The 144,179-nt window shown below is 38.7% G+C and overlaps 6 protein-coding genes and 3 long non-coding RNA genes across 11 annotated transcripts; 5 read left to right on the top strand and 4 right to left on the bottom strand.

Annotated features, from left to right (window-relative positions):
* The first annotated feature begins 35,031 nt into the window (after positions 1–35,031).
* Positions 35,032–37,898, top strand: LOC149383082 (uncharacterized). 2 transcript variants are annotated; one of them, XR_016301872.1, is made up of 4 exons: positions 35,032–35,359; positions 36,088–36,190; positions 36,577–36,671; positions 37,655–37,898. It is a non-coding gene; the product is annotated as an uncharacterized LOC149383082 (long non-coding RNA). The 2 variants fall into 2 exon arrangements; XR_016301871.1 differs by lacking the exons at positions 36,577–36,671; positions 37,655–37,898 and having other exon boundaries at positions 36,088–36,335.
* Positions 37,899–38,282: 384 nt separating this feature from the next.
* On the bottom strand, positions 38,283–45,353 carry LOC149383081 (putative LRR receptor-like serine/threonine-protein kinase At1g56140). Of its 2 annotated transcripts, none has more exons than XM_089629005.1 (24): positions 45,140–45,350; positions 44,546–44,735; positions 44,386–44,457; positions 43,904–43,975; positions 43,752–43,823; positions 43,565–43,636; positions 43,390–43,461; positions 43,225–43,296; positions 43,058–43,129; positions 42,890–42,964; positions 42,745–42,816; positions 42,541–42,612; positions 42,381–42,446; positions 42,224–42,289; positions 42,063–42,107; positions 41,872–41,936; positions 41,212–41,588; positions 40,481–40,682; positions 40,226–40,390; positions 40,014–40,132; positions 39,681–39,891; positions 39,367–39,598; positions 39,119–39,269; positions 38,283–38,934 (listed from the first exon to the last, which is right to left on the bottom strand). In XM_089629005.1, the coding sequence occupies exons 1-24, from the start codon at positions 45,246–45,248 to the stop codon at positions 38,545–38,547; spliced, it is 3,111 nt and encodes a 1,036-aa protein (XP_089485131.1). In that variant the 5' UTR covers positions 45,249–45,350; the 3' UTR covers positions 38,283–38,544. The 2 variants fall into 2 exon arrangements, 1 of the variants encoding a protein (XP_089485131.1); XR_016301770.1 differs by having other exon boundaries at positions 38,771–38,934; positions 39,507–39,598; positions 45,140–45,353.
* A 15,315-nt stretch (positions 45,354–60,668) lies between these two features.
* LOC149383080 (putative LRR receptor-like serine/threonine-protein kinase At1g56130) lies at positions 60,669–67,602 on the top strand. Its single transcript, XM_089629092.1, has 24 exons — positions 60,669–60,807; positions 61,016–61,205; positions 61,381–61,452; positions 61,553–61,624; positions 61,713–61,784; positions 61,899–61,970; positions 62,137–62,208; positions 62,302–62,373; positions 62,471–62,542; positions 62,644–62,715; positions 62,810–62,881; positions 63,091–63,162; positions 63,287–63,352; positions 63,448–63,513; positions 63,657–63,704; positions 63,817–63,881; positions 63,959–64,299; positions 64,401–64,596; positions 64,688–64,900; positions 65,126–65,244; positions 65,318–65,528; positions 65,850–66,081; positions 66,168–66,318; positions 67,011–67,602. Exons 1-24 carry the CDS (start codon positions 60,702–60,704, stop codon positions 67,353–67,355), a joined length of 3,069 nt encoding a protein of 1,022 aa, XP_089485218.1. The 5' UTR covers positions 60,669–60,701; the 3' UTR covers positions 67,356–67,602.
* An 8,517-nt stretch (positions 67,603–76,119) lies between these two features.
* On the top strand, positions 76,120–78,915 carry LOC149383079 (uncharacterized). The gene is made up of 4 exons (XR_016301854.1): positions 76,120–76,431; positions 77,227–77,339; positions 77,707–77,800; positions 78,776–78,915. It is a non-coding gene; the product is annotated as an uncharacterized LOC149383079 (long non-coding RNA).
* A 5,724-nt stretch (positions 78,916–84,639) lies between these two features.
* Positions 84,640–87,220, top strand: LOC149383078 (uncharacterized). Its single transcript, XR_016301861.1, has 4 exons — positions 84,640–84,736; positions 85,532–85,644; positions 86,012–86,105; positions 87,081–87,220. It is a non-coding gene; the product is annotated as an uncharacterized LOC149383078 (long non-coding RNA).
* A 4,043-nt stretch (positions 87,221–91,263) lies between these two features.
* LOC149383077 (Peroxidase superfamily protein) lies at positions 91,264–93,345 on the top strand. The gene is made up of 4 exons (XM_089627672.1): positions 91,264–91,590; positions 92,107–92,304; positions 92,414–92,579; positions 92,680–93,345. The coding sequence occupies exons 1-4, from the start codon at positions 91,264–91,266 to the stop codon at positions 93,153–93,155; spliced, it is 1,167 nt and encodes a 388-aa protein (XP_089483798.1). The 3' UTR covers positions 93,156–93,345.
* Positions 93,346–93,465: 120 nt separating this feature from the next.
* Positions 93,466–100,820, bottom strand: LOC149383076 (ARM repeat superfamily protein). The gene is made up of 17 exons (XM_089628926.1): positions 100,576–100,820; positions 99,946–100,144; positions 99,527–99,826; positions 99,327–99,416; positions 98,705–99,187; positions 98,512–98,619; positions 98,223–98,353; positions 97,985–98,117; positions 97,330–97,651; positions 96,739–97,223; positions 96,437–96,619; positions 96,198–96,356; positions 95,884–95,958; positions 95,476–95,635; positions 94,778–94,929; positions 94,439–94,654; positions 93,466–94,363 (listed from the first exon to the last, which is right to left on the bottom strand). Exons 1-17 carry the CDS (start codon positions 100,785–100,787, stop codon positions 93,698–93,700), a joined length of 4,074 nt encoding a protein of 1,357 aa, XP_089485052.1. The 5' UTR covers positions 100,788–100,820; the 3' UTR covers positions 93,466–93,697.
* A 2,992-nt stretch (positions 100,821–103,812) lies between these two features.
* Positions 103,813–107,746, bottom strand: MYB63 (myb domain protein 63). Its single transcript, XM_089628961.1, has 3 exons — positions 107,480–107,746; positions 105,148–105,277; positions 103,813–105,010 (listed from the first exon to the last, which is right to left on the bottom strand). The coding sequence occupies exons 1-3, from the start codon at positions 107,616–107,618 to the stop codon at positions 104,029–104,031; spliced, it is 1,251 nt and encodes a 416-aa protein (XP_089485087.1). The 5' UTR covers positions 107,619–107,746; the 3' UTR covers positions 103,813–104,028.
* A 30,287-nt stretch (positions 107,747–138,033) lies between these two features.
* Positions 138,034–140,623, bottom strand: LOC149383074 (ubiquitin-NEDD8-like protein RUB2). The gene is made up of 3 exons (XM_089628586.1): positions 140,399–140,623; positions 139,250–139,509; positions 138,034–138,472 (listed from the first exon to the last, which is right to left on the bottom strand). The coding sequence occupies exons 1-3, from the start codon at positions 140,489–140,491 to the stop codon at positions 138,358–138,360; spliced, it is 468 nt and encodes a 155-aa protein (XP_089484712.1). The 5' UTR covers positions 140,492–140,623; the 3' UTR covers positions 138,034–138,357.
* Positions 140,624–144,179: the final 3,556 nt, after the last annotated feature.

The following is a 144,179-nucleotide window of genomic DNA, read 5'->3' as shown; positions in this document are numbered from 1 at the left end:
TTATTTTAAATCAAATTCTTGTTGCATATGAGACGTCCTTAAATTTTAAAAATATCTTGAAAAGAAAGAAAAAAAGATAATATTTAAGGTCGACGAAATTTCGGAATAAGAATACTCGAGTAAACTCGATAATATTCTTATTTTTTTCCCGAATAAAATTATTCATAACATACTCGGAGATTTAAGAATCTCGAGAGTAAAATAAATTCCGAAATCCCTTTAATATATTCAAGGTAATGTTGCGAAAATTCTCGCACACGCAAGTGCACGTGGTCGCAATAGTAATAAATCGTAAGAACGAGTCGATCCCACGAGGACTAGCTAAATTGAAGATTCAAGATTCACAAGTTTGAATGAGAACCCAAAAATAATGATAGAAGGTTAGTCACAAAAATTCACTAACACGTCACAAAATGAAACAACTAGATGCACAAAAATTCTATTGGATAAAGGGAAGGACTATGGTTCACGGGTTCACAAAACAACTTGGATTCGCTGAATTAAGAAAAGAAACAAGCTATTGAGATTCACACTTTTCACTACTTATACTCACTTTAATAGAATTGATAGATCTCTCTCAAGCATCTAACAACCTAAACCGATACCGGAATATCATCTCTCGATCTCAATTCCTAACAAGCACGGCTAGCATTAAAAAACAAGACTATTCTCACGAGTCTAAAACAACCTAGCTATCTCTAGCCTAGGAATGAATTCTAGTAATCCACACAAAAACACAACAACATAATCTTTCTCAAGCATTAGAGTTGAACATAAAACAAGCATGAGTTCATGACATTCATACAAGCATTAAGCATAGTTGTGGATTAAGTAAAAGTGATGAGAAAAACAACAACCTAACAATTCTAATACCATGAATCCTACATCGTAGTGAACCCGCTACACCATAGCCCTACATGAGACTAATTCATATTAATAACCATGACAATAAAAATACTTAAAGATGAACACAAGAACAACACATCAAGAAACATCATTAACATATGGAGAACTTGAATTAAAAAATAAGAGTTTAGAGAATAGAACACTTTTATTAGGATTGTAGCAATGGTAGAACTCTACAGCTCTCTCCTTCTCTTCAAATTGGAGCCACAAAGTACGAACAAGTCTGGAAAATTTAGGAAAAATAATGAAAAACTAAGAAAATGAAAAGATGTTCTTGATAGATTCTACAAAATCCCTTCCATGCATGACTTCTTCTTAAAGTATTTGTGTTTTTAAGGTTGAATGAGGTTATTTTCGGAGCCATATGGACCTTTCATTTTGATCCAATGGCCAAAATCCGCTCAGAAACGCAACATTGGAAAATGCTGTTTTTGGGACCGCGCGGCGCGCCCTTTTGCCTGTGCGGTGCGCAGTCCATTTTTCCGGCTTCGCGCGGTCCGCGCGTACGACTATGTAGGCGAAAACGGCGAAATTTTCGTCTGCGCGCCGCGCGCTTCCTACCCGCTGCACACCGTTTTTTAAACGGTCGTAACTCCTAGCTCCCATGTCCGATTTTTGCAAATAAACATGCATTGGAAAGTTAAGAGAGAGCTCTATCCAGTTCTGGAAGTGAATCATCCAAATAATCATTTAAAATTACAGAATCCTGCAGAAGAGTACGTCGTGTTCCTTGCTTCGCTCCAAGTTGTCCAAATGTGTATGAATCTCCTTGAAATTGTTCGGAATCGTCATATGATGCGCTAATAACCTCCTCAAGACCCAATTGACCTCTTAAACCTGAAAATCACTCATAAACACACAAAAGCTATCAAAAACACTTGAGGACTCGTTAGTTTTTAGTCCGGGAAATAGGAGTTTTACGCGTAATAAACGCACCTATCAAGTCCCCCCAAACTTAAACTGTTACTTGTCCTCAAGTAACAAAAAGAACAAAAGCACACAAAAGAAGTTATCTAAACAAAACGGGTAAAACTTAGCGCTTGCAATACTCAACCAACTCGTGTTTGCCTCAATTAAAATCTATAGACTTACAGACACCCGAAAACCCACAATTTTAATGTTCAAACCAACTACCAAATGAGATAGAAATCATATGAGCTCATGTTACCTTAGACCGTTTGCAATGCTTACCCGTCTCGTGAGCTTTCGGGCACCAAGTCTCGTAGCCTTTCCAACCTCCATCGAGAGAACATAAAAATCAAAATTAAATAGGAATTTGTTTTGATTCGACACACCCATATGCCCCCTCTTCTCCTTTGATCTCCACTAATGTGCACACATCATATCTAGCTCGTCAATGAGGTCTTAAAAGGCTTGTAATGTTCAAGGTAAGGTCAAAGGTATGGAAATTAAATTTTAGTGGCTCAAACATCAACTTTAGTGACTCAAATCTCACCCAAAAATACAACCCTCACATGAAGTTCACTCACTCACCCATCCCTACGTTCTTGGCATCAAATTTCGCCCAACGAGAACGTTTTACTTAGTGTTTTTATTTCCTGTGTTTTCTCCCCAAACTTCGACTCAACAACAACAAGCGACAAGTCTCTAAAACAAAAACATAGAACACCACGCAAAAATAAAAATATATGAAATAAATAAACACTTTTTTTTTCTTTTTTTTTCCTTCTATTTTTTTCAGATTTTTTTTTCTTTTTTTTCAGTACATAACAATATAAATAATCACCGGCGTGGTGTGTCTAGTAGACAATGTAATATGTAGAGACGAGTCGGAGAACATGTCATAAAATAGAAAGAATTCACTCAACAATGTGACTCAAGAGTCGCTAAAGTCAATGGGGTTCTTTGTGGGATTTTCATATAATCGGCTCGGCTTTTTCTGACTAAGTATCGAGAATGGATAGTGTTTGGCCTTTTGTGAGTGGGTTCTAAAAGATAAACAATTATGGGTTGGCTTTTTGGCTTGACGGGCTATTCCTAATGCCTAAATCATCCTTGCTAGATCAATGTGCACTCAATTTCGCTTCGATTAGGGATCGGATAGGGTTCTAGTGTGTTCGGTGTTCTCTTTCAAACTATCGGCTAGACTACTCTCCAAGGTTTCTTAAGCTTTGAGACATGCATTATTTGGGTCTAGTATGGCAACAATAGAGCTCAACAACTTCTTTCACACAAGGTAGTTCATAGGTTAGACTCCAAAATCTAAGGCTTAAGATTATCAACATCCTTGGCAAACACATATGAATCAATCAAAGCAAGCAAGCACTTAGTTCTACCTAACACACAAAACAAATCTAAAAACAAACAACCAAAAGTTCCCGCAAGTCAAGAAAAAAATTCCCCCCAAACTTAGGATGCTACATTGTCCTCAATATAGACTTGAAAAACGGGGAGAAAAGACTTACCTTGCGGGGGTGGTGATCGCCCTTACTCGCGACCTTTTTACTTAACATTGAGGATCTTCTTTTTCCTCATCTTCCAATTTCACTCGGGTGGCCTCGTCCATTGATTGACCCATGTAGGAATAAGCGAGATAGCATGATGGTTCTCCGAGCGTGGATAACTCGGCGGCTGTTGAGGCGTCGGATCGCGCCTTTTCTTTCTCCATGGAGGCGGTGATAGGCTCCTCTTTTTCCTCCACGACGGTGTCTTCCTTCGTCTCCAAGGAGGTGGTGGAGGTGGACGAATAGGGTCGATGGAGATCGCCACAGATTTGTTCATGCTTGGCGGAATGAGGCACATGGGTTGGCTCTCATTTGTGGTAGTTTCTCCCCATTTTCTTGCCACCGAAATTGACAAGCGCCGAGGAATTTGCAGATTCCAAGGAAGATCTCCTTGAGGGAGCTTGAAGCTTATGGCGTGAAGGACGGGGAGACCATGCTTCTCAAGTGTCGGTGATGAAGTCACAACGTCAAGGAGACGTTGTGGACATTTCTCCTTTGTGGGAGAGAGGATTGGCGGTGGTGAAGTGGGCGGTGGGTTTGTCGGTGAAGGATCCACCTCGCTCTCTTCGTCTTCACCTAGCGCGCCCATCTCCTCCTCTTCGTCTTCCTCGAAGGCAACCATGAGGCTTTCTTCTCCACGAAGCTTGATATGGCTTCCTCTTGTTGAGCAATGAAGGCCTCTTGGCTTGCAATGAAATCCTCTTGCATATTTGAGAGCGCGGACATCCAATCAATCCCGTCTTACAACAACGCTCTGAGTTTGGAGTTGTCATCTTAAGGATGGGGAGAGTAGTGAGGGTAGTCATATGAGTAATTGTGTTGACTATCCCACTCTTCCATATAGTGGTACTCCGATGATTGGTGTTGGAGCTCATGTTGTTGTGGCGGTGGGGCGTAGTATTGATGATGATATTGCAGCGCTCCCCACGCATTGCACGATTGATCATCCCACGCCTTCGTGTAGTGGTTCTCATTCTCCGTCGTTTGGTACGTTGGCCAATTGTAATTCATCGTTAGTTTTTGGAATGGCCATGAAATAAGAGAACAAGCAGACGTTAGACAAAAATAAAAAAGAAAGTTCAAATAAAAACTTATGAAATGAATACCAATTTAAAACTAGTCCCCGGCAACGGCGCCAAAAACTTGTTGCAAAAATTCTTGCACACGCAAGTGCACGTGGTCACAATAGTAATAAATCGTAAGAACGAGTCGATCCCACGAGGACTAGCTAAATTGAAGATTCAAGATTCACAAGTTTGAATGAGAACCCAAAAATAATGATAGAAGGTTAGTCACAAAAATTCACTAACACGTCACAAAATGAAACAACTAGAAGCACAAAAATTCTATTGGATAAAGGGAAGGACTATGGCTAACGGGTTCACAAAACAACTTGGATTCGCTGAATTAAGAAAAGAAACAAGCTATTAAGACTCACACTTTTCACTACTCATACTCACTTTAATAGAATTGATAGATCTCTCTCAAGCATCTAACAACCTAAACCGATGCCGGAATATCATCTCTCGATCTCAACTCCTAACAAGCATGACTAGCATTAAAAAACAAGAGTATTCTCACGAGTCTAAAACAACCTAGCTATCTCTAGCCTAGGAATGAATTCTAGTAATCCACACAAAAACACAACAACCTAATCTTTCACAAGCATTAGAGTTGAACATAAAACAAGCATGAGTTCATGACATTCATACAAGCATTAAACATAGTTGTGGATTAAGTAAAAGTGATGAGAAAAACAACAACCTAACAATTCTAATACCACGAATCCTACATCGTAATAAACCCGCTACACCATAGCCCTACATGAGACTAATTCATATTAATAACCATGACAATAAAATACTTAAAGATGAACACAAGAACAACACATCAAGAAACATCATAAACATATGGAGAACTTGAATTAAAAAAATAAGAGTTTAGAGAATAGAACACTTTTATTAGGATTATAGCAATGGTAGAACTCTGCAGCTCTCTCCTTCTCTTCAAATTGGAGCCACAAAGTACGAACAAGTCTGGAAAATTTAGGAAAAATAATGAAAAACTAAGAAAATGAAAAGATATTCTTGATAGATTCTACAAAATCCATTCCATGCATGACTTCTTCTGAAAGTATTTGTGTTTTTAAGGTTGAATGAGGTTATTTTCGGAGACATATGGACCTTTCATTTTGATCCAATGGCCAAAATTCGCTCAGAAACACAACATTGGAAAATGCTGTTTTTGGGACCGCGCGGCGCGCCCTTTTGCCTGCGCGGCGCGCAGTCCATTTTTTCGGCTTCGCGCGGTCCGCGCGTACGACTTTGGAGGAGAAAACGGCGAAATTTTCGTCTGCGCACCGCGCTCTTCCTACCCGCTGCACACCGTTTTTTAAACGGTCGTAACTCCTAGCTCCGATGTCCGATTTTTGCAAATAAACATGCGTTGGAAAGCTAAGAGAGAGCTTATCCAGTTCTGGAATTGAATTATCCAAATAATCATTTAAAAATTCCAGAATCCTGCAGAAGAGGACGTCGTGTTCCTTGCTTCGCTCCAAGTTGTCCAAATGTGTATGAATCTCCTTGAAATTGTTCGGAATCGTCATATGATGCGCTAATAACCTCCTCAAGACCCAATTGACCTCTTAAACCTGAAAATCACTCATAAACACACAAAAGTTATCAAAAACACTTGAGGACTCGTTAGTTTTTAGTCCGGGAAATAGGAGTTTTACGCGTAATAAACGCACCTATCAGGTAACGGGAATTAATGAGAATTTTCTCGGTTATTTTTTAAGAATATTTTTAATTAATCAAGGACAAAGTTGTGAAGCTTTATTTTGAAAATACTTATGTGCAACAAAATGAGGGACGAGATTGAAAGAAAAATTTACAGAGGGGTTGTTTGGAGATTGATGTGTCCATCACGTGGTGGGCCACCTGTCTACATGTGGCTGAAGGGATGTGTGCCATTTAGCTCTCCTTTCTCTCTACATCATCACAATAGTCTTCTTCTTCCTCCCTCCTTTCTTCTCTTCGCGCGCCATCACCCGTGACCCTCATTCCACCGCGCGCTCCAGCCAAGGAAGAAGAGTCGACACCGTGAGCCGCCGTGACGCCGTACCAAGGGGAAACCACCGGGAAAAGGGCGAGGAAGCACCGGGAATGAGGAATTTTGTGGATTGAGGAGAGAATCTCTCTTCCCGGATGGATTTTTGAAGCTAGGGTTCATAGATCCAAAACTTGAGGGTTTTTTAATCCGTGAGGTTTTCTATGAAATTGGTTGGTTTTGTTTGTTCATTGAACTTGATTGATGTTAGTTATGACTTGAATTTGAGGATTGATTTTGGATTTCTTGGTTTTGGGTTGAAGTTGGCCGAAAATTATGATGAACTAGGGTTTGGAAGTTCAATTTTGGGTCTTTTCATTTCTGTGTATTGTTTGATGAATCTGAGACGTTTCTGAGGTTTTTTAGTGTTTGGGTATTGATTGAGAATCGTAATTTGGAATTGTGATTAATTTGGACGAATATTTGGTGAATATGGAATCTTGGCCGTGTGAAGTTTGTTTGTGTTTCGATTAGGAATTTTGGATTCTGTTGATTATTAGTTGTTGTGATTCCTAGATGATGAGCTGAATCGAATGTGTATCCAGGCTCGTTGAGTTTTTTTAAGAATCCCGGTTTGTTGAGATTAATCGTGGTTAGTATGGATCCGATTCGGATTGGGTTCGGTTTCATGATTTGGTTTTCAGGATTTTGTTATAATTTGGAATCGTGAATTGACTCGTTATCGGATTTTGTGACTTGATTACAAATTTAGACGGACGAGCGGGAACAGGTAGAGTCGAAGACAACGAAGCCGGAATTTGAAGTTTTCGAGAAAAGAGTTATTGCAGTTAAAGCTCGCGATTAACTCGTGAGTGTATTCAACGCTTGTAGCGTTTAAATGCTCTTGAAATTAAATCGTGAATTTCATTATGTAGTTTATTCCTTTATTTAAATAAATAATTTATGATTATTTATTTAAATAAAGGAATAAACTACATAATGAAATTCACGATTTAATTTATTTAAAACCGTTTAAGAATTTAATTTAATTATTCACTTTGGAATTTTCGGTTATTTTAATTCGGATTGATTAACTTATTTGAGACTCATAATTATATGGTTGGATTTTATATCTTATTACTTTCGATACGAAAGTACACGAGTCTTAAATAAGTTTAACTTCCAAAAAATCGGAGAATAATGAATTAAATTCTTGAATTTCGAACCGACTCGAATCTAATCCCGACAACGAACCCTATCTCCTTCAAGTAATTTTGAATCCAATAAATAACGGACTTCTAATTTCGGATGCTAGTTCTTTCGACGTTTCGACAAGTGTCAAGTATCTCGAAGAACGTGAAAAGCAAGACATCGCCGGAAGTCGTCGAGCTTTCTGTTGAACTATTCCGGGTAAGTGAGGAGACATAATTCAACTACTTACCAAGGGGATAACCATGTTTGTTTGTTCATTTATTTGTTTGTAAACAAGAGTAGGTGAAAGCCCTAAAATGTATAAACTTGAAAATTAAGGTTTCGGCCACTCTTTCTTGAAAACTTAGTTCGGGTACGCTCATTAGGTTCAAACGCTAACTTGAACCAGTCACGTTTACAATATGTATAGTTAGACTTCTCTTCTAACTCTAGGAAGTAGGTTAGAATCGAGATGATGGAAGAGCAATAGACTCTCGAATTCATTCGGGAATAGAAGGATCGGATGTCACACATTTCGAGCCATCAGCTTAAAACATTTAACGAGCATCAAAGGGAAACAATAAGTTCTCTCGTGGTTTATCCTGTTATTGTCTTCCGTATATAAGTTTAACGTGTACGCTGCTAGCTGCAGAGTACCCAAATTTTAACTAAACTAGTGTCGGTGGTACTCACGAGTCAACGACTTGTGCTTAGCGGGCCATGCCGGTCCATGCGCCGAGTACTCAAAGCAATGGGTGAAGGTCGCGCATCGCGAGCTCATTGCTAGCTGGAAAACTCGACGGGAGCTGCATTGAGCGCCCCGGGGCGCAGTGGGTGAAGGTCGCGATTTGCTAGCTCACTGTGCCAGAGACCAGCGGCGTTGACGTCATGACGAAGAAAGCACCACTAGTGGATCCCAGACAAATGTTAAAACTTAGATCAGCTGATGACTGCTGCTCGAAGTCTGAAGCTGGTCTCTGGTCAGACCGGGGGTTATAGCAGTGAAGAATGTATAACCTTACTGAATGGCATGTGTTTTTTAGATGTGCACTCATTAGTCACTATTAGGTGATAGTTGCATCTTGCATTCTTTTACGCTTGTTCGCACGTCATATGCTTTATATTAGCCTGTTTTCTTTCCTATGTTAGACTCCCACTTACTGAATCATTCGACTCATAGTTCTATGTCCCTTGGTAATGTGTAGATAAGGGCAAGGCGGCAATGTAAGCAATGGGAAGGAAAACCGAGATGGGACGGGTACCTCTTGACCTACGGGCTATGGGTTCTAACTCGAGACGTAATCTTCTATATAATATTTTGTATAATATCGACTCTTCTTAAAATAACAATCTGTGTATATGAGTAAAGTCGAGAGCTTTTATGTACACACACACACACACACACACAGATATATATATATATATATATATATATATATATATATATATGTATAAGGGTCGATATACGACTTCTAAGTTCTAAACAAAAAAACGAAAAATTTACCGAGATTTTTTATAACCGCTTTTGTATTAAACGTTTCCGCACTTTAAATAATGTTTTGTTTCGTTTATTATATGTTTAATAAATTATATATTCGCCTTGAGTATTTTATTTAAATATTATTGCTTATATGATGACGTGCTCGGGATACGTGATGTTGGTTCCGACGAGTCGCGGCTTGCGGGCGAGGTGACGACGCTCGAGGGTCGTGACAACAATGGTATCGAAGATGAGTCGTATAAAGGTGATAAAATATACATGCGTGACAGAGATGATTACCACAGTAATGATAGAGATAATGAACTAAATAGTGACAGAGGTGATGAACACAATAGTGATGGAGATGATGAACACAACAGTCACAAATGTGAAGAATTTGAAGAATTTGTGAACCCTGAAGGATATGAAGATTTTGTGGAACATTTTTCAGCACCCTCGGGACACTGTCAATCATCACGTGAGCCTCCCATAATAGTATCACCAACGGATTGCATGCCTTATTCATGGAAAGACCCCCGCATTCACAGCCGATGATGTTATTGTTAGGAATTCTTGCCCACGAGAGATAATGAATAAATCATAAATGATTACTTAATAGAATAATGGTTTACTTTATTAGCATCATATGATTAGTGGGTTGAGCTCTGAATATCAAAATCAATAACAACTATCATCCGTAGCCTCCGTATTAAATTGAGTCACGTACTTGGTACCTGAGTTTTGGCGGTGAGCTAAAACATGGTCTATGATTGATACACGTCTAGATAGCTGTATCTAAAGTCATATATGTGGAACACTAGTGAAGGTTGATCACGACGTGCGAGCATTCTACACTTGTGGTAAATGCACGACCTGGACATGCTTTGTTTGTAGATGTGTCGTTTAAGTACCGTTACGACACACTAATCGAGGTCGCTATGATGGTCACAGTGAGACTTGATCTAAATCCTAAAGTGATCATGGACACTAGATCATGTTACCGCGCTCTTTGACTCATTCGCTAAAAGGCTACTATCATGCTAATCACAACTTATGTATTGGGAGTTTCGGAACATGATTCGAGTGGGAAGTGATTGACAGATATGGAATCTAGCCTTCCAGAAAAAAGGTCAATGTTCACTCACCTAAGGATTGATTCCAGAACCGATAGATTTCTGGCACTTCCGAAGTATGTACGTTAGGAAGAATCTTTCGCTGGGAAAGCAACGGTGCTTAGGGTATATATGTATCTAGAAAGGTATAACGGAATAATTGACCTTTCTCGATACGGGTTGAACCTGTAGGATCTTGATCACGAACTGACTAGATCAGTGGACACTCGTCACGATGAGTAAATATAACTAATTTTCTCAGTTATATCAACTTGAATTTTGGGTCGTAGACAGCGAGTGTCATGCTTCGTGGATTTTATTTTTGAGAAAGTTGAGAGAAGCTATCGGGGAAGACGAACAAGATTTGGCGTTCATATCCGATCGACATGTTAGCATCATACATGGTGTTAAAGTAGTGTTCCCTGGTATCCCTCACAGAGCATGCTACCATCATTTAAAACTAAATGTCCAACATAAATTCAAGACTGATCATTATGGCATTGAACTCATGGCCGCCACTTATGCAATAAAAAAGGCAGCATTTGAAGCTCATTTTAGGGAGTTGAGATGGAAAGATGTCGAGATGACAAAGTATCTCGAGGAAGTCGGTTTTGATCAGTGGGCCAGAGCATTATTTCATGGGAAACAGTAAAACTAAAACTCTACCTTTGTCATTATATTTTTTTAAGAATTTTATAACTTTGTTAATATGTTATTATTTTGTATGCACTAGGTAGGATAAAATGGTAAGCAATAATGCAGAAAGCTTCAACAATAAGACGAGAAATGCTAGAACATTTCCCATTTTCCATTCGAATCACACTTCAAACTTTGTTTTTCGATCGAGAAGAAATGACTAGGAAATGTGAAACAAAATTGACCAAAAATTTTCAAGACGATCTCGGCCATCTAAACAAAAAGGCACAGTACGTCACGGCGTACGGACTCGGATTGTATGAATGTCATATCAAAGACACAAGAGGTGATTTTGATGTAGATTTGTCGGAAAAGACATGCACTTGCAGACTAACACAACTACTTGGAATCCCGTGCCAGCATGTCATCGCATCTGCACGACATCGGAGTGTCGACATTTATTTTTTGTGCAGTCCTTTCTATTTGAAAGTGATACAACCCTTTTGGGTAGAACTCATCCCTAAAAGCTGGCTATTAGGGAGAGGGTGCCCAAGAGGTTATAAACCCACATGCCAAACCCATACTTTAGCAATGTGGGACTCTCACATATCAATCTCATACTTAACAATGTGATAGTCCACTAGGATCATAACAATACCCCACGCTTGAAGAACCAATGTCCTCGTTGGTCACGACCATGTTAGTCACGACCACGTTGGTCACGGTTGGCACCCCTTTTGGGTCCAAGCCACCACTCCATAGGCCACCACTCCGAGTGTTGGAACCAAGATGGGACCCGCTCTAATACCAATTGATACGACCCTTTTGGTAGAACTCATCCCCAAAAGGTAGCTATTAGGGAGAGGATGCCCAAGAGGTTATCAACCCACATGCCAAGCCCATACTTTAGCAATGTGGGACTCTCACATGTCAATCTCATACTTAACAATGTGAGAGTCAACTAGGATCATAACAGTAAGAGACACGGATTGAGTTGTACAAGGAATCCATACATCCTGTTGGGAATAAAGACAAGTGGAACGTTCCGGATGAGATAAAAAATATGACGGTTGTTGTACCAGTTGAAAAGAAACAAGTCGGTCGACCGAAGAAAAGTAAACAAGGAAGGTGAACGGTCAATCGATACCCCTCTCAAGGCGAAAAAATTGATTCACCGAAAATGTGGCAAATGTGGTGGTATGGGCCATAACAGGAAGACATGCACTTGAAGGGATTGAGAACTTTGTATTTTTTTTTTTATGATGTTTAGAACTTTGTATTTTGCTTTTATGAAGTTTAGTACTTTTTTTTATTATTATTTATGAAATTTAGAACTTTTTTTTATTTATTTTTTATTAAGTTTAGAAATTTTTATTTCATTTTGTTTATGATGCTTAGAACTTTGTATTTTTATGTTTACAAGTTTTGATTTTTTTTTTAATGAAGTTTAGAACTTTTGATTTTGTTTTGTTTATGATGTTTAGAGCTTTGTATTTTTATGTTTACAACTTTGATTTTTTATTTAATTATGATGTTTAGAACTTTGTATTTTTGTTGACATATCATATCCAAAACATTTTCAAAACAACAAAATCAAAACAACGTCCCACATTTCCAAAAAAAAATTGATATGTCATATCCCAAATATTTTCAAAAGAACAAAATAAAGAAGAGAACACATCATGGCGTCTCCTCCTGATTAACTAAGTTGGTATACCATTTCTTCCTAAACGTTTTATGTTGTCGTTGTGAAGTGTATCAAACCCCAAGCCCACAAGGATGTGCTCCACATACTTGACTACGAACATCCTGCAATCACCACTGAAAAAAAATATAACCAAAATTCGCTAAAAAAATAAACTGCACAATTTTCTTACCCGACTACGCATTGTGGCACATTTTGGTCGACTAGTCATATGAATGGTGAAAGTCGAAGTTGTCCGCCAACTAGCTCTCGCTCTTCCCTCTGATGCTCGCTGAAAATCCTGATGCTTCCATAACCGTCGAACCCAATTCTACATTACTGAATTAATATGAGATAATAACACATTGGGTTAACAAGATTACGTAAAACATCAAATTTTACTAACCTTCATCTCGTAGTGAAAGCGTCTGAATATTCTTTCTTCTGGACGAGGTCTTTCTGAAAATCCAAGAAGGTTATGGTCCATCGTTATAAGTCAACTCGAAATGTGAACCAATGCATGTTCTGAAAATTGACTACAAACAAAATCTCTCGGCCACGCGTCCATAGCAAGACTTTCGAATCTTTGTAGCCAGTCATCGGGATGAACAAGGTTCTCTCATCCAATTCCACGACGTTCAGCTCTATGCCTTGTTAACGTTCAGTGGCTATTTTCTTGTTTCCTCTTACTTCGTATATCGACCGTATACGTTTTGGACCCATCGAGTATCCATGATACGGACGTCTTGACGATACTCGGCAAACTGTCTTTGGCGTCTCCGAAGCATATGCAGAATAGCATCAACATGATGTGAACATGTATAACATAACAAACATATTAATTAACTTTTAATTAAAATACGTATTAAACTATAATTTAATTCAATGTACCGTATCGGTTAGCCATTTTCCATTCTCCAAAATAACCTTGAAGAACTCGGTAGAAACGTCAGCGATCTTGATGTAAACTTTCTCCACCAGCTTTCCGTTATATTTCATAATGCAGGTCCACTTGACAAAATCATTAAAAGCGGCACTGTTTGGTTCCTTCAAGGCCTTGAACGACGAGAGCCGCACTTCTGAGTACTTGTGCCGCGTTGTGTCTGTGAAAGCGGAGGAGAATGTATATTTCCGGTGATGCTTTTGAGATGGAGTCCGTTGTGAGTCCATGATGTGTTTCTTCGACATAGGGTTGTAAGCGGGAGCAATTTCTCCGATACATCTTCGCCATGTGAACGTCTACTACTCGGAGAAGAAGACGGCGGCTTCGTCGAAGATGACGGCTGTGAAGGAGGAGGAGGACTACGCGATCGACGTGGACGGCGTATGCCAGCTTGTGTAGTTGGTAACGACCCCAAAGATAAACCCGTCATATCATCTAACATGAGGTTGATCTTCTCAAACATGGCAAGCAGTAAGTTGATGACACCAAATATTTTAATAAGAAATTAATGATTTGTATAAATGAATGATTTAGAAAATTATTTTATAGTCAAAGTATTTATACCTGGTCCCGCCTCATTCTCTCTAGTCTACGACCATTCTTACTCAGAGCTTTCAAAACGATCTCCTGAGAATGTACCATTTGATTCCACATATCCTCCATCAAAACCCACGGAACGGGATGAGCGAAAGTTTCAAGACAAGCGGGAGCTTCAGTACGAGCGGGAGCTTCAGGACGAGCGGGAGCACACTCAGGATAACCGGGAGCATGTTCGGACTGAAATGATTGATAAATAAACTAATAACTGATTAATAAATAAACTAATAATCGGTTTATAAATAACTAATAATTGATTAATAAATAAACTAATAATCGATTAATAAATAAGCTAATAATTCATTACAAAATAAACTAATAGTTCATTAATAAATAAACTAATATTTCATTAAAAAAAAATAACTGACGAGGAGCTCGCGGAGTATCTGAAACATGTTCTTCATCGTCGTCTTCATCACCCCACAAGTCCTCTTCTTCGTTCTCTTCGGTATGTCTGAGTACGCTGGCTTCTTTTGCCGTTGAATCTACTAGGTCAATCTCCTCCTCAATATTATGTGGCTCAACCACACGTCATCGCCTTCTGTCGGATACAGAGATTGACTGAGTGCATCTCTAGTAACTTGAAAAACGTGTGCGCTGCGGTTCGTGGTCTCAACATCTGAAGAACGCCCAACTACCACACCACAAACATTTATAAATATTTAAGGTATTTAAGTTCAAAGTAATTACCGTTTTGTGACTAGAATCTTCTCGACGTCTTTGCGGGTGACAACCCGGGTGCTGGACTAGGAATGCACCCTCTGTACTCAAACACAGGCTTTTTTACCGAACAGTTGACCAATCTCTGGGATAGCCTCGTATACCCTGTACTAAACGGCGTGCAAATTTCTCGACAACAAATACTTGGCCTCCTTTTTTACAACATTCTTTTTCCCACATTTATTCTGAAATCTGTCGTAGCAGTGCGATAAATTCATCGAGAGTGATGATAGAGTCTTGGTCCATGTGATGTTTCCCCAAGGCAGACTATAGAAGAACAGCATGTCTTCAACCACATAAAGGTATTTATCGTTGTTAGTTTTATTGTGTTCTAGTCCGAGGAGATATCTCATGACAAACACACACAAACCAAGCTTGTAAGCATCGTCCGGATCTTGACAAGTCGTGAACGCATTTACCAAGACGTCGAACTTGACATTTGACACGCCGTTCAAGTAATCAGTTATGAGCAAATATATCGCTCTTTTGCTCGTCCTGCTCAACCGTCGTCGAATCATCTTCCATAGTCAAGCAGCATATCAAAGCGTACTCGAGCCGTCCAAACCTCACGCATTTATTTCCCAATCCGAAAAGTATCTCCCCTTTTTTTGTTGTGATAATCTTACTAAGAAGAAGACCGTGTATGAGTACCGGTGAGAGTTAAGCGTTCTTCCCTAAAAAAATTGCTCGAACAAAGTCTCCGCGAGCCGATCAATTAGACCAAGATCGGTGAATTTTTCCTTTACCATCTTCAACTAACCCGACACACCCTATGTGGTTTGTCCCGTAAAGTTGTGCTCACATAAGAACGTCAATTGTCCTAAAAAAACACAAATTTGTTAGTATATTTATCCTAAAATATATATATAAATATATATATATATATATATATAAAACACCAATTTATTAGTATATTTATCCTAAAATAAAAATAAATAAAAAAACATCAATTTATTAGTATATTTATCCTAAAAAACACCAATTTATTAGTATATTTATCCTAAAATATTAAAAAAAAAACAATTTATTAGCATATTTATCCTAAAAAAATAAAATAAAAAAGCTAAAAACCCTAAACTCATCGGAGAGCATCGGAAAACATCGGAGACTATCGGATTTCATCTTAAACTAATCTCATCTTGTCATCGGATCCCATCGGAGACCATTAGAATTCTCCTATCAATTTCATTAGTTTTCATCTGAAACCATAGGACTGTGGTATGCATTTCATAGAATTCATCGAAAATACCCCTAATTCCAAAACCCTAACTTTTCTACATCGTCTAAATCCGATCAAAGAATAACTAATTATCACTCCAATCACCTATTATATCTATGTTGGAATCGATCTAGGGTTTAAGAAAATAATTAACGCTTCGGGAAGCGGCGGAATTTTAAAAATTTTCTTTTATAAGTACAAGTACATGTAATTAAAAACTAATATGAGCTAAGAAGTTTACTAACCTTTCTTGAAGCTTGAACTTTGAGAAGCTTTTGGAAAGTTGCAACGTCGTCTCCCTTGCAGCACGTCTCTCTTTCTTTCCTCGGCACCTCGAGCAACCACGAAAGTTTCTATCACTAAATCACTCGAAAAGAAGGAATCAGTGAGTGGGCACTTTTAAACGCTACGACTTAAGAACGAGTCTCGAAGTCGCAGAGCTAAACACTAGGTCGAGTGAGGACCTAGGTGCCAAGACAAGAAAATATCGAAAATAAACTAGAGAGAGAGAGAGAGGATTTTCGGCCAAGTTCTAGAGAGAGAGTCTCTCAATCTCTTAAACTTAGGATGAATGAAATGTGAGGAATGGGGCTCCTATTTATAGGAGAGGTTTTACCTTCAATAAGGTACTTTCCTCTTCTATAGAATATCACATATTCATGAGCAAAAATCCCTTATTTCCCATTCCATGTTGGGCGCCCAAGGCTGCCTCCTAGAGGCTTGGATTTGTTTCCTTTTTTGTTCCTTGCCTTGCCCATTACTCTCTTGGCCGAAATTCCTTGTGCATCTACATACAAATTTGTTTCCTCTTTTTCTTTTGGCAAGTATCTAAATACATTTATGCATAAAATAAACTCTCTTTCCTTGGGTATTATGGGCGCCTATTCTCATCTAGAAGGAGCTTCTAGAAACTTCTTCATTTGTTCATGACAACATGAGAAAAGCTCATTAAGAATTTTCAATAAAATTCTTATGAAACGAAATTAATTCACAAGGCCCAATAATCAAGTTATGGCCGAGTGACATTAAGTCATCAAATGAACTTGTCAAAAAATTTATTGACATTCATTTCATCATATGTCTCAAAAGACAAAAATACCCTTTTGACTATTTTCGTTCTTGTTTTGACTTAGCTTCCAGTTTAACTATTCCTATCGATGTGATTCGTGACAGTGACCTCATGGACCCAAATGAACAAAGCTTGAGCTAAAAACTTGGACTCAAAAGTTCACAAACCTTTTCCAAGTTTAGCTTAATGCCAACTGACTCCACTAAAGAGCTGACACTGAAAATCTCTCGGTTCAAATGAATTTGTTTTCTACTCAAGAATTCGACCTAATTGTGATGAGCGGATCCACTGAATATTATCTATGTTTACCCTTCATGAATGTCATCAGCTAGTCGGGATTTACTAAATTACCATTTTACCCTTCTAGCTGTTATTTCCTCAACTCCTTTGTCGTTTGTGAATAAGTTAGAAACAATGTATTGACGAGGAGCTAACAAGTCACATTGTTTCATCCAAAAGAGTCATGACTCAATTTGGACACTGGCCAGTTCATTTATTCACACTCCAAGGAACAAAGCATGAGGTGACATACATTGCATTTCAGCAATCTTGTACATGAATTCCATATCTATGAGAACTTCACAAAGTTACTCATGTCAGACTCACAACTTAGTACTTCACCAATAGGCCTTGTTCGGAATCACATAGTGAGTCCGAACTTTGACTTTCTCAAATGAGAATACTAAGGTGTGAAATGGCATGTCTCATTTCAGGATTAAGGTAAGCATGATGCAATTCATACATAGTGACTTCGAGACATAAGAGGTTAAATGGTTTGTTCTTATATTGTCTCTAGAAGTGCACTGGTCAATTCAGTACCTTCGGAAGATACCAAGAAGAACTATAGAGTCCCCAACTCTCAATGCCTCATAACCAGACATCATAGATTCTTCTAACAATCATACTGAGGTCAATAGTCCTTTGACCCTAAGATTGCGAATATATCGTTTTAAGCAAACTACGAAGAGTTTGTTCATGCAAATCTACATTTGTCTCTTCGTAAGTTGTTAAGTTTGTTTATGGACTAAAAGACTAAGGTTTTATCATAAAGCTTCAAACAAAGAAAGAATGAATGAACGTTTCAACTTTATTAATGAATAGATAGGCAATTACAAGCAAGTGTCTTCATGAGACTTTATTACATCAAATGTACAAAATAAAGACTACAACTCTTCTTGTGGGCACCATTGACAACAAACTCCCACTTGACTCAAAGAAGGTGTGTGTAGTCCTTCATGCCTAATCCCTCACGATGTTGGTCGAAGACCTTGTTCGCTAGGGCCTTGGTGAATGGATCTGCGAGGTTATCCACCGTTGAGATCTTCTTCACTTCCACGTCTCCGCGCTGCACGATCTCTCGAATCAAATGGTATTTCCTCTCAATATGCTTAGAGCGCTTATGGCTTCTAGGTTCCTTTGAGTTAGCGACAGCCCCACTATTATCACAATAAAGGGTCATGGGCTCGTCGACGTTTGGAACAACTTCCAAATACTTAAGGAACTTTCTAAGCCATACAGCCTCTTTGGATGCTTCACAAGCAACCACATATTCTGCTTCCATTGTGGAGTCAGCAATGCAAGATTGCTTAATACTTCTCCACACAACAGCTCCACCATTAAGGATGAACACAGATCCCGAAGTGGATTTCCTGGAATCCTTATCCGCTTGAAAATCGGAGTCGGTATATCCCGTCATAGTCAGGTCAGTACCTGAGTATGTAAGCATCAAGTTCCTAGTTCTTCGAAGATACTTAAGAACATGCTTAACAGCAATCCAGTGCTCGGGTCCAGGGTTGGATTGGAAACGGCTAACTACGCCAACGGCGAAACATATATCAGGTCTAGTGCAAAGCATAGCATACATGAGGCTTCCTACGGCAGAGGCGTAAGGAATCTTCCTCATGTCTTCAATCTCTTGTGCAGTCTTGGGAGACTGATCCTTAGAGAGTGAAACTCCATGCCTAAAGGGTGTTTGACCCCTCTTGCAGTCTTGCATCGAGAAGCGATCCATCACCTTATCAATATAAGATGCTTGAGAGAGCGACAGGGTCCGGTTTTTCCTATCTCGAAATATTTGGATTCCCAGAATGTATGCGGCTTCTCCTAGATCCTTCATATCGAATTGCTTTGCCAGCCAGACCTTAACCTCAGATAACTTACCCACATCATTACCAATGAGTAGTATATCATCGACATATAGTACCAGAAACACAACTTTGCCTTCGTGTATTAACTTGTAAACACAAGGCTCATCTATTGACTGTTCAAAGCCGAAGCTCTTTACAGTTTTAGCGAATCTAATATTCCATGACCTAGATGCTTGCTTTAGTCCATAAATGGATTTAAGCAACTCGCAAACCTCGGTCTCTTGACCTTTATCCACGAAACCGTCTGGTTGAGCCATGTAAATGCGCTCGTCAAGATTGCCATTCAGAAAGGCTGTCTTGACATCCATTTGCCAGATCTCATAGTCGAGAGCTGCAGCTATGGATAGGAGTATGCGGATGGATTTAAGCATCGCGACTGGCGAGAAGGTTTCTTCATAGTCAATCCCTTCTTGTTGGGTATAACCCTTCGCCACAAGTCGTGCTTTGAACGTCTCGACGTTCCCATCAGGATCCCTTTTCTTCTTGTATATCCACTTACACCCTACGGGTTTAATCCCTTCAGGAAGGTCTACAAGTTTTCAGACTTTGTTGACATACATCGAGTGCATTTCAACTTTCATGGCGTCAAGCCAAAGGTTTGATTCAGAACAAGCCATCGCTTTGGCTATAGGAAACAGGGTCATCCATGTCGGAGACGGCTACAAGAGAGTCTCCATAAGACATGTACCTGTCAGGCTGTTGAACAGCCCTCCCACTACGTCTAAGTACTACTTGACGAGATTCTGATGAGTTAGGTTGTGTTTCAGTTGGGGTAAGAACAGTTCTTACAGATGAGGTAGAAGCTTCCTCACCCAACTTTTCTTCAAGCACAATTTTGCTTCTAGGTTTCGCATCCTTCATAAAGTCCTCCTCAAGGAAACGAGCATTCGTGCTAACGAAAGTCTTATCGTCCTCGGGACTATAGAAAGTAAAACCTTTGGTTTCCTTCGGATATCCTACAAACAGGCACAATTCTGACCTACTAGCCAACTTGCTAGTCTTTTGCCTCAGCACGTGTGCAGGGCAACCCCAAATTCGGATGCGGCCAAGATTCACTTTACGGCCAGTCCATCGTTCATAAGGAGTACCAGGAACCGTTTTAGACGGAACTTGGTTCAGAATATAAGCGGCTGTTTCGATGGCATATCCCCAAAAGGAAGGAGGGAGTGATGAGTAACTCATCATTGATCTAACCATCTCCATTAGAGTTCGGTTCCTTCTCTCTGACACTCTGCTTTGTTGAGGTGTGTCAGGTGCGGTAAGCTGAGAAGCGATACCTTCTTCTTTAAGAAAGTCATCGAACTCTCCAGACATATACTCACCACCTCGATCGGATCGAAGGGTTTTGATCACTTTGCCAGTTTGCTTTTCCACTAAAGCCCTAAAGACCTTAAATACGTTAAAGGTCTCGGATTTGTGTTTGAGCAAATAGACAAACCCATATCTTGAGTAATCATCAGTGAAGGTAACGAAGTATTCGTATCCTCCACGTGCCTGTTGGTTGAGCGGACCACATACATCAGAATGTATTAGTTCCAGCAACTCAGTGGCTCTTCGACCCTTATCGGAGAAAGGTCGCTTAGTCATTTTTCCTTCTATACAGGATTCACAAGTAGGTAGTGAACCTATTGCAGAGGCTTGGAGTGGACCATCCCTCACAAGTCTCTTAATCCTATCTAGACTGATATGACCAAGTCTTAAGTGCCAGAGGTATGTTGATTTTGTTAGATCGGAGGATTCAGAAAGTTTGATCCTCTTTGGCTCCCTAATTAGATCGTTATCTATTTCGGTGTCTAAAAGAGAAGGTTGAGTGGGATAGATGTAAAAAAGACCATTCTTCATACATGCATCAGTGACGAAAGAATTAGAAAAAGAAATACGAATTCCATTCTTTATAAACTTTAAATAATAATCTTGCTCGAAAAGTTGAGCAACAGATACTAGGTTTTTCCCAAAGGAAGGAACATAATAAACATTATTCAAATTTAAAGTTCGATCTTCAAAAGATAGCGTCACGGATCCCACAGCCTTCGCAGACATCACGCTCTCATCACCCAACTTGAAGCAGAAGTCGCCATCCTCTAAGCTTTTGCTTTTCCTAAAACCAGTCAAGGAGCAGCAAATATGGTTAGTAGCAGCGGAGTCAATAATCCACGATGATACATTATCAGCTACTAAACAGGCTTCAGTAACAAGTACAATACCTTTTGCTTTGGTTTTGAGGTAGGCAGGACAGTTCCTACGCCAGTGACCAGGCTCGTTGCAGTGGTGGCACTTGTCGTTAGACTTGTCCACCTTCGGAGCCTTTGGCGCCTTCTTCTTCGTGTGAACCTTAGGTTGGTTCTTCTTCTCGGCGTTGCGAGGTCTCTTCTTAGATCCAGAGGTGGAGGCAGTAGCATGTACTTCTCCTTGAGCCCTCTTTTTCTTAGTGAGTGCCTCAGCGGTTTGAAGTTCCTTCATGAGCTCGGTAACAGTGTACTCTAGCTTGTTCATGGAATAATTCAACTTGAAGGTATCAAAGGTTTCGGGGAGAGTTTCCAAGATCATATCTATTTTAGTCTCCCCATCAATCTCAGATCCAAGAATCTCCATTTCGTTTAGATAGCTAATGATCAGCATCATATGATCTCTAACGGGAGTTCCAGCCTTCATACGACAGTTCATGAATTGTCGGACCGCTTGTTGCCTAGCTTGACGTCCTTGCCCTCCAAACATCTCATGGAGATTGTAGAGCATATCGGTGGCAGTTTCATAATCACGATGTTGTTGTTGCAACACATTGTTCATCGATGCCAAAATATAGCATCTCGCAATCTCATCGGATCGAAGCCAGGCCGCCAGGGCGTCTTTCTCCTCTTGCGTCGAATCTTCATTCGTTTGAGGACAGGGGGTGGTGAGAACCCATTTGTGCTTGTCGACAGTAAGGACTATGTCGAGGTTACGTTTCCAGTCGACGTAATTGTCGCCTTCGAGTTTATTCGAGGAAAGAATTGTAGAGAGAGGGTTGAGAGACATATTGCCTATAAAAGTTGAAACAAGTTTATGATTAGTCTTTGGTTTAGGATTTAAGTTTTATTAAGACTTTTGTAAAATCCAAAGGTGTTATAAACCAAACGATAATTTACTCCCTCAAGAGAAGGCCGCAAAAAATCTCCATTTATAAGTAAATGACACATCATTAATGCTAAGCCAAGATGTCAATACATCTATTTTGACTAGCCACCTTTTAAATTGGTTTGATCACTCACATCTTTTCGCAGAGCCTCAAGGGAGGATTACTAGGGATTGAGCCTAAGTGTGTAACCAACCACTTAGTCCAAAAGATCAGCTTTGAAAAACAATCCCCCAAGGGGAGGCCTTGTCATCATTGCATCACTCTCGGACGTAGCTCATTGAGCAATGATCGAAGCAATAACGCCTTGGAGTACTCACATTTAAGTGAGGGTCGCAAGAGCGGCTCTTAGTCCCACGTTATTGCATCTTTCATTAGTGTTGGGGATCGTGGGTTACAAACAACGAATATAACCCTCCCACTTAGTTTTTGGAGATGGTTCATCGACTCTTATAAGTTCGGAAACAAATTTCCTAGTTAGAGAGCGACAGAGCGGACAACTAGAAGAGAATCCTAGATCGACATGTTCAGAGCAGTATTAGTGCATAAAGGCACAAGGTACATACTCGATCTTTTCCTATTTTCTATTTCGGAAAAGTGCGTGAGGGAAGTGTGAACTTCAACTCACTCGAACACTTGAAAGTTTGAGATTACACATCTTTTTATTTTTCGGCTTGTCTACAAGGAGACCTCCCACTCAAATTTTCAAGAGCATATAGATTTTGAACATATGTGATATAGATATAGTTTTGAAAATATTTTGAAAATTTATTTGATTTGGATGACAAAATATTTTCAAGTTTGAAAGTGAAAACGGTTTTTCAAAATTCAAACTAGTTTTGTAAAAATTCAATTTCAATTAATCTTGCAAAAATCAAAACTTTTAATCTTACACATCATGTTTATAATCATATGAAAAATATTTTTGCTCAAGAAAGTTTTCTCATTAGAGTTCTATAACTCATGGTAGTGGGTTTGAAAATCCGGATTTCTAAAAAAACTGGAGTTTCAGACAGCCGCGCACCTCGGAGTAAAATCGTCATATCTGGCTGCTCCGATGTCCTTTTCAGCCGAAACCGGTGGCATTGGACAGAAGACAGACAGAGCTTTAATTTGATTAAAGAATCATTAAATTTAGATTTCTGAGCAGAGAGTTATGCCACTTTTAAAGCGGGTTTACTCCAGCTTGAAGAAAAAGAAATAAATTAAAGCTTGGTCCTTTTTAGGTGCGAAAAAGAATCGAGTGTAACGGAACGTTTTAAGAAGTTGTTTAAAGCTTTTATTTGTGTTTTATTAGCAGGGTAATAACATAGAATAAAAGAAATAACAACAAGCATAACACGATTCAAGTAAAAATAAGAAACTAGTAAGACAAGAAAACTAGTCACAAAATTTTACTCGAAATTTCTCAAACCTTTAAAACACGTTTTTCAATATAAAAAATTAAAAACTTTTAGAACTGATTCTAATGTGTTTTAAAAACACCCCAAACTCATAGAAAATCAACATGCTTTTTAATTTAAAGACAAGAGCATTAAATTAAAAAAAAAATCTAAGATTACAATTCTAACTTGTCACAAAATTAGTAAACTTTCGAAAACGATTTTCAAGCTCATAATTTTAAAAGCATGTACATGCTAATCTTTGACCATAGCTCTGATACCATTTGTTGGAATCGATCTAGGGTTTAAGAAAATAATTAACGCTTCGGGAAGCGGCGGAATTTTAAAAATTTTCTTTTATAAGTAAAAACGATTTTTACTAACCTAGACAAGTGCAAGTACATGTAATTAAAAACTAATATGAGCTAAGAAGTTTACTAACCTTTCTTGAAGCTTGAACTTTGAGAAGCTTTTGGAAAGTTGCAACGTCGTCTCCCTTGCAGCACGTCTCTCTTTCTTTCCTCGGCACCTCGAGCAACCACGAAAGTTTCTATCACTAAATCACTCGAAAAGAAGGAATCAGTGAGTGGGCACTTTTAAACGCTACGACTTAAGAACGAGTCTCGAAGTCGCAGAGCTAAACACTAGGTCGAGTGAGGACCTAGGTGCCAAGACAAGAAAATATCGAAAATAAACTAGAGAGAGAGAGAGGATTTTCGGCCAAGTTCTAGAGAGAGAGTCTCTCAATCTCTTAAACTTAGGATGAATGAAATGTGAGGAATGGGGCTCCTATTTATAGGAGAGGTTTTACCTTCAATAAGGTACTTTCCTCTTCTATAGAATATCACATATTCATGAGCAAAAATCCCTTATTTCCCATTCCATGTTGGGCGCCCAAGGCTGCCTCCTAGAGGCTTGGATTTGTTTCCTTTTTTGTTCCTTGCCTTGCCCATTACTCTCTTGGCCGAAATTCCTTGTGCATCTACATACAAATTTGTTTCCTCTTTTTCTTTTGGCAAGTATCTAAATACATTTATGCACAAAATAAACTCTCTTTCCTTGGGTATTATGGGCGCCTATTCTCATCTAGAAGGAGCTTCTAGAAGCTTCTTCATTTGTTCATGACAACATGAGAAAAGCCCATTAAGAATTTTCAATAAAATTCTTATGAAACGAAATTAATTCACAAGGCCCAATAATCAAGTTATGGCCGAGTGACATTAAGTCATCAAATGAACTTGTTAAAAAATTTATTGACATTCATTTCATCATATGTCTCAAAAGACAAAAATACCCTTTTGACTATTTTCGTTCTTGTTTTGACTTAGCTTCCAGTTTAACTATTCCTATCGATGTGATTCGTGACAGTGACCTCATGGACCCAAATGAACAAAGCTTGAGCTAAAAACTTGGACTCAAAAGTTCACAAACCTTTTCCAAGTTTAGCTTAATGCCAACTGACTCCACTAAAGAGCTGACACTGAAAATCTCTCGGTTCAAATGAATTTGTTTTCTACTCAAGAATTCGACCTAATTGTGATGAGCGGATCCACTGAATATTATCTATGTTTACCCTTCATGAATGTCATCAGCTAGTCGGGATTTACTAAATTACCATTTTACCCTTCTAGCTGTTATTTCCTCAACTCCTTTGTCGCTTGTGAATAAGTTAGAAACAATGTATTGACGAGGAGCTAACAAGTCACATTGTTTCATCCAAAAGAGTCATGACTCAATTTGGACACTGGCCAGTTCATTTATTCACACTCCAAGGAACAAAGCATGAGGTGACATACATTGCATTTCAGCAATCTTGTACATGAATTCCATATCTATGAGAACTTCACAAAGTTACTCATGTCAGACTCACAACTTAGTACTTCACCAATAGGCCTTGTTCGGAATCACATAGTGAGTCCGAACTTTGACTTTCTCAAATGAGAATACTAAGGTGTGAAATGGCATGTCTCATTTCAGGATTAAGGTAAGCATGATGCAATTCATACATAGTGACTTCGAGACATAAGAGGTTAAATGGTTTGTTCTTATATTGTCTCTAGAAGTGCACTGGTCAATTCAGTACCTTCGGAAGATACCAAGAAGAACTATAGAGTCCCCAACTCTCAATGCCTCATAACCAGACATCATAGATTCTTCTAACAATCATACTGAGGTCAATAGTCCTTTGACCCTAAGATTGCGAATATATCGTTTTAAGCAAACTACGAAGAGTTTGTTCATGCAAATCTACATTTGTCTCTTCGTAAGTTGTTAAGTTTGTTTATGGACTAAAAGACTAAGGTTTTATCATAAAGCTTCAAACAAAGAAAGAATGAATGAACGTTTCAACTTTATTAATGAATAGATAGGCAATTACAAGCAAGAGTCTTCATGAGACTTTATTACATCAAATGTACAAAATAAAGACTACAACTCTTCTTGTGGGCACCATTGACAACAATCTATCCTACACCAATAAAAACACGAAATAAAGAGAAATATCCAACATTTTTTGTCATTTTGAGCTATGGAACCTTTAAACCCCGCCCGAATGAGACCTTGGAAAACTTTGAATGCCAGATTTAGAACATGGAAGCTCGTCGAAATCACTCAGAGACGCTCGAAATCCGTCGGAGACACTCAAAATTGGTCGGATTTTGATGGATTTGGTCGGATTTCATCAAGACCGATCGGGTGAGAGAGAGAGAGAGAGAGAGAGATGAAGAGTGTTTGAGAAATGAGAGGGAAAGAGAAAAGTTTGAGGGTTCATTTGATTTTAGGGGCATTTTTGTCCGAAAATGTGTCAAAAGTCTAATTTTGGATATTATTAAACTAAGAGAAATTGCTCAAACTACCACATTCTCACTAACTTTTTCCAATAATCCACCAAAACATAATTTTGGCCAAAAATACAAGTTGGCTCATTGTGAAAAACCAATTTTACCCTCCACTTAAAATTTTCTTTCAATCTCACACCTACCTCTCCAAACTAATTAATAACATCATTTAATACCATTTTATTATATCTATAATTAATAACCTCATTTAATATCATTTGTTCATTTATAATTTAATATAATTTGTTCATCTCATCTCTCTCTCTCTCGTTCTCTCTGCACCTAAGAAAAAAAAAAAAAAAAACCTCAAAACCAAAACCCTAGATTTGAGCTCACCCAATCCTTACCAAAGTTGAGCTGACCCAAACCCTTGGATTTGAGCTCCGACACGCTCAAGGAAGCACGATCAAAGCTCATAGATCCGGTCACGACGAAGAACGTAGCTCCGACCAAGCACGTAGCTCCGATCCTCGTCCAAGGTTAGTTTTTTTTTTTCAAACTTTTCCTTGGTTTTTGGGTATGTTTATTATGGGTGTGTTTGAGATTGGCCAAAAAAATGAGACTCTTTTTGTTCTGGGCAATTTTCATTGTTTTAGGCGAAGTTCATCAGTTGTTGACATCAGATGTCAACAGTTGACGCAACTGTTGACATCTGATGTCAACAACTGATGAACTTCGTTGATAGTAATGTCATCAAAGTTCATGAGTTTTAGATGTCAACAGTTGACGTCAACTGTTGACGTCTGATGTCAACTGTTGAAGTCAACTGTTGACATCTAATGTTAACAATTGACATCAATTATTGACATTGGAAGGCAACTGTTGACATTAGTGCCAACAATTGACGTCTACTGTTGACATTGTTGACATTGGAAGGCAACTGTTGACATTAGACGTCAACAATTGCATTTGAAATTGTGATATGTGTGCATTATGGTATCTTAGGATGAATTGTGGTATGTGTGCATTTGAAATTGTGGAATTGCACACCGATTAAACCTGAAATTGTGTGAATTTATTGTTGAGATGGTCTATAATTGCCATCAACTGTTGACATTGAAGTCAACAGTTGACATCAACTGTTGACATTGAAGTCAACACTTGATGTCTATTGTGACGTCAATGTCAACAGTTGATCTTAATTGTTGACTTCAATGTCAACAATTGACATAAACTGTTGACATTTAAGTCAACAATTGATATCAACTGTTGATTCGAATGTCAATAGTTTATGTCAATTGTTGCTATTTTAAAGATTTTTTTTATTATTATTGTTCCCTCCCTGATTTTAGTTCTATTTTTGTGGTTTTCATGGCTGAAAGAGGTATATTCCAGAAGAGAAGGTTGTGGATCATAACATGTACCGACAAAAGTTCGCAATCTATTTATACCGATACGGGGCGGTGAAGTTAGCGACATATGTTGGATCAAACATGGAGATGGATGACAATTAGGAACAATTTTGTCTTTATGTCTTATTCTTTTGGTTTGTTCACGTACTCTTTATCTTTTTCCACGCTTGACATTGCATTTCATGATATTCTTTAAACTTGAATTTTAGACAACCTTTTGAATGAATTTTATGGACAGCAATGTCAACAGTTGATGTCTACTGTTGACATTGATGTCAACAGTTGACATCAATGTCAACAATAGACATCAAGTATAGACAAAAGGAGAACTCACAGTCTGAACAAAAGAGTAATGAATTCAATAAGAGTCATACACTATAAAGAACTAAGAACTCACAGTTTAAACAAAAGTGTAATGAATTCAAAAAGCATCATACATTAAAAAGTGTGGAATTAAAGAAAAGAAGTTTGAAATGCATAAACTGGTCCGAAATAAAAAAAAAATGATCCGTGGACAATCGAGTAGCACTACTGCATGTTTGACAATTGTGGTCTAGTACTCCACAACGCGCACACTTGCGCCTCCTAACTTCCTACCCTTGAGAGGGTATTCTTCTCTTTTTTGGCCTACCGGCGGCACGCGCTGTGTGTTCCGACGAACCAACTATGATATTTTCTACCTCTGGGGGAATATCCCGACCAGGTTCAACCCAAGTATCACTATACTTGAATAATAAATAAATATCTGCCATCACTGCGTAAAAAAAAAAGAGAAACAAAGGCATAGTTAGTAAATGTTGACTTCAGATATCAACAATAGACGTTAATTGTTGACGTCTAATATCAACAGTTTTCTTCCAATGTCAACAGCTGACGTCAACAATTGACTTCAATGTCAACAGTTGATGTCAACTGTTGACTTCAATGTCAACTGTTGATGGCAATTATAGACCATCTCAACAACAAATTCACACAATTTCAGGTTTAATCGGTGTGCAATTCCACAATTTCAAATGCACACATACCACAATTCATCCTAAGATACCATAATGCACACATATCACAATTTCAAATGCAATTGTTGACGTCTAATGTCAACAGTTGCCTTCCAATGTCAACAATGTCAACAGTAGACGTCAATTGTTGGCACTAATGTCAACAGTTGCCTTCCAATGTCAATAATTGATGTCAATTGTTAACATTAGATGTCAACAGTTGACGTCAACAATTGACATCAGACGTCAACAGTTGACGTCAACTGTTGACATCTAAAACTCATGAACTTTGATGACATTACTATCAACGAAGTTCATCAGTTGTTGACATCAGATGTCAACAGTTGCGTCAACTGTTGACATCTGATGTCAACAACTGATGAACTTCGCCTAAAAACAATGAAAATTGCCCAGAACAAAAAGAGTCTCATTTTTTTGGCCAATCTCAAACACACCCATAATAAACATACCCAAAAACCAAGGAAAAGTTTGAAAAAAAAAAAAAAACTAACCTTGGACGAGGATCGGAGCTACGTGCTTGGTCGGAGCTACGTTCTTCGTCGTGACCGGATCTATGAGCTTTGGTCGTGCTTCCTTGAGCGTGTCGGAGCTCAAATCCAAGGGTTTGGGTCAGCTCAACTTTGGTAAGGATTGGGTGAGCTCAAATCTAGGGTTTTGGTTTTGAGGTTTTTTTTTTTTTTTTTTTCTTAGCTGCAGAGAGAACGAGAGAGAGAGATGAGATGAACAAGTTATATTAAATTATAAATGAACAAATGATATTAAATGAGGTTATTAATTATAGATATAATAAAATGGTATTAAATGATGTTATTAATTAGTTTGGAGAGGTAGGTGTGAGATTGAAAGAAAATTTTAAGTGGAGGGTAAAATTGGTTTTTCACAATGAGCCAACTTGTATTTTTGGCCAAAATTATGTTTTGGTGGATTATTGGAAAAAGTTAGTGAGAAGGTGGTAGTTTGAGCAATTTCTCTTAAACTAATGGGTCTAGTCTTGATATTTTGAAACTAGGTATACAAAATGAAATTTCTTTATTTGTGTGGGTAGAGAGACAGAGAGATTTATATTTTTCTTTTTATTATTATTTTTTATTAATTGTTTATTTTTTTATTTTTTTAATATTATTATAAGATTACAATTTTGTCCTTACTTAAAAGTCACATGATAAGCACATGACCCATTTAACAGACTTTTTAATGACAAACCTAACATGATGACTAAAAAACAATTCAGTTCTAACATGAAGGGGAAAAATGCAGTTTAAATATCGAGAGTCATTGTTGAGGGGGCAAGAATGCCATTAATTCTTAACAAAAAAATTCAAGAAGGGTCATTGCAAAAATTTCAAAGTTCGGCGACTATTTCCAACAAAATTATATTAAGAGGCTAATCTGCTGAAACGAGCAAAGTTTAGGAACCACAGCTGCAAAAAAAATAAAAAAAAATAAAAAAAAAAATAATAATAATAATAAATAAATAAATAAATCTTAACATATAGAATGAAACTTGAAAATATTCTTCCTGGCTATATATTATGAACCCGGGATCTAGATCTAGTGATGGGAGCCGTTGTGATTTAACTGCCGGATAATTATAATGCAAAGCTCCACCGGAAGCTACTCTCAATGATAAAAGAGAGACCCATTTATAAGTAGGTCTAAGGACAATTCTGGAATAATATAATTAAACCCTAATTGCCTAATTAAAACCCTAAATTCGTAATAATTAAAATGCATAATTAAAAATAGAAATTGCATGATTTAAAGCCTAATTTCATAATTAAATATTCTAATTTCCATAAAAAAATATTACTCCATTCCTTTGATTTGAGCTTGTCCTCAAGCTCAAACTCTGGTTTCGATCGATGCTCTATCCCCTGATTGCATGGAGTTCATCATCATCAAGATCAACATCTTTGCAATCTTCACCTTCCTCGATCAAGACAATATGGAAGAGTTTTGGTTTGCAGTGGTGGCCAGGAACGAAGAGTAGTTCTTCACAATTGAAACAGAGGCCCTTCGCACGCCGCTCGGCCATCTCTCACTACTACATATAAGTCTTTCTGGTGCGGAAGGGCATTAGGTGCGACTTGTCGCACCTAATTGGGCATCAGGTGCAACTTGTCGCACCCAACGGGCTCCAAAAATGAAAAAAATTTCGCTGATTTTTAAGTGGTATTGGGTGCGACTAGTCGCACCCAATAGTATTGAAAACTTTCAGGTGCGACTAGTCGCACCCAATAGTTTTGAAAACTTTCAGGTGCGACTAGTCGCACCTGAAAGTCTAAAAAAAAATTAGGCGCTCAACTTCTCCCCCTCATTTTTTCCATTTGTCTGACGTGGAATTAATTTTTAGATTTTTTTTTTTACTTTCAGGTGCGACTACTCGCACCGATTAATTTTTTTAGGTGCGACTAGTCGCACCGATTAATTTTTGTAGGTGCGACTAGTCGCACCTATTTGAGTATCAGGTGCGACAAGTCGCACCTGATTACTAGGGTTAGTTTATAAACTCAGCTTCGTCTTCTTCATCTTCTTCACTTCTTCACAGCCTCTCTCTCTCAAACTCCGACTCTCCCTCCCTCTATCCCTCCCTCTGCGAGCCACCACCATATATCTCACTCCCTCTCTCTTTTCCGAGCCACTACCATCTCCCTCCCTCTCTCTTCTCCGAGCCACCACCATCTCATCCCTCTCTCTTCTCCGAGCCACCACCAGTCCGCGCGCCGCTCCTCCTCAGACCGGTCTTCTCCTCCTCCGTCGGTCCTTTTCTCCGCAGCCGCTCCTCCGCGCCGATCCTCCGCAGCCGCTCCTCCGTGCCGGCCGGTCCTCTCCTCCGGGCCGATCCTCTCATCCGCCTTCGCTCCTCCGTGCCGCTCCTCCGCGCCGGTCCTCTCCTCCGCCTAAGGTAATTTTTTTGTGTATATATATATTAATAATTAGTATTATATATATATGAAGAAAAAAAAACTTTAAATGGTTTAGTATGTTTTAATTAGTAATTTAGTATTTTTTAATTAGCATATATAATTAGTAACTAATTAATTTTTTAATAAGTTGTTAGTTTAGTTAACTAATTAATTAAACAGTCTAATTTCCATAAAATAGTACTCCATAAAATAGCAATTGCATGATTTAAAGCCTAATTTCATAATTAAATAGTCTAATTTCCATAAAATATTACTCCATTCCTTTGATTTGAGCTTGTCCTCAAGCTCAAACTCTGGTTTCGGTCGATGCTCTATCCCCTGATTGCATGGAGTTCATCATCATCGAGATCAACATCTTTGCAATCTTCACCTTCCTCGATCAAGACAATATGGAAGAGTTTTGGTTTGCAATGGTGGCCAGGAACGAAGAGTTCTTCACAATTGAAACAGAGGCCCTTTGCACGCCACTCAGTCATCTCTTGACTTGTTAGCTTATTCCAAAACAACTTCGGGTTGTCCCCGACAGGTTCGGGTTGCCGTGGTGCCCTTGATCTTCCTCTTGGATCATTTCCCGGCGGTGGTCTGTTCGCCCTATCTGCACATTGTGGCAATCGTCCAAAGGTGCGAGCCCGTCGGTCGTTCAAAAAGATCAGCTTGTATTGTCGGGCGAGGTTCATTGCAAGACAAAGTTCCATCGGTTGCTTCACCTCCACATGGTGACGAATGTTGTCGAACAACCCTGCACAAAAGTGACACACTTCGGCTTCCACATGAACGGCAAAAGTACGGCCCAACAAAAATTTGAATCGGTCACAATAGTCCTCCACTGACCCCGTGTGCCACAGATGGGTCCGCTTCCCAAGAGGATTGGCATTTGCCGGAGATCCAAACATGACGGTGACACGCTCTGCGAACTCGTACCAGTAGAGTTGAGGCACCTTGCGTCGAAGCATGTGGTACCACGACCGAGCTCTCCTAGTCAAGCTAAAAGTGGCCAGTCGAACCTTGGCATCTTCGGGGGTCGATTGATCCTCGAAAAATTCCTCACACTGCCACAGCCATATGATCGGGTCCCCTTTTTCCATCGTAGGACGGAAAGTCCATCTTTCAAAATCGAGGGATGTCTCCTACTGCGCCACTCACAATCTCCCTTTCTCTCAGTTCATTCGATTTGCCTCGGTGATCTTTGCCAGCGGTTCGGCCTCCACCCACTTCGTGAAATAGTCGATTGCCACGATCGCATGCTTGTATTGCCTCGAGGCCATGGGTAGCTCGCCGATGAGGTCGATTCCCCATTTTGCGAAGGGTCGTGGTACGATGATCGGACGTAGCGGGGCAGGCGCTTGGCGCGGGATGTGAGCGAACCATTGGCATTTGTCGCATTTTTTGGCCCCCTCGTGGGAGTCCTTTTTCAAGGTTGGCCAAAAATATCCGAGCCTGAGTAGCTTTAACGCCAAAGATTGCCCAGCGGCGTGGTTTCCGCACACCCCTTCGTGCACCTCGCGGAGCGCTTTCTTCGCCTCGACTTCGGTCAGGCAGCGGAGGAGGGGCATAGAGTAGCCTCTCTTGAACAAGTTGTCCTCCCTCATCGTGTACTTCGGCGCCAAGCTTCTTAGCTTTTTGGCCTCTTCTATGTTTATCGAGACGTATGCTCATCCCCCAACCATTCCAACCACCTTCGGCCCTCTCCTAAAAAGGTTCATCGCCACGTGCCGAACAGAAGGCAAAACTTTCACCCCCGCCCGCCACACCGCAACCTCGAAAACCTAGTCCTGGAATTAGGACTCCTAAGCCCTGACCGGAACGAAACCCTAAGTTTCTATCCTAACCCCAGTTGCTTGATTGCCACCCAGGTGGTCGCTAATCCTTTCGACTCCGCTCAGCCCATGCCGATCTCAGCCGTCGTTTCTACCCATTTTGCAACTCCGCAAGTCCATCACCCTCACATCGCCACTCGCCTGAGCCAGACAGTCGTTGCCGCGAAATCCCATGCCACCGATGGTATCACTGCCATCGCCGCGCCCCAAACCCCCTCTGCCGAAGACCTCGCTGCCACCATTGGGAGTCGTGCCACGATCGAAGCCGCATCCCAACCATCACAAGTGCACGTAATGCCTCCGCTTAGGGTTTCCCTTGCCCACGATTGGGCCCCGCGGCTCGCCCTCAGGATCGTTGAACCGCTCGATGTCGGTGTCAACGTCCTCCTTTCCTTTTGCGCTTGCTGCCCTAGAGGGGATATTTGCCCTTGTCAATTCCTCTAGCCGCTGGTCAACTGCGATATGTCGCTCCTCAAAATATGCTTGAAGTTTGTCGAATCGTAGGTCCAGCTTTGCCGTTTGGACCGTCAACAACGCTTTTATTTCAGCAAGCGCGTCTCTCAGTTGATTTTCCATCTCGAGCGGCTCTGATACGAAATTGTTTTGAACCTGGGATCTCGATCTCGTGATGGGAGCCGTTGTGATTTAATTGTCAAAAAATAAGAAGGCTAAGAATGCAAAGCTCCACTGGAACTTAATCTCTTCTCGTTTTTTAGAGAGATTAAGTTATTGGTTGGAGGCTACTCTCATTGATAAAAGAGAGTCCCATTTATATGTGTTGGGGCAATTATGGGATAATATAATTAAACCCTAATTACCTAATTTGTAATGTATAAACTTTTGTAAACGCTTGACTTGTGAATTTAAATAAAATAGACGAGTATTATTTCAAATTCTTGTTGCATATGAGATGTCCTTAAATTTTAAATATCTTGGGAAATAATAATATTGAGGGTCGACGAAATTTCGGAATAAGAATATTCGAGTAAACTCGATATTAGTTCCGAATAAAATTATTCGGAACATACTCGGAGATTTCAAAATCTCGAGAGTAAAAATAAATTCCGAAATCCCTTAAATATATTCAAGGTAACGGGAAATAATGAGAATTTTCTCGGTTATTTTTCAAGATTATTTTCAATTAATTAAGGATAAATTTGTGAATTTTTATTTTAAAAGGACTTATGTGCAGCAAATAAGGGACGAGATTAAAAGAAAAAGGTAGAAAGGGGTTGTTTTAAGAGAGACGTGTCAAATTTTTGTTGGGCTACCTGTTCATATGTGGCGTGACGTGAGGATGCCATGTGGCAATTTTCTCCTCTCCATCTCTCTTTCTCGGCCACCTCATCCTTTCCCTCTCTCTTTCTCTCTCTTTCTTTTCTTTCTCTCTTCCTCGGTCTATCTCTCTTCTTTCCCTCTTCTTCCTCGCGTCACTCGGCCGAAAGAACCAGACAAAGAAAAAAGAAATTTGCTAGCTTGGATCTTCATTCTTGCCGACCATCATCATCAACACCATCTCATCTCTATCCTTCTATCTCCTTCCTCATCGCACGCCATCACCAGCCGAACCACCCTCATCCACCGCGCGCTCCGGGCTGAGAAGAACAAGGCCGCCGAGAGCCGCCGTGACGCCGGAGCAAGGAAAAAACACCGGGAAGGAAGTGAGAACCCTCCGAGGAAGCTAATCTCACGGGTTGAGGTGAGAATTTCTTTCCCTTGGATTAGATTCGAAATCTAGGGTTCTTGGTTCCAAATTTGGGGGTTTTTGGTTCCGGGTTGAATTTGGTGAAATTGTTTGGTTTTAATCGTTCATTGAACTCGATTAGTGATGGTTATAGCTTGAATTTATGGATTGAGTTCAGATTTCCTTGGTTTGGTATGGATTTGTCCGAAAATGTGATGAACTAGGGTTTGAGGATTATAATTTTGGGTTTTTTTTTTATTCCTGCGTTTTAATTGATGTTTCTGAGACGTTTCTGAGATTGTTTAGTGATTGGGTTTCGATCATAGTGGCTGTTTGGAATTTTGTTGAATTTTTGGACGAATTTGGTGGGTTTTGATCACTTGGCCGTGTGTGTATTTTTTAGATTTGATTTGAAGTTCTGTTTAGTGATGTCTTGAGGCTGTGTTGATTTGTTGACTCTGGATTTTGGTTGAAAGTGTTGTCTTGGTTGAGTTGGTATTTTTGGTCGAGCCTTGTTTTTGGCCGAGTGTTTTGCTTTAGGCGTATGACGAGTTTTGGCCGTTATGTTTTGTGATAATATTCTGAGCCTCGGGTTGATGATTTTGTGATCTATTGTGTGTTATAGCGTTGGGTTAGTATGGATTCGTGTTGAGTTTGCTTGGTTGATTGGGTTCGGGTTTTAAGACGTGAAATCGGGATTTGGATTTTGGAATTGATAAGGGTTTTGGATGGTTTGATTACAGATCAAGACGAACAAGCGGGAACCAGACAAGTCGAAGACGACAATGTTGATTATTTTTGAAGATATCGAGAAAAAGAGTTATCGAAGTAAAGCTCGATTAACTCGTGAGTTTTAAATCGCTTATAGCGTTTAAATACTCTTAGTTTAAATTATGTAATGAATTTCCTTTATTTAAATAAATCATTTATAATTATTTATTTAATAACGTTTATGAATTTAATTTAATTATTCGTTTGGAATTCTCGGTTATTTTAATTTCGGATTATTTAATTTATTTAAGACTCATGATTACTCGTTGAACTGTATTTCGTATCATTCTCGATATGAGAATATGCGAGTCTTGAATAAGTTTAACTTCCGAAAAACCGGAGAATAATAAATTAAATTCTCGAATTCCGAACCGACTCGAATCTAATCCGGACAACTAACTTTATCTTCTTCAAGTAAACTCGAATCCAATAACTAACTGATATTCAACTCTGAATGCTAGTTCTTCCGACGTTTCGACAAGTATCAAGTGTCTCGAAGAACGTGTGAAGCAAGACATCTTTGGGAATCGTCAAGCTTTCTGTCGAACTATTCCGGGTAAGTGAGGAGACAAAAGTCAACTACTTACTAAGGGGATAACTCTGTTTGTTTGTGCATTTTGTTTTGTTAGTAAACAAGAGTAGGTGAAAGCCTAAAATGAATAAACTTGAAAGTTAAGGCTTCGGCCACTCTTGATTGAAAACTTAGTTCGGGTACGCTCGTTAGGTTCAAACTCTAACTTGAACCAGCCACGTTTTCTATGTGTATAGATAGACTTCTCTTCTAACTCTAGGATATAGGTTAGAATCGAGAAGACGGGAGAGCGATAGACTCTCGAATTCAATCGGGAGTAGAAGGTTCGAAAGTCACATTTCGAACTTTCAGCTTAAAAACATTTAACGAGCTTCAAAAAGAAACAATAATTTCTTTCGGGGTTTATTCCGTTACGTTCTTCCGTATATAAGTTTAACGTTTACGCTGGTAGCTGCAGAGTACCCAAACTTTAATTAAACTCGTGTCGGTGGTACTCACAAGTCAACGACTTCTGCTTAGCGGGCCATGCCGGTTCGTGCGCCGAGTACTCGAAGCAATGGGTGAAGGTCGCGCATCGCGAGCTCATTGCTAGCTGGAAGACTCACCGGAAGCTGCCCTAAGCACTCCGGGGCGTAGTGGGTGAAGGTCGCAGTTCGCGAGCTCACTATGTCAGAGACCAGCGGCGCTGACGTCATGATGAAGAAAGTACCACTAGTGGATCCCAGACAGGTGTTAAAACTTAGATCAGCTGACAACTACTGCTCGAATTATGAAACTGGTCTCTAGTCGGACCGGGGGTTATAGCAGTGAGGAGTGTATAACCTTGCGGAATGGCCAGTGTTCTAGGATGCGCACTCATTAGTCACTGTTAGGTGATAGCTGCATCCTGCATTTTTCTTCGCTTGTTCGCACGTCATATGTTTTGCATTAGTTTGTTTTCTTTCCTAAGTTAGACCCCCGCTTGCTGAGTCATTCGACGCATAGTTTTATGTCCCTTGGTAATGTAGATAAGGGCAAGACGGAAATGTAAGCAGCAGAGAAGGAAACCGAGTCGGGACGGGTATATCTTGACCTACGGGCTATGGGTTCTGGCTCGGGAATTAATCTTCTATATAATATCTTGTGCAATATCGACTCTTCCTAAAGTAATATTCCGTGTATATAAGTAAAGTCGGGAGCTTCTTTATACACATATGTATATGTATTAGGGTCGGTGTACGACTTCTAAGTTCTAAAAGAAAAACGAAAAATTTCCCGAGATTTTCGATAACCACTTTTGTATTAGCGTTTCTGCACTTTAATATTTTATCTCGTTTATTATATGTTTACGAGATTTTAGTATGTTTATTTACATTTCATTATTCATATGGTGACATGCTCCCGCTACGTGATGTTGGTTCCGTCGAGTCGTGGCTTGCGAGCGAGGTGACGACGCTCGCGACATAATTAAAAGTCTAAATACGTACTAATTAAAAATAGCAATTGCATGATTTAAATAGCCTAAATTCGTAATTAATCTAATTTCATAAATATAACTCCTACTGGCTGAGTATGTAACAATATGAGACCGAAAGTCGGCCAAAGAGCCCAACTAACAATATGTTACTCTTTGGTATAGAATGCCTTTCTTTTTCAAACTTCTGATTATTTTTTAAGGTGTAGCACTAAACTTCTTAATCTAGCTTATGCTATAATGATCACAAATTATGTGCAAATTAAAAGGCATACAATGTACTCTTACGGAGTATCTCCGCAACTATATCATCATCAATCAAATTATGATAATGCTACAAATCAGTGTCCAAAAAGCAATGTGCAAAAAAAATTGACATATCTTCATTCACAAGAAAACCATGTATAAGCACACAAAACAAACAAAAAAGACCCGATATTCATTTCACCTTCCCTCGGTGATATTGTCCCGAAGAACAGGCCGAGCAAACTCGCCTAGAGGCGGATTCGGTGCTGCCTCGGCCACAATGCTCGTACTCGCAGACGAACCGTAGAAGCTCGATTCGGTTCCTTTGATGGCGGTGTCGGTCATGAAGGTACTCGTGTCGCTGAACTTCCAGTCCGTCAAGTAACCGGGCCTCGAAATATCGGTGCTGACATCAGCGTCGCCGGTGATCATTGCCACGACTCTCGACATCGAAGGACGCGCATTTGGAGACGTCTGCGTGCAAAGAAGAGCCACTCCGATGATTCTTCTCACTTCGTCTTCGTCGAACTTGGAAAGTTCCGGGTCCACAATTTCGAGCTCGCGACCTTGTTCACGTAGATTCCAAGCCTAGCATATTGACAAAGAAAATAGAATTTTAATGAGTTAAAATGCCTAACGACGCTTGAAAATATATTAACTACTCCCACATCTAGAAGCTAAAAGGAACTTAACAATGTGTGTATATATAAGATTATATATTACTTCTCTCATTACCAACTAGTTAGGATGATTTTCTTTCTTTTTTTCTTACCCATTCAAGAAGGTACATTTTCTCTTCATCCAATGTATTGTCGGAATTTGGCCGGCCACTAATGATCTCTAGAGCCACGACGCCAAAGGCAAAGATATCTGTCTTCTCCGTAAGATGGCCTCGCATCGCGTATTCCGGTGCAAGATATCCGCTGCAATTTAAGAACATCAATCCATAAGGCCATTTTTTCATCGAAAACCAATGTTTCAGTTAGGAAGAATATATATAAGGTAAATTGAGTATGATACATTGTTCCAGCCACGCGAGTGCTCATGTGAGTCATTTTGTCGTCGTAAAGTTTGGCCAAACCGAAATCCGATATCTTCGGGACCAGATTCGAGTCGAGCAGGATGTTGCCAGATTTAACATCTCTGTGTACGATTCTCACCCGTGACTCCTCGTGAAGATAAGTCAGACCTCTCGCTACGCCCGTGCAAATCTCATAACGGGTTGGCCAATCGAGTTTCAACTTATTATTTCCTGTGATATTACAAATTATATAACATCACTATACATATGCTTAAGAAGTGAGTTATATTGTTTAGGGAAGTTATTTTCCTACCGAATAGTGCTTGATCGAGACTGTTGTTCTCAAGAAACTCATATACGAGAAGTCGTTTATCTCCCTCAAGGCAACACCCGTAGAGCTTCACCAGATTGCGATGTTGTACTGCAGATATTGTAGCGATTTCAGTCACAAATTGACTCTTTCCTTGGTGAGAGGTCAGAGACAATTGCTTAACTGCAATAACTCTTCCATCTTCAAGTGTTCCCTGAAATTATAACGACGAATAAAATAAAATTGGTTTAGGAATTATTGAAACTTTGCATATGAAAAGCTAATAAAACAAGGCTGCTTAGACTGCAAGGTATGATGAAGATGAGTGAATCAAACCTTGTATACAGGTCCAAATCCACCTTCTCCTAATTTATTAGCGGAATCAAAATCATTTGTGGCCGCTCTCAGTTCTGAGTGGCTGAAAGTGAATGGTTTGACATCCATTCCCAAGAACTCTGCGAAATATTAACCAACAGTCATGATACATTTTTCTTTTTTGTTTAATTATTTTTTCCATGCTAGCACGGAACATTGAAGGAAGTTATTACCTTCGTCGTAGTGCATTTGAGCCCTCCTTCTTCTTCGGACGATAATGAAAATCACAAATAGACCCACAAAGGCTAGAACAGAAAGACCGACGACTATCCCAGCAATCAAGCCTGTCTTGTTTTCCTTAGAGCTCGGAGCTTTGTTACTCACAGTGGGAGTGAACTCTGTACCGAAACCTCACTAGTGAGCTGAGCGAAGAACGCAGAAATGTACTACCAAACAATAAACAAACGATCCGTGTAAATTTTATTTACCTGGCGTGGCGCTAAAGGCTGATATCGAAGGCCCGTATGTACCTTGAGCCGGTATACAACAAGTTCCTTTTCCGGCCCAAAAAAGATGAACTTCGAGGTGATTCTCCGAAACAACCACGCCTCTAAACGGCCTCAAGACAACTCGGAAAGATGACCCTCCAGCCTCTTTCCTGATGTCGAAATCTTTTAAAACAAGCCTCCCCTGTGAAACGTACACATAAAGAAAATGGGAAATGGGATTCATTTTTTAACACGTTTCTGATTGTAGTTTAATATTTAGTAGATAATTATGGGCTGAATGTAGAATAGTTTAAAATTGTATTAGTCTATGGGAAGATTCTGATAGAAGAAAATCATTTTTATTGTAATAAATCTGTTGGGAAGAGGAAAGAAATTCCAATTTTATCTGTGGAAATAACCTCCCATATTTACTTTTCAAACTAATTCCCCCAAATATCGAATCATTTACTTTTTAATTCTATAAATACCTCTTGTCACAATATTTTCCTTGTTGTTTATGCTTTTATTTGACTTTTTTGTTATTGTTTACGGTTTCATTTAAAATAAAGGTAAAATCGTCTGAAAATTCAAAATACAAAGTTATTTATAGAGGGTTTGAAAGTCGATATATTCAGAGAATTAGCATTTTCAAACCATTCGTAATTTATGATAAAACTATAAAAATGAATGAGGATCTTAACATATAACTATACAAAATTGATATCTCATACCTGGACATAAACATCAAATACTCGTCGGCCGACACTTTTCCACGTTCGGCCGTTTTGGAGATCTATCTCGGCGAACTGGAGATTCACGGTGTAGTTTCCGTTCTCGAGGCCGAGACCGTAGTACCTCAGCGACGAAGCCGAGAGCCTAGTCGTCTGAAAGAGCTCGGGGTCCAAGGAATTCGCGAACTGGGACGACGTGAACTTCGTGTAACTGACGTTGGAGTTTCCGGCGAAAATTCCGGCATTGCTGACACCCCACCTTTCGGAGCTGTAAACAGAATGCGAGGCCGCGCTGAGCGCCTCGTTGTCCGCTTCGTACGCGATATGCTCAGACGACGTGATTCGAGGACCCCCAGAGTTAACTCCGAACCCGGCATCTGAATTCCAATACACAAACACATATATGAGTGTATGATCTCAAACAGAAAAAAGAAAACTGTCAATGAAGCATGATAAAAGCGTGATAAATCCGAAGGAGTTTTAGCTTCAGGAGTCCTTGAACTATAGTACAAATAACACTTTAGCCCCTAAACTAAAATTTGTAGCCTTTTAGTCAATATCATAAAAAAGAATTTAACTTTTTTACAAATTTCGACAGTTAGCGACTAAGAAACAGCAAATGATATACTGAAAGAAATGTATTCTGTCTTGAGTACTTACACTTGGGAGCGCCTCGATTGCAAGGGAAGTTCTTTTGAAGGCAGTTCAGCCTTGAGAAAATTCCCCTAAAACCAGATAGACAAAACGAGGTTCGATATTACAAGGAAGCTCTTTATCGACTCAAACAACTATAATTTGGAAGCCTCAAAAACAAAAATAATAATAAAAAAAATTATATAGAGGAAACTCACTGGTTCGCTGAACTTCCTAGAGTAAAGTTGTTGCTGACCAAGTTACTGCATTAAAGAAACAAAGAAATCATGAATGAATCCAAGCTCCGAGATATTATACGAGCGTGCACAATATTACAGTACACTGAAAAATGAAAAATGAAGTACTAAATTACACATACAGCTGAAGATTGGTGGCGTTAGCCCAGGAAGGAATATCTCCAACTAGATTGTTGTATGACAGATCTCTGGAACCACAAGAGAGAGTTCAACATGATTCATTTATTAGTGTTTTACATTTGCAGCTACTAAATTAGGATGATAAATGTATTAACTTACATTGTGCGAAGAGATGAGCTCTTTTGTTGAGGAATCGTGCCGTTTAAGCTATTGTTGCCAAGAAACCTGATTTAAGAAAGAGAATTAAGAAGCTTCAATAAATTAAGAATGGCTGTTTAAACATGGTTAATATATGATAGAAAGAGAGCTCATATATTACAGAGATGAGAGTGAAGTCAAGTTGAAAAGGGAGTCAGGAATCTGCCCACGTAATCTGTTGAAGCTCAAATCTCTGTATTTATTATTATTTTTATTATTAAAAAGACAATAAAAAGGCATGAAATACTGAAGAAGAAAAAAAAATCAGGGCATGGAAGCAAAAAAAAAAAAAAGGAAGATTGCAATGCAAGTTACCGAAACTTACAGTTGTTGCAGAGATTGAATGTTGCCGATGCTCGAAGGGATTGAAGCGGACATATTGTTGTTCCTCAGCTCTCTGCATTTTAATCACTCAGTTATTAAATTCAAGAGGAAGATAAAGAAAAAAAATTAAAAAAAAAAGTACTTACAGAATAGTAAGGGATTTCATATCCTTGACGAAGTCAAGAGAGGAAGTAGTCATATTAGATATGTCACTTAGTCGCCTATAGATACAGACAAACACAACACTATTTGTTAAGCTTGTGAATCCACATATGGACATGAGAGTAACTGAATTTATTGTAGGAATGACTCACAGCTCTTCCAGAGAGGTAAGATTCGAAAACGTCGACGGTATTGGGCCTTCGAAAGCATTCCCTTGGAACCTCCTACAAAAATAATATATAAATCAAAATAAAAAGAGTAAAAAAGAAAGAAGGATATCTATATAAGGGGAAAAAAATTGTGTTGAGTTTAGTCTTACAATACTAAAAGCTGTGACCAATTTCCTATGAAGCTCGGAATCCTTCCAGTCAATTCATTATCAGACGCCCATCTGCAAATAAAAGTACAAGTGTTTCCTCGTAAAACGGTAGTCTATAAAGTTTATGGCGGAAAAAAAACTATGAGAATATGGTTGTGTTTTTACACTCTCTGGAGGTTTTGAAGATTCGCAAATGACTGAGGAATCTCTCCACTGACTCCAGCGCTGTCGATGTAACTGCCAAAGTAAAAAAAAAACAAAAAACAAAAAAAAGCATTTCTTGTTTGTCAAGTTACTTTATTTGATAATCTAATTGTGAAGCTCGTTTCAACAAACATACAGCTGTTGCAATTTCGACAATTCCCCGAGCTCTGATGGCAAAGGACCAGAGAAGTTGTTCGACGAAAATGACCTATACATAGATTTATAGATAGATATAGTCAGAGTTCAAATTATGGGTCATGAAAAAAGAATTCCAAGCCATTGAGATTGAAATTCGATTCGACAATGCTCGAATCGTGACTTACAAAATCAACAATTCGGTAAGTAGGCCGAGTTCTTTTGGCACTTCCCCGGACAATGCGTTTATACCAAGGCTCCTATAGAAAGTCAAACATAAGAACCAATGTAAATAATCATATCATTCTGTGAAATCCTTATATAAATGATATATGCTTACAGGTATTGCATTCGAGTGAGACCGCCAATGGACGGAGAAAGAGGGCCGGTCAAGAAATTCTGGCCCAAATTCCTGCAACAAACAAACAAAAAAATCAGATACAGATATGATTATAAATTGGCTTTTTAGCGCACATAGTCTCTGAACTCAAACCATTATGTTAGTGACATTTTGGTCCCTGAACCATCTTGTGAGTGACAGTTTGGACCTTCAACCATTATGTGAGTGACATTTTGGTCACTGAAACATTTTTTAAGTGACATTATGGTCCCTGAACCACTATGTGAGTGACATTATGGTCCCTAAACCGTTATGTGAATGACATTTTGGTCCCTGAACCATAATGTGACCGACATGTCGGTCCCTGGGCTACTGTAAGCAAGTTATTGCACACAATTTCCTCTGACTAAGTCAAAATGACAAAACGGCCATAGAAACCGCATAACAATAATTATATAAAAATTGGCATAGAAACCACGTACAGATTGAAAAGGAAGGTCAGATTCCATATCTCATCAGGAATCGGACCGGCGACATCCATTGCATACACTTTCCTGCGACAGAGTTACAACGAAAACAACATCAGTTCATGAAATTCAGAAGCGATTAAAAGTACACGTCAGTCAAATCAACGAAACTTACAACTGAGTGATGTGGCAAAGAGATCTGTTGCTGAAAGAGCAATCGCATTTGATGAAAGGATTGAATTGGCCGTCGTTGAAGTCCGCAGCATCGTCTATTGCGGAGCCACTGCACGGATCTCCGGTCGTGTTCCATTGTTCCGTGTCGGCTTTTATTCCCCATTGTCCAAATATTGCATTCAAAGCTCTCACTGCACCCAAATAGATTTTTTGTATAATAAATTTCAAGAGCTAATAATATGATATTTTGCCTTCGATTTCGCATATGTTCTGAGTTAGGCCTAAATGCTCTTTGCATAGCATTTTTGGTCTTGTTAAGCGTTAAGACAAGCTATTTAGGGACATTTATGAGTCAAGAAACAATTCAATTTTTTTTTTTTCAAGTTTTCAACAACAAATATGGTTGAGACTAACAAAAAATACATAATTTTTTGTATTTTCTTTTTTATCCAAAAACTCAGTTAGTCTGTTCAGTGAATAAAGCTCAAATTTCCAAAATCTACCTTGAATTATCACACCCAGCAATGCCCAGATACACAGCCTTATTTAGTAATATAAAAAATTTAAAAAAAAATGAGCTTTTATCTGAGAGAACCTTCATTAGGATCAGTAGTGGATTGAGTTCCATTCTGAGCTCTTGCCGAAGAAGCAAGAACAATAAGACACGTCAGCACAAAAGCTGACCGTGATGAAATTCCAGACATGAACTTTAAGCTTTGAAGTTCAACCGTACAAAATCTCAATGATGAGATAAAGTTTTTTTTCTTTTTCCCAGATTTTGGAATGCGAGACCCGAAAATCAAATATGTAGCCCAAAAATAAGTCTTCCAAACAAACAGAATGTCAACATCGCCCGAGAGTTGAAAAGTACGGATGTAAAGTATATATTAAATTCTCTTTTATATATGGCTGCGAGTACAGAAGTCGCGAAATAATTAATATATTTTAATTTGAATAACAAAATATATAAAAATATATCCAAAAATATTTAAATTTAAAAAAATATATTTAAAATTTTTTAAGATATTTTTATTTTTTTGATAAAGAAAATGAATGAATATAACATATGTTTAAAGTTCAACTTTTATTTATATTTAAGAAAAATAAGTTCTTTTTTCTTTTACTTTATATATATATATATATATATATATATATATAATATAATATAATTTAATAATATATGAGAACTAGTTTCTTTTTGCATGCGCTCGCGTATATAGGCTTTAAAGCCTACTTTGAATCGGTCAAACTTGATGTGCCTTATTATTTAATTTCATTAATTTGACTATCCAAGTTGCTTGCCTCAACTGTCGACACATTTTTTTTTCTCCAAATTAAAATAAAAAAGATAGTAATAATCATTTGAAATTAATTGATTAATAAAATAATTTCAACAAAATAATCAAAATTATATTGTCAAAAAAAAAAATTTACACTAAAATTAAAATTTTTGACAATTATTATAAATAATTTATCATTTTCAAAAATATTAATCCTAAGATTAATTTTTTATTTTTGAAACTATCATTTTTTTCTAATTTTAAATAATTTTAAATAAATCTTGATTATATTGTAAATCTTAAACTTTAAATCTTGATTACTGCGGTCTATAATCTTAAACTTTATAACAAGGAAATTTTATCTCAGTTATTATTTTATTTTTTTTACTTTTTTTTTTAATTTGAACTAACCCGTACAAAGATTAGAACTTCTCCAAATAACAAAATCGGAAAACTTAAAATTACAATATCTATTTATTATAAAGTTCAAGGGCCACCAAATATAAGTTCCTCTTATTTCAAAAGAAACTAATAGAATCAAAAGAACTACAAATGTCCGTCATTGATGAAAAAGCATGCAACACTCCTAACCAATCTTCTCTCCTAATATAGACCGCAGTAAGAACGGACTGACTAATTTTCCGGTGTTCAAAGTTGACCTATTTTCCAAACTTTATGTTTAGGATTGAAGGAACCTCAATGCATTATATGCGCCACCACGAAAAACTTGACATTCTCCACCGCATACTAGATATAACTATCATTCCCGATTTCAAGAATCTTGTTCTTTTGAAATCCTCTTTATCTCTGCTAGTTGGCAATAAAACATAATTTTCTCTTTAGAATTTTGGCGACATCAATTTTTAAACAAACGAACGGCCTTGTTAGAGCAGGCATTCCATACCCAAAAAAAAAAATCGCAAATTTGAATGCCACGACCGCTACCAATGACAAAACTAGAATGCAAAGTGATGAAGTCCTTTGCGGACAAAATTTATTTTTCATACCATCCAAAGCCTTCATACTTAGTCGGAATGAAAGAAAGGAGTTAGATAATAGTTGGACATATCCGTAGTTGTTAGTTGAACTCACGATCTAAGATCGAACATGTGAATGTGTTTAGTGCTTGAGCTACCTATTTTGTCACTATATTACTATAATTATTAACTCATTTTAGTTTTAACCCACAAGTGTAAACATAATTCAAATAATTTAGTTAAGATCTTAGAATTAGATTATCACAAAGCATTAGAGATCGAGAAAACCTATCTCGATCCATGACAAGAGCAACACGAAGGTGGCGGAATCACCAGAATTGGCTTATCTCTCTTGACCCTTTTAGTCTTGATAAATTTCTTGTGATGGCAGATGAAAACTAAGTTATGAGTTGAGAGATGACCAATTTCTAAGGTTAACTTTATATAGACTTATCATCAAGACCCAATAGAAAATTACCTTTTATTTATTAATCAATAAAATTTATCTTATTTATTATTAAACTCTAACAGGTAATACATTTGGACCACATTATTTTTCACGTACAAAGCCTACTATTTTAAGGAAATTTACAGTCTAACAACAAGAACTTAACTTAGGTTGGACTTCATGAATTCAATTGGTACAAAATGTCTTTTATTTATTAAGGTATAAAATATTTTCTTTATAATTTATGGTTAAAATGTTCAATATAAGTGGGTGTACACCATTTTTATGTGTGATGTACAAGTAAAATAATTTTAAAAGAAAAGATAAATATACAAATAAAAAACTCATCTTCCTGTAACTTGTTCATACTTGATCCCTTTGATATATAAATAATAATAAATAAATAAAAACAACGCTACGACGACAATGATGATGATATCACTAATAATATTGATGATTTTCAATAATTTAATATTTTCTTAAGACTTTTTTTAAAAGAAAAAGATATAGCTTTTATTAGAGAAATTTCATTAATTGGGCTTAATAAGCCATTAAATATCAAGATTAGACCCTAATGTTTAAAAATATCTGAATATGGACTTTTGGCCCAAAATCGGACACAAATACCCTTGATTCAAAAAACCCATGTGTTGTCTCTCATTTTTAAATGATTTTCATCACAAATCTTTTTCATTTTCGAATTGGTTGCGCTAGGATTAGAATTTTCGGTGGTCGAGCTCACCGCTGAGCTCGTGGGGTTCGAGGCAACGCCCCGATTTTTTTTTTTTTTTTAGGAATTTGGGTATGTGTTCAGTTTCGATTTTGAGGGTTTCACCTTGAATTTCATCGTACAGCATCGTACGATGTCGTACAGCATCGTACGATGTCGTACGATGAGATACGACATCGTACAGCATTGTATGTGTTCAGATTCGATTTTGAGGGTTTCACATTGAATCTCATCGTACAGCATCGTACGACATCGTACATCATCGTACGACATCGTACAGCATTGAATGTGTTCAGGTTCGATTTTGAGGGTTTCACATTGAATCTCATCGTATCGCATCGTACAGCATCGTACGACATCGTACAGCATCGTACGACATCGTACAGCATCGTACGACATCGTACATTATAATGTGTATGAATTTTATCGATTTTGAGGGTTTCACATTGTATCTCATCGTACGATGTCGTACGATGCTGTACGATGTCGTACGATGAGATTCAATGTGAGATTCAATGTGAGATTCATTGTATCTCATCGTACGACATCGTACGATGCTGTACGATGAAATTCAAGGTGAAACCCTCAAAATCGAAACTGAACACATACCCAAATTCCTAAAAAAAAAAAAAAATCGGGGCGTTGCCTCGAACCCCACGAGCTCAGCGGTGAGCTCGACCACCGAAAATTCTAATCCTAGCGCAACCAATTCGAAAATGAAAAAGATTTGTGATGAAAATCATTTAAAAATGAGAGACAACACATGGGTTTTTTGAATCAAGGGTATTTGTGTCCGATTTTGGGTCAAAAGTTCATATTTAGATATTTTTAAACATTAGGGTCTAATCTTGATATTTAATGGTTTATTAAGCCCAGAAAATGAAATTTCTCTTTTATTATTTCTTTTAGTGGTGGGATTGGGAATTAACGACTTTCGATTCCTAGACAAAAAGACTTGCGTTGCATGTGTCATTGTCAATCTCAATGCATGTTTTTGGCCACTAGATGACCTTTTTCCATTATATATAATACATTCACATGTATTTATTCTGCCTCACGTCATGTATGGCGTTATGCGTATGTCATTTAGCGCGCGGAACCATAAATTTTAAATGAAAATATTAACGGCATACTAATTTGACTTTATTTAGAAAGTGTCAAAAATTTTAAAAAATACACTTGTTAAAACAAAAAAAAAAACGTTATTAGTGACTAATAATTATTGTGTCTGACTACATACACATGCAAAGCCATACAATATTTGTCGTTTGTCTACAGTCGTATGCTTCAATGTATTATAATATATTATATTATTTGAGTCACTTATGTTGACTTGGAAATTAATTGAGAAAAAACTGTTACATATAAATATTGACTTTGCAGATTATTGAATATGATTTTGATGCTGGCACTTATGTTGATTGTTGACGGATAAGATTAAATCATACATGTACAACTAACACGTGAATACTAATTAATCAAATATAAACCAAGACTGGTTGTACTTGTACGTAACTGTTTTACAATTTATCACCATTATAAAAAAAAAAGAAAAAATTGCGCTCTTTCAGATCTCGGCAACGATGTCAAATTGCCAAATTGACTTTATTTTAGTGCGAAGAAAGGAAGGAAAAACGGATCATCAACAGCTCTTGTCTTGTCATGATGTTTAAAACTTAAATATGAGTTATTCATTTATTAATCATTATTTAGAAACCTCGTCGTTTGCATAGCAGTGCGTAATTGTATCATGGAAAAGTGTTGTGACGCAGCTGTCCAATTTGTTAAAAGTAAAGTTTTTGACCCTTCTATATATTTTTAAATCTTTTTGTATGTTTGCCAAATCGATGCTTTTTTTTTTTTTAGTTTCTATATAAATGTGAAAATAATCAGACAAGTAGTTAATGTCATTTTTCGTTTTTTTTTTTTTTTTGAAACACGAAAGTAGGAATTTCATTAATAAGGCACATCAGCTTGCACCATTTTTACAAAGTCTGGGGGAAGCAAACTCTCCCAAAAAACAGGAACATTGAAACGTAGAGCCATTTTAGCTAAACCATGAGCAGGAATATTACAAGATCTTGGAATGAAAGTGAAGGAAAACAACTCCAAGAAATTACAGAGAGAGAGAGAGAGAATATCGGAGATAATAAGGCTGACCTCCGTAAGGGGAGGAGATTGATCTTTGAGCAAGGAAATGACATCGAGGCAGTCAGATTGAATGGCTATTCTCCGGTGACTCATCCATTTATAAAGCATTATGCTTTTAGCAAAATTATAGAGTAAGCACATGAAACAACGTTTTTTTTGTTTTGTTTTAGAAACAACGTTTCAATATTTTTTTTATTAACTACTCAAATCGATGACGTGACAATCAATTTAAATTTTTTTGTGCCAATTATGTCTTTCTAGTTAATCGGTTAGCTTTATATTAGTTTTTAAAATTAAATAAAATTCGTTACTTAATATAAATTTATGCTATTTATTTGATTAATCAATATCTCTTTTAATAACTACTATTTATTAGCATTTTTGTATTCGTAACCCTCTCTTTCTCTCTCTCTCTCTCACGTTAGTAACTATTCAAATAATGATTTCATCAACAAATTTTTTTTTAAGCATGAACGTATGGATCCCTGATTCTTATAACCGCTCTACGGCCACAAATATGATGGTGATATTTAGCTCCCTGACCGGAGCCGTGGACCGCAGCTTTATCTTTGGAAACGCCCCCTGGTGGAGATCCGGCGCCACCCTGGTGGATCTCAGAAGAGTCCATCTCCGGCGCTGAAAATCTAACAACCTCCGTACGTTGAGGCCGGAGTCGTGGACGCATCGTCTTTGGATACGCCATCCGGTGAGGGATCCCTAACGTCGCCGTAGTGGATTTCGAAGGAGTTCATCTCCGACGTTAGAAAGCCAACAACAACAACAACAACAACACTTCTACGTGCGCGGAGGCCAGGACGATCAGATTGAAGATCACCGTTCTGTGCTATATCTCATGCGAGGTCCAGATCCTCGCCGGCAAGACCGTCCCGGCCGTCGCAGTGTTCCCGAAGATGGACTGGATATATGCGAGAGCATGGCGATTCAAGCTATGTGGTGTATTCTTCGTCCGCCTCGCCTCGTTCCTCATGCTCGTCGCTCTAACGGTCCTCTTGGTTGTGGGTTTTACGAGGTACGATTACCATCTCTGGTGGTGGAAGTACGTGGAACATCTTTTATTTATTCTTTTTGTTATTGTTTATTGTGGTAATTATTTTGTTTTTATTTGTGTTAATGGTGTTAATGTTAGTATATTTGTGTTGATGTCTACGTAAAATTGTGTTAACGTCAATATATTTGTGTTTATTTGTGTTAATCTCTGTAACTCTGTTAGACTACGACAAAACTTTTGAGTGCCACGGTGAAGCTATCATGGCCGTCAGATGCAGCGAAGATCTCAATATAATTTTTCAATTTTTTTGAGATATTTGTAATTTATAACGGGAAGTGTTATTTTTTTTCATATTTCAAATTCATTCTTTTATGTAATTCAATATCTTGTCTATTTAATTGAGGGTATAATAGTCTGATCATGTTGGTTTATATGGTTTATTTGCTATTTCTTAAAATAAACAAAACGTTGGCTACTTTACTAAAGCGTCCATGTTTTTATGCCTATTTTAAAAGGGCTTTATAGTTAACTAACTAATAGCAAACTTAAGTTTTGTTAAATAGCGAAGATTTTGTTAATTTTATAAAATAGTCATTAATGTAAATTAATAAGGATCAAATCCAATACCCTTTATTAAACATTTTCGAATTAAAAAAAAAGTCATCAAATGAGTTGACTATAGTCATGAGACCCTCATTCTCTCTCTCTCTCTCTCTCTCTCTCTCTCTCTCTCTCTCTCTCTCTCTCTCTCTCAATAAACGATGCTTTGTCTGTCTGCTCCAATTTTTACTCTTCATTGTGGCGCTCGAAGGCTGCATCACTGTCTCCCATATTTTTTAGGCTGTGTTTCTATAATAAATTTACCGGGATTAACACAAATAAATAAAAATTAACACAAATTTATAGTATACCGACACTAACACAAATAAACACAATTAATAGTAAGCTTTATTGAAGAAGATAACGCATGTATTGCCGATTTACATAGAAATAAACACAAATATACCCTCTGAACCGACAGTTGATTGTACAAGGAAGAGTAGCTCCAGGGAAAAGCAACAAGGGAAGATTTTTCTAGCCGAGCGGAGCGACCTACGAAGGCAAGTTCAAATTTGGAAGAATGGAGGCCTTCGAAACCTTCATCAGCTCCGATCGAGACACTTTCCACAATACGTGAATCTCCGACGGAAAGCACGGCCAGAAGCGCTACGCCAAATGCTTACTTGTTTACATATTTTTAATTTATCGCGATGAGAGAGAGAGCGGCGGAGGGAATTCGGAGGCGGTGGAGAGAGATCCGAGGCAGAAGAGAAGGCGGCTATGAAGAAAGCTGAGTTAGAAGAGAGGAAGCCATGGCCGCTCGCTGGGAAGGAATTAGTGCAACAAGTCCATCTCTTTCCTTTTGTTTTTCTTTAATAAATTTATGATCAAAGAGAAACAAATAAAATAAAAAGGGAAATAGGACTTTCTTTCCTACAAACTGAGCATGATTCAAATAACTAATTCCTTAAGTGAGGGATTCAAATAACAAAACACACACACAAGCAAAATAATAAAAATTTCAATTCAATACACGATTTTATTTGTTTATATAAATAATCAATTTTCTTATTTAATTCTCAAAAGGTTAATTTGGGTAAAGCAAAAATTAAAACTGTTTAGGTGGACAAAACTTGGCTAATTTGCTAAGTTTTTGGAAATCTTGGCTACTTTACCATATTGAAGTTTCAAACGGCTTAACTCATCTAAATTTTATTTTAAAAACATATCAAGAACTATATCATATGTAAAAGCATAAAAGGGGCACAAAAATGGCAAAAAATGCAATTTCCATGTCATATCAAGTATTCATGTCGTTTTCTATGTTTACTGTCGTTTTGGACCCAAGAAAAGAACAGCCCACTGAAATGATAAAGATTCGGGGGGCCAGCTAAAATAGGCTTTCAAGGGGTAACTTCGTCTTTTCGCTATCAATCTCCCGCGGGTTCTCTCTCTAAAACCCTCTTTCCTTCTTTCATTCTTTCTTGAAAGATTGCCAAACAACTATGAAGAATGGATTCACAGTTATCACTTTTCAGTCGCGCAGTGACAATCTTCGCATTTCTCCCCAAATCGAAAAACCATAGACACTATTCGAACGAGTTTTTATTCGATTCTCTTGCTTGACCTCGAATTTCCAATCCGCGGAGTTTTCTTTGCGTCCAATCAAGATGGTTTCTCGGGAAAACCAGCCGTCCGATTTCCATCGGAGCTCGTCTCCGAGCGCCGAGAGAATTTTGAGATCGAAATGGAGGAGATTTATTCCCGCCAAGCGATGTCACTTCGCCTTTTCTTCCATGACTGCTTCGTCCATGTAAAGCTCGCCTTTTTGTTTTTACTCTCTTAATTTATAAGGTATCGCTTCGAATCTCGATTCCCTTGTACGCTTTTTTTTTTTTGTTATAGTTATAAATTGCGTACATTTATTCCTTGCTTATTTATATAATTATTCACAATTACTTGTATCTGGATGTTTATGAGACGGAATTTCTTAATATCTCTGTTGCAAGATACTTGATTGTAATTTTATAGTGCTTTTATATACTAATAGAAATTTATGTTATATCTTAAAAAATGTATGTACATTTATAGGTTTTGGCTCGAGGTTTTATAAAATAGCCCCTGAAATACAGTACATAATTGGGGCAGTTGACAAATTTATTTGAAATTTTAGTTTGGAAGGAAAAATGATTCTTATACCAGAAGGAATAAGAAGACAAGGTTCGAAAAGGTTCTTGAGGATGGTGGGTATGGTTTTAGGTCGCTGGTCAGTAAACCAAAATCACAGAGGCACGACGGGTAACGTGATTAGAGGAGTCAACTACGCTGAAGTGGTTCAGGGCCAGAAAATAGAACGGAAGTTACCTATGGAGGAAATGCACACTCCTCATGTACCTCAATACACGCCGGGCTTCGTGAAAAAGGCAAACCTGGTAGTGGTGGCAAGGAGACTTGACGGTAAGACCAATTGGGAGGAGATCCAACATGCCATTAGTAGGCTCACTGGTATCGAGGTTTTCGTGTCACCTTTCTCGGGAAACAAAGGTATTATTTGGTGCAGGGACATGGAAGAAAGAGAGAAAATCCTAAAAGAAGGAGTTCTCTTCAAAAACAGGAAGAACGTCGCAATTTTGAAGGAATGAGAGGCTTCGGATCAGTGGGAGGACAACCGTGTAAGTTTAGGAAATGGATGGATCGGCATAGAAGGCTTGCCTTTCGACTTGTGGAATGTCCACGCTCTGAAGACGATCGGTGCAAAACTCGGAGGGATTATTCAGATCGCCAAAGAGACATTGGATCTGACCGACCTAAGGCACGCAAAGATCAAGGTCCGGGGGATGACAGGTGGCCTTCTTTCACCGTGGTTGGAGCTGCCTTACGGTGCCTCTCATATCCATCTTGGGATCTTCAACTTGGAGGAATCGCCCAAAGGTCCCTTTTTTTGGATCCCCAAAGTTAATACAACAGAGGTGCTACGTGTTTCCCCTCCAGCATCTAATCGGCAGCCGGATTTAGCGACTAAAGGTAAAGAGGTAAGCGTAGGATTTTCAAGAACAAATACTTGCCGGAACTGCAGAAGGGAGGATGGGGTTACGGCCAGAACTCAAGGATATCTAGAGATGGATTTTCCCGAGTCATCTAACCGCCGGTGCACGGACGATGATCTTTCCCTCGTCTCCGATGTTCCTGAAACTCCTGTCGGTGTAATCAGGGCCGGCGTCTCCAACAACAGAGAAGACTCACAGCCGAGGCAGGTACACGAGTTTAACCAAGAGAACTCAAAAAAGGAGACAGCAAATCCAGATCCTCTGTCGCTCCAGCTCGATTGCGACGTGGCCCTAGAGAAGGTTGCTCTGCATGCTAGATTGGCCGATCAAATCGCTGAGATCCACCGCAACGACTGCGTTTCTAGGGTCGGGCCTCGAAAAGTGCCGCCGACCGCTAAAAAGGCTGTTATCACTAATGCTCAATCGGACCTCGAGGTCGCTTTGGAAAAATCGGTGGACATAGCATCACAAAAAACGACCAAGAGCTGCGATCGCTTCTCCCTTTCTCGTCGCCCAAAATCGCGCAAGAACTTCCGAGCGGGTATCATTGAAAGATGGAATGATTTCGTCTACAAGGACACGAACAAGTCGAACTACACGAGTGATTCTGAAGTGGGTGAACGAAAGAAAGGAGTCTTCGGTAAAAGTTTTTCTCGAAGGTGGTGGTTAGGCGACCAAGAGGAAGAGTCGGCCTTCAAACCTCCCCCCGGAGGTATGGACGAGGATGACAAAGTTGGGCCAGATCAAGACAGGGCAATGGTAAATATGCTCGGGGAATCTTCCCCGGAAGAGGGTTCTTCAGAAGAAATCTTTTGCTCCTCTGAAGACGACCACAGATTAGATTCGGTTGATGGTTTGGAAGGAGTGGCCGTTCTGTTTGGATCCGAGGAGGAGAATAGATCCGAGGGTGGCTCTTTCACTTCGGAAGGCAGGATAAATCCTAAGGATCCTATCTCTCCCCCGTTGTCCGCTCCTCTAAATTCAGGGAAAGCTTGCTCTAGGAAAAGCATAGAGAAGGCAACCAGAGTCTCGGGTAAACGAAAAGGAAATCCAAAACGCTCCAAGGGGGCCAGAAGAGAATTAAAAAACCTAGATTTTAATATGAGCTACGTGAATTCAAAGCTCAAGAGGAGGGAAGCACCGTCTTTATGAAGATATTATCTTGGAACGTCAGGGGTACAGGTCACCCCGACAAACGCAGGGGAATCAAGTCCCTAGTGTGCAAAGTTAACCCGGATATTTTGGTTTTGCAAGAATCAAAGAGAATATACATAGACAGAAAATTCATAGGTAGCATTTGGAGTTCAAGGTTTAAGGAATGGGTTTCCCTCCCGTCCATTGGTGCTTCGGGGGGCATAGTGATTGTATGGGACTCTAGGAGGGTTTCGGTGGAGGAATCGTTATTTGGGAGATTTTTCGGTGTCGATAAAGATTATGCATGGTGATTCCCCGTGGTGGTTTTCAAGGGGCCATGCCGATCGAGAGAAAGGAATGAGTTTTGGGACGAGTTGGCTGGCCTCGGGGAAATTTGTGGTGAGAATTGGTGTGTGGGAGGTGATTTCAATGTCGTAAGATTCGCATCGGAAAAGAACAAAACTGTTCGGGCAAGGCGGAGCATGGTTTGCTTCAACGAAATAATCGCAGAGCTTTCCTTGTTCGATCCCCCCCTTTCAAACGGCGAGTACACCTGGTCTAATTTCCGGGAGAATCCGACTTGTTCACGTTTAGACCGGTTTTTGCTCGCACCAGGTTGGCGGAGAATTTTTCCCTATTACCAACAAGAGGTTCAACTAAGAGGGGTTTCAGATCACTTCCCGTTGGTCATAACCACGGATAGGGAAACTTGGGGTCCGGGTCCTTTTAGGCTAGATAACGACTGGTTGGACAACCCATAATTCAAAGACTTGGTTAGAAGTACATGGTCAGAAGCGGTGTTGGCATCATGGTTAGGACACAGAATCATGGGAAAATTCCACAAACTCAAAAATAAAATAAAGGCTTGGTCCGTAGGGGAAAGAGAAAGGAGATACAGCCAAAAACTCAAAATCGAGAAGGAGATTACCCTTTTAGACAAAGCCGAAGGGGGTGTCGATTGGACGGAAGAGTTACGACACGAGAGAGCCTTCCTAAGGGCCAACTAGACGGCATCTTAGCAAACGAAGAAAGAGCAGCCAGGTTCAAATCAAAAATCAGTTGGGCTAAATTCGGCGATGGTAACACGAGTATGTTCCACAATCTGCTAAGTGCTAGGAAAGCTAAAAACGCACTGTGGAAATTGGAAAGGAACGATGGGTCCATCACGATAGTCGAGGCTGAAATCGTGGAGGAAATAAATCACTTTTTTGAAACTCTCTACCGGGCTGGCCCTACAACAATCTGTGAGTGGAACAACATTGAATGGGATCCCTTAGACGAGGTGAGCACCAGAAGTCTCTCCTTACCTTTCACGGAAGATGAAATTCGGGCGGCGGTTTTCGCATGCGGAAGGAACAAGTCGCCCTGGCCGGACGACTTCTCTTTGGCATTTTTTCAAGATTTTTGGGAGACGATCAAACATGACATCATTCAATTCTTTGAAGAATTTTGGGAAACATGAGGAATCAACAAAAGTGTCGATGAAACTTTCATATGCTTAATCCCAAAAAAGCTAAACGCTTGCAGAGCTAAGGACTTCAGGCCAATAAGTCTGGTGACGGGCCTATACAAAATTTTGGCTAAAGTCTTGGCAGAGAGGATTAAAAATGTACTTGAAAAAACCATTTCTGAATTCCAAGGAGCCTTTGTCAAAGGTTGGCAGATTACGGATCTCATACTTATAGCCAACGAATTGGTCGAGGAGACAAGTATGACCAAGAAAGTTGGATCGGTCCTTAAAATCGATTTTGAAAAAGCGTACGATATGGTGGATTGGAACTTTCTGGACTTCGCTTTGGAACCCAAAGGCTTCGATGGTAGATGGAGGAAGTGGGTCAAAGGCTGCCTTTCCTCGGTGACCTTCTCGGTAATTGTTAATGGTAAAGACCGGAGACGCTTCTCAGGATCGAGAGGGGTTCGACAAGGCGATCCTTTGTCCCCTTTCCTCTTCATCCTGGTTGCGGATGCTCTGTCAAGACGCATCACGTGCGGAGTAGTGGAAGGTCATTTCCACGCTCTTTCTTTGGGCGCCCTTTCAATCTCCCATCTTCAATTCGCAGACGACACGCTCATCTTCGGGGAGTTCGATGATCGGAATTGGACGAACATGATCGACATCATTTCCAGATTCCGCGACGAGTCCAGGCTTAAAATAAATATTGAGAAAAGCAGCCTTATTGGGATCAACAGTGACACGGCTGATTGTTCGCGTTTGGCTGCCATTCTCGGTTGTCAAAAGGAATCGTGACCGATATCCTACCTTGGTATGCCTTTAGGCAATAATCCGAGAAGTAAAACTTTTTGGGACCCCGTCATTTCGAAGTTCACTAAAAGGCTAGCCGGGTGGAAAAGGGGGTTCCTCTCGAAAGGAGGCAAGATGACCTTGATCCAGTCGGTGCTATCCGAACTTCCAACATATTTTATGTCGGTGTTCAAAATGCCTATAGGGGTGGCAGATGACTTAGAGAAGATTATGAGAAACTTTTTCTGGGAAGGCTTTGAAGGTCGGAAAGGCAGCCCCGGGGTCGCTTGGGAAGTGTGTTGTAAGCCTAAGGAAAAGGGCGGCATAGGTCTAGGAGGCTTGAGAGAGAAAAACGTGGCGCTACTCGCAAAATGGCTATGGCGCTTTCCACTTGAGCCTAGGGCTCTTTGGCACAAGGTGATAGTCGCCATTTACGGCTACCACGACAACGGGTGGGACCCTGGGCACGCCACAGGACGCACACTCCGCAGCCCGTGGAAATAAATCATGGCTGTCCAAGAGGATTTTCTCAAGCATTGCAAGTGGATAGTGGGCGACGGATCAAGAATCCGGTTCTGGGAGGATTCATAGTTAGAAGGAACGAGTATGAAAGAGAGGTTCCCCGGACTATACCGACTCTGTCCATCGAAAGGATTCCCTATCGCGAGTTTGGCTTCCCATTCCTCGCTTTTGTTTGATGCCGTGGATTGGAACTTCAATTTCCCAAGGAACTTATCAGACCGTGAGGCGATGGAATTGGCTACATTATTGGACATGCTCGAAGAAGTGCCCTTGTGGGCAGGTTTGGAGGATCGAAGGGCGTGGTTGGACGATTCGGAGGAATTCTCGGTAAAGAGCATGGCCGCAGCCATCTCTCCGGTGGCTACTGCCCCCTCAGCGACGTTTTTCAGCGCCATTTGGAGGTCGGCAGCTCCGAAAAAAGTGAAGATTTTTGGGTGGAGGATTGCTATCAATCGAGTCAACACGTCTGATCGCATCCAAAGGCAAAACCCACAGCGGGTTTTGTCTCCCAACTGCTGTATGGTGTGCAAACGCGCTGCTGAGGACGATCAACATTTATTTTGTTGACTGTCCCGCAGCGGCGAGTTGGTGGAGTTGGTTCTTCGGTAAAGTCGGTATCCACGCTTCTTCTGTTATTTTGTTGGTTGATTTTTTCCAGGTTCATACTTCGACTAGGAAAAAGGCTCGATGGGTGGCAGCAGTTAAAGCAGGAGTGCTTGCGGGTTTTTGGGCGATTTGGCTTCTACGAAACAAATGCATCTTCGAAGACGAAGGCTGGAACGCAGAAGGTCTTCAAGATACATCTAACAGACTCATAGCTATGTGGCTTCACAGCTCGGAGAAAGATTTCAAAGGCTACTCTTTGGCAGATTTACAAAGAGATTGGGCAAGCGCCATATGATAGCCGAAAAGAAAGAATTTCCTTCCTTTTGTTCAGTGTCTTATCCCGGTTACCAGGGGCGGGAGCTTTTGTCCCCTTAGAGTTTTTATGTACAAAGACCTACATGGTCCCTTTTGGTTGTTGTCTCTTTAAGACACACTCTAGATTAGCTTTTGTATCTAAGTTTCACCTTTCCTCTATGTAAAGGCCTATAGGGCTAGCTTTTGGTAGTGGTTTCGTTTTATGGTTTGGCTCAGCCCGGGTTCGCGTGCTCGATTGGCGTTGGATCCGGGGAGCTAGCTATAAACGACCCATCTTTTGTGTAAAGTGGCTTTCGCCAATATATATATATATATATATATATATATATATATATATATATATATATATATATATATATATATATATATATAAAATGAAGTTACCGTTTAAAAAAAAAATTGTTTTAGTTGTTGTGGCCCTAACGTTATGCTAAAGGTTTTCACTTTAACGTAGTGTATTTAGAAAATAAATATGCAGTGTATAATTTAATTTTTTTAATTACTTGTACGTATGTAACTGCTTTATTTTATTTATTTATTTTATATATAGGTTTTCTTGTTTTGGACAAAATTTCACACCAATTATTTTTGGAAACATGCATAAATGTGATTTTATGGTATCTTTAGTACAGTAATGCCATTGTAAGAAATATGGCATTTTTTTTTTTCATTTTCTTTTTTAATGGTTTATCTTTTTTACCGAATAAGTCAGATAATACGTAAACAGAAGACTTGCTCTTCTTCTTAAATGTGTAATGAAAAATGTTACTAGAGTTTATTACTGTTATGTAACTTCAACTTTTTACAAGTTTTGTGATGGTGCACCGAATTTCACATTATTTATTTTTCTAATTAAAGTGTGGGACATGGGCCACATGGCACTACTTACATCCCCAGAACTTAGGTGATATAAATTGCGGCTCTAAATCTAATGCAAGAGTATTTTGGAATCTTTAACCAGTAGTTTTTTTTTTGGGTAATAATGGTAAAAATCAAAGAAAGAAAAGTTTAGTGATCATGTTTGACCAAGTAAAGGAGACCTTTCGTTTTCTCCCAACGACTGAATAGATTGCTTAAAAAGAAGACATTCAAACTCAAAGGCAATAATACATCAAATTATAACTGGTTGATATCACTTTTGGAATCTTTCGTTTCCATGTCTGGATTCTCCTCCTCAGCTTTTGTTTTCAACTATTATTATGTTGCTTTCTTTTTTGTTTTTGCATCTGTAGCAAGAGGACATGATACTGATCCCTCAGAAGGTATATATATGCGTACACTTCCTATAACTTTCCTCTCTTAGTAGATTCATGCCATACGCACCTTATTTTTTTAGTTGTTTAAACTTGAGAATTGCATTAACTTAGGATGACTTGTTGAATTTTGAGTCAACGGGGAATTATCAGGAAATTCGGGACCAGAAGATTTTGCTTCCCATACATGTGTCTAACTCTGTATTTTTGGATGCAGTGAGAGCTTTGAATGCAATATTTGCACAGTGGAGCATAAAGGCCAATACTACACAATGGAACACGACCGGAGATCCGTGCAGCGGCGCCGCCATAGACGACGCCGCGGACTTCAACGACCCCCAATTCAACCCTTTCATCAAATGCGATTGCTCTTTCAGCAACAGATCTCTTTGCCACATAACTCAGTTGTAAGTCTCGCAACAACCACCAAACCAAAAGATTTTATCTTTAATTTGACATGTGTTTTTTTTTTTTTTTTGAGGACATAATGACTTAAATATCAGGTGTAAGTAGCTCCTCCAAAAGTAACCCAGGTCTGACATTGGAATTGTTATCAATATTTATTATTATTTTATTTTACAGGAAAGTATATGCGTTGGATGTTACCGGTACAATTCCAGAACAGCTCTGGACTCTCACATACCTCTTCAACTTGTATGCATATTTTTTTTGCGCTAATTCATAATTTTTTTAACAATACTTTTTAGGTTATATTGCAGACTCAGCTAACTTCATCTACGTCTGTTTGTTGAAGGAATTTGGGGCAGAATTTTTTGACAGGAACTCTTTCTCCGTCTATTGGAAATCTAACTCGCTTGCAATACTTGTAAGCATACTTATAATTTCGGTTATTCATTCAAGTCTATGTTGTGATCTTCATTTGATAAAGTATATTACTTTTCTGAATACTACAGGGACCTTGGTATAAATGCATTGTCAGGGGAAATACCAGAAGAACTCGGTCAACTTACCGAGTTACTAATTTTGTATTCCACGAGCACTCTCAAATATTACCGTCAATTAATTTTCGTGTTTTTTTTATGTTGTATACATTATGGTCTGAACCTAACATCAATATTATGAGGAATCCAATTCTTCAGGTCCCTTGCGACAAACAGCTTCTCCGGTCCTCTGCCACCTATGCTCGGGAACTTATCGAAATTGCAACAACTGTAAGTTTATTGCATTGTTCTCTTACGTTCTAATCATTTTCGACTGCTGAGTATAATAGTTACTACTTTCATGTCAAAGAACATATAGTCAGTCCTCTATCAAATCCTTTGAGATTTTTCTTCACTGTTGGAGACTGAATCTCCGGGGGTTTTCTTGTTTTGGCAGTTACATTGACAGTGGAGGGTTTAGTGGCCAGATTCCTTCGACATTTGCAAATCTGAAAAACATGGAAAGAATGTATAACTTTGTCTCCCTCGTTTGTTTTCCTCTTCTGTTACAAACATTTAAAATAAATAAAACAAAAAAAAAAAAAAGCTGCTTTTGTTCCAGATGGGCATCAGACAACGAGTTCACGGGCCGGATACCTGATTTCATAGGAAATTGGTCACAGCTTATAGTTTTGTAAGATGAACTGAACAAAACTTGATTAAGAGCTTCCTTTAATAGAACTTCAATTCCAAGCAATTCGATGGAAACCCGAAATAATGTGCTTCCACAGGCAACTTGGAGGAAACTCTTTCGAAGGCCCTATCCCTTCCACGTTTGCCAGTCTGACTTCTCTGGAAGAGTTGTGAGCAGCCTTAACATGATTTTGCACCTCTCATCTACTCCTCTTATTTATATGCACCTTCGTGGAAAGCTAACATATGCCGGTGCTTATTTTATCTGTAGACGACTAACTGAGATATCGAATATGGCTTCTTCTCTCGACTTCATCAAGGATATGAAGCTTCTTACTATCTTGTAAGTAAAATTATCTTCTAGTATTGTGTTTTTGGGCCTTGTGTATTTCTTTAGTGGTTTATTTTTTAACCCAACCGTTTTAATGAAACCACAGAGTTTTGAGGAATAACAATATAACTGGTTCCATCCCATCAAACATTGGAGAAAACCAATCTTTGGTGCAATTGTAAGTTCTGGTACTTTTGGGTCTATTGATGTTTAGCTAGTTGATTCTGAAGACTAAAAGAACCCGGCCAGCTTTGTTTTCTTTTGAAAAGAAAATGTTTCATAGACTTTATTCCTTACATAGTTAAAATATATGATGTACATATGCATGTACGCTTTTCTTTCCTTTTTTTTTTTTTTTTTCTTTTTTTCTTTTCTTATCATTTACAGGGATTTAAGCTTCAACAAATTAACTGGGGTGATTCCGGACTCTCTTTTTATCTCGAGATCACTCACTTTACTGTAATACATCTTTGCTCGTTCGCTATTTTAGATGCCTAAAAATGGGGGGGAAAAGTGTATATAGCTTTTTTTTTTGGCCGGATTATCTTTCTGTAGAAACATGCATTTCTCTTTCCTCAAACAGGTTTCTTGGAAACAATAGTTTAATTGGCGGTTTGCCACAACGAAAAATAGCCTCTCTGCGATATATGTAAGCACATTGATTATATTAAAATGAATCTGTTTTGTTGTTCCTTGCCTAACCAAACAATTTGTTGTTTTGTTTTGTCATCGTATGAGTTGCAGTGATTTATCATACAACAATTTAGATGGGAGCTTTCCTTCATGGATCAACGAACAAGACTTGCAGTTGTAAGTAGTGATTATACGTAGCTCATGATTTTACTTAATTTTGGTCTTGATTGATCACCATTAGTTTTTCCTTATTGTTATTAATTTAACAAAGAAACTAACAAAACTCCCTTTTTCCCATTTATTTTTGGTCTGGAATTCAGAAATTTAGTTGGAAATAACTACTTCAAAGTAAAAGACTCACAGATAGGGTAAGTCTTTGCGTAATTGAACCGCACCATTTGCACCGTAATTTGAACATAATTGCTTGGTTACCAGTCACATGCTCGTAATTGTTCATACCCACTCATGTTGTCTGTTTAGAGCTCTTCCACCAAGACTGAACTGCCTCCAAAGCAACTTTCCTTGCAATCACGGCAAGGGTATCTGTGAGTATAATGGACTTTGTGAGTATTTTTACACACATTCCTCTGTTGTAGTTTTTTTAAATACCATTGGTATGCAGATTATAATTTTGGGATCAAGTGCGGTGGCGATGAAGTTAGGGCTTCCAATGGAATTGTGTACGAGAGTGATAACGAAACTCTAGGTCCGGCTATGTATCATGTTGTGAGCACCAACAGATGGGCTGTGAGCAATGTTGGAATATTCCTTGGAAGTTTTGAAGTCAAAGAAGAATCATCAATCTTCCAGACAGCAAGACTTTCTGCTTCTTCACTAAGATATTATGGACTAGGACTTGAGAATGGGAAGTACAACATAAGTCTCCAATTTATAGAAACAGCAATAGAAAGTACTTCTTCTTGGAGAAGTCTGGGACGACGCGTGTTCGATATTTATATCCAGGTGCTTAGCATATTCACTCAATTATTTCTAAAGGGGCTTTATATGTATTTACTAGCTATGACACTTCTATTCTGTGGCTCAATACATGCGTGCTATTTTAGGGGATTTTAGTTATGAAGGATTTCGATATGCGGGACGAAAACGGGGCATTTTCTCAGTTTATCAATTTAAACTTCATGGCCCGGGTGACAGAGAACTACCTTGAAATCCATCTCTTTTGGGCCGGGAAAGGGACTTGTTGCATACCTGCTCAAGGTACTTATGGACCTTCTATTTCCGCCATCAGTGCTACGCCAGGTAACATAATAAGAATCAATCCTTTTAAAAGCTGACTTCTTTGTCTCTTTCTCGTACTAATATACCCAACTTGGTGAAATACCCAATACAGATTTCATACCGACTGTCAGTAATATTCCTCCTACCAGTGAGAATATTCCTCCTACCAGTGAGAATATTCCTCCTACCAGTGAGAAGACCAAAACCGGTGTGAAAATTGATGTTGGTGTTGGTGTTGGTATTGGGGCTGTAATCCTATTCCTTGGTTTAGGTGCTTTCTATGTGATTCGAAGAAGAAAGAAATATCAAGCCACTTACAAAGAAGGTAAGTTGATTGATCTCTTCTGTTTTATACTTTTGGGGATTTTTTTTTTATCTATTTAAACTTCACAGGTAAGCATAATAAGACAGTAGTTTTGTCGCTGCATACACGGTCAAGAAGCACTAAATCGGCTCCTAAAATATTAGGAATCTCACGTTGATAACATACCAATTGTTTTTTATTTGAGGATGTTAAGCATTTGATACGATCATTTTTTGTGTTTTACAGAGCTTATAGGGATTGATCTGATAGAATTCACTTTCAAGTATGCTCAACTAAAAACGGCGACAAATAACTTCGATTCAGTCAATAAGTTGGGGGAAGGAGGATTTGGAGCTGTCTATAAGGTAAGTCTATTTCTCATACTGACTTCCTTGCCCATGAAGTTTCTTAAGCTAAAAGTTGGGGCTATATTTACAGGGAACGCTTGATGATGGAAGAATTGTTGCCATAAAGCAACTGTCAGGGACATCGCGCCAAGGAAAGAGCCAGTTTGTAGCCGAAATCGCCACAATATCTTCAGTGCAACACCGAAGCCTGGTCAAATTGCATGGTTGCTGTATTGAGGGAGACAAAAGACTTCTTGTTTATGAGTACTTGGAGAACAATAGTCTTGATCAGGCACTCTTTGGTATGAGACTAGCTACCACTCTTTTGGACGTCAATTATCTGTTTTCGAAATTTTTCAGCCACAAATATCTCGTGTTTTAGTCAACTGATGGGAATTTGGGCTATGAAATAATCATATAGGGGAAAAAAGAATTATTTTGGGTTTAGGCTTAGTCTTTTGGGAGAGTTACTGGTGTCTGGAATAGCCGGTTATCTTGTATTGTCTTATCGCCTATCAATATGATAATAAGGTTCTTATTATCAACCTGGTTTTTTTTTACAAACTATTTAATCCCTGAATTGTGATTAACTTCATAGACTAAATAGTGACTGACTCAAGCAGGAGAGAAGAACTTGAATCTCAACTGGTCGACTCGCTTTGGCATTTGCCTAGGAGTAGCGAGAGGTCTTGCTTATCTTCACGAGGAATCGCACGTCCGAATAGTTCACCGAGACGTAAAAGCCAGTAACATTCTGCTGGACTCTAATCTCAACCCCAAGATTTCCGACTTTGGATTGGCAAAGTTTTACGACGAAGAAAATACTCACATAAGCACATGTGTCGCCGGGACATTGTTGGGTCTTCTAAAACATTCCTTGTAGATTACAATCCGAAATTTTTTGCTTTTTCGTTGTGATTAACTGTGTCGATGATGTGTAGCGGATATCTCGCGCCGGAGTACGCGATGAGTGGACACCTGACAGAGAAAGCTGACGTGTATGCCTTTGGTGTTGTGGCTTTGGAGATAGTCAGTGGCCGACCTCGCTCTGACATGACCTTGGAAGAAGACAAGAGATATCTTCTTGAATGGGTACGAAAAAAATAACGCGATTTGCATCCTAGATTATGTTTACATGATTTTCAATTTCTCTTAGTCAATGAAGAAAAAGTTTAGTTGGAAAATGAATTTGAGAATAAAAATAAAAGGTAACGCTTGATGATCATATTCAGAAATTTGAGGGGGCACGGTCTGGTCAGTCCCAGATCAGTATTTAAACAGGACCGGACAGTTTTAAACGGTTTGGAAAAAACTGAGACCGGACCGGACCAGACCGGACTAAATAAGAAAATAAACTAAACAGGACCATGTCGTTTTAGATTGATCTGGTCTGGTTGTCGACAATTTTGAATATATTTTTCAAATATAAAGAAAAAAAATTAGAGCCAGTTTCAATAGCCAGTTTCAAATATTGAAACTGGACCGGACCGTTTGAGATTGATTAAAAAACCCGGACAAGATTAGAAAAAAAAATGTTTCAAACTAAGCGCCGGTCTGGTACGATTCACGGTTTGCGCACCCCCAAGCAAAACATTGTTTAAAGTTTATTTTTATTTTTATTTTTATTTTTATTTTTATTTTTATTTTTTAGGATTAACAGGCTAGATTAAACTTTCTGAAGCCTGTTTATTGTTAAAAGCAAAAGTAACAACTTTATGACAGTTATACGATTTCGAAATAGTGACCGCTCATAGCACGTTTCTCTTCTCATCCATACTATATAGGCCTGGAATCTACGCGATCGAAAGAGCGAAATGGATCTTCTTGATCCGCGGCTACACGAGTTTGACGATGAGCAAGTGAGACGAGTCATAAGCGTGGCTCTCTTATGCGCTCAAACGTCTCCGTTGATCAGACCATCAATGTCGCGCGTTGTAGCAATGCTCTTGGGCGATGCCGAAGTGAACAGTGAGATTTCGAGGCCCGGTTACTTTGCAGATTGGAGATTCGATGATGTCACCACTCAAGTGACCGATGCTTATTGCTCGTCCTCAACCACGACCACAACACATTTGGACTCATCGCCTAGATCTTCAACTCTGCCCATTCTTCAAAACATCACATACTGAAAATCATACGTAACACTTCATTAGTGCCCAATTGTATCTTTTACAATCCTAGAAACTCTGGTTTAAGTTTGTTTTGGATTGTGATTTTATTTCTTTCATGTTTTATATTGGTATGTGCCTAAAATCGTTGGCGTAGAAAGTATAGATGAAAGTATTAAATGAATGTCAAAAGTATTTACTTCTAACTTCTAGAAATAACTAATTTTGATAGTACAAGTACTAATTTTTTTTTAATAGTTGAAAAAAACAAGGGATGTTTTTCATGAATTTAAAACCCAGATAGTAATTTATTTTATTAAATAACATTGGAGAAATATTAATCCTACATGTTATTATTATTATTTTTTATTTTTATTTTTAAGAATCCTACATTTGAGAAGTAAAAAAAGAGAGATGTTTGAGAGCCGGTCGTCAAACCTAAGTAATTTACCTTTTATTATTGAGATATTGTGATTGCTTGTTTGATTGTTGGTTTATTTAATCGTGCTAATAACAGCCAGTTGTTTCACCCCCTAGTAACACGTTTAGTAATTTTACTTTAGCCGACTAATCAGGATTGATGAACCTTGAGGAAGATAATTAGAACAATGTTAGTGGTGGGAAAGGTTCTATCTCACTCGATCAGCGCGATGAGACTCGTATATTTGATTCTTTCTAGTATTTGATGCCTGAAATTCCTGGATAGGAAAATTGACATCCTGTTCGGTGGGTTTGAGTTTGATTACCTCGACTTCTACTGTGAGAAACAATGATCGAGGAAATTAGCATTATAATAGCATTGCTCTACTTCTGCAACATGGTCATTATCCAGTGCGTGGTGTGACTGCAAGTTCAAAAAGACCAGTCTCTAGACTCGATAATTTTGACGAGTCTTCTTATCAACAACTCGAGAATTCATAGTCAATGATTTTAGTGTCGATGAGGTCAGTACAAGTCGACTGAGCATAATCTAGGTGTCGCTTTGCGACGAACTTCACCGACTACATCATTAACAGATGATAGTGGTATGATAGCCGAGATGTTAATGCGATTTCTCGGATAACATTTGCGGGACACGTGTCGGGGTGCGAGCTTGCGACGTGTCTCGATCTTTTGTTGTCAGGGTCACGTTTCCTCGACTCTCAAGAGGATTTGTGTTTTTTTAGGAGCGAGTAGGGTGAATGGGGGGTGTGTGGGGGTTGTGACCGTGCTCTTCGTGAGCTGCCTACGTACCCGCTTTGCGGGATCAGGTCATGACGTAGTTCAGGGCGAGTGTGTTTGCTATGTGAGTGGATTCTTGGATTTTTATTTTTCTTTCTCCCGTCGAGAGGTGGCTCTCGGTTTTTTGTTTATGATCCGGGATAATTTTGAAGTTGGGAGAGTATTTGGCTTAGAGAATTCTGGGGTTGAGAGAAGATTTTGAGTCGAGAGAGGATTTTGAGTCGAGAGAGGATTTTGAGTCGAGAGAATGACTTGAGAGTGAATTGAGTTTTGAGTTGAGAATGAATGAACTATTTATAGGAAAAAAATCGGTGCTTGGCGCTTGTCGCTTGGCGCTTGCGCTTGGCGCTTGTCGCTTGCGCTTGGTGCTTGTCGCTTGGCGCTTGGCGCTTGCTCTTGGTGCTTGTCGCTTGCTCTTGGTGCTTGTCGCTTGCGCTTGGCGCTTGGTGCTTGGCGCTTGCGCTTGGCGCTTGGTGCTTGGCGCTTGTCGCTTGGCGCTTGGCGCTTGTCGCTTGCGCTTGGCGCTTGCGCTTGGCGCTTGTTTTAGTCATGCGTATTTTTAGCCTGTTTGACTAAATTGTCTTTTTATATTGTAACGACGTTTTAGCAATTGGGGTGTCATTTTTACATAAGAAAAATGACGGTATAACATTAACCCCCCAGTTTCGCGTGCGACATGTCGTGCGGGAAACTTTGTAGTATTGTCAGTGCTCTTTCTTTTTGTTTTTTTTTCTTCTTTTTTTTTTGTTTGTTGAATGGAAATGCTCTGAGCTTGTGCGGGGCTCTTGCTGCCTTTTCCCTTCTTGCGCCTTGAGCAGGCTTCGAGGTGGGTTGGGTTCTCGGTGGCGCGAGTTCCCTTATTTTGGGCTTCACAGGATTCTTTGAGTTGTGTTTCTGGTCTCGGAGCAGTGAGTCCATTTTCTCCTCGGATCTTGTAAAGGCTTTAAGATTGGTCGGGGACTCGATGACGCGAGCCCCCTCATCTCGGGTCGCACAGAACTCTTTGAGATACGCTCGGGGTTCCATGGGCGCTTTGAGGTTGGTCGGAGACTTGATGGCGTAAGTCCCCTCATCTCGGGTCGCACAGGGTTTTTTGAGATATGTTCGGAGTTTCAATGTTGCGAAACCCCATTTCTCGGATCCCGCGGACACTTTGAGGTCGGTCGGGGACTTGATGGCGCAAGTACCCTCATCTCGGGTCGTACGGGATTTTTTTTTTTTTTTTTTTTTTTTTTGAGATATGTTCGGAGTTTCAACGTTGCGAAACCCCATTTCTCGGATCCCGTAGACGCTTTGAGGTCGGTCGGGGACTTGATGGCGCAAGTCCCCTCATCTCGGGTCGCACAGGATTTTTGAGATGTGTTCGGAGTTTCATCGTTGCGAAACCACATTTCTCGGATCCCGTAGACGCTTTGAGGTCGGTCGGGGACTTGATGGCGCAAGTCCCCTCATCTCGGGTCGCACGGGATTTTTGAGATGTGTTCGGAGTTTCATCGTTGCGAAACCCCATTTCTCGGATCCCGTGGACACTTTGAGGTGCGTTTGGGGCTCGACGCCGCGAGGCCCTCATCGTCATGATTGCAACGCCTGTATTCCTGCATTTTCGCACGTGTGCATGCTATTGGTTTTTTTTTTTTTAATTTGTCGTTGCGTTTTATGCTTGGTGTTCGTCCTACTCTGTTAACCCCCCAGTTTTTTATGCAATTTGAGTCAAATTGTATGAAAAATTAGGAGATGAGTTTGGCAAACTGAACGCGAGTTTCGACTTCATTCATTACTTTGGCGCGTTGCCTGCTTTAGAGAAATTCAAAGTACACTTGGGCCGGTGGCCGTTTTGGCAAAATAAAATTACACTTGGGCGGAAGGCCGCTTTTGGAAAGTAAATGTTAACTCCTACTGATAGTATTGGCGGAGGTGTTCCGCATTCCACGGGTGCCTGATCTCTGTGCCGTCCATCTTGTCGAGGTGATAGGTCCCGTCGTGTATCACCTTCCGGACTCGGTACGGCCCTTCCCAGTTTGGTCCGAGCACCCCTGCCCCGCGAACTTGGGTGTTTTGGAACACTCTCCTCAAGACGAGGCTTCCTTCGGCAAAACGGCGGGCCTTGATCTTCGAGTTGTAATGCTTCTCGATGATCCTCTTTTGTGCGGCCAGGCGGGTGAACGCTTCGGCTCTCTTCTCCTCGATCACATCGAGTTCCATCCGGAGGGCTTCATCGTTGCTCTCTTCGTCGAAGTTTTCTGTCCGGAATGATGGGGCACCGATCTCGACGGGGATGACGGCCTCGACCCCGTAGGTCAGGGAGAAAGGCGTCTCGCCGGTGGCGGTTCGCGTCGTTGTTCGGTATGCCCAGAGGACGAGGGGGAGCTCGTCGGCCCATGCGCCTTTCTTCTCTTCCAACTTTTTCTTCAAAGTTTCCTTGATCGTCTTGTTCACGGCCTCGACTTGACCGTTCGCTTGAGGGTGGCGCGGCGATGAGAAGGTCTTACTAATCTTCAACTGCTCGCATATCCTCCGGACCTTCGCGTTGTCGAACTGGCTACCATTGTCAGTGACGATCGAGGCGGGGATACCATGGCGGCATATTATCGATTTCCATATGAAATTGGTAGTGTTCGCTTCTGTTACTGTAGCCAGGGGTTCCGCCTCCACCCACTTGGTGAAGTAGTCGATGGCGACTATTGCCCAAACTCGTTGGCCTGACGCCATTGGGAGTTTCCCGATGAGGTCCACTCCCCATTTCGCGAATGGTCGTGCCACGATGATCGAACACAGCGGAGCTGGGGCCTGCCTCGGGACATGCGAGAACCTCTGACACTTATCGCATTTTCGCGCCAAGTCAAACGCGTCTTTCTTCATCGTTGGCCAGAAGTAACCTTGCTTGAGCGTCTTCAGGGTCAAGGACTGGCCCGCAGAGTGATTTCCACAAATTCCTTCGTGGATTTCCCTCAAGACGTAGTCTGCTTCAGCGCTGTCTAAGCATCGAAGGAGCGGCTGCGAATACCCTCTCTTGTACAGCGTGGATCCCCTCCAGACATACTTATGCGCGTGGTACTTCACCTTCTTGGCTTCGGCTTGGTCGGTGGGGAGGATATTGTCACGGAGGTACCTGATGATCGGAGTCATCCAGTTCGCCTGGGGTTCTTCTTCAATTAGATTTACCTCCTCCTTGCTGATGGACGGAAGCTTCAAGGTTTCGACGGGTAGTTTACCTAGCTCTTCGTCGTCACCGCCTGAAGCCATTCGAGCCAAGGCGTCGGCCTCGGCGTTCGAGCCTCTTGGGACCTGTACGATCTCGTACCAAGGGACTGACTCCAGTCGAAGCTTGGTTTCTTTCAGGTATGCTGCCATGTTTTCCTCCTTGGCTTGGTATTCTCCCTTTACTTGGTTGACGATGAGGAGCGAGTCGCAGTGGATCTTGAGATTCTCAGCTCCGAGCTTCCTAGCCAAGTCGAGTCCGGCCAGGAGGGCCTCGTATTCAGCCTCATTATTCGAAGCTTTGAACTGGAAATGGATGGCATATTTGAGCTTTTCCCCATCTGGATTGACGAAGACGATTCCTGCCCCTGATCCACGGACGTTGGACGCTCCGTCTACGTGCAGACTCCAGACTGGCCCGTCAGGGGCGGCCTTCCTCTTCTTGCCTGCTTCCTTGTCTTCCACGACTTCTTTGCCCCGCTTGTCTTCCTCATCCTGGCATAGGTTCACATCGTAGGTGAACTCGGCGATAAAGTCAGCGACAGTTTGTCCCTTGATCGCCGTTCTTGACTGGAACTCCACCCCGTATTCACCTAATTCCTGGGACCAAACGGCCATCCTTGTCGAAGTGCCCTTTTGCAGGGCTTTCTTGATTGGGTACTCGGTCCTTACTATAACTTGATGTGCTTGAAAATATGGCCGGAGCTTCCTCGCGGACATAGCCAGAGCGAGCGACAGCTTCTCTATCTCCGGGTATCGCGTTTCGGCGTCTAAGAGCGCTTTGCTTACGTAATACACGGGCCATTGTATCTTCTCTTCTTCTCGGACGAGGACCGCGCTGATCGCCCTCGTTGACACGGAGAGGTACAAGTAGAGGGTATCGCCGTCTCTGGGCTTCGCTAGGAGTGGTGGTGTGGCGAAGTATGTCTTCAAGTCTTGGAACGCGGTTTCGCACTCGTCGGTCCACTTAAAGTCGGCTCCTCCTTTGATGGCTTGGAAGAAAGGCTGACACCGGTCGGTGGCCTTGGAGACGAACCGACTTAGCGCAGCCACACGCCCAGTGAGGCTTTGGACTTCCTTTGCCTTGGTTGGGGACCTCATGTCCAGGAGTGCCTGTATCTTTTCGGGGTTGGCTTCAATGCCTCGCTGGTTGACGATAAATCCTAGGAATTTCCCTGACTCTACACCGAACGCGCACTTGTTCGGGTTTAGCTTCATCTTGTACTTTCGGAGAAGGGCGAAGGTTTCCTCCAAGTCTTTGACGTGGTCTGGCGCCTTGAGGCTTTTGACGAGCATGTCGTCGACATAGACCTCCATCGTCTTCCCGATTTGCTTGGCGAACATTTGGTTTACCAAGCGCTGATAAGTGGCTCCGGCGTTCTTCAGCCCGAACGGCATCACCTGGTAACAGAATAGTCCTCGATCGGTGGTGAAAGTGGTCTTCAGCTCGTCCGGTCCATACATTCTGATCTGATTGTATCCCGAGTATGCGTCCATGAAGCTCATGAGCTCGTGTCCTGCGGTGGAGTCGACTAGTTGGTCGATTCTCGGCAGGGGAAAGCAGTCTTTTGGGCATGCTTTGTTGAGGTCGGTGTAGTCGATGCAGATTCGCCATTTTCCGTTCAACTTCTTCACCATGACCACATTGGAGATCCAGCTCGGGAATTTGGCCTCGCGGACGAACTTGGCGGTGATTAACTTCTCCACTTCCTCGCTAATCGCGAGGTATCTTTCTGGGTTGAACGACCTTCTCTTCTGGATTTTCCCCTTCTCTCCGGGGAGCACGTTGAGCCGATGACAGATGATCTCTGGGTCGATCCCCGGCATGTCCGCGTGCGTCCATGCGAAAACGTCTTTGTGTTCTCGGAGGAATGCTCCGAGTTGGTGTTTTAATTCGGTCGGCAGGTGCGCTCCGATCATGACGACCTGTTCGGGGTTGGCATTGTCGAGTATCACAGGCACGAGATCGCTAGACGCCTCTACTTTTTTGGTGTCGGCTTCTTCTCGTGGGTCCAGGTACTCGAGTGCTTGCGCCTTGTTGATATCGCCTGGGAGGTCGTCTCCGACCTGACATATGACCCCTACCATGGCGTTGTCTTTCCTGATGCGGGACCCCTGGACGTGGCATGCCCTGGAGTCGGCTTGGCTTCCTCGCATCACCCCTACCCTTTTCGGTGTCGGGAATTTCATGAGGAGGTGGTATGTTGAGGTGACTGCGCAGAGCCTGTTGAGCGTCGGTTGCCCTATGATGACATTGTGAGCAGAAGGTCGATCCACAATTAGGAAATCCACCAGGCGCGTGACCTGGGCTCCCCCCTCATGTCCAAATGTGACTGGGAGGCTTATGGAACCTTCCGTGTAAACGCACTCTCCTGCGAACCCGAAGAGCGGGGTCTTGACTGGGGTCGGGCGGATTTCGCCAAGGTCCATCCGGTCGAGGGCGGCCTTGAACAGGATGTCGGCCGAGCTCCCGTTGTCGATGAGAATCCTCTTCACCATATTGTTTGCTATCTGCGCTTTGACAACGATGGCGTCGTTGTGCGGATGCATCACCTGGCGGGCTTCCTCTTCGGTGAAGTGGATCGTTTCGAACGGCGCGGCCGAGCAAGTGCTCTGGGTGAGATTGATATGGTGGGAGGGGCCCTCTCCGGCCGCCGCCCGCGCATAGTTTTTTCGCTCGTGCGTCGTATCCCCCGTTTCTGGCCCTCCAAATATAGTGGTCACCAAGTTGAGTGGGGCGTTGGCCACGTTGCCTCGGGTGTCGTTGTTGTAGCTTCCACCCGCGACAATTTCTTTCCCACGTTCCTGCCGCCTGTCGTTTTGGGGAACCTGCCTCCTCGGCGCGGGGTCCGGATTGGCAACCATGGCCATCACGAACTCCTTCAGCTCGCCATTCTGGATGTGATTTTCGATCTGCCTCCTGAGCTCGATGCATTCGGCGGTGAGGTGACCGTGGTCTTTGTGGAAATGGCAGTACTTGTTCTTGTTGCGTTTCGAGGGGTCCTTCAGTAGGGGTCGGGGCTCAGTGAACATGTCCCCGTGTAAAGCTAGGATCCTGTCTGGCGTGGTCTTGAGCGGCGTAAAGTCGATGTTCCTCTGGAACTTCTCAACCAATAGGGGTTTCTGGTTCGTAGAGGGTCGGACGGTTGAGACCGCAATATTGGTGCTTCGATTTTTCTTCCGTCGTGGGTCATTGTCGGCCTCGTCCTCGTCCCTGCGACGACTTCCTCTATCACGGATCCTTCGGCTTTCGTAATACTCCTCGACCGAAATGTATTGCGTGGCTTGAGAAATGAGCTCTGTCATTGTGGTAGGTCGTTGCTTCACTAGTGACGTCAAGAGGTCACAAGCACGCAGACCGTCGATGAAGGCGTAGATGGCGTCGCTATCCTCATAGTCGTCCACCTTGTTCGATTCTTCAATGAACCGGTTGAGGTAATGTTGGAGCGCCTCGGTGCTTCCTTGCTTGATCGTCAAGAGATAAGACTTATCCTTTCTTCGTACTCGTGAGGCGGAGAAACGAGTGAGGAATCTCTCTTAGAGATCCTCGAACGATTGGACCGATCCTCGTCCTAGTCTTTGGAACCACTCGAACGCAGTGCCAGTGAGTGTGAGGCAAAATGCCTGACACATCGTCGATGGCGACTGTCCTGCCATTCTCATATTTGTCTGATATTGATGGATGTGGTAAAGGGGGTCCGTGCTTCCATCGTAGAGTGGCATGGTAGGTGGGCGAAAGTTCCCTACGGTATCATCGGCGAGCATGTTTGCGGAGAACGGCGAAGCTACGCCTTCGATCATACTTCTCACAAGCGGGGTCCTAGTCTGTGCCTGTAATGTATAAACTTTTGTAAACGCTCGACTTGTGAATTTGAATAAAATGGACGAGTTTTAATTCAAATTCTTGTTGCATATGAGACGTCCTTAAATTTTAAATATCTTGGAAAATGATAATATTTAAGGTCGATGAAATTTCGGAATTAGAATATTCGAGTAATCCGATATTATTATTCGAAACATACTCGGAGATTTAAAAATCTCAAGAGTAAAAATAAATTCCGGAATCCCTTAAATATATTCAAGATAACGGGAAATAATAATAATTTTCTCGGGTATTTTTCAAGATTATTTTTAATTAATTAAGGACAGAATTATGAGGTTTTATTTTAAAAGGACTTATGTGCAACGTTTAAGGGACGAGATTGAAAGGAATTTGGGAGTTGGGGTTGTTTTGAGAGAAGCGTGGCAAGCTTTAATTGGACCCCTTGTGTACGCGTGGCAAGCTGAGAAAACGCCACCTAGCCTCTCTCTTTCTCTCTTTCGCTGCCACCTCACCACCCCACTCTTTCATTTTTTTTTTCCTCATTCTCGGTTCCTCTCTCTCTCCTCTACTTCTTCTTCCTCTTCCTTGCGTCTCTCGGCCGAACGAAGCACACAAGAAAAAAAACAAAACCTCGAGCTCAATCTTCAGCCGTCACCAAGCTTCACCATCACCGCCATCCTCTCTCTCACTCTTCTCCTTCATTTCTTCTTCGCGCGTCACCGAGCACCGAGCCTCTGCGCGCGCTCCGGGCCGAGAAAGAACAACGCCGCCGAGAACTGCCGTGACGCCGGAGCAAGGAAAAAACACCGGGAAGGACGCGAGAACCCTCCGAGGAAGCTAATCTCACGGGTTAAGGTGAGAATTTCGTTTCCTTGAATGAAAATCTCATGAGCTAGGGTTCTTAGATTCAAAATTTGGGGATTTTGGATCCGGATTGAATTCAGTGAAATTGTTTGTTTTTAATCGATGTTTGAACTAGATTGTTGATGTTTATGGTTCGAGTTTAAGGATTGGATTTGAATTTCCTTGGTTTGGTAGTGTTTTGGCCGAAAATGGATGAGCTAGGGTTTGATTTGGGGTTTTTGAATTCCTGCGTTTCAATTGATGTTTCTGAGACGTTTTTAAACCTGTTTGAAGCTTGGGTTTTGATGAATATAGCTGTTTGGAATTTTGTTGAATTTTTGGACGAATTTTCATTGAAATTGTTATCTTGGCCGTGTGAGTTTTTATGACGTGTATTCAGATTTGTTATGAGTTCGTTGAGGCTGTGATGATAAGTTTGAGACTCTGGAAGTTTGGATTGAATGTTGTTTTTGGCTAAGTATATTGTTGGCCGTGTGATTAGTTTGGTTTGAAAGTGTTGTCTTGGTTAAGTTGTTGGTTGGCCGTGTGTTGTTGTGACCATGTGTTGATGTTGGTTGAGTGATTCATTCTGATGTTTGGCCGTGAGCTATGGTTTTGGCTGATTCGGTCTGTTTGTATTATGGGTTTTTCTGAGCCTCGGTTTGAGTTTTGAGATCGTCTGTGTTGAGTCGTTGGTTAGTATGGTTTCGGTTTGGTGTTGGGTTCGGGATTTTTGGAATCGGGATTTGGATTGTGAAACTGATAAGAGTTTGGAATTTAAGATATTAACTCGTCGTTGGATTCCAGGTTTGTATTACAGATCTTGACGGACGAACGGGAACCAGACGAGTCAAGAGCGACGAGATCAGTTTCTGAAGATATCAAGTGATAGAGTTATCGAAATAAAGCTCGATTAACTCGTGAGTTTTAAATCGCTTATAGCGTTTAAATACTCTTAGATATGTACTTTCAGTATTTAAATAAATAATTTATAAATTATTTATTTAACGATGCTTATGAATTTAATTTAATTATTCGTTTGGAATTCTCGGTTATTTTTAATTTCGGATTATTTGATTTATTTAAGACTCGTGATTATTCGTTGAACATTATCTCGTATCACTCTCGATAGGAGGATACGCGAGTCTTGAATAAACCTCCGAAAAACCGGGGAATAATAAATTAAATTCTCGAATTCCGAACCGACTCTAATCCCGACAACGAACCCTATTATCTTTAAGTAAACTCGAATCCAATAACTAACAGATGTTCAACTCCGGATGCTAGTTCTCTCGACGTTCGACAAGTGCCAAGTGTCTCGAAGAACGTGTGAAGCAAGACATCTTCAGGAATCGTCAAGCTTTCTGTCGAACAATTCCGGGTAAGTGTGGAGACATAAGTCAACTACTTACCAAGGGTATAATCCTGCTTGTTTGTGCATATGCTTGCTAGTAAACAAGAGTAGGTAAAAGCCTAAAAATGAATAAACTCGAAAGTTAAGGCTTCGGCCACTCTTGCTTGAAAACTTAGCTCGGGTTTGCCCGTTAGGTTCAAACGCTAACTTGAACCAGCCTTGTTTGCTTTGTGTGTGGTTAGACTCCTCTTCTAACTCTAGGAAGTAGGTTAGAATCGAGAGGACGGAAGAGCGATAGACTCTCAAATTCAATCGAGAGTAGAGAGTTCGAAAGTCACATTTCGAGCTTTCAACTTAAAACACTAAACGAGCTTCAAAGGGAAACAATAACTTCTCTTGGGGTTTATCCCGTCACGCTCTTCCGTATATAAGTTTAACGTGTACGCTGCTAGCTGCAGTGTACCCAAACTTTAATCTTGTGTCGGTGGTACTCACAAGTCCCTGACTTGTGCTTGACGGGCCATGTCGGTCCGTGCGCCGAGTACTCGAAGCAATGGGTGAAGGTCGCGCATCGCGAGCTCATTGCTTGCTGGAAGACTCACCGGAAGCTGCCTTGAGCACACCGGGGCGTAGTGGGTGATGGTCGCGGTTCGCGAGCTCACTATGCCAGAGACCAGTGGCGCTGACGTCATGATGAAGGAAGTACCACTAGTGGATCCCAGACATGTGTTAAAACTTAGATCAGTTGACGACTGCTACTCGAAGTTGAAAACTGGTCTCTAGTCGGACCGGAGGTTATAGCAGTGAGGAGTGTATAACCTTGCGGGACGGCTAGTATTCTAGGATGCGCACTCATTAGTCACTGTTAGGTGATAGCTGCATCCTGCATTCTTGTTTGCTGTTTGCACGTCACATGTTTTGCATTAGCTGCTTTTCTTCCCTAAGCTAGACTCCCACTTACTGAGTCATTCGACTCATAGTTTATGTCCCTTGGTAATGTAGATAAAGGAAAAGCTCGTAAGCGGGAAATGAAGTTGAAGACCGAGACCGAGCGCGTATTGCCTTGACCTATGGGCTATGGGGTTTCGACCGGGGGTTTGTTTATTTGTTCCGGAACATAAATCTATAGGAGTCGCTATAAGACTCTAAGTTAAAAGCGAAAAATTTTCCCCGGATTTTCGCAACTAATTAATATTTATTAATTTATATTTTGAGTTTGTAATGTTTCAGAGTCAGTCGGTCACGGCTCGTGCGCGAGCTGTCGCACGCGGGTCGTGACAAACTTTTTGGTATCAGAGCCCCAGGTTTAGCCGTTTCTGTAGACTTGGAATACGTGTTCTCGGTATGGGTCACTGATAGGCCATGTGACGGTGTTGTGCATATAGTCGACATGTCGTGAGTTAGGATGCAGGATGAGTTGCTAGAAGTTGGATCTCATCTTAGATGAGTTTCGTACGCGTGTTCTATGGCGTGAGAGACACCATCTCTTGGGGCCGATGGATCGGTTAACCTGTGAAGGGATTAGTGTCGCCTCAATGCCTCACCGCTTTCGATGAGTATCGCGGTGATCCTCTTCTTTGGCCCAGCGTTGAGTCGATGGACTCACTACACCGCTGATGGCGATGTCAGTCGTGATCGAGAGATATTCTCGAATGTGATGCAGAACACGTTTGGGGCCAGATAGAGAGGGGTGAGTGAAATGAGTAAGCTTACGGATTCTACCAGCTTGAGTTTGAATCGGTTGTCCGACGTGAAGGCCGATTTATCCAAGAGAGTACGGACTGGTGCCGTTGTGCTCGAGGATAGTTTCCAGCCAAGTGTCGACCTTTGAGAGCTTCGTACATAGCTATCTTATGTGAGGTTGGCATATGATTGTCCCTCGTTTGCAGTCCTGCGAGTGCAGACTGTGTTCCTCGTCATGACGCGATGTGGTGTTTGAGTACCTTACCCCCCAATAGTTGTTTCTGATGGGTTATTCTGCATGATGACGATAGGGCAAGCTATGACGAGGGATATCCCGAAGAGGTTCCTGCTGAGTCTCCGGCTGACTCAACTGCGTAGACGCTTGCTTGGCAACCACTAGAGTTGGTTGTAGTCTTGTGTGTGTGTGTAACGAGGAGACTTGAGGTTGTGTTTAAGTCTCTCGTTCGACTAGACCTTGAAATGCTAGTCCTTTTGATTATGCATTCTCGTGATGGTTGTTTGCTCAACCTTGATCGCCTTCTTATACGTGAAAATAAGAAGGGATAAGGCCTAGACAAGATATGTCTAATACAGAGAATGTTCCAGCTGCGGATCTCACGGAGATTAGACGCATGCTGAAGGTTTGAGTTGTTGACGCTGCTCGAAGAGATGACCAGATGGAGCGGCTGAATCAAGCTCTGCTCAGCGGATAGAGCAACATAACCGAACGATCGCATATCTTTTGATGAGATTGAACGCGCCACCCCAGCCAAACCCTGGACCTCTAGCTCAGGTAGAACGACGTAAGAATCCACCGCATGTGATCGTGGATCCTCCTGAAGAGTTGAACTTCTAGGTTCTTGATGTTGTTCCTCTGATTGGTGAACTTGCGTATAAGAGATTCTGGAAGCAGAAGTCTCCGACTTTTGACGGCAACGTTGACCCAGCCATAGCTGAGAAGTGACTCATGAAAATCCAACAGATTTGTAGTTACATGCAGCTGTCAGATGCTGAGAACGTAACGTGTGCCGTAAACCAGCTGAAAGATGAGGCCAGAGAATGGTGGGAGATAGTGGCATCGTATGAGGATGTCCACATGATGATGTGGGTACATTTCCTAAATTTGTTTCATGTGAAACATCTCAGCAAAGCTAACTTATCGAACAAGGCACGTAAGTTTATGATCTTGCGTTAAGGTTCGTTGTCTATTCTTGAGTATATGGCGAAGTTTGATTCGTTAACAAGGTTCGCTCCTTCCTGGGTGCCCACTAATCAGGCTCGTAAAGTGAAAAATGTGCACAGTTTGAACGTGGATATTGGGAGCCAAGTGGATAGCGGCGATGTGAATCTTATGCCCGTACTCTGATAGGTTTCAATAGCGGAAGAACGGATCACTAATCTCGAAGGTGCAACACTTCAGAAGTAAAGATCCTCGCTCCGAAAGAACAACCGAAGGCCAATACGAGAGTCTTCTCTATTCGCGAAGATAAAGTCCGAGCAAGGTCGTTGACTGCTGTCGCAAGTCAGATTTTCGTAAACTCCTTCTCAGAATATGCATTGATAAATTCAGGAGTCATGAATTCGTTCATTGCATTAAGGAGAACTGACTGGCTGGAGAGAAATAGAGAATCATTCTCGTATCCGTTTGTTACGGTCATGCCTTCAATGTTAAATATCAGTCACTGCACTGGTATGAAGCGTACCTATCCAGATTCGAGTTTGTATTCTCGAAGTGGATTTAGTTGAGTTAGAGATAGTGGACTACGATGTGATCCTCGGAATGGATTGGTTAGACAATCACTACGCGGTTATTGATTGTAGAAAGAAGTCTGTTTCATTACAGAAACCGTGACTTAACTATTCCAGTTCCAAGGCTTCTCTTGAAGATCGAGTCTTCTGATAATTTCAGTGCTGAGAGCGCTGAGGTTGGTGCATCAAGGGTGCGCCGGATATCTTGCGAACGTGGTAGGCGTCATGAAGATAGCCAAGCCACAGCCGCAAGACATCTCCTTTGTGAGAGATTTTGCCGATGTCTTTTCAGAAGACTTGCCAGGCTTACCTCCGGATCATGAGGTTGAGTTTAGTATAAAACTCCTTCCAGGCACTGCTCCGATGTCCAAGACACCATAGAGTATGGCTCCAGCATAGTTGAAGGAACTCAAGACCGAACTGCAGGAATGCTGGATAAAGGGTTCGTTCGACCGAGCCATTCACCGTGGGGAACGCCTGCGGTGTTTGTCAAGAAAGTAGATGGTTTGTTGCGGCTTTGTATATACTACCGCATACTGAACCAAGTGACGATCTTTTTGATCAGCTTGCTGGAGCAACTGTCTTCTCGAAGATCGATATGTGATTTGGGTACCATAAGTTGAAAGTTCGGGGCGAGGACATTCCAAAGACGGCTTTTAGGACTCGTTATGGTTATTACGAGTTCTTAGTTATGTCGTTTGGACTGACCAATGCACCTGCGGCATTCATGAACTTGATGAATCGAGTATTCGAGGATTTCTTAGACAAGTTTATCATCGTGTTTATTGATAACATCCTGATTTACTCGAAAACCAAGGAAGAACACGCGCAACATCTAGAGAAAGCTCTGACAAGACTACGAGAAAAGCAACTGTATGCCAAGTTTTCAAAGTGTGAGTTTTGGCTGGAGCACGTTGTTTTCCTCGGTCATGTAGTCAGTAGTGCAGGAATCATGGTAGATCCGGCCAAAGTGGAAGCAGTGAAGCAGTGGAATCAGCCGAAAACGGTAACCGAGATAAGAAGCTTCTTGGGTCTTGCAGGCTACTATAGGAAGTTCGTGGAAGGATTTTCTAAATTAGCCATGCCTTTAACCCAACTGACCCGTAAGGGACAGAAGTTTGTCTGGTCGGAGAAGTGTGAAAGAAGTTTCGAGGAGCTGAAGAATCGTCTAACAACGGCTCCAGTGCTCACTATTCCTCAAGGAGCCGACGGATTTGCGATCTACTGTGATGCCTCTAAACAAGGGTTAGGCGCGGTTCTAATGCAGCATGGTAAGGTTATTGCTTATGCCTCGCGACAGCTGAAGGATTATGAAACCCGATACCCTACGCATGATCTAGAGCTTGCAGCGGTTGTTTTTGCGCTCAAGATATGGAGACACTACTTGTATGGGGTTCATTGTGACATTTATACGCACCATGAGACGCTGAAGTATCTCTTCACCCAGAAAGAGCTGAACATGCGCCAAGGACGCGGATTGGAGCTTCTGAACGACTACGACTTCGAGCTGCAATATCACCCTGGTAAAGCTAATAAGGTCGCTGATGCGCTCAGTCGTAAGTCGGTAGCTTCACTAGCAAGTCTAGTTGAGACGTCCCTCAAGCTGAAGAATGATGTTCAACAACTGGAGCTTCAGCTAATCACGGGAAGGATAGCTGCGCTCAGTGTGCGACCGATGTTGTTGGAACAGATTAATCAGTACGCAGATGAGTATCTTCTCAGCGAGATGTTCTAAGGTGTAACGGGAGAGTCTGTGTACCGTCCGACGAAGGAATCAAGAGACAGTTAATGGAAGAAGCTCACGGAACGCCGTATTCTGTACACCCTGGTGTGACTAAGATGTACCAGGACCTGAAAAAGGTCTATTGGTGGCCAGGAATGAAGAAAGAAGTAGTTGCATTTGTTCAAAAATGCTTAACTTGTCAACAGATCAAGGCAGAACACCAGAAACCAGCAGGAGTGCTTCAACCCCTTGAAGTTCCGCAATGGAAATGAGAGCAGATAACGATGGATTTCGTGTCAGGTTTGCCAAAAACCACTGCTGGTCATGACTCTGTCTGGGTGATTGTTGATAGGTTAACAAAGTCAGCTCACTTTCTACCTGTCAAAACCACTCACACTATGGACAAGCTTGCTGAACTGTATATCAGAGAGATCGTACGTCTCCATGGGATTCCTAATTCAATCATATCTGACCGAGACACTCGGTTCACTTCCAAACTTTGGAAGAGTTTGCAAGAGAATATGGGAACACGGTTGAAGTTCAGTACCGCTTTTCATCCTCAATCAGATGGTCAGAGTGAACGCACGATGCAAGTGTTGGAGGATATGCTTCGGGCATGTGTCTTAGACTCTCCAGGCTCGTGGAGTCGCTATCTCCCTCTGGTTGAATTCTCCTACAACAGTAGTTATCAAGCGACGATCGGAATGGCTCCTTATGAAGCCCTCTACGGACGGAAATGTCGCTCTCCAATTCATTGGGATGAAGCTGGCGAGAGCAAGCTGTTCGGACCTGAATTGGTGGAGCAGACTACAGAGGCAATTAAGATAATTCGAGCCCGAATGAAAACATCTCAGAGTCACTCTACGGAAGAAGCTACTTGGGAGCTTGAGAGCGAAATGCAAAAGAAATACCCTACCTTGTTCTAAGTTTCGAGGACGAAACTCTTTTAAGGGGGTAGGAATTGTAATGTATAAACTTTTGTAAACGCTCGACTTGTGAATTTGAATAAAATGGACGAGTTTTAATTCAAATTCTTGTTGCATATGAGACGTCCTTAAATTTTAAATATCTTGGAAAATGATAATATTTAAGGTCGATGAAATTTCGGAATTAGAATATTCGAGTAATCCGATATTATTATTCGAAACATACTCGGAGATTTAAAAATCTCAAGAGTAAAAATAAATTCCGGAATCCCTTAAATATATTCAAGATAACGGGAAATAATAATAATTTTCTCGGGTATTTTTCAAGATTATTTTTAATTAATTAAGGACAGAATTATGAGGTTTTATTTTAAAAGGACTTATGTGCAACGTTTAAGGGACGAGATTGAAAGGAATTTGGGAGTTGGGGTTGTTTTGAGAGAAGCGTGGCAAGCTTTAATTGGACCCCTTGTGTACGCGTGGCAAGCTGAGAAAACGCCACCTAGCCTCTCTCTTTCTCTCTTTCGCTGCCACCTCACCACCCCACTCTTTCATTTTTTTTTTCCTCATTCTCGGTTCCTCTCTCTCTCCTCTACTTCTTCTTCCTCTTCCTTGCGTCTCTCGGCCGAACGAAGCACACAAGAAAAAAAACAAAACCTCGAGCTCAATCTTCAGCCGTCACCAAGCTTCACCATCACCGCCATCCTCTCTCTCACTCTTCTCCTTCATTTCTTCTTCGTGCGTCACCGAGCACCGAGCCTCTGCGCGCGCTCCGGGCCGAGAAAGAACAACGCCGCCGAGAACTGCCGTGACGCCGGAGCAAGGAAAAAACACCGGGAAGGACGCGAGAACCCTCCGAGGAAGCTAATCTCACGGGTTAAGGTGAGAATTTCGTTTCCTTGAATGAAAATCTCATGAGCTAGGGTTCTTAGATTCAAAATTTGGGGATTTTGGATCCGGATTGAATTCAGTGAAATTGTTTGTTTTTAATCGATGTTTGAACTAGATTGTTGATGTTTATGGTTCGAGTTTAAGGATTGGATTTGAATTTCCTTGGTTTGGTAGTGTTTTGGCCGAAAATGGATGAGCTAGGGTTTGATTTGGGGTTTTTGAATTCCTGCGTTTCAATTGATGTTTCTGAGACGTTTTTAAACCTGTTTGAAGCTTGGGTTTTGATGAATATAGCTGTTTGGAATTTTGTTGAATTTTTGGACGAATTTTCATTGAAATTGTTATCTTGGCCGTGTGAGTTTTTATGACGTGTATTCAGATTTGTTATGAGTTCGTTGAGGCTGTGATGATAAGTTTGAGACTCTGGAAGTTTGGATTGAATGTTGTTTTTGGCTAAGTATATTGTTGGCCGTGTGATTAGTTTGGTTTGAAAGTGTTGTCTTGGTTAAGTTGTTGGTTGGCCGTGTGTTGTTGTGACCATGTGTTGATGTTGGTTGAGTGATTCATTCTGATGTTTGGCCGTGAGCTATGGTTTTGGCTGATTCGGTCTGTTTGTATTATGGGTTTTTCTGAGCCTCGGTTTGAGTTTTGAGATCGTCTGTGTTGAGTCGTTGGTTAGTATGGTTTCGGTTTGGTGTTGGGTTCGGGATTTTTGGAATCGGGATTTGGATTGTGAAACTGATAAGAGTTTGGAATTTAAGATATTAACTCGTCGTTGGATTCCAGGTTTGTATTACAGATCTTGACGGACGAACGGGAACCAGACGAGTCAAGAGCGACGAGATCAGTTTCTGAAGATATCAAGTGATAGAGTTATCGAAATAAAGCTCGATTAACTCGTGAGTTTTAAATCGCTTATAGCGTTTAAATACTCTTAGATATGTACTTTCAGTATTTAAATAAATAATTTATAAATTATTTATTTAACGATGCTTATGAATTTAATTTAATTATTCGTTTGGAATTCTCGGTTATTTTTAATTTCGGATTATTTGATTTATTTAAGACTCGTGATTATTCGTTGAACATTATCTCGTATCACTCTCGATAGGAGGATACGCGAGTCTTGAATAAACCTCCGAAAAACCGGGGAATAATAAATTAAATTCTCGAATTCCGAACCGACTCTAATCCCGACAACGAACCCTATTATCTTTAAGTAAACTCGAATCCAATAACTAACAGATGTTCAACTCCGGATGCTAGTTCTCTCGACGTTCGACAAGTGCCAAGTGTCTCGAAGAACGTGTGAAGCAAGACATCTTCAGGAATCGTCAAGCTTTCTGTCGAACAATTCCGGGTAAGTGTGGAGACATAAGTCAACTACTTACCAAGGGTATAATCCTGCTTGTTTGTGCATATGCTTGCTAGTAAACAAGAGTAGGTAAAAGCCTAAAAATGAATAAACTCGAAAGTTAAGGCTTCGGCCACTCTTGCTTGAAAACTTAGCTCGGGTTTGCCCGTTAGGTTCAAACGCTAACTTGAACCAGCCTTGTTTGCTTTGTGTGTGGTTAGACTCCTCTTCTAACTCTAGGAAGTAGGTTAGAATCGAGAGGACGGAAGAGCGATAGACTCTCAAATTCAATCGAGAGTAGAGAGTTCGAAAGTCACATTTCGAGCTTTCAACTTAAAACACTAAACGAGCTTCAAAGGGAAACAATAACTTCTCTCGGGGTTTATCCCGTCACGCTCTTCCGTATATAAGTTTAACGTGTACGCTGCTAGCTGCAGTGTACCCAAACTTTAATCTTGTGTCGGTGGTACTCACAAGTCCCTGACTTGTGCTTGACGGGCCATGTCGGTCCGTGCGCCGAGTACTCGAAGCAATGGGTGAAGGTCGCGCATCGCGAGCTCATTGCTTGCTGGAAGACTCACCGGAAGCTGCCTTGAGCACACCGGGGCGTAGTGGGTGATGGTCGCGGTTCGCGAGCTCACTATGCCAGAGACCAGTGGCGCTGACGTCATGATGAAGGAAGTACCACTAGTGGATCCCAGACATGTGTTAAAACTTAGATCAGTTGACGACTGCTACTCGAAGTTGAAAACTGGTCTCTAGTCGGACCGGAGGTTATAGCAGTGAGGAGTGTATAACCTTGCGGGACGGCTAGTATTCTAGGATGCGCACTCATTAGTCACTGTTAGGTGATAGCTGCATCCTGCATTCTTGTTTGCTGTTTGCACGTCACATGTTTTGCATTAGCTGCTTTTCTTCCCTAAGCTAGACTCCCACTTACTGAGTCATTCGACTCATAGTTTATGTCCCTTGGTAATGTAGATAAAGGAAAAGCTCGTAAGCGGGAAATGAAGTTGAAGACCGAGACCGAGCGCGTATTGCCTTGACCTATGGGCTATGGGGTTTCGACCGGGGGTTTGTTTATTTGTTCCGGAACATAAATCTATAGGAGTCGCTATAAGACTCTAAGTTAAAAGCGAAAAATTTTCCCCGGATTTTCGCAACTAATTAATATTTATTAATTTATATTTTGAGTTTGTAATGTTTCAGAGTCAGTCGGTCACGGCTCGTGCGCGAGCTGTCGCACGCGGGTCGTGACAGTGCCGCTCGTAGCTCCCGGACTTCTTCTCTTAGCATATTGACCACGTTGGTTAATTCTTCATTCCCGGCTTGTGCGGTGGCAGTTGCAAATCGAGTAGTGCGTCCCCTTTCGTTCGATGCTTGAGTGGTATGCGGCGCATGCGGCGTTGGCATTGTCATAGCTGGGGGGACGATTTCTTGTGGTTCATGGGCCTCCGAGGCGGTCTGGTGTCTTGGGATCTCCCACCGGGAGTTAAGGTGGCGCCTCAAGTCTATGTGTGGCTCTAGGCGTCCTGGCGACCTTGCGTGTCGGGGTGGTGAGAACCTCCTCACGTCTCCACTGTCGGCGACCTCTTCTCCTTGTCCTAGCCGTTCGAAGGCGGATCTTCGCGATTCGGTCCTTGCTCTTGCCGCGGAGCGAGCGGCTTGGGGAAGATTGGTGCGGGATCGTGGGCGCGGGTCCCTTTGCCCATCGGTCTGACGTGCTTCCGAGTGTTGAGGTAGCTGTCTTCGCTCGCGGACGGCTGCCCACTCTTCTTGGTGGTTGTGGCCGATATCTCGGATGCTCGGATCGGGAACGTCGTCTTGGCCACCTTCATCGTGGAGTTCTTCAACGAGGGCTTGTCCTTGCTCGTGTCTATGGCTTCCCGAATAAGCCTCTTGCACTTGCTCGTCTCTTGCCCGAGCGTGGCGCCTCATGGCTCGTTCTTCCCTATCTCTCGCGAACTCGCTCGTCAGCAAGAAAAGGCTATTCTCGAGACGTTCCATCCGATCATCTCGCTCGATGAATACCGGGCTGGTAGGGTTCGCCATGCCGGTGGCGTTCGGATTGGCCGTCGGGGCAGCGCTTGTTGATGGGCCTGCGTTCGACGATGGGGCCCCTTGTGCTTGTCCATGTCTCGCTTGCGTTCGTGCTCGCGTGTGGGCTGCTACGCCTTCCGTTCGTCGGGGGGCGGCACTTTCGGAGACAACCGCGTGGTTCGACATGGTGGGTTTCTCAGCGTAGTGGAATTTCCTTGGTTGTTGTCGAAGCTCCTTCCTCTCGGAAAAAAGAGAGTTTGCCGGTGGAGAGCCCGTACGTGGTTGTTCTCGGGATCCCCTCCTTCTAGCGCCAAAATGTTAATGCGATTTCTCGGATAACATTTGCGGGACACGTGTCGGGGTGCGAGCTTGCGACGTGTCTCGATCTTTTGTTGTCAGGGTCACGTTTCCTCGACTCTCAAGAGGATTTGTGTTTTTTTAGGAGCGAGTAGGGTGAATGGGGGGTGTGTGGGGGTTGTGACCGTGCTCTTCGTGAGCTGCCTACGTACCCGCTTTGCGGGATCAGGTCATGACGTAGTTCAGGGCGAGTGTGTTTGCTATGTGAGTGGATTCTTGGATTTTTATTTTTCTTTCTCCCGTCGAGAGGTGGCTCTCGGTTTTTTGTTTATGATCCGGGATAATTTTGAAGTTGGGAGAGTATTTGGCTTAGAGAATTCTGGGGTTGAGAGAAGATTTTGAGTCGAGAGAGGATTTTGAGTCGAGAGAGGATTTTGAGTCGAGAGAATGACTTGAGAGTGAATTGAGTTTTGAGTTGAGAATGAATGAACTATTTATAGGAAAAAAATCGGTGCTTGGCGCTTGTCGCTTGGCGCTTGTCGCTTGCGCTTGGTGCTTGTCACTTGGCGCTTGGCGCTTGCTCTTGGTGCTTGTCGCTTGCTCTTGGTGCTTGTCGCTTGCGCTTGGCGCTTGGTGCTTGGCGCTTGCGCTTGGCGCTTGGCGCTTGGCGCTTGTCGCTTGGCGCTTGCGCTTGGCGCTTGGTGCTTGGCGCTTGCGCTTGGCGCTTGTTTTAGTCATGCGTATTTTTAGCCTGTTTGACTAAATTGTCTTTTTATATTGTAACGACGTTTTAGCAATTGGGGTGTCATTTTTACATAAGAAAAATGACGGTATAACACGAGAGATGACCAAAAATCTCACCGAACAAGGAATGTAAACCCTCCAAGACGTCGTAACATTCTCTCGAGCAGTAAGAAGGCGATAAATGACAGCGTTAATGGTTTTCACCCAAGTAAACGGGGTGAACATATCCAATTCTTGTCGTGTCCACTCCACGGAGGTGAAATATGTCATGGCGGAGTCCTCCTTGTGAATAATCCATGGGGCTCGGGTTCATAGAGAGATATAGATGTGATGAATCCTTCATTTTGAAGATCTATGTTTAATTAAAGGGTTATTAAGTTATATAGTCACACGAATATTGAGATATAGCCCACCTTTGGTTAATTTCTTGTAAATAGCCAAGTAAACTTATTAACAGATTAATAAAAGACTTATATAACACAGTCAAACATATATTTTAGGTAGTTAATAGGCTGCCACATATGCAAGTTGGCTATTTACAAAGTATTTACCAAAGGTTGGCTAATTTACAATTCTTATAGTTTAAGTGGCTTACGTAGCCAATTTTTTGTTAATTAAATGATTAAAATATCGATCAACGGCATCGCTCTGTACCTTATTATGCCCGTGGTATAATGTGGTATTTCGTCAATATTATAGGTTACCATTACCTCATGATAAGCCACTATCACTCGAGTCAATAAAAAAGATTTTTTTTGTATGAACTAGTAATTTCAAACTTAGTGTTTAGAAAAATGGCCAAAGTTTCACAAGTTGATGCATTTAAAAGTACTAATATACCCTTAACTATTTTCAATATAATTAATCTAAGTTTTCAAAATTTTAATCCAGTGCACTTTCGGTATTAATCCACTTTTCGGTAAATCAGAAGAAGAAAAAGAAGAAGATGTCAAAAACTTTAATCCTACTTTGAAAAATTTAACCCACTCTTCTATAAATCAGAACAAGGAAAAAAAGACGAAAAATATGTCAAAAAATCTAATCCACACCAAAAGAATAAGAAAAAGAAGAAGGAATAGAAGATGTCAAAAAATTTAATCCCGCTTTCAAAAACTTTTATCCACTGTTCGATAAACAAAAAGAAGAAGAAGAAGAAGAAGAAGAATACGATGTTGGTGATGACGATTGACAATGAAACCACCTTCCAATCGTCAACCGGAGCCTTTCAAGCCGCTCTTATCGTCCTCATATTTGTCGATCAAATCCAATCTTAATCAAGCCCTAAGTCAATCCATCATTGAACCACCACCACCGATTTTCGCTCTCGCCGGATGATTTGAGCAGCGCCGACGAATCCCCGCACAAGGCTCAACTCTTCATGGACGCCTCCTATTTGAATCGAAACCCTAAAAAAGCTTTAAGCAAGGAGGATTCTCCGAGATTGGAAGCTTCTCGCTGACATCAACACCACCACTTGGATGCGATTAGAGGCCTCGTTGTTGCTCGCCATCGAAGAGGATACACGCGGGTTTGACTCCGACCAATCTCAGGATCCGAGATGATTCCGATGCCAAAGATTTCGCCGGCGATGGAGTCGCCAAGGTCTAGGATAGAACGATATAAGTGGCTAGGAGAGAGAGCGAGGAAGGGAAAGCTATGGTTTTTTGGGGGTTTTTAAAATTTTGACTATTTTGCTTCAGTTTTAGAAAGTTGGGCTATTTTACCAAACCTAAACTTAAGAATGGCTAGATAGCCGCATCACTCATTAAAAAAAATTAAAAATAAATATTATCATATATGTCAGTTATTATTAATTAAAATGCGGAAACTAAACTAAATATTATCTTGGTAATTTACTTTTTAACATTATTATAAAAATCAAGTATCTGTGTCGTTTTTCATGCTTTCTGTCGTTTTAGGCCCAAGAATGGAAGAGCCCGCCAAAATGAAAAGACTTGGGGGCCCAACTAATATAGTCTATGGCTAACAAGGATAAGTTCGTCTTTTCACTATAAATGTCCCGCGCTTTCTCTCTCTAAAACTCTCTCTCTTTCTTTCTCTGAAAGAAAGCCAAACAACAAAAATGAAGAATCGATTCAGAGTTTTCAGTCTCGCAGTGACGATCTTCGCATTTCTCGTCGAATCCAAAATTCCTAGCTCCTATCCAAACGAGATCTTGTTCGATTCCCTTGCTTACCCCGAATTCCCGATCCGCGCTGTGTTTTTGGCGTCCAATCAAGATCGTTTCTCGGGAAAACCGGTCAGGCTCGGCCTCGAGTACGATTTCTACCGGAGTTCGTGTCCGAGCGCCGAGAGAATCGTAAGATCGAAAATGGCGGAGATTTATTCCCGTCAAAGCGACGTTACTCCGGCTCTGCTTCGCCTCTTCTTCCACGACTGTTTCGTCCATGTAAAATCTCGCCTTTTGTTTTTACTCCCTTGATTTTTTAGGGTATCGCTGTTCGAAGTTGGGATTATCACTAGTGTATGTGTTTATTAGTGTTTTACACTACTCGTCTTTATGCCTCGTTCAAATTTTTTTTTTTTTAATATAGAGAATTTCTTACTATTTATGGTTGAAAATACACAATTGTGATATTACGGTGCTTTTAGTATAGCAATAGAAGCTCTGTTCTCTTAAAGATGTATATTTATAGGTTTTGGCTTGATATTTGTTGGAATAATCGATTATCTAGAATAAATAGTTGGGCTGGTTTGGATAAATTTAATTGAATTTCATTTCCCGTCTTCGATGGTTAGGTTGTTGTGCTAAAGGATTTTTCTTAGCTCTTCATATGGGAATCTCTTCATTTCTTATAGCTAAGTTTCTAGTATTGTTTCTCTTTCGGGAAACTATATGGAAGTGTTGATCTGCTTCGAGATATTGGACTGATTCGATGTCTGTTTATGGTCTTTCTCTGAGTAGGGTTGTGATGCTTCAATCCTCTTGGATGACAGTGATGGAAACAGAAGCTACACGGCCGAGAAGCGAGCCGTGCCTAATAGGACCTTGAAAGGTTTCGACAAAATTGATATCATCAAAGAGGAGCTCGAAAAAGCTTGTCCCGGTGTGGTTTCTTGTGCCGATACCATCTCTCTCGCAACTAGAGACGGCGTTGTTCTCGTACGTTTCTCTACTATTGCTACTTCTTTACGTGGCTTTACGATTTATTGTTTTCTCTCTGGTTTTTCGGGCTCTCTGATATTATGCCTATCTGTGCATAAATTCACAGGCTGGTGGACCATTCTATCCTGTTCTCACGGGTCGAAGAGATAGCGTTCGTTCGTATCATAACTTAGCAATGATCGAGCTTCCTACACCCGATGATCACCTTCCTCGGATACTTCATCGATTCGCACTCAAAGGCTTCAACGAAAGAGAGACAGTCAGTCTGTTAGGTACGTTTAGATATTCTCGCATCTTTATGAAGTAGAAAAAACGAAATTTCACTAACAAGTTGGCGTTTTTTTTTTTTTTTTTTGGTGTTTTCTGTTGCAGGTGCGCATAATATCGGCCAGATGGGATGTGATTTCATTCACAGCCGTCTCTACAACTTCAACGGCACAGGGAAACCAGACCCTGTTTTAGCTCCCGAATTTCTCGTCGAGATGAGACTGAAGTGCCCGAGAAGTAACACCACTTCCGCGAGAAATGGACTGTTCAAACGCGTGAACTCGAGAGGCTTGGATGAGTCCGAACCTATAAACATCACTTCAGTGCCTTCCGGGGGAGAATTCAACACTCACTACTATCAGCAGCTGCTGAAAGGAAGAGGTCTTCTCTTCGCCGATCAGCAATTAATGGCCGCACAAAAGACGGAGAGACTGGTTAGGGCTTACGCTTCAGACGATGGGTCAACCTTCAGAGTTGACTTTGCGAGAGTGATGATGAAGATGTCGAACCTCGAAGTTCTCACAGGCACTCAAGGCCGGATTCGGCTGAAATGCTCATCGCCTCAGTCCAGTTCTCGGTGATACGATAAGGCAAACAGTTTCGTTGGAAACAATAATGTCATTCTTTATGTACATTGCTTTAGGATGGTATGCAATAGCTTTCATAGGCAACCTCATTGTTACACACGTACACAATTTTGGTCCTTTTGTATAAGCTCTGGCTGATATTGCTGCCATATTTTCATGGTTTTGGGATTTGAAAATTCCCCATCCTCTTTATCCAGAAACCAAGCAAGGAAATCCTTTGTCACAGCATAACGAAAAAAACATTATTTTTTCTCGGAAAACAAATGGGAAAGTAGGGTGATTTAGCTAACATAAATGTATACGATGTAGAAGCTCTATTTTACAGATAATTAGGCTGCCAATTTGTTTAACTGGTTTTCTGTCAAATTGATTTCTTGTCAAGTCATAATCAACAGTATAGATACACACTTGCCACATTTCTGAAGGCAAATCGCTTCAACTACCAGTTACCATTTTCTGTCGAGAAAAAAAAAAAAAAGTAACAGAAAAAGAGGCTAATAATGTTTCTCAACAAGTAAGCCCATGAAAATGCTGTTCTAACTATACACTTGGCGAGTAAAAACTAGGGAATGCAGTTTCTTGAACACGATTTCGACTGACGAGAAGCTGATATCGAAGCCGTAGGTCTGTCCCGCGTATTGGGCATAAAGATACTCTTTTGGGGACAGAGGGGGAGGAAGAACTCGAGAGATCGCCGGAAAACTCGAGCTGGGCGGCGATGGAAGAACTCTCTTCTCTTTCATCATCATCGTGTAGTAAACATCGGCCAAGAGAAGCCACACGAGGTCGGGATCGATCGAAGCGAGCCCGCAAAGGGCGTTCACCGATGGATCTCGGAGCCCGACGACACCGCTGAAAGCGATCCCGACCGCGAGACCGGCGACCCTTTTGAGGACCACTTCCAATGCAGATGAGCTCTTCTTTTCCCGGGCCAAATCGGCGACCATGTCGAGCACCGCGGCCTGGACTTTCAGGTTGGAAGTCTCGGCCATCGAGTCCTCTTCTGACGAGGAGGTCGAAACTCTTCTGTAAGGAAGTTGGAGAGGCTTATTTTCTCTCTTCGGGTCGGGTTTTCTCTGGAACGGAGACGAGGAGAGGAGTTTCCAGAAGTGAGAGCCGTCGGTTTGGAAGCGGCGTGTGAAGAAATCTCCTCCGCAGATTCGGATTACGTTGGTTATTACTCTTACACACCTCCGAACAGCCTGAAAAACGGAAAATATGTCGATTTCCGATTTTTCGGTTGAAAAAAGATAGAGATAGAAGTAAAAAAATCATACCACCGGGTTCTTATTCTGAACACAAACCACCAAATAAGGCCATATCTTGTTCATCGCCGGAAGCAATCTGTTTTCGTCGGTTCCATCGTCCGTGGCATTTACGGTGTCTTGTAGATGATAAAGCGAACGGGATTCGATCATTTCTTCAATTGCTTCTTTGGTGTGTCTCTCGTGCTTGTGCGCTTCTTCCACTTGAGCTAATGCCGAGACGCCTGCCTTTATATTTAGGTCAGAGAAAGTTGACATGAAGTGCCTATTCAAAAGAATATGTGTATGTGTGTATATATATACAATATATAGCTAAACCTAATAATGATACAATGATCACTTGGAACATACCTCGACTACATCGAGAGCCACTAAACAAACGGCTTGGTTTGTCGAGGCGAGAAGAGGAGTCGAAGCTATGAGACATGAACCAGCGATGGACCCAACAATTCGCCGATATCTCTTCAAGTCGTTCAACTTAAACAAAACGCTTTCCCATTTCTCTGCAAGCAACAAAAAACACATCACCAATCACTCTTTAGCATTATTTTTTTAAAAAAGAAACACTGATCTTTTATTGAAAGAAGCGGCTTAGCCGAAAAAAAGTATAAAAAAACATTACAAAACCGAAAAACTCTGAGAAAACAAACCAGGCCCCTGCGCAGAGGGGTTACAGAACACAAGCCCAATCCCTAGCCAAATCAGATAGAGGGAAAGCCTTAAAATCTTTACATTTCGAAAAAAGCCATAAGGCTATACAATGATTAATGTTGTCAATCAGGCCCTCCGTGGTCCATGCTTCCTTGTTGAAATATATCACTCTTTAGCATTATATTTATGTTCCATTTGACACTGCAGCAAGTATTTCTTTATAGACCGGGGATTTTAGGGAGGTATCTCTACATGAGAGAATGCCTTTTTTTCAAATACTATTGTGTGGAATGAATGGACAATAGTCGCATAACCATGTAAATTTACTGAAGCACACTTTTCAGTGGTTGTTCCAACATTAACTTCGAAAAAGGTGGAAAAAATAAATATGCAATTACCTATTTCTGATTCGCGGCTATAAATATTGGAATTATCTTCTGATCCCACTTCCTTTTCAATATCGGATATAAGGGTCTTGACATGCATCAAATATGACTCTGCTTGCCCAGGTAATGAATCGGCCTCTCGCTTTGATGCCTTTGTGATTTCGGAGACAGCCTAGTAAAACAACATTTCACGACAGATAATTCAATCTGACCAGACACATCAGTATAGCCCAAATTGTTGGGTATATATCTTGAACTAGACCATCAACTACAATGGCAGCTCTTGCTAACCATCACTTCAGAATCAACTCTGCTGGAAATTGGTCTTGCACTAAAGTCCATAACTAACCATATTAGGGGAAGATATTCAACTATCAAGTATAATGTTTTGAGCCAATCCGATATGAAGAGAACATATACCTTTAAGAAAGGAATGGTTAGCTCGGGATGTTGATGTCTGCCAAGAATTTCAAGTTCAAGAGAAACAGAACGCATCTGTAATAAAATTTATACCAGACCATGAGAATTACTCTTCTAAAAACAACCCATTACACGAATCAAGATTTAACTCACATAACTCTCCACTGCAAGGCATGGACAGATAGATATCAAAAGACTAATAGTTGCATAAAAAACAAAATTAAATCTTCTGAATTCAACTTGCAGCTGAAGTGTAGGAGGTAAGAAACAAAAATCACATTGATAAATCAGGACGATATCTATAGAAGGCATACCGGCTCTTCCAGTAAGGGCAATATCTTGTAAGCTACTCCTATATAGGAAAGCATAGCAGCGAGCACATTTGGGACATGAGGGTTTAGATCCAAGTGCCGTAGTTGCCGACATATCGAATCAATTACATAGTCTGCATTTGCCAGCACTAAATGCCCGACCTACAACACAATTGCAGAAAGTCATTCACTACTCAAAGCAACGATGTAATAAAACCGAGTTCTGCTTTTAAGTCACACACCGTTTGATGCCCAGACGTTGCGGCGACCACATGTAAGACGGCGTCAGAAGCACTTCTTACATGGTAGTTTGACGAAATAAGATTCTCGAGCAACAAATACAGAGATGAATGAAGAAACCCACATGAAGAAAAGTCTTCTCCGAGGCAGATATTCATGATTCCTATTCCTTCTATAATAATCTGTAAGAAGAAGAAGAAGAAGAAAAAAATCAATGTCATTAATTATGCATGAAAAGTTTGATTAAAGAGGTATGATGACCAAAATTATACGCATAAAACCAAAGGGAAGTTTATATTTCCTGGTGCAGCACAGCCGTGTCGCGAAAGAAGTGTAAACTGATATCCCCGTCTTCATAGTCAGGCTCTACAGAAGAATATTTGTGGTCTATTGGAAGATCCCAGATTTCAGCTGATAGATATTCATGCAATACGCTACCGACACAATCTATAAGGCGACTCCTTGTGCTTCTTTCCTTTGGAAGACACCATGACCAAGCACCAGAAAACTGAGGATCGCATCCTTGGCCTTCCCGTCCCTTTACATGTGGCTTATGGAACATCCTTCCAAAAGAATCGATTGATTTATCTGAGATCCCGAAAATCATCTCGTTTAGAATACACACTGCAGTGCTCGCCTGACGCAGCAACTGTCCCGAACCGTTTCTATTATACCAGGACTGCCAGTTCTCTTTATTTCGTTCCCTCGTACGAATTTCGGAAACTAATTTGCGCAACGAACCAAGAGGAAGTTCGGCCATACGAGACAAATTAACTCCGCCTCTAAATTCTAGCAAGAAAAACATGAAAATAACATAAATGCATTATAAAATCACTTCACACTTCTTGACTAGGAAACAAGTGGGAGAAAGTGAGTCGAAAGAGTTGGAACAAACCTGCCATTAAAGATAAACCTACAAGTCTCAGAATTCCTGAAAGAGCTTGGTATAGTCTTGAACTCCCAACATAGACAAACCAAGGAGGCATCCGTGGAAGCTCATAATTCTTATCTGCATTTTCCTCCGAGTATGTTACTTGCTTGGGATTCGAAAGTTTGGGAGCTGCAGATATTATCGAACTTGTTCCAGCTTTCAGCTCGGCAAGAGAGCCAAGATATCCCACTGAGGTTGTCCTCATAAGCTTGTCAAGAGAACCAGCAAATACAGAATTCTGACTCAAGCAAAGGGAAAACACTTCCAGAAATCTAGCAGCCGCTACCTAGATATAAAACATCATAAAAGACAAAGTAAAAAGAGAGTCAAATCCCCCCAATCATTTTAGGACATGCGAGCTATGTGGTTATCGCAGTGGAACACAAATCAATAATGATCTTTTTTTTCAGATCAGTTCTCAAAAGGTTGTAGTGATTAACCTGATCAACTGCCACCTCTAAAAATTCTTTTGAATTTTAAGTTATTAACGAGACATAAGTGTATATATTTTGTGTGATCTCTAAAATGCAACGACGAATGTTCTATCAAGTAGATAACCAATGACGAGACCGAAAGTTAAAATGATTTCTGATAACGCTGTCTCCAACCAAACACATACAGGAGATTGAAGGAGATGATCCACTAAAAACTGAGGGCCAGAGTAGTAAATTATCACAAGCAGCTGCTGAGCTTGTGAAATTGCTTGAGCTTCCTCACTTTCAAGCACCACTTTTGGAAGTCTAGTAACAAGTCTGGTCACAACAACATTATTACCTTAGCTGGGGAAAACCCCTTTTAGAAGAGTTGGTCTGATCAAAGCAAGCAAAGTTTTATGAAACCATATTAAGGACTCAAACCTGGAAAAAATCTCAGCAACGTCCTGCTCTAGTTGCTTTTTTCCATTCGACGAAAATGAATGTTCAAGAAATTCTTGAGCAGCTGTAGAAACCTCTTCATCATTATCAATGACCAAAGCGCATAAACACTCCTGCATAAAGGAACATTTCCAGATAAGATAACAAATAGAATTTTCCAGAGAGAGATGATTTGGTAATCCTGGAATATTCACCATAGAGCATATTTTATATTTGGTTTCTTTGATAAAGTTCAAAAGAAACACGACCAAATTTTAGAAATTATGCTTACCAAAAGCATCAGTCTGCTCTTTTTCAGAGTTAAACTACAATTCGATAGAAGACCTTGAATGGCAGCCACGAGTCCTTGCCTTACTCTTTTTGATGGATGAATACACATCTGACAAAACATCTCAAAGATTTTTATATTATTTATACAAAAAGCACAAAATCCTGGTTCAAATTGAAAGGATAGATTGTTTTACGTCTGGAAATGTAGCAGACAACAGTTTATCCACGTGAATCGAAGTTTTTTCAACCCAATCCTTCGTACGAATTACATGCAACGATCCAATCCCTTTGCTAGAATCAGCCCTTTGCTCGTTCGTTACAGATTTTGGAAAAACCACCTCCTCTACTTGACCACTCGGTCCTTCTGCTTCAGAACTGCTTTGACCCTGAGCTTTGACTGACAAGCTACGGAGCTCGTCCATGAAAGACTGCATCGATGTAGCCTCGATTGTCTTGGAACGAGTATTACCGTCTACGGAGGTACTTTCAAGGCTAGACATATTAGCATCGTCTTGCAGAACTGTCATAAGAAACTCAGCCAAAGCTCTAAGTGCTTGGTCTATTGCTTCTAAACTTCCAGTGGCTCCACTGGCCATTGCTTTAGAAGCAAGCAAGACTTTGGCGATTTGACTAACAACACCGGGCAAAAAGAAAGCCAATGCATCAGCAGATCCAACCTATAAAAACGGACAAAAAAATATTAACACACGTAAATTTTGTTGTAAAAATTTGACCCATATACTTTATTAAGAATAGAGAAAAGTGTGTTTTTTTATTATTATTTAATTATATTTTTTGCTGAAGCCATGATGTTACCTTAGCAACAAGCAGACGGAGGGTCGTGAAGGCTTCAACGCGGAGCATTGCACTACCTCTATGTCCTCGGGTCGCTTCAGTTTCTGCAACCTTTTCAATGAAGCCACAATCAAGCAACATTACATAAATCATCATTAAATAAATAAAATATTCAAAGGCTAATCATAAGCTCAATTTCTCAGTGAAGACATTCCACATACTTTGAGAAGAAGCGACAACCAATGCCCAACGGCAGCTGATGAATCTTGAGACCGGAGAAACGCGAGTAAACATTTGCCTTGATCCGAATCATGCTTCGCAGATCTATCAGACTCGGTTTTCAAATCTCCACTATCCAAAACCAACGAAGTTTGTTTACACGGACAAGACTCGTCGGCGCACGGAAGCAAACTCGAAAGCAGTGCCTTGAAACACTTAACGATCCCTCCACGGAACTCTTCCGAAGCATCGGATGGAGATAGCATAGCACCATAAGTCAGTTTCTTCAAGACCACAACCATCTGTAATATAAAAATAAAAATAAAAAATAAAAAATAAAATGATATTATTTACAATACATTGGTGATCTGAACGCGAAAAAATTCCAAACACAAAGCAATGTTTCTCAGACTGATTTTACCTGTTCCACAGATAACAAATGACACTTGGTCAAGAGTTCCTCTAGACATTCTACCACTCCTTCAGCCACTCCATCGCTGATTTTGTGAGGCGTTTTTGGGTCTGTCGATACTTCAACTTTTCCTTTTGGATCAACTTGATTCGGTGATCGAGACGCAATTGCCGCGTCCAATAGAAGCAATAATGGGAACAACGCATAACTAAGAAAAAAATAAATGAATAGATCAGTGATCATGTTAGGGTTTATTCATTTATATCTCATTCTCTGTAAAACCTTTATTTCGACATCAATTATGTTTGGAACTTGATCAAATTCACCAATTGTTCATATATGATTTGCATAGTTCGATCAACAAGTAACACTGAACTTGAAAAATTGTATCCTCACATATCACCGAATTTCGTTCAATTTAGAATTCAGTTCAGCAATTCATTAAAAGATAATTCACTGACCTTAATAACACTTTTCAGAGTAATCACGGAGCTAATTAATTGCTTACAGTTTTGATGGAGATTTCAGAAAGGAAACCAAAAGCTCTAATATTTTTGGGTACAAAATTGTGCACATAGACTGATTTCGCGACTTAAACGTAAAAGAATAAAAATGTAGAGAGAGAATGCGAAAGCGTACTCGAAGAAAGGTTGGAGAGAATCGGAAGGAAAGCTGCGAAGGCATTGGAGAAGAGAATGAACCGCGGGGCAGTGTTTCTTTGGGCGTTGAATTAGCTCTAAAAGCTCCAAACAACACGGCTTTAGCTGTTGGAACGCTCTGGTTCTCTCTTCTCCGTTTCCATTGACTTCCGTGGACGACGGTGGTTCTTCGAATTCGTCGATTTTCACCATTTTCGTACAGAGAGAGAGAGAGAGAGAAGAAAGAACCGCGAAGTGTAAACAGAGAGAAACCATAGAGAAGACGAAAATATATAATTGTCGTTTATTCATTTAATGTCGTTTTATTCTTCACAACTTGTCGTTTCCAAAGTTCCTGATATTAATAAGAGAAATGGACAAACTTGTCCCCCTTTTTTTTTTTTTTTATAGCATGCGTCTATTACACCTTTATTTAGCGTAAAATTTTATATAAATTTAAGGTACATGAGTCCGAACGCTATGTTGAATGTGCGATTTCTTTCCTGCTAGGTACCTGTGCATGGAAAAGGCGTCCAAGAAACTAAGAAAAGCTTGTGTGTCATTCCTAAAAAAAAATATGAAAGAAGTATAAAAGTTTAAAATTCTCGATGTAAGGACAATCAATGCCATTTTTATGATAAATCATACCATGAGAAAATTTAAACGATATGTATAATATAAAAATGTCAAAAAATGGGAGAGAGAGTAACTAGAAGAGTCCAAGTCAAGAAGCTTAAAAAACATCCTCGTCGAGATTTTGGTCGCACGATCGAGAGTGAATGCAATGTTGTGAATCTAGACGGTGATTAGATTTGAGGGGCTGAGATTTAAGGTTTCTTCTTAGTCAATGAGTTCCAGAATATTATTCGGTCTATATCTTTTGTTCTAAGTTATTATTATGTTTTTTGGTTATAAAATAAATCAAGATTCACTTATATGATTTTCGCTATTTTTCAACCCAATAAGTTTGGTGTTTTGTTTTTATTTTTCCTACAATTGAATTTTTTTTTTATTAGATCCGGTGTTTGAATTGTTTTTTTCTCTATAAAATTTGAGCCAACTTTCTTCTAAGACCACGGTTTTGTATAATTTATGGGTTAACTTTCGACTTGATCTATTCAATAAAAAAAATGAGCGTTTATAAACCACTCTAAATCATTATAAACAAACAAAAAAGAATAATTATAAGCATAATGTTCTTATAAACCAATATAAATCGTTATAAACGAACTAGAAGATCAACATTATTATTATTATAAACAAACGATTGTTATAAACCAGTAGAAATCATTATAAATTGTTCGACTTAAACTTGGGTGATTTCATGGTTTTGATGAACCTCGAACATTTAATTATGATTTAAATTTTGAAATACAAACGAGATGGTTGTGTGCTATTGTAAGTATATCCTCTATTTCATATTTTATTTTCTTATATTCGTTCATGTTTAATTAATGAAGGGTAATGAAATTTATCCTTTTAAAATTGTTGTAATAGCTTATGGCTCCCTAGAAATATAAACGAAAACTTTAGCAAATATTATGTTTTAATATTGACTAATTAGCTAGAACTCCCAATTTTATTAATTTTTGTTATTGGATTTAATAATTTGTAGTTAACAAGCCTAGATTTTTATGTATTACATTAAAAAAAAAATAACATGGTTTTTTAAGATGACCAAAATTACTACAAATCAATGGCTTTTCACCTGTTAAAATAGGTTGGACTAAAATCAACTCATGCTATAATTTACTGTTTTACAAAATTACTTAAGAAAAAACTAGGTTTAATCAGATAAAAAAAATAGGTTTGTTTATTTAATTGGCATCTAAGATGTAATATACTAGAATCTTATTATAACGTAATAAATATGAACGTTGGCATCACCCTCACGTCAGAATTGAATTTGTATGCATAAATATTGGGTGTTGTATGTATTTTACGTATTTTGTATTTAGAGTTTAAAGTCTTTGGTTATTTGGTAAAACTTAGTTATTATTGATGTTTAAAGTCCAAACAAATATATTTTAGACAATTTATTTTCTCAATTCAAATTGTGTGTTATATAATTGTCTGGTGAGTTGTCAAATTCTATTAGTTAAACACTAATTGAAACACAAATGTTTGGACGTCATATTTATTTTATCAAGTGTAAGCGACTAAATGTAACTATTTCCAACAAAAAATGTAGTAGTGTAGTGTTTTATAATTTCAACAACCATGACGCTAAAAATTAATTGATGTTTTATATTAGATATACTTTTTCGTACAACCTAATCCAACCATATACTATAAATTAAGCAACAAAGCTATCGGGGAACAAATTAAAATTTTACCATCTCATGAACCTGTTGAATTTCGTTAAGAAAATAGAAAAATAAATTAGTTCATGGCTCTTACTCATAAAGATACAATGGTAGCAGCAAAAGACGACCATGTGACTAACTTTAGTTTAGTTTGGTAAGATTAAACTAATACAATGTATAACCATTTTTCTATGTTTTGTCTCTTCCATAATATCCACATTTAAGTTATCATGGCTGAATTCACCTAACTAGTTCAACAACTTTTGTGGGACGTTGTTCTTTTTACCAATAAAAAAACTATGTTTTGACATGTATTCCACGTAAATGTCAAACTTGAGAGATGTTTGTAAACTTACAGGGAATAAATAAGATTAATATATCTCAACTGTCAATCACCAACTTTTGTACTTCCAAGTTAAGATACAAGTCCATGCACGTTAATAAAAAAAAAATCTGAAAATTGCTAAATAGTCAACATTTTTTAAATTTTTTATAAATAGTCACCTCTTATTTACGGCACTCATAAAGATAAAAATACCCGAAAATATTTCTGTCTATTTTAGATTTTTTTTTATCTTTTTATACCGTAAGTTGAGGGGACTATTTATAGAAAATGTAAAACAAAACAAAAAATTGACTACTATATAAAACACTATAAGCTATAAGTTAGATGGCTTTCAAGCTAAAAGGACCTTATAATTATATATCTCTCTTAAAAAATTATATCGGGCTGTTTATTATTTATATAGTATATGACGTAGATAGATTTCACCTACCCCACTAAAACATGTCGACTATATACAAATCCACCCAAGACTCAATTTGAAGTAAATTATTGTGTTATATTAAAAATAAAAATAAAAGAGTATATTGTACCAAGAGAAAAGAATGGTATTAGCTTTTCCCAATTCATCCAAATTTTGTAATAATAAGTTGCTTTATTGCAAGAGTATCCATGTATATTTATCACAAATCCGAACAACCTATAAAGTCAAAGTTCTCTGGTTAAATTAATTAATGGAGAATGAAAGAGACTATATATGTCAACAATTTGACGTTTAATAAACAGCTCTATCATGAGATTTTCAATCAATCATTTGATTTGATTAATTACACGACTCTTGAAGGCTGAAGAATATTGTGGTACATTAGTTGGAGGGCCACAAATCATAGGTACTAGGACTAAACTCCGGTTTTGGCTCCAAGTCAAAAAAACTACACTCTTGGCCAACTTCTTCAATAGCCATAGCATGATAATTTTGATCAAATGCTTGTTCCTTTTGACCACTTTTGTCCACCATTGGTGCCTCTAGCCCGAGCTCGCTCTCCAAGTATCTGAACCACTCCTTGTTGTTCGCAATATCTCCTCCTTTTTCTTCTCTAAAAACAGTGTTTAGACAAGAATTCTGGTGAGAGTCATTATTATCTAGTACTTGAACTTCTTGGCTCTGCTTTGGGTCGAAGAGATTAGAGCCCAAGGTAATACTATTAGGACCAAACATGTCCCAAAAGCTATCCTCCTTGTTGTCCTCCAATAACAATGGCATGACTTCTTGATCTGGTTGGTTTACCTCTTGCAATATGGCATCAACATTAAAAGGTCCTTCAAAATCTAAGAGCAAACCATCTATTAGCATTTCGTCTTCAAGATCACCGAGTTTTGAGGCATGGTGATCAATTTGAGTAATTGTAGTAGTACTCGACCCATTTGAACCATAAATCGAATTTGAAGAAGTGGTAGTGCTCAACACCGCTTCTTGTGTAGGGCTTTCCTCGACCAGAGTGCTGAAAACACCATCATTCGCTTCGCCTTCTTTTATCGTACTAGCATTGTCTCCCACATCCTCTTTGTTGTTTTCCATCATTTTCTCACAACACATCGACTTGCGGCGCAAACTTTTGGGTTCGGATTCTTCTTCCTCCAATACCGCTTCTTTTGAGTCTCGTTTTCTTCCTGACAAAATTGAATTTGTGGAAGAAGACGAAGATGACGTTATGATCGAGGATTCCTTTGATTCGTTTGCACTATTGTTTGCGATCTTTGCAAGTTTCTTCTTTAAATGAGTGTTCCAAACATTTTTTATTTCGTTATCCGTTCTTCCTGGAAAATGAGATGCAATTTTCGACCACCTACATAATAATATAGTATCATAACGTGTCAATGCAAATTCAATAAGGGAACAAAATATATATATATATATATATATATATATATATATATATATATATATATATATATTAACATCACAAATAAGAAACTACCGTACTTGTTTCCCAACGTTTCATGCAGCTTAATAATGTTTTCCTCTTCCTCTTTAGTGAAATTCCCTCGCTTAACATCCGGTCTCAAGTAATTAATCCATCTCAAACGACAACTTTTTCCACATCTCACCAGCCCTACAAATCACAAACAATAACAGTAAGAAGAAGAAGAAAAACGGTTGAAATAATATACACGTACGATCAAATATCAATAACGTTGACTATGACCAATATTCCTATATCACATTATTGATGTTAAAAGAATGATTGCATATGGGCGTCACATGATATTTTTATATTATCGCACGTGAATTTTGAAGAGCATATGCTTATCCCTAGACGTGGAAATTTCAACTCTTTTCATTTATTTATGTATTAAGTACTATTCTTTTTTGGTATAGGGTTAAACTTATTAATTGACTCCTTAAAAAGCAAAGTATAGTGCTTGGGTCGTTGATGTTGAAAATATTGAAAAAGACAATCAAGTCCACTAGTAACCATGCAAATTAGTTAGGCCCTCTCGCCCAACAAATCTTGATTTGACTTTGGTCTCGTGGGACATGTTCTCACTGTCCAAATTGACCTTTTCGTTTTAGGTATGTTGGTAAATTAATTATTCCTAATACTTGACCATATATGAGATATACATAAAAAAAATGAAATTATTCCTAATACTTGACCGTATATGTTATAAATAAATAAATATAAAAATTTCATCGCAAACCTAATTGATAACGAGAGAAACGATTCATAATTTTATAAAGAGCACAAAAGAAATATAATCTTAATTGAAATATTTTAACACAACCCCTCTCACACTATTAGAGTGGACATCTAAAACGTGAAGTTTGTGAGAATTAATATTCACAAGTCGCTTAACATCGATATATGCCTCTAACTCTCTAATACCATCTTAAAGTATTTTATAAAAATTGCACGTGGATAGTGTTCTTTGAATGTAATCGCAACAATAATTTGTCTAAATTTTTAGTTGCGAAAAAATAGTGTTTTTCAAGTTGCAAATAATTACTTTTTTTATATTTCCGTAATTATTAAAAAAATCTATATTTATTATTTTAGGCTCTATTAAACTTGTTTACTATTTAGTTTCATTAAGGAAAATATTTTCAAAGTTCTGTTTACGTATATTTTAAAAAAAAAAAAATTTAAGGGATTTGAAAGTAATCATTATTTTTTAAATATTTCACTTTAAAAATATTAAGTGTTTCGTCTCAAAATCAATTGACTATAAGATACGAGAAGAGAAGAGTAAACCATAACTTTTATAGGATATTCTAGAATATAATATTAGTGGAAGAGGAAAAATAAGGCATATATATATATATATATATATATATATATATATATATATATAATAATTAATAATCGGCAGAGTGGACGTGAACATGTTCGTTCGTGGACGGGATAAGCAATAAAATCGTTTGCGCAACAGATAAATAAAGTATAATATAAACTATTAATGATTGGAGCGTTATTATTTGTTTGTTTATATATAATATTTATTTGTTTTAAAATTTTATACCATGAGTTGTTGAAGACAATAGGAAAATACCTAGTAGTTCGTGTGTGTATTCTAGACTTGTTTTACATACCATACGCGTACACGAAAAGGATAATATTTCTCATATATATCACGTTTGTTGAAGTATTGCCATTCGTACAAGGAATATATGGAATAGTAAAAGTTGGTAAGCTTGTACGATTTTTTGGTGATATATATGCATCCCATTTTCTAGTCACACAGCTATACATATATATATATTTCCTAAAATTTATAGCCCCCTAATCTAGAATAACAAGAAGATAATGATTTTATCGTTTTACTTAAATGTCGTATTTTATGTTCATTTTTGGACGTTGGATTAGGCAGTAATACTGTGTATAACCTCTTGAACATGTATTCAAACTTTCTTTGTAATACTTTCGTACCATTCCTACAGTTTGGTCTGACTCTGACCATAAATATTATAATAATAATATTTATAAAAAAATTATAAAAAAAAAAAAAACATACAGGTTTGAGAGTTCATTTGGATTCAAATCAGTGTGCGTGTAGAAGATGTTAAGGAATCAGAATCAGGGTCTTAAGAACAAACAGGAATTTTAATTCTATTTTTCTGTTTGTAAATTAATCAAACCCATAATATATAATGATCATATAAGCGAGAGACTAATAAAAAAAAAAAAAAAAATTAAAATGTTTTCATGTTCATGATGAAGTAACGATCACGAGAGTCACGACACAGTAAAAAGATAACTGGATATACATAGTCTATCCGATATGAGTATTTATATATGTATATATATGTAACGTACCTGATTGTTTAGGGAGAGATCTCCAATTGTCGTGTCCGTTTTTCTGGATGAAAGTGATGAGCTTCAAATCCTCCGCCGGACTCCATGGACCTCTCTTCACTTTCCCCTTCTCGCAGCACGGTGCTCTTCCTTTTCCCATCTCTCTCTCTCTCCCTCTCTCTCTCTCTCTCCCAAACAAAAAAACTTAGAGATCGTGAGCGCGAGATATAGATTTTTTGTCTTACATACGCCACGCCCACAGATTATAAGCACTTAATATACACTCACTTGCTTATATATATACTAAGGTGATGACTTGGATTTTAAGAGAGAGAGAGAGAGAGAGAGAGAGAGAGAGAGAGAGAGAGAGAGAGAGAGAGAGAGAGAGAGAGAGAGAGAGAGGCCACACGGGTCACGCCACAAAATGGGTATTTCTTTCTCTTTCTTATGTTAAAAAAAAGGCAAGAATGTTAAAAATTAAATTCATTCACTAAAAAATATGTCTTACACAAAAAAGAAAAAAAATAAAGGCGTATTATATTTGATTAATTTTGATTTTGATTTTGATTTAGTATCGTGTATGTGGTCACCAGTCTGGGAGATTGTCAAAATCAAACAATAAGGTGTGAAATATGAATTAGTGACACAAATTTTGTATATTATGATGTCACCGTTTATTTTATATAATTAATTGTGAACACTTCATTTACGTGTTTAGTATAGTAAGCTAATCTTATAGTGACATTTGCTATCATCTCCACTGCTGATCATAAAGCCCAATTTTCTTAGCTACATTACACATATGTCATCCTACACGTTATTCCAAATATTATCTTACTGTAAAATAATATAATAAACACTTTTAGGGATTGAACAGTGCGCTAAGGAAATTTGACTATACAATATTGGAATTTTTGAAGTGCAAGTATTTTATTATTTAATCAGGACAAAATAATTCTTAAACTAAAAAAAAAATAGAAAAATTAGACAGACTAAACCATTTGAAACGTTGGAATTGCAATATAGTCAACGTTTCAACTAAGTTTCAAATGTGACCACAATTGATGACATGACTTTTATTAGTCATAAAAAATTACATGGTTATCCCTTGTTTAAAAATCGGCTGCATATAACACGTAGTCAACGTTTGAGCGCAGTCAAATATTGAAGCTTTAATACACATGGAGCTAACCGCGAGAGATTAAATTATTCTTTCCTATTTTGTAGTCCAATTAATTGATATTGAAATATCTGGAAAATAATATGTAGCCAATGTTTTGGGTTTAGTCAAGCTTTAACACTCTGTTGTAGGCCTGTACATCGGATTGGGTTATTCGGGTTTGTACATTTCATGAACCCGACCCGAAATCTTCGGTTTGTCATTTTTATAACCCAGCCTAAACCGTTTATGGTACTGAAACCAAACCAACCCGAACCGATAGTAATCGGGTTGGTTTGGTTTGATTTATTTGGGGTGGTTTAAGTCGGATTGTTCGGATTAATTTGTCACAACAAAGGTACAAAATAGAATCGTTGAATCAAATTCATAAAAATAAAAAAAATAAAAATCATGCAAATACTAAGAATAAATAAATTATGTCTCATCTCAAATTTCATACTCCATAAAAATCTAGACCTCGTGAAAAATCTGTAAAGTAACAAAAAAAAACGAGTTGTTGAAACTAATATAAGTAAGTCTTTATGATCATATTGAGTCTACTTATATTATCTATTTATCAACTGTCGTGAGCATAAAAATACACCTATAAAATAATTAATTAATTTAAAAATACATATATATTCTTATTTTAAAACCATATATAAAGCATATGGTGTATTTTTTTTTATTTTACCTTGATAACATTTTTCATTTTTTTAGAGAAATTTTTTTTATTTTAACGGGATCGGGTTGGTTTGGTTCAACCCAATCTCATGACGATAAAAAACCAAACCAACCCGAAACACTTGAGGGTTGGGTTGGTTTCAACCCAAATTTTTTCGGGTTGTAATGGGGCGGGTTAGAAAAGAGTGCGGTTTGGTTTGGGTGATCCGGTTGTTTGGTTTGTCGGTTCTCATGAACACCCCTACTCTGTTGCGCTCACTACAACAAATTAACATATTGGGTGCGGAAGGGTATTAGGTGCGACATGTCGCACCTAATAGTCGCACCTAAACCAATATTAGGTGCGACATGTCGCACCGGATATTCATCCAGATGACTAAAAATTTCGCTAATGTTTAGTGGTATTAGGTGCGACATTGTCGCACCTGATATAAAATAGTCGCACCGAATACTATTAGGTGCGACAATGTCGCACCCAATGTTTTTAAAAATTAAAGTTGTCAGCAAATTTCCTCCGAATATTTTTGGGTCTGGGAAATCATATTGGGTGCGACATTAGGTGCGACATGTCGCACCCAATATGATTATTAGGTCGCACCCAATATGAAAAGGGGTTATAACTCGACTGAGGCTTCTTCTTCTCTTTCACTCGGTCAAATCTCATTATCACTCTCAGTCTTCTCTCTCTCGCCGCCCGAGTCTCCTCCCTCTCCACTGCCCTCTCTCTCACCGCCGCCGCGAAGTCGCCGTCGCCGCTCTCCTTCAAATCTGTTCTCCGCCGTCCCCCTCCACTCCCCGTTCTCCCTTAACCCGCGCCGCCCCTCCCAGCCCCCCGACCAAACGCTCTCAGGTACGTCCCCCACCCCCCTCTCTCTCTCTATATCACCGTCTTTCAATCTCACTCTGTCTCTCTCTCTCTTCCAGCCTCGCCCGCTTGGCCGCCCGCTCTCCCTTAACCCGCGCCGCCCCGACCAAACGCTCTCATGTATGTCTCCATCTCTCTCTCTCTCTCTCTCTCTCTCTCTCTCTCTCTCTCTCTCTCTCTCTCTCTCTCTCTCTGTCTGACCGTCTCTTAATCTCACTCTGTCTCTCTCTCTTCCAGCCCCGCCGGCCGTGACCTGCCTTGTCCGCCCCGCCGCCCGGACCAGCCTTGCCCGCCCCGTCGACCGGACCAGTTTCCCGCCCCGAGCCGCGCGCCTCAGCTGAGCCCTCGACGAGCCCACTCCATCCTTGACAACAAGCCCACCCCGCGACCGTGGAGGTATGAGTTCCTCTCGTTGATTTTTTTTGGAACGTGATTAGTTAGGTTATAAATTTTGGATTGGTTAGAGATTTTGGATTGGTTAGGTTCGTTACATTTATGTGAAATTGAATTGAAATGTTTAATTTAGCTTAGTTTTAGATTATCATAATTATTTGAATTGAAATTGAAATTGAAATGTTTATGTGATTGTTACTTAGTAATTTCGTTAGTAAAGTTGAATTGAAATGTTTAATTTAGTTTAGTTTTAGATTATCGTAATTATTTGAATTGAAATTGATATTGAAATGTTTATGTGATTGTTACTTAGTAATTTCGTTAGTAAAGTTGAACTGAAATGTTTAATTTAGTTTAGTTTTAGATTATCGTAATTATTTGAATTGAAATTGAAATGTTTATGTGATTGTTACTTAGTAATTTCGTTAGTAAAGTTGAATTGAAATGTTTAATTTAGTTTAGTTTTAGATTATCGTAATTATTTGAATTGAAATTGAAATTGAAATGTTTATGTGATTGTTACTTAGTAATTTCGTTAGTAAAGTTGAATTGAAATATTTAATTTAGTTTAGTTTTAGATTATCGTAATTATTTGAATTGAAATCGAAATTGAAATGTTTATGTGATTGTTACTTAGTAATTTCGTTAGTAAAGTTGAACTGAAATGTTTAATTTAGTTTAGTTTTAGATTATCGTAATTATTTGAATTGAAATTTAAATGTTTATGTGATTTAATTAGTTAAGTTAATTTCAAATAACAATTAACGATTAACAATTCACTCTCAAATTCATAACAATTCACTCTAAAACTATTAACGATTCACTCTCAAATTCATAACAATTAACGAAATTCATAACAATTCACTCTAAAACTATTAACGATTCACTCTCAAATTCATAACAATTCACTCTAAATTTCAAATATTAACGATTCACTCTCAATTTTACCTCTCAATTTCCTAATAATTCACTCTTAGAAAATGAATTCTAAAGCTGTCGATAAGTGCGGGAACTTAATGTTTTCCGGTTTGAAAATTGTGTGCCTTTCGGGATGATGAAGCCGATAGTTTTAGACAACGACCAAAAAAGAGGATGTCTACTTCAGGTCAGGACCCATCAGGAGGAGAGCGTGACCCCCCGCAGATGCCGAGGAAGAAGCGGGGACCAACGACTGGCGTCGTTTCTGCGAGAGCTCGTGTTGGGACCCCTGGAGCGAACACAGTTCGCTACGATCAGACTGCGCAGGCGTTCTACCAAGGCGTCAGGGAGCAAAATCCGTTGATCGGGACGTTCCAAAACCGATTAGGAAACCTGATCAAGAGTACCATTCCAGTCGACCTCCCAGACTGGAATCATGTGCCTGCGCAGAGTGTGGCGGCTCTTATGAACTCGATTCATAACGAGTATAACTTCGTTTATGAACATCCCGAGAGTGGCGAGCTTGTGCCTGCAGATCCTATTCGCAACGAGATTGATATGGCTATCATTCGCGATGCGAAGAGGATGCGCCGTGGCCAGAAGTTGAGGTTGTCGCAGCTCTTCTTCAAGACATTTTGCGGGAGTAAGGATCTCGCTAAAAGTGAAACTCCCGAAGACTACAACAAGGAAGCCTGGTTGAAAGCAATAGAGACGTTCGACTCGCCGGAGCATAAGGTATGAGTTGAACTTCTGATGGTTATTTGAATTTCTTAAAATTAAACTTAACGAATTTATGTCTTGCAGGCGAAATCTCTCCGCAACCGGAAAAATTCGAAGATGAAGAAGACGAAGGCGAGACAAGGGTCGCTTAGTTTTTTTGGTCATCGCTCGAGGAACGTAAGTCACTTAATATTAATATGCAATATACATGTGATTCATATTTTAATGTTGAAAAATTACAGCGAATGGAAGATGGGAGTATAGGCTCGGCTTTAGCGATATGGTCAGAAAAACACCATGACGCTAAGGGATCGTGGACGACGGACTTCGCGAAGACGCAATACGTAAGTTAATTTTTTTTTATTTACTATATTTAATTACTTTATTTCTTCTTATATGATAAGTTTTTTGTGGTTTTATTTTGAAGGATCAAGTCACCGCCCAGACGATATATATTTTGCGGCAAGCGGCGGAGCAAAACGTCGTGATCTCCCAAGAAGATGTGGAGATGTACGCGATGCGCGATGTTTTGGGAGTGCGCAGAGACTGGGAAGTCGGTTTAGGGCCTTCAATCCCAAGGTCATCGTTAGGTGTTGCCCAAACGCTAGATGGAGGCTCGTCAAGTTCGTCATCTCGGTCTCCATTGGTTGCCGAGATGCGAGCTCAGATGGATGCCCAACAAGCCGAGCTGCAGGAGATGCGGCAACAAATCGCCTTCCTCAGCCAGATGCACAACCAGCCTCCCACGACTCCCCAACCTCCGCATGCACCGCAACCAGGTGAGACTGATCAGCAGACGCCAGGTTCCACGCCGGGTTATACGCCTGGTTCTATGGATTTCTTGCGAGACCGTCCTTACGGAAGCGGCAGAGCGAGTGGCAGCGCGTCAGGCAGCGGTGGACGTGGACGCGGAAGCGGTTCCCGAAGTTCTGGAAACTTATTCGGTAGAGGGAATTCTACTATCGATAAGTTTTATAGGAAAAAAAATTAGGAATTCATTTTTTCGCTTTTTTGGAAAGAATTTGTATTTTTAATTAAGAATTCTATTTTCAGAATATTATTTTTAATTAATTTAGAATTTTGTTAATTAATTTTTATTTAATTTTAAATGAATTTTAATTAATTTTAAATGAATTTTAATTTAGTTTTTTAATTTTGTATTTTTTTTAATTTAAAAACCATATTCGGTTCGACAATGTCGCACCGAATAATATGGCGGGATGGTATTAGGTGCGACTTTGTCGCACCCGATACGAATTTACCCGCCAATGTTATTAAATTTGGCAGGAAAATAGCTTGGGTTCATGTCGCACCTGAAAATGTCGCACCTAAAGGTGTACTTATTCGGTGCGACATGTCGCACCGAATACCTTCTGCGACGGGTTATCCGGTGCGACGCTGTCGCACCTAATAAACTTTTAGGTGCGACATTTTAAGCTTTAGGTGCGACATTCGTCGCACCGGATAACGTTTTTTATCCTAGTGGCTACAAAAAGTTACATAGCCCACGTTTCAATTCAATTTGAAATTCAAAAAGTTACATAGCCCACGTTTCAATTCAATTTGAAATTCAAAAGGAAATATATCAATAAATGAATTAATAAATTGTAATTGAATATACGTGAAATCATATCTTGAGATTTGAAAACTGATACACGCAAATTAAAAAGGAAACTGCATATGTTTGAATCAACACAAAACAAACAAATAGACATTTATTTACATAAATTCATTTTTATTAACTGTAATTAACTTTGATCGAAAGAATGATACAAAGAGATAGGGCGGCGCAAAAAAACCGTAAAAACCGTAAACCGGACCGGACCGGTGATTTGTAGACCGCCGATCCGGTTTAAAACGGTTTTTTTTTCATCCGGTCTAGTCATTACAAACGGTCTGGTCCGGTTTTTTTTAAAACGGTTAAACCGAACCGGACCGATTTATTTATAAAAAAAATAAAAAATAAAATAAAAATAAATAAATTAATGTCCAACTAGCTAAATTAGGTATTTGTGCATGTGTTTCACTCCCGTACGTGATTATATGTTTTTTGTTTTTGTGGAAAATTAATGGTTTTTTTTAATTATGTAAAACGGTCCAAACGGTCAAAAACGGTGTAGAACGGTGTCTAAACGGTTCAAAACGGTCCAAACGGTTCAAAACGATTTAAACCGGATCGGACCGTTCAAAATGTCCGGCCCGGTCCGGTTTTTAGAGTTTTTTTGTTCGGTCCGGGTTTGAATTTTTTGGGACCGTTTTGAGCAGTCTGGTCTAGATTTTTGGCCGGTTTTGAAACGGACCAGACGGTGCACAACTAGAGATAAACCTAAACTTTAACCTTGACGATATGAGTTAATGAAAAATGATACAAAATAAGCCGAAATAAACAAAAACTTACCAAACATTAATGAGAAACTGATACACGCAATTAAAAAGCGAAAGTGCATTTGAAATTAGCACAAAACAAACAAATAGACATTTATTTACATAAATTAACCATAATTAACTTTGATCGAAAGAATGATACAAAGAGAGATGTAGAGATAAACCAAAATTTAAACCTAGACGATATGAATTAATGAAAAATGAAAAAAAAAATAACCCAAAATAAACAAAAACTTACCCAACATAAACGATTTTTAATGAAATAATGATATTGAGGCAAATTGCTAAAATATAAAAATAAATCTGAAGAAAGTTATTTCTATGTTAAATAATAATAACTGCATTAAAATCATTCCTGATTTGAAGGGATATCTTCATGATTAAAAAAATGTTTATTATAATGAATACTTAATTTATTTCCTTTATTAATTGAATTGCCTTTTAAATGTTTGATATTTGATCTTGCCATGTAATTTTCAAACGCATAAGTTGACTTTCTAATTTGTATGTTTTAAACGTTGGCTACTGTTTCGTTTGTATGATTTACACTTCACAAGGGTATTTCCGTTATTTTATACTTGTTTATTTTCGTAAATGGTTAGATTATAAAATTTACTTTTTGTTGGTTAGATCTTAAAAATCACGTTTGAAATTTGGCTATGTTGCTATATTACCCAAAAGAATATGGTATATTTAAAAAAAAAAAAAGAAGAAGATAAAATTGGTGATATCTTAAGGTGATGGGAAACTTTGATTATTTCATAGCAAAGCTAGATGATTGCTTGTGATATAGAGAAAACCAAATAATTTGTCGGCAACCTGTTTTATGATCAAATTGTACAGTTGGTGATATATATGTAACCAAATTATACAGTAATAAATAATAATGATAATTATTTTTTTTTTCTAAAAAGAATAACTGAAATGGCAAGCCGACCTGTCCCCCTGTTTATTGTAGACGGATGTTTGAGTTAGAACCTATGGTATACTTTAGCAAAAAAAAAAAAAAAAAAAAAAAAAAAGAGTCAGGAACACGTGCAGTTATTCGTTATAAAGTTGTATAGAATACATTAACCTCACAAAAAAGCATATATCACACTCAAAATAAAGACAAATTTGATTAGAAAATATTGAATAAATAATAGCAATAAAAGTTATCTAGTGGTACAATATATATTTTTTTTTTCGTTTTTTTTTTCTCAGAATGCAAATTTATTTTTTGTGAAACATGTGTTTAAGTATACATTCTTTTGCAACGAATCAAGGAGTGCCACATCATCAGCCGTTTTAACGGTTTCACTTATACTCGGTTTATTCATTTTGTAACAAACAATTAGAAGCTAGTCTAGAGTGATTTGTATGGCGAACAAAATTGTAATTGAACAAGAGTGTGATCTTGTTCTGAGAGTTATTATTAGAGATTAAATTTTCGTTCGTGGCAAACAACAACAACAACAACAACAACAAAAAAACACACACACACACACACAAAACAAAACAAAGAAACAAAATCAATAGGCATTGCTTAAATGAAGTATCAATTAATCAAAGTTTGTACAAAGTATATAGCTTTAATCTTAAATGGAAAAAAAATTACAACGAATGTGAAGGATAAGAAAAAAACGATCATTCTGTCTGGCTTTTATAGAAATAAAGCACTACATATCAAGAAAAATGTTCTCTGGTTTGTTAATGTAAAGTATATAAAGGCATGAAAACTGTATTGAGCATAAGTACACGCATGAAGTCATTTTACATTTTAGATTGAAGATGAAAAAACGACGCAATTTTTCACACGATGTAACTGCACGTTTCATGTTGGAAGATAATTGCTTGATTAATTGAAAGTTTATAAATCGTTGTAAAATTTACAAGAAACAAGGATGTATGTCACTAATCTTCATCCTTTTGGCCAAATAACTATTTATTATGAAGAGAGTGAGATTATATATATATATATATATATATATATATATATATATATATATATATATAACATATTGGATGCTCTGGTTGGTTTTATATAATAATGATCGAGATAATAATTTATAAACTCATGTGAATTGCATATGGGTATTTTTTTTAACATGAACGCCATTAAAAAGGCGTCATGAAAGCCCATTTTTCGATTAGTGTCACTCACTAACAATCACGTCTTCGATATAGCGTTTTGACATGAATAAATACAAGTCGGGTGAAACAAAGATTGCACGAGCGCCCAAGATGAACAACAAGGAACAAGTGAGAGGAGTCTGACTCGAGAAGGAAGGATGGAGTAGATGGCTCAGATGAAATCAATAAGAGAGAAAGACCTCAAGCTCGAACGGATCATTTTCATTTTTTTTAGATAAATATAAAGAGAGCTTGTTCTCGTTTGGTTGGTTTAGGGCAGCAATCTCTCGAGCACAGGTTTAGGTTCGGCCTCAATCGGAAAATAAAACGGAGCACCTAACAACATATCTTCACAGACCAAGAACTACGAGATCACCCATTTCATTCTGGGGTGACGGAGGGATCATACCATTCGAGCCTTTTTTTCGTGCTTTTCCCGGAGATCTGGAGAAAGCTGCAATCAATAGGAAAAAAACCCCCATTTCCCGAAAGGAAGAACTTGAAATTCTTTTTCCTTTCCTCAGGGACCAAGAGATTAGATCTAGCCGCAAGGTTCATTCTCATAAATATGGATTATTTTTTTGGTATCAAGAAGGAATTGTATAATTCAGATCAGGGAAATCAATATAAACGCTCGAAACCCAATTTTTTTTTCTCTAAATTGAATATATAACACACTATTTTTTTTGTTAAGTCGCCTTTGTCCTATAGAGAAGATGTTGTTGAGCCCTTTTGGCAGACTGTTATGGTTGAGGAACTTACTGTTTTACATCAGACTCACACTTGGGACTTTGTACCGTTTTCGTCGGGAAAGCGAGCCATTGGCTCTCGTTGGGTCTATAAGATCGAGACCAAATCGGATGGATCCGTGGAGATGTACAAGGTCTGTCTTGTTGCAGAAGACTATTCATAGAACTATGGTTTGGATTATAAAGAGACTTTTGTGCCGGTTACGAGATGACGATCATCCGCACTCTGATCGTTGTGGCTTCCGTTCATCGATTGAAGATATCTCAGATGGATGTGAAAAATGCTTTCTTGTATGGTAATCTTCACAAGGAAGTCTACATGACACCTCGTACGGGTATTGTGTACAAGTTGGGTCATGTGTGTAAGCTGTGTAAAGCTCTCTATGGTCTCAAACAAACTCTCTGAGGTTGGTTTGAGATGTTCTCCACGCTATTTACATCTCTTGGCTTTATCCCTAGTCAGCACGACTTCGCATTGTTTGTCAAGCGTATGAGTACAAGTCACATCCTTTTGTCCTTGTATGTTGATTATATGATTATTACCAGTGATGATTATGATGGGATTGAATCGTTGAAGTATGACTTGACTCGGCGCTTTACTATGAAAGAACTGGGTTCGTTTCGTTACTTTATGGGTATAGATGTGGCCTTCTCTTCGGAGGGCTATCTTCTATATCCGTCAAAGTATAGAGTAGATCTTTTTTAGCGCGTCGTCTCACCAACGACAGAACTGTTAACACTCTACTTGAAACCAATGCTCGTTACTCTCCAGATGATGGGTCTCTTTGTCCCGATCATAATCTATACCGCACAGTGGTAGGAAGCTTGGTTTACCTCACAGTTACTCGTCCCGACATTGCACATGTTGTTAAATTTGTTAGTCAGTTTGTCATTGCTCCTACCACAGTTCATTGGGTTGCCGTTCTTCGCATTCTCAGTATCTTCGTGGTACTCAGTTTCAGAGTCTATTGTTTCATTCCTCGTCTTTGTTAAAGATGTGCACCTACTCTGATGTCGATTGGGCTGGTGACCCTATGCATCACAGGTCCACCATTGGATTCATCACAGACCCTATGCATCTCTTGGAAGAGCAAGAAACATGATGTCATTTCTCCCTCTTTCGCCGAATCTGAGTATCGCGCTATGGTCACGACTACACGTAAGATTATTTGTTACGTTGGTTACTTGCTGCTCTGAGTGTCACTTTTCATCATCCTACACCTCTATATTGTGGTAATAAAGTGCCATCCATATTGCTCATAACTTGGTCTTTCATGAGCGAACCAAGCATATTGAGATTGATTTCCATGTCACTCGTCATCATTTACACTTTGGTACGATCGCACTACCTTATGTTCCCTTGTCGCTTCGGATTGTTGATTTATTCACGAAGGCTCACTCCACGTTGCGCTTTCGCTTCTTATCTGACAAACTCTCAATGCTTATTGTTGTAGCATCGTAAGTTCGAGGGGGGGGGGGGGGGGGGGGGGGGGGTATTAGCATAGTATATTTGTCATTATTTTATTTATGTAGGGTTACTTTAGTCTTTCTTTATTTTGTTGTATTAGGGTTATGTACTCAAATTATTGTATTTCTTGATCATTACATTCATTCAGATTATCTCTTCTATTTTCGCAATCCCTAAATCTTCACATTTTAGATTTTAGTTTTTTAATTACGTCAACAGTGCCAGAGTTAACCAGAACACGAGGTTTCGTTCTATTAAACACCAAAATTCCAGTTGGGTCGGAACAATATCCAGTTTTTAGATTAGAAGCTTCAAGTACTAATCTTATAGGAAAAATGACACACATATATATATATATATATATATATATATATATATATATATATATATATCATGTGTTTAAATGAAATGTCGAATTAAATATTCGATTTTAAAAAATATCGAGTTAAATTATATCATCTGTTTAATTAAAATGACAAAATTATACTCTAAAATAGATAACTGTGCCACAAATATTCTTTTATTGACTTTTCAATTTTCATTAATATTGACTATGATAATTATATGTGAATATCATTTTATCCTTTTTCATTCACGCTTTATAGCCGTATATGTCATTTATTTAAAAAAATAACAAACAACGATCTCTGAAATATGAAATATCGTGGAGAACAAAGACATAAGAATAGATAAAAAAAATGACATTCGAAAATCATAAAATCCATTATTCGAGCGTGAAATCCAGGAATCAAAGTTGCAATTTGGGATGTATGACTTTTATTAGTCTATTTTGATTCAGTTCGATTTCAAAATTAGGAATCGGAGGTCGTTGTTTTATTTATTTTTTAAATAAATTACATATAAACTTACAAAGCGCGAATGATAAGGGTAAAATGGGGTTTACATATAAATATAAGAGTTAACATTAATGAAAAGTCAATAAAAAAAATTTATGGCACGGTTATTTATTTTAAGGTATAATTTCGTTATTTTAATTAAACATATGGTACAAACTCCATATTTTTTAAAACTAAAAATTAAACTCGACATTTCATTTAAACACATGGTATATATGCAGTATTTTCCCAGTCTTATAAGATAAAAAAAATTATTGCTTATTACAGTAAATTTTTATTTTTTTTGCAATTATATTTTTCTACAATTTTAGCTTACATCTAAGTGAAGAAATCACGACGTCATTTAATAGAGACATGACTCTTGATTTAGACTATTAAAATTATTGAATATTCTTACGATAAGAAATAATTAAAGGATTATTAACGATCATTTCAAAATGTAGGTAAGATTCAGACAATTAATAGCCATTCTCTTTATTCCAAGTTGATTTTTTTGTTTTTTTAATCCAAGTTATCATTCTGATTACATCAGACACTCATAACACGTCATTGTATTTCATATGGTGGATACTATACTATACATCCCACGTATGTATATAAAAAATATATTTTAATCATGAACAAAGTACTACATGTATAGTTAACTTTAACCAGATTTAAAGGAGAAAATAATAATACTGTGACCAAAATCTGGACTTGTTAATTAGCTCACAAGTCACAACTTGATTATTACATACAGATACAGTAATACCTCTCAAAGGGTTTCCCTCAATCGTCATAACGCGAGTGTCTCTACACATATATATAATATATATATATATATAATATATATATATGCACATATATATATAATATATATTATATATATATATATATTATAAAGTCTCAATAATATATATATATATATATATATATTATAAAGTCTCAATAATATATATATATATATATTATAAAGTCTCATCAATGCATATATACACTTTGCGTTTTATGTATTTGGTAAACGAACACAAATAGTTAACTTCAGAAATCTACACAATTTTTTTTTTAACCTTAACACTATTTTTATATGCACTAATTCATGACTTTTCAGAGGGTCGTTCCTTTGAACAATAACACATTATTTGGATCCTGTAATCACATTCGAAGCTCTCGACAATGTGTTCCCAGATTTTATCTTAAAATTTATTAATTAATCAAAGTAGGATAAACGATTTCAAAAGATACGTGTGATGGTTATCAAATTCATTTTTACGTGTCAATAGTTTCATATATTTGATTTTTATTTTGACTAAAATACCACCAAAAAATATTAAACAAAACTTAAAGCTAATAAAGCTCATTATTTCTCACGTTACGTTTTATTGAGAGATTTCGTGAAATTTTAGTTTTTTGGTTATAAGTTTATATTTTATTACATGTTTCGACTCATCGTATCGTAAAACTATTATTTTTTTTTTGGATCATTCATTGAAAATATATGCGCATGGATTTGGCATCAATTATTATTATAATTCAGCTTCAAGAGTTGTGATGTGGCATCATCCGTGAAGCTCTTGCAGATCAACGGCTAGCTAGGGGAAGTCTTAGAGGAAGCTATATTAGTTATGGTTTTTCCTTTGTAGTTTTACGTTGTAATTTAAACATGGAGAGATAAGAAAGGGAAAAACATGGAAAATTCAAAAGAGATGGAGAGAGATCGATTGAGTGTGGAGGGATTTCTCATAGTGATTCTTATAGGCAAATTTTCTTGCGAGTTCAAGTTTTCTCATTCTCGGAGAATACGTGATTGTGAAGCGTGTCTCGTTTTTATTCTTCAGTGCAAATCAAACTGCATTAATCTAAAGGAGCTCATGGAGATTGGACTCATTAACACCGAACCTCATTAACTAATCATCATGTTCTTGTATTCTTATAATTTAGAATGATGTTTTATGAATTAATTGCATATGTTGCAAGTATTGATTGGAAACTGATTTAATGGATGTGATTTCCTACATACAAGCTAACTATGTATCCCACAAGATTTGTGGAACAAAAACACATTTTTTATTTCTCTATAAATTGGCGACGTTCATGTAGAGCACAAAAATCACGCATATTTGAAGCCATGATATGTGTTATTCATTAATTATACAATAAAAATAAAACACTCATACGCACTACGTATACGTTCAAACAATTATTTTTCTCCTACTATATGTTGATACTAATAAATATGTTCCGAGTCATTGACTAAATTCATGAACATAAAAACAACTTGATGACAAAACTATATTGGTCATATGATTTAGGTCACCCGCCCAAGTTTATGCCTTTTGAATAATACACATAAACACACACATTATATATATATATATATATATATATATATATATATATATATATATATCTCCATGATTGACTGCACTCTCGTCTCTTAAACATTTTTTTTCATTTTGTTACCAAACCCTGCTTCATGCAATCTGATTTATACTATAGTCTAACAAAGTCCACCCATTTGAAAATGACACCTAAAAAAGAAAAGGTTAGTTAATTATAAAACATTTTAATTTCAAGTCTATTGTTAGGGAAACCAACATTAAGAGGCTTTTTACTCTCTTCGTGGCACCTAATCTTGACATATTTCATTTGGTTAGTAAATCGTTTCACTAACCCTTCAAGACTTTTCATGACTCTCAAAGCAGACAAGTCTAAGATGGGAGTCTCAAAACCAAAACCATAGATCAAAATGAAATTTATTTTATTATTATGTCTTCAATGAGAAAAGACTCCTCACTACATTTGCATGACACATTTCTTACATGGGGTTGGAGTCACTACCTCGTCTCTCCACGTGGCAATTCTACAAACCTAGAACTACATATGATTGACTAAATTACATGAATATGTTGGCTTATTTTTTGTGACAAGTTCAAATTTTGGATATGTTTAGGTTTTAGTTTGAAAAGGGACATATATATGGTTGCTTGATTAGGAAATTCAGAAATATGTCACATTCAATTAAGTCAATTTAGTATACCTCTTCAAAAAAAATGTCTCAATGGCTCTTAAATTTGATGACATGTGCAATTGAATATTCCAGCTAATAGATTGTGGTTCATATAAGTTAAACTTGAATATTTAAAATTCCTAGTTTGAGATCGCTACTCAAGAGGGGAAAAACTAAATTAAAATACATCGGCGTCAAATTAAGCGAGTGAATGTATATGTGTGTATGTATTAAATGCAACCGTATTATATAACAGCATGTAGCATGTCTAATTATATTTACGAATGGGTTATATGTTCTACATTAATCTAAAAAATTGCATGGCTATATATGAGCTATGAAATCAAGAAAGTAAAGAAAATAAAAAATAAACCAAGACGAGATTATGCAGTGAGTTGATGTAATATCGTTGACTAATAAAGTATGCTTCACCACTCAAAGATTGGTCGGCTAAAAGTCTACAATAATATATCATAATCATATATAATAATAAAGTGGATTGTCATGGCGTTGCAACGCAAGGCTATCTCTAGTGTGTGTATGGGTGTATATTGAAGCTAGTAGGTGTAGCCGCGAAAAATGGTTTAGATTTATTTTAAAACGACACTGATTTTGTTGTAATCTTATCCGCACTATAAAATAAAGAATTCAAAAGTAATTAGAAGACTTCTCAACGTTTAAAATTTTGAATAATGTAACAAAAAGCAAAAACGAAATGTTTATATGTGTCAAATTTAGGGGTGGAAAGAGTATTTCAGAATATTGAAACAAATGAGAGAGAGAGAGTCCGACTAAGATGTTTATTACTCCAACTTATAACTAATATAGAAGTTGTAGAGCACATCAAAATCATAAAAAAGTTTAAACCAAAGGTCCAGACAGAAGTTAATGCATTGTCCATGTTAATCAATATGTAAATACCAAGTTAAATAGTAATACATGCCATATATATGCAGAATCTATGATCTTATTCGATGCATCAATTGACTTTAAGAATATTGTACGTCCAACGGAGTATACCATAATATTAAAAATATTCAACTTCGCGATCTCAGTCCACCGTTCGGACATATTGATACATCCATATTGTTCTCATGTGGGTCGTTGTGCATCCGCGTACTTTTTGAAATCACCTCCATCGACAAGTACACATTCGATATCTCATAAAGCGAGAGAATAGGCACACCTGAATTTGTATATGAATAACGAACAAATTTATATTTAAACTTTAAAAACATAACTAGTTCTATATTTAAACATTTAAAAATAATTTCTTACTTGCCTCAACAACTCTAGTTATCATGTTCTTAAAATGATGGAATTTTGCTTTGTTGAACGCGATAGTCGCGTAGATGAAAAACTTGCTAATTACATGGCCTACTTTTTTTTCACCCCCAGATTCACCATCTCCGGAATCCGTTTTTGCTTTGCACTCTCAGATCGATAAAGAGAAAGAGCCGAGGGCACTGTGCCCGAGCCTCCACCGAGACCCTCGTACTGGCTAGCAAATCTTTCTGAGGCTTGTTCCTGACGGTTCTTTTTTAATTCTTTGAATAACTCTCTTCCAGCCTCTTGATCTTCTTCATTTGAATCATCAAGAATATGTGTCAACCTTCGACCCACGTTAATATCAGAACTCTTATTCTTCTGCCTCTTTTGGTGCTTTTTATAAGCATTTGTCGGATCTCGGTTCGAACATCAGGAGGAACTTTTTGGCATGGCCTCGCATTTTTTCCGGGATCATCACCACTGGTATTTCATTCGAGTTATCCCGCCACCTTTCATTGACCAATTACAAAAGTGGCACGTGACCTCGTTCGTACTCCCATGGATGGACGTACAATATTTTTGTGAAATCCCAATTTTTTTTAGCTTAATTAAAAAGCTAAAACTTTTGTGTTCGAGTTACGTTAGTTTTTTTATATAAAGTAGTGGTGAATGATTTATCTATGTGATAGTTTTTGAAGTCTTTTTTTATGTGTTCTTAGGAGTGTTTTTGAATTTAATATATTCTTTTAAAAAAAAGGATATATATATATACATATGTATATAAGTTATATATTATAAATAAATTATGTGGGTATAAATATATACTTTACATATATTATATATATATATATATATATATATATATATATATATTATAGCTATATTTATAAAGTTAATATGAAGTTATTATACGTTATATATATTAACGTTAGTATATAGATTAAAGTTAATATTATAAGCTATTAATGTTTACCTAATATATGTAAGTTAACGTGTATATAATAATATATATATATATATATATATATATATTATAAAGTTATATGATAAGTTAACGTATAATAATAATAATAATTAATAGTTATATGATATATATGATAACTAAGTTATATGATATATATAATAATAATAATAATTAATAGTTATATGATAAGTTAACGTATAATAATTAAGTTATATGATATATATAAAAAAGTTGCGTGTAGTTTTTTTATAATAATAATAATAATAATAATTAATATATTAATATTAAAAGTAGGATTAGGGTTTGGGCTTTTAGGGTTTATTTAAACCCTATTTAAACATCCCCTCCTCTTTTTTTTAACGCTTCTTCTCTGCTCTCTCTCCCCCATTCCTCTTTTGGTTTGAAAAATTCGTAGCTCCTAATAGGTATGCTTTCTTTTTTCTCTGATTCGGATTCCCTGAAAACGTTTTCTTAAAACGTTTGTGCTGGTTTCAAAAAAATTGTTTTTGCGTTGATTCTTTTTGGAAACGTTAGTTTTAAGTGTATTCTATCTAAATCTGCAATCGAAAAATATTTTTATCAAATACAGAATATTTTCCGATTATTTTCAAATCGGCGCACAGACCTGAAACCTATTCCCGATTTTCAGACTTTAAACGCTTACTTTGGATTCAACAAATTTGCTTTTGCGTTGATTCTTTTTGCAAACTTTAGGTTTAAATGTCTTCTATCTAAACCTTTAATCGAAAAAATATTTTTATCAAATACTGAGTATTTTCTGATTATTTTCAAAACGGTGCGCAGACAGTTTTTGACAAAAACTTTAAAGTTAGATCTTAGCACTTCTTTTATTTTTAACAAATAGTTAAAATATTATTTTGGCCGTGATGCCTTTACAAAAAGTGCTCAAAATTATATTTTATACGTACTTGATTTTTTACAAAAGTTTTTCCAGAGTTTCAGTTTTCTCTGAAACCCTAATAGCCAAGGGTATTTTAGTAATTTCACGTCGGATCTCGTTTCTGAAAATTTCCAGAAACTAAGTCATGTATTAAATCCTTTTCTTACCTGATAAGTAATAGTCAACCTTTTCCGTTTAGGTTCTGAGTCATTAAGAGCATCCTTTTCCTTCGACGGTCTTCGATCGTAATTCCGATATCCAGGTGAGAATAATCTCACTGCAACACGGATTAGTTCAAAATATACTAAGTATTATGTGATATGAAGTATTTATGTATTGTGTGAATTTGTGTGTGTGTGTGTGCGTGTGTGTTTGTTCGGAATGTGCTTGGTATGTTTTGGTATGACGATATGTGAGTTATGTTATCTTATGCTGTGTGTATTAGAATATCTATAACACATCTTATTTTACTAGCTATGTTATCATGTATGTTTTTTTTTATCTTATATCGCTCATGCTTTTAACGTAATAAACACAGTTAATAAGTTAAGTAAGCAAGAGAGTCGTACCGCCTCGAATTACGGAGGTACCTAGAGGAATTTCTCGAGCCGAACTACGGGCTCACATAGAGAGTTCCTCATATGTTTAAGTATGTGACGGGGCGTACTATGGGAGGTCGCAGCCCCATGGTTCGTTACCAAAGTGTACACTGAAATCGGTACGGCTACTCTAGGGGACCCCCGAACTAAAATACGATAGACTTTTAATAGCGTATCTCATGTCACGGTTAAAATTTAAAGTACTAATAACCGGTTCATGCATTGTTGTTTTATGTTTTGTGAGTTATAGTTATTCTCGCTGAGCGTTAGCTCACTCTATGTATTTACGTCCGTGTTGTAGGTAAACAACATACGAACAAGTGAGGAGGGTGGATCAGCGGCGGCGATAGCGAGAGGGTTGGGTTATGGTTGCCGCTTTCGAAAATAAAAAGACTTCCGCTTTGCTTTCAGTTTTCAATAATCCAAACCCAAGGTTTTATTTTTCATGGCTAAAGTTATGTTTTTTTGTAATTTCGTTAAAGATTACGACTTTATTTATGGTATTTATTTCACAATAGTATTATTTTGGGTTTTAATTTCCGATTATGCAACTTCGACTTTTTGGTTGTTTTCGTTCATCAAGTTTTAAATGAAAATTTATTTTTAGGTTATGAGTTTCCAAACTTATATTTTAAGTTATGTTTTAAAAAAAAAATTTACCTCAAATTTTCTTAAGTTTTAAAAAAGTAAGATAAGTAAGACGGTCCGAAAAGTCGGGTCGTCACAGTTGGTATCAGAGCAACGAACCTACGACCTCTCTTTGCTATCGATCGCACGGCTTCCCCCTACTCAAGTAAGTTAATTTTGTTTTATTATGTTGTATGTTTAGCTTTTCTCTTCCTTCTTTGTTAGATGGACGTTGAAGTAACAAAACACGTGATCGCGGAAAGCCAGAGCCGCATTGCTGATGGTGACCTCATGATCAAATTCTTAGAGACAAATCCTCCAGTTCTTAGCAGCGCGATGACAGATATCGTCGGCACACGAGAATGGTGCAATAACATAGACATCCGTTTTAAGGTGTTGCAAGTTCCAGAGAGATTGCAAGTTTCCTTTGCACAACCAAAGGTCCACTGGAAGGTATTGGAGTATTGGCAAGAAAAGCTAAGGGATCACCCCGGAGCTGGATGGGAGTACATGAAGGATGGGGTTATACGAAATTTCACCAATAAGGGCTGGCGTGCGAAAATGGAAAGAAGGCGTTATCGTCATGTTTTGAGGTCATGGAAGATGAAAGATGGGGAGACTGCAAAGGAGTACCATAATCGAACCTCTGACATGCTATCCCACGTTACTTTTCTTTTGGATGATGAAGACGCGATTAGTGTGTACTGGAATGGACTTTCTGATTTTGAAAAACAGGAAGGGAAGTATTGCACCTATGAACCCGCACCTCAGCCAGCGGCCCAACCCGAGCTTGCGGTACTCGTCACTGCATTGCTACAACGTATCGAAGCCCAAGAAGTGGAGATACAAGAGTTGAGAAACCACCTCCCCCAAGTGAATGGAAATATAGGAGAGGATCAAGAAGCACCACCAGTACCTCCTCAGGTTGTACCTCAGATGGGCCAAGTTGTTGTGGCTGATGACCTTTTCGAAAGGTTCAGGTGGATGAGAGCTCCAGATTTTGAAGGTTCCACTGATCCTTTAGTGGCTGACGAGTGGATGTCAGAGATGAAGAAGATCTTCAACTTCATGAATATCTCGGAAATTGAGAAAGTCATATGCACGTCTTTTGTTCTGAAGAAGGATGCACGCTACTGGTGGGAGACAGTAGCAGCTAGAAGAGACACACGCGCTATGTCTTGGGAAGACTTCACTGAGGAGTTCAACAGTAAGTATTTCAACATGCGAGCGATGAACACTCAGCAGAAGGAGTTTGCGGAGCTGAAGCAAGGGACGATGACGGTGACTGAAGCTGTTAGTAAGTTCAATCAATTGGCCAGACTGTGTCCTCACTTGGTTCCGACAGAGACAGAAAGAGTTAGGAGGATGATGGGAATGTTCCGACCGGAATTGGCCTTAGCCATTGATAGTGGAAGTCAGCCACCTACCACCGTCGCCGACTGCCTCGAACGTGCCATGCGAGCTGAATACCACTTGATCCAAGTAAAGGAGGAACGAGCTCAGTTTTACAAGGCTCGAAAAGAGGAGAAAGGTCAAAGCAGAGGACCCGACAACAGGAAGCCAAACCAATCAGGAAATCCCCAGCCTAACCATAACCGTCAAGGCTTCAAGGCACAACCCCAATGGAATGGGAATGGAAAGAAGAGAAGTCATCCTGGAAATGGTGGCAACGCCAACAACAAGGTCAAGGTAGAGGGAACGACCTTTCCAGTATGCAAGACTTGTGGGAAGATGCATCCTGGAGAGTGCCGGAAGGGAACCATGACTTGTTTCAAGTGTGGTCAGCCTGGACACTTTCTCAAGGATTGTCCGAAATCAAATTCCTCTCAGAATGGACAATATCAGCAGCACAACCCGAATGGACGACTTAACTTCATGCAAGCTGCCATCGAAGGGCCACAGATTTCCCAAGGTCGTTTAGAAGCACCTCCAACCACCCAAGTTCCACCACCACAACAAGCCCGTATCTACGCCTACACCAACGCTGATGCTCTAGCCAGCTCTTCGAATGTGGTAGCAGGTCAGCTTCCTATAGCTCATTTTGACGCTTTAGTATTGTTTGACTCTGGTGCTACACATTGTTTTATTTCGTTAGAACTGGCTAGGAAATTAGGCGATAGTGTAGTGAAAACTAGGAAGGTTTTCAGGACGGCATTACCGTCTGGTGATGTGCTATTATCAGAGTACTGTTTAAAAAGAGTACCGATAATAATTGGTGGTCATGAGTTAAGGATCGATTTCATTGTCTTAGAAATGAAAGACTTTGATGTCATCTTGGGTATGGACTTCTTAGGCGAGAATAATGCAATGATCGATTGTCGCCGAAAAAGAGTAATCTTCAAACCGGTAACGGGAAGAGGGTTTACCTTTGAAGGAAGGCCACTCAAGAAATCTAAGATGTTGGTGTCAGCATTACAAGCTAGAAGATTGATGAGTAAAGGGTGTTATGGATTCCTAGCGTCGGTAGTGGACAAGACTAAGGATGTAGAAGCAACCCCTGACGACGTGCCAGTGGTGAGGGATTATGTAGATGTTTTTCCCGAAGAATTACCAGGCTTAGCTCCAGAGCGTGAGATTTCTTTTGGGATTGAATTACTACCTGGTACGGGACCGATCTCTAAGGCCCCCTATCGAATGGCGCCAGCTGAACTCAAGGAGCTACAAACACAACTTCAAGAGTTGTTGGATAAAGGATTCATCCGCCCAAGTCATTCACCATGGGGAGCACCGGTTTTATTCGTGAAGAAGAAGGATGGATCTTTCCGTATGTGCATCGACTACAGAGAGCTTAACAAGGTCACCGTCAAGAACAAGTATCCGCTTCCTAGGATTGATGACTTGTTTGACCAACTCAAGGGAGCAAAAGTATTTTCGAAGATTGACTTGCGATCCGGCTATCATCAATTACGAGTCAAAGAGGACGACATTCCAAAGACTGCTTTTCGCACCCGCTACGGTCATTACGAGTTCACGGTCATGCCTTTTGGACTCACTAACGCCCCAGCAGCCTTCATGGATATGATGAATAGGATCTTTAGCGACGTCTTGGATAAATTTGTAATAGTCTTCATTGATGACATTCTGATTTACTCTAAGAGTGTCGAAGATCACGAAGAACACCTGCGAGTTGCACTACAGACTTTGAGACGACATCAACTATATGCCAAATTCTCGAAGTGCGAATTTTGGCTGGATAAGGTGCATTTCCTTGGTCACGTGGTTTCTAAGGATGGGATCTCCGTTGATCCTTCCAAGATAGAAGCCGTCAATGATTGGAAACCGCCTCGAAGTGTGACAGAGATCAGGAGTTTTCTCGGTTTAGCAGGCTACTATAGAAGATTTGTTGAAGGGTTTTCTACATTAGCTGCTCCACTCACCGCCCTCACGAAGAAAGATAAGAAGTATGAGTGGACCGAGAAGTGTGAAGAGAGTTTTCGCGAGTTGAAGAGAAGACTCACCAGCGCGCCAATACTTATAGTCCCTGAAAGTGGAGAACCTTTGTCTATTTACAGCGACGCGTCAAAGACAGGTCTTGGTGCTGTGTTAATGCAAAATGGCAAAGTAGTGGCTTATGCGTCACGACAACTCAAAAATCACGAGAGGAATTATCCTACTCATGATTTGGAGTTAGCCGCAGTGGTTTTTGCCCTCAAGATTTGGAGACACTACCTGTATGGTGTTCGGTGTGAGATATTTACCGATCATAAGAGCTTAAAGTATATTTTCACTCAAAAGGAGTTGAATATGAGGCAAAGAAGGTGGCTAGAATTGGTTAAGGACTACGACTGTGGTATCCATTACCACCCCGGAAAGGCAAACGTGGTAGCAGATGCCTTAAGTAGGAAGGGTGAGGCTAGTCTATCGATGATGCGAGCTTTATCTCCTCAACTCACTGATGAAATCAACAATTTAGGGGTTGAAATTATCACACAAGGATTAGCCAATATGACCTTACAGTCAGATCTTTTTGAGAGGGTCAAGGAAGCGCAAATGCGTGATCCGGAGATGTCAAAGTTGAAGGACGATGCGTTGGAAAGCCAAGAATCAAAATTTTCCATTTCAGAGAATGATGTACTCTTTTTCGATGGAAGGATTTGTGTAACCAACGAAGATGAGTTACGAAGGCAAATTCTTACCGAAGCACATGAGACACCGTATTCAGTTCACCCAGGTTCCACGAAGATGTATCAAGACCTCCGAGAACACTTTTGGTGGAACGGAATGAAGGGTGACGTTGCAAAGTTTGTCAGTAAATGTCTTACCTGCCAGAAAATGAAAGCTGAACATCAACGACCAGCTGGAGAATTACAGCCAATCGAAGTTCCTGAATGGAAGTGGGAACAAATCACAATGGATTTTGTGGTTGGATTACCTAAGACGGTTGAGGGTTATGATGCTATCTGGGTAGTGGTGGACCATTTGACCAAGTCTGCTAGGTTCATCCCGATGAAGGTCACGTACTCCGTGGAGAAGTTGGCTGAGTTATACATGAATAACGTGGTGAGACTGCATGGCGTTCCTCTATCCATCATCTCAGATCGCGATGGACGTTTCACTTCTAACTTTTGGAGGTGCGTGCAAAAGTCGCTGGGATCGCAACTAAAGTTTAGCACCGTTTTTCACCCCCAAACGGATGGCCAATCCGAGAGGACGATTCAGACCCTAGAGGATATGCTAAGGGCATGTGTCGTAGATTTTGGTGGGAGTTGGAGTAAGAGGCTGCCACTTATTGAATTCTCATACAACAACAGCTACCAAGCCTCAATCGGCGTTGCACCGTATGAAGCTCTCTATGGGAGAAAGTGCCGATCTCCAATTCACTTGTTTGAAGCGGGAGAAAATAATCTCGAGAAAACAGATTTTATCCGAGACACAACAGAGGCTATCAAGAAAATTCGTGATCGAATGGGAACTGCCCAAAGTCGACAGAAAAGTTACGCCGATAAGAGAAGACGACCTTTGGAATTTCAAGTCGGAGATTTGGTGTTCTTGAAGGTAGCACCTCTCAAGGGTGTGATGAGGTTCGGCAAGAAGGGAAAGTTGAGCCCGAGGTACATTGGTCCTTTCGAGATCATAGAAAGAATCGGAAAAGTAGCCTACCGTCTAGCCCTGAATCCCGAGTTAGAATTGGTGCACAATGTGTTTCATGTCTCGATGCTCAAGAAGTACCTACCTGACCCAACACACGACTTAATCCAAGAGCCCATCGAAGTTCACGAAGACTTGACGTATGAAGAGAAACCTGTCCAGATTCTCGATCGCGAAGAGAAAGTTTTGAGGAACAAGGTGATTCCTTTGGTAAAAGTGCTATGGCGGAATCATAGGATAGAAGAAGCTACTTGGGAACAGGAAGAAGACATGAAAACACGACATCCCGATCTTTTCAGAGATTTTTAGTATGTCCAAGTAAGAATTCCTATGTTTTTTCTCGACTTTTGTTAATTTTCGGGACGAAAATTCTAATAAGTAGGAGAGATTGTGAAATCCCAATTTTTTTTAGCTTAATTAAAAAGCTAAAACTTTTGTGTTCGAGTTACGTTAGTTTTTTTATATAAAGTAGTGGTGAATGATTTATCTATGTGATAGTTTTTGAAGTCTTTTTTTATGTGTTCTTAGGAGTGTTTTTGAATTTAATATATTCTTTTAAAAAAAAGGATATATATATACATATGTATATAAGTTATATATTATAAATAAATTATGTGGGTATAAATATATACTTTACATATTATATATATATATATATATATATATTATAGCTATATTTATAAAGTTAATATGAAGTTATTATACGTTATATATATTAACGTTAATATATAGATTAAAGTTAATATTATAAGCTATTAATGTTTACCTAATATATGTAAGTTAACGTGTATATAATAATATATATATATATATATATATATATATATATATTATAAAGTTATATGATAAGTTAACGTATAATAATAATAATAATTAATAGTTATATGATATATATGATAACTAAGTTATATGATATATATAATAATAATAATAATTAATAGTTATATGATAAGTTAACGTATAATAATTAAGTTATATGATATATATAAAAAAGTTGCGTGTAGTTTTTTTATAATAATAATAATAATAATAATTAATATATTAATATTAAAAGTAGGATTAGGGTTTGGGCTTTTAGGGTTTATTTAAACCCTATTTAAACATCCCCTCCTCTTTTTTTTAACGCTTCTTCTCTGCTCTCTCTCCCCCATTCCTCTTTTGGTTTGAAAAATTCGTAGCTCCTAATAGGTATGCTTTATTTTCTCTCTGATTCGGATTCCCTGAAAACGTTTTCTTAAAACGCTTGTGCTGGTTTCAAAAAAATTGTTTTTGCGTTGATTCTTTTTGGAAACGTTAGTTTTAAGTGTATTCTATCTAAATCTGCAATCGAAAAATATTTTTATCAAATACAGAATATTTTCCGATTATTTTCAAATCGGCGCACAGACCTGAAACCTATTCCCGATTTTCAGACTTTAAACGCTTACTTTGGATTCAACAAATTTGCTTTTGCGTTGATTCTTTTTGCAAACTTTAGGTTTAAATGTCTTCTATCTAAACCTTTAATCGAAAAATATTTTTATCAAATACTGAGTATTTTCTGATTATTTTCAAAACGGTGCGCAGACAGTTTTTGACAAAAACTTTAAAGTTAGATCTTAGCACTTCTTTTATTTTTAACAAATAGTTAAAATATTATTTTGGCCGTGATGCCTTTACAAAAAGTGCTCAAAATTATATTTTATACGTACTTGATTTTTTACAAAAGTTTTTCCAGAGTTTCAGTTTTCTCCGAAACCCTAATAGCCAAGGGTATTTTAGTAATTTCACGTCGGATCTCGTTTCTGAAAATTTCCAGAAACTAAGTCATGTATTAAATCCTTTTCTTACCTGATAAGTAATAGTCAACCTTTTCCGTTTAGGTTCCGAGTCATTAAGAGCATCATTTTCCTTCGACGGTCTTCGATCGTAATTCCGATATCCAGGTGAGAATAATCTCACTGCAACACGGATTAGTTCAAAATATACTAAGTATTATGTGATATGAAGTATTTATGTATTGTGTGAATTTGTGTGTGTGTGTGTGTGTGTGTGTTTGTTCGGAATGTGCTTGGTATGTTTTGGTATGACGATATGTGAGTTATGTTATCTTATGCTGTGTGTATTAGAATATCTATAACACATCTTATTTTACTAGCTATGTTATCATGTATGTTTTTTTTTATCTTATGTCGCTCATGCTGTTAACGTAATAAACACAGTTAATAAGTTAAGTAAGCAAGAGAGTCGTACCGCCTCGAATTACGGAGGTACCTAGAGGAATTTATCGAGCCGAACTACGGGCTCACATAGAGAGTTCCTCATATGTTTAAGTATGTGACGGGGCGTACTATGGGAGGTCGCAGCCCCATGGTTCGTTACCAAAGTGTACACTGAAATCGGTACGGCTACTCTAGGGGACCCCCGAACTAAAATACGATAGACTTTTAATAGCGTATCTCATGTCACGGTTAAAATTTAAAGTACTAATAACCGGTTCATGCATTGTTGTTTTATGTTTTGTGAGTTATAGTTATTCTCGCTGAGCGTTAGCTCACTCTATGTATTTACGTCCGTGTTGTAGGTAAACAACATACGAACAAGTGAGGAGGGTGGATCAGCGGCGACGATAGCGAGAGGGTTGGGTTATGGTTGCCGCTTTCGAAAATAAAAAGACTTCCGCTTTGCTTTCAGTTTTCAATAATCCAAACCCAAGGTTTTATTTTTCATGGCTAAAGTTATGTTTTTTTGTAATTTCGTTAAAGATTACGACTTTATTTATGGTATTTATTTCACAATAGTATTATTTTGGGTTTTAATTTCCGATTATGCAACTTCGACTTTTTGGTTGTTTTCGTTCATCAAGTTTTAAATGAAAATTTATTTTTAGGTTATGAGTTTCCAAACTTATATTTTAAGTTATGTTTTAAAAAAAAAAAATTTACCTCAAATTTTCTTAAGTTTTAAAAAAGTAAGATAAGTAAGACGGTCCGAAAAGTCGGGTCGTCACAATTTTCTTGCCCCTTAGAGGTCATTTCTGTAAATAGTAAATTCACAATCACAACATCACAAACATAATTTCCAATTCGCAACTTAACAATCACAATTTATAATTCGTAATTTCTTAATCAATCACACTCACAATTTCTGATTCACATTTTCTAAATCACAATTTAACAATCCTAATTTCAAGTTCACAATTTCCCGTCCACAATCAGAAATTCTAATTCACAATTCCCAAATCAGAGCCAAATCATAATTTTCTACACTAATCTCACTAAAATGATGATTTTGGAAATTTTGAACACGCCAAAAAATGAAAGTCCGCCGTGAAAATGGGTGGTGGATCGCCGAAAAATTGAAAAACTCACCGGAACTTTAAAAAAGTTGGTGATCTAAAAGATAATCAAATATTTATCTCGAATATGCAAAAAAAAAAAAAAAAAAAAAAAAAATTCAACAAAACTCGAGTTAAATTAATGTAAAAAATGAAAAACAAATTAAAAAGCATCAAAACCCTAACTTTGGAGCTCACATTGCGTTCAACCTCGACATATCGGCGGTTATCGTCGTCTTCGCATAAGAAATCGTCCATGGTCAGCGATTTCACACGAGAAGAAAACGAAATAGGGAAGATCGCTGAAATTGTATACGAACTTCACAGCAATCGTCGATTCGGTCTGGTTATGTTCTATCGATTTTTTCTTATATTTGGACGATTTTTTTGCTATATATAACTAAGCAATATATCGCGATATATTCAAAACTCAGCGATATTAAAAAAGATATAATATAAAACGGTCACGTTTATTTATAATTTTTTATCGAGACCTTTGAAAAACGATATATCGGCGATATATAATTTGAAATCGTTGATATTTTGATCCTTGGTTACAACCCCTTATCAAACAAATTCTTGGCACAAAATAACAGAGAAGGATTAGCCAATGCATAGGCGTCATCGAGAATCACACCCACATCGATCACTGGAAATGTTTTAAAATTCGAAGTATTTAGGAATCACCGTCTTCAAACAAGATATTTGATAAAAAAAAATCCATATAAACTACATAATACGGTACTACCTAACAAAAAGTCACATAGATATGTCATACATACTACATAATATGGTACTAAATATAGTATAGGGTTAATTACAAGAATTCTCCCTCAATCATGAGCTCGCTAACAATATGCCCCATCAACTCGAAAAAACCACAAAAATTACTTTGAACTTTGGTTTTCATCGAGTTTTGCCCCTTCTGTCAATTTTTGACAATTATCCTCCATCTTTTAGGCACGTTTTAGTCACGTGAGGGCTCAGATGAGGTTATAATGGTATTTTTACCATATTGAATTATTTTAAAATATATTTTGTTTATCAAATGAATTAATATGTGAATAAATATTAGTCTGTAAATATATATATATATATATATATATATATATATATATATTGACAGTCTATCGGTAGGCGCGGCGGAGAACTTTCCGACATCGGAGCCTTTGCTCTCCGACTGGACTCGGGCTTGGGCGGATACGATTAGGGTTTGGGTGGATCCGACGATTCTTCGCCGGCGAGAGAACTCCGGGAGGCGAATCTCGGCCATCCAGTCTCTTCATGTGGACGCGATCCGACGGTAGTCTCTGTGCGAGACTCGGACCAGACACTCTCGGGCCACCTAGTCTGATAAACCCTCCATGATTGATTGGATTGAATTCAACACACACAGATTCAATTTAAAAAGCTTTTATAAAAAAAAAATTGTTGAGGAAAGAAATGAATTAGGAGAATTAGGGATTTGAGTTTGATATTTATAGGGAATCAAAACTGAGTATTGTGTGTGTGTTCGATCTCGCCAGACCGGCATGAGACTTCGTTGAACCGAGAGCTTGATCCGATCCGCTGCTTAAGTCTCCGATGTCGACATTGCAGAGAGAGTAATACAAATACCCATTGGTTCGTTGCTTCTTCGAATCCTTCGGATTTTCACAATCTCCATTCTCGTCGGGCTGTTCGAGCTTGTATTTTTTTAGATTAGGCATTTCGAATTTCAATGCTCGCTTGATTATCATCTCAGGCGGCCAACCCGAGACCATCGTGAAGATGATTGCGACGCTCGGTCCGTTCTCCAACAGAGTCTCTCGACTGGAATTAATATTTTAATTATTTTAAATCAATTTAAATGATATAAACGTAGTAAATAAATAAATCAGAATAAACTCAATATGGTAAAAATACAATTATAACCTCAACTGAGATCTCATGTGACTAAAACTTGTTTCAGAGATTGGATGGTAACTAACTACCAAAAATTGACTAAAAGGATAAAACCCGATGGAAACTAGAGTTCAAAGGAATTTTTGTGGTTTTATATGGGGCATATTATTACCGAGCCAGTAGTCAAAGAGGAATTCTTGTAATTAATCCTATATTATATTACTTGCTTGGTAAATGTCACCACTCACCACCAAAGTCGCACAGATCTGTAATTCCAAGTCAAGTGACAAAAAGTCCGATCTCCATTTTTTAACCATTCAACGACATCATATAGTGGTGATGAAAAAAAACATAGAATTACACCCAATTTTAATGACATTATTTAACTGTTTTACTTGGTCTTACATGCATAATGTTAAAGCCCAAGGCAATGTATTTCTCTACGTGTTACATAATCATATAACTTGCGTAACGACTCCAAAACTTAGTTAATCTGGGATCAAAACTTTAATTAGGATTAAACAAGTTTTACTTAGGACTGAACAAGTTTTACTTTGATACTTTCACAGTAGATTTCAATCCGATCAAATCCACACCTCACATTCATTCACAGTGAAACCAAAAAAAAAAATCATAAGAAAAGGCAATTTAACAAGAAGTCGATATGGTTTGGTTGCAAAACCAATCATTTCACTTAATCAATAATAAAAATTAAAAACCAAAAAAAAAATACTGAGCTTGAATTCAGTCAAGCTTGACACAACATCTGAATGTTTTCATCTTGAAACGCAGTAAGTAAACGAAAATAGGAGGGGCAAGGCAACTTCTTCTTTTTTGTTGTATTTTTTCGGGGTTTTTTTGTTATCCACATATCATACGAAACTCTGTATAAAGTAGTAGCCAATACCAAAATAAGGCCTCGCCCCGATAAGTTTGGTTGAGAGAGGGTTTTTCAAGAGCTAGCACCGCCCCTGAGAGCAAGCACCAAATGGAGGACCGACCCGCCCTCGATGTTGTAGTCTTTCGCCGTCTTGTCGTCTGCAAGTTGTTTCCCAGCGTAGATTAGCCTGCAAAAAATAAAAAATAAATAAAAAATAAAAAACCTCAACACACAATTCGAATACATTCCGTCAAACATTTATTTTGCGCTTCGTAGACATTCCTCGACAAGGAATAATATTTAGCCCAGTTTTTTATTATAATAATAGACTGTGGGTATATATACGAGTCTACGAGGAATCGAGCTCAGACCAATTTAGCCCATTGACAGCAAGACATCCGAGATTTTGATATTGGAACTTGAAGCTAAGATCACTCAAAGCACATGAACGGCTATTTAGAAAGAAAAAAAAAAATCATAAACCCTAAACTAAACAACGACCAATGTTACCCCTTTTTTTTTATCTTTAATCACCTTGGGTATCTGGACTTTAACCGACTAGTTCGATCGGAAGACAGTCTTAGATTTAGATACTGACCATTTTTTTGTCTTTCTAATAAGGAGATTTTTTATTCATATTAAACTTTTATATGCCAGGTTTTGACACTGGCACTTGTAACTAAAATCACTAAAAGCAGATGAACGACTAAAAAAATAATTCATAAACCCTAAACTAAAGGAGGACCAATATTAGCCCTTTTCCTAATTTTAACAATTGGGTATCTTAGCCCATTGTCAGCTAATCTTCTAAGATATGGATACCGACTCTTCAATTTTACAAGGACCAATAATATCCCCAATATCGATTCTGACACAGGCACTCAAAACTAACTAAGATCACTAACAGCATATTAAAATTAAAAAAATAAATAAATAAATAGGGATAGCGCGGGTTTTGGGGGACCTTTGTTGGACGGGAGGGATGCCCTCCTTCTCCTCGACGCGCTCCTTGATCCTGTCGATGGTGTCGGTGGGCTCGATGTCAATCTCGATCTCTTTCCCGGTGAGAGTCTTGACTTTGATCATGGTCCCGCCTCGGAGCCTCAGGACCAAGTGGAGCGTCGATTCCTTCTGAATGTTGTAATCCGCGAGAGTACGCCCGTCCTCCAGCTGCTTCCCCGCAAATATCAGCCTCTGCTGGTCCGGAGGTATTCCTTCCTTGTCCTGAAAAATCCATTCACAACAACAACAAAAATCAACAACGGTCCTATATATTGGCAAAGGTTTTACGTTCTATGTTCTATAGTGAACAATGGTTGATTGAGTATAGTTTAGGGTTGCTTGAGTAAACCAGGGACTTGAGTGTGTTGATTGCGTATTCAAGTTCGATCGGGGTAAGTTTTTTTTTTTTTTTTTTTTTGGTTCTTTTCTCTATAGATTAAGTTTGAGTAGTTCTCTAACAATTGTGAGACGTCGGCTATGAAGAAACAAATATAATTAATTCGACGCCTTTGATAAACTTTCCAGAAAAATTGGCAAAATATACTTAATTCGACGCCTTTTTTTGGTTCTTTTCTCTATAGATTAAGTTTGAGTAGTTACTCGAGTATAGTTTAGAGTTGTTTGGGTGAATTGTTCTAGCAAACTAGCCAAGGATTCACATTTCATGGTGAACTTTATGAACTTGAGTGTGTTGATTTCGGATTCAAGTTGGATTACGGTAAGTTTTGTTTGATTTATTATTAGATTAAGTTTGACTAGTTCTCTAACAATTGTGAAACATCAGACTATGAAGAAACACCCACAAAATTTGCCATGGTTTAAACAGAGAATAAAAAGCATTAATAGATTCTATAGAAGTTCATACACAAACACACATCAATCCAAAGAGCTAAGAAACCCAAACTAAATAACCTCAATATCAGGGCTCAATATTTTATTTTTCTTTTCAATACAATATACTGCCGTGATAATTATATCCAAATCTGTATCCAGCACACGAAAAATTCTCAGAGAGAGGCGTTTGAATCGAAGAAACTCAAAATCGCCCATTTTAAACCATGAATACGTAGCAAAAGCTTTGACTTTGTGATGAATAAATAAACAATCGTACCTGAATCTTGGTCTTGACATTGTCGATTGTGTCGCTACTCTCAACCTCGAGAGTGATGGTCTTTCCTGTCAGAGTCTTCACGAAAATCTGCATCTTTTTCTTCTGGTTCGTCTTCTGGTTCTTCTCTTCTTCGCAGCTTCGTTCTATGGGTACTGGAAAATCAAGGGCTTGAGAATTTCTTTTTTCTTTTAATTATATTTGCTACCGATGGCAATATATATAGGCATCCTATATATCTATATGGCTTTTTAAGTTATTTTATCATAAAATTAGAAAAATAGCCAATTTAAACGTTTGATATTACTAAATAATCAACGTTTGTTAAATTTTACGTAAATAGCCATAAATAATGGCGTGGCTTATTATATAGTGATGGTTATTTATCTCAGATTTACGTATGTAAATACATGAAAATAACTATTTAGTTAAGATTACCAAACGTTGACTATTTAACAATATCAAACGTTTAAGTTAACTATTTTCCTAATGAAACTTTATTTTATTTATTTTTTCTTTTCTAGAGTCGGAGTAGGACTAGATACCTTAATTTTATTATTTTAAAAATTACTTATTAATTAGCAAAATATAGAAATTTATTTATAACCTGTGAATGTTAATATTTACATGTGGAACTTTATTAATTTTGACTTTTTTAAAATTTTTAATTAAATGAGTGATTTTTTTTTAAATTAACCTAATTATTGTGGATACTTCTCAAATTTTCTAAACAACACTCGTTTTACTTATTGTGATTTTAAGTATAAAACCAATTTGTTATGTTTTGGAGTTATATTAAAATCTACTATACATTTTTAATATTTATATAGGCTATCTATCATCTTGAAGGGAGACTCGCACCCACCACGGACTTCCAAAAACAAACTCTCAAACGATTGGATATTCCAAGGGGAGGCTTCGACCTACGCAAAAGTACCAGTTTGGTGAGAAGCGTCGGCCTACGCACACCTGCTCACGAGTAAGCTCATTGGACGGCATCTATCTTCTATGCATTCCTTATACGCCATAAATACATTTTTCACCTCTATTTCGGGTAAACTCTTATAACATTGGAGAAATTTTATTGAATTGTCTCCAAACTTCATCTCTCTCTCTCTCTCTCTCTCTCTCTCTCATTAAACAACCAATTCTTCTTTCTTCACCTAGAAACGAGATGAGATCTCTCACTACAACAAACATACTAATGCTGAGTGCTGAAGAGCAAGAACTCTTTGCGCCCTCCTTAGCTCTTTTATTCCTTCTTATTTAGGATGACGATAATTCTTTTTCAGACAAGAACAAGGACACATGAGTTTGTATGCGTTTACAATATACTCTAACATGAATATAAAATTAACCTTGATTTAAATTATGCAAAATATATTTGAGAAATTAAATACCATAAAATAGTACTATAATACATTAAAAAAAATTATAAATAATTAATCAACAAAAATTTGACGATTACTAAATAACTAATCTTTTATAAATCTTAATTAAATAGACATTATGATGATGTGACGTTATTTGAACATTTTTAGCATTTCATTTATGCACTTAAAGTCAGATGGTTTATTTAAAATTATTAACGATTATTTATAACTAGAAACGTCTTTTTAGTTTTGTTAATAAAATCTCGTGTTTATTTACTTAAAATGTACTGAAAATTATATGGAAAAACTTGAGTTTTCATGTGATTATATATAATAATAAAAAAGAGTACTTCAAAGGATTTAAAAACCGGGGGAACCGGACGGGAACCGGTCCGGTTCCCCCTTTTTGGAGCTCCCCGGCACCGGAACCACCAAAACCGGAACTTTCCGGTGGTTCCGGGAAAACCGTCGCGACCCAGACCATTTTTGCCAGCTTTCCGACCGGATCCCGCCGTCCCGCCCATTTCCCGACGCGACGAAGGCCAAATCTTCCCAGATCCCGCCGGTAACCCGTTTCCCGGTCCACTTCCCGGCCAAATTTTATTTTTTGATGATTTTGAGTTTAAAACTTGAAATTTCTTGATAATTTTTTAAGATTAAGTATAAATTGATAGTTGTGAACTTAAATGTAGTGTTGATTTAAGGTTTGTGTTCATGATTCTAATTTTTTGTAATTAATCCGAATTATTTGGTAATTTTTTGATTATTTAGTGATGATTAAGGTTATGATGAAGTGGTTTATTGATTTATGAAGATATTTTGTGACTTGTTTTTAATTTTAGAAATTTTGTGTTGATGTTTGTAATTTTTTTGGATTTAATCCGAATTATTTGATAATTTTGTGATTAGTTAGTGATGATTAAGGTTATGATGAACTTGTTTATTGATTTATGAATAAATTTGTGACTTGTTTTTAATTTTAGAAATTTTGTGTTGATGTTTGTAATTTTTTTGGATTTAATCCGAATTATTTGATAATTTTGTGATTAGTTAGTGATGATTAAGGTTATGATGAACTTGTTTATTGATTTATGAAGAAATTTTGTGACTTGTTTTATCCTACGTACTTTGTATGTTTTTTTTGTATATTTCTTTTCTGAATTCCCCTCGGTAAATACCGGTATTTGACGGTATTCCTCTACGGTAACGGTAAGTTCAACGGTACCGGTTTCCTTTTTTTTTCTCGCTTCCCCCGGTATTCCTTTACGGTACGGGCGGTTACCAGTAAATTCGAAGGCTCGGAACGGTAACGGTAACGGTATTTCGATCCTTAAGCACAAAATGCAAACACACACACATATATATATATATATATATATATATATATATTACTTTTTATATAAATTTATTATTAAATATATAATTTTCGTATGCAATCTAACATTTATGAGATTTAAACATGTGTTTGTTTATATATTCAGATTAAACTATCCTAACGATGTATGTTTTCCATTTCAAGATATAAAAATAATAAGGTTTTTTTTTTAAGTACAAACGGCCTCTTATCTATTGTGCAAATTACATGTTGATCATAAGAACGTTTTTTTTTTTTTTTTTTTTTTTTGTTGTAAATAGTCCAAAAATCCTTAATTTTTGAAACATTTTAATCGTTTGCATTTTTTTAAGGGTTAATGACGACAAAAATACTTAATATCTATCCAAATTGATATTTATATACCCATTACTTTTTTGCGCCGACGATAATACTTAATATTACGTTTTAGTTGCGATGTATATACTGATGAAAAAACACATCGCAACCTCAAATTTAATGAAAACATTAAATGCATCATTTTATAATACAAAAATTTAAAAAATTGTTCTCCTCATTAAGATACAAATTTATTAATTTTTTAAAAACTAAATAAAATTTATTACATCATTAATGATGCAAAAAAAAAATCTCTTAAAAAATAATGATATTAAATTTTTTATTATTGTAAAAATAATTATTGATAACTTTATATATCATAAAATGGTGGATGAAACGATGAAACTGCCGTTTTGAAACAAAGTAGGGTGAGTGACGGCCTTTTATTTGTAGGGATAGCCCAAAAACAAATTATGACATTTGATGTTTTATTATTGTAAAAAATTATTAATATAATTACTCTTTAGTAGGTTTATAAAAATTAATTATGCAATGTAATGAATCATAAACCGATAAATTATTTTTTAATTAATTTGAGAAAACTATAATAAATTTTAGGTAAATATTAGGTATAAAATATTATTCAAAGATATTTTATATTATTTTTTGTATTATAAAATGATATAATTAATATTGAACTAATTTTAAGACAAAAATAATAATTTTTCATTAAATATAAGGCTGCCGCGTATTTTTTCAT

Source organism: Urtica dioica, chromosome 10 (assembly GCF_054948205.1).
Source record: "Urtica dioica subsp. dioica isolate 48M chromosome 10, U.dioica_male_clone48M_v1_H2, whole genome shotgun sequence".
Lineage (NCBI taxonomy): Eukaryota > Viridiplantae > Streptophyta > Magnoliopsida > Rosales > Urticaceae > Urtica > Urtica dioica.
This window is presented reverse-complemented; position numbering and strand designations above follow the sequence as displayed.

Excerpts from the sequence above, each read along its gene's own strand:
- LOC149383081 (XM_089629005.1), bottom strand. The coding sequence starts at position 45,248 with ATGTCTGGAATTTCATCACGGTCAGCTTTTGTGCTGACGTGTCTTATT. Across the intron at positions 43,637-43,751 it reads CTTACCGAATTGTTGATTTT|GTCATTTTCGTCGAACAACT; the intron begins GTAAGTCACGAT and ends ATCTATGTATAG. Across the intron at positions 42,613-42,744 it reads ATTCAATCTCTGCAACAACT|AGATTTGAGCTTCAACAGAT; the intron begins GTAAGTTTCGGT and ends TAATAAATACAG.
- MYB63 (XM_089628961.1), bottom strand. The coding sequence starts at position 107,618 with ATGGGAAAAGGAAGAGCACCGTGCTGCGAGAAGGGGAAAGTGAAGAGA. Across the intron at positions 105,278-107,479 it reads ATCTCTCCCTAAACAATCAG|GGCTGGTGAGATGTGGAAAA; the intron begins GTACGTTACATA and ends TGTGATTTGTAG. Across the intron at positions 105,011-105,147 it reads CATGAAACGTTGGGAAACAA|GTGGTCGAAAATTGCATCTC; the intron begins GTACGGTAGTTT and ends ATTATTATGTAG.
- LOC149383074 (XM_089628586.1), bottom strand. The coding sequence starts at position 140,491 with ATGCAGATTTTCGTGAAGACTCTGACAGGAAAGACCATCACTCTCGAG. Across the intron at positions 139,510-140,398 it reads ATGTCAAGACCAAGATTCAG|GACAAGGAAGGAATACCTCC; the intron begins GTACGATTGTTT and ends TGGATTTTTCAG. Across the intron at positions 138,473-139,249 it reads ATCCCTCCCGTCCAACAAAG|GCTAATCTACGCTGGGAAAC; the intron begins GTCCCCCAAAAC and ends TATTTTTTGCAG.
- LOC149383077 (XM_089627672.1), top strand. The coding sequence starts at position 91,264 with ATGAAGAATCGATTCAGAGTTTTCAGTCTCGCAGTGACGATCTTCGCA. Across the intron at positions 91,591-92,106 it reads TCCACGACTGTTTCGTCCAT|GGTTGTGATGCTTCAATCCT; the intron begins GTAAAATCTCGC and ends TTCTCTGAGTAG. Across the intron at positions 92,305-92,413 it reads CTAGAGACGGCGTTGTTCTC|GCTGGTGGACCATTCTATCC; the intron begins GTACGTTTCTCT and ends ATAAATTCACAG.
- LOC149383080 (XM_089629092.1), top strand. The coding sequence starts at position 60,702 with ATGTCTGGATTCTCCTCCTCAGCTTTTGTTTTCAACTATTATTATGTT. Across the intron at positions 63,353-63,447 it reads ATAGCCTCTCTGCGATATAT|TGATTTATCATACAACAATT; the intron begins GTAAGCACATTG and ends TATGAGTTGCAG. Across the intron at positions 64,901-65,125 it reads TCAAGCCACTTACAAAGAAG|AGCTTATAGGGATTGATCTG; the intron begins GTAAGTTGATTG and ends TGTGTTTTACAG.
- LOC149383076 (XM_089628926.1), bottom strand. The coding sequence starts at position 100,787 with ATGGTGAAAATCGACGAATTCGAAGAACCACCGTCGTCCACGGAAGTC. Across the intron at positions 98,118-98,222 it reads GTTGCTGAGATTTTTTCCAG|ACTTGTTACTAGACTTCCAA; the intron begins GTTTGAGTCCTT and ends TGTTGTGACCAG. Across the intron at positions 96,620-96,738 it reads GCGACACGGCTGTGCTGCAC|CAGATTATTATAGAAGGAAT; the intron begins CAGGAAATATAA and ends TTCTTCTTCTTA.